Source organism: Impatiens glandulifera, chromosome 1, assembly GCF_907164915.1.
Source record: "Impatiens glandulifera chromosome 1, dImpGla2.1, whole genome shotgun sequence".
Taxonomy (NCBI): Eukaryota; Viridiplantae; Streptophyta; class Magnoliopsida; order Ericales; family Balsaminaceae; genus Impatiens; species Impatiens glandulifera.
Window position 1 is genome coordinate 8,905,133 of NC_061862.1, and position 143,091 is coordinate 9,048,223.

The 143,091-nt window shown below is 32.4% G+C and overlaps 14 protein-coding genes, 1 non-coding gene and 1 pseudogene across 21 annotated transcripts; 6 read left to right on the forward strand and 10 right to left on the reverse strand.

The window, feature by feature from the left end:
- Positions 1 to 492, reverse strand: part of LOC124940355 — a 920-nt pseudogene extending 428 nt beyond the window's left edge.
- A 5,279-nt stretch (positions 493 to 5,771) lies between these two features.
- Positions 5,772 to 7,907, forward strand: LOC124920961. The gene has a single exon (XM_047461552.1). It carries the CDS (start codon positions 5,859 to 5,861, stop codon positions 7,875 to 7,877), a length of 2,019 nt encoding a protein of 672 aa, XP_047317508.1. The 5' UTR covers positions 5,772 to 5,858; the 3' UTR covers positions 7,878 to 7,907.
- An 11,597-nt stretch (positions 7,908 to 19,504) lies between these two features.
- Positions 19,505 to 19,591, forward strand: TRNAM-CAU. Its single transcript is given in 2 exon segments — positions 19,505 to 19,542; positions 19,556 to 19,591. It is a non-coding gene; the product is annotated as a tRNA-Met (tRNA).
- A 2,740-nt stretch (positions 19,592 to 22,331) lies between these two features.
- Positions 22,332 to 25,204, reverse strand: LOC124940452 (bZIP transcription factor TGA10-like). The gene is made up of 10 exons (XM_047481010.1): positions 25,060 to 25,204; positions 24,878 to 24,966; positions 24,593 to 24,670; positions 24,467 to 24,529; positions 24,267 to 24,326; positions 24,095 to 24,172; positions 23,951 to 24,011; positions 23,573 to 23,844; positions 23,178 to 23,387; positions 22,332 to 22,486 (listed from the first exon to the last, which is right to left on the reverse strand). The coding sequence occupies exons 1-10, from the start codon at positions 25,202 to 25,204 to the stop codon at positions 22,334 to 22,336; spliced, it is 1,209 nt and encodes a 402-aa protein (XP_047336966.1). The 3' UTR covers positions 22,332 to 22,333.
- A 6,683-nt stretch (positions 25,205 to 31,887) lies between these two features.
- On the reverse strand, positions 31,888 to 34,972 carry LOC124918858 (FT-interacting protein 3). The gene is made up of 2 exons (XM_047458924.1): positions 34,779 to 34,972; positions 31,888 to 34,459 (listed from the first exon to the last, which is right to left on the reverse strand). The coding sequence occupies exon 2, from the start codon at positions 34,437 to 34,439 to the stop codon at positions 32,106 to 32,108; it is 2,334 nt and encodes a 777-aa protein (XP_047314880.1). The 5' UTR covers positions 34,440 to 34,459; positions 34,779 to 34,972; the 3' UTR covers positions 31,888 to 32,105.
- A 17,358-nt stretch (positions 34,973 to 52,330) lies between these two features.
- LOC124940548 (mitogen-activated protein kinase kinase kinase 20-like) lies at positions 52,331 to 53,191 on the forward strand. Its single transcript, XM_047481107.1, has one exon. It carries the CDS (start codon positions 52,331 to 52,333, stop codon positions 53,189 to 53,191), a length of 861 nt encoding a protein of 286 aa, XP_047337063.1.
- Positions 53,192 to 57,615: 4,424 nt separating this feature from the next.
- LOC124918824 (TBCC domain-containing protein 1-like) lies at positions 57,616 to 61,933 on the reverse strand. Its single transcript, XM_047458882.1, has 8 exons — positions 61,334 to 61,933; positions 60,865 to 61,005; positions 60,384 to 60,758; positions 59,505 to 59,609; positions 59,175 to 59,315; positions 58,369 to 58,572; positions 58,196 to 58,288; positions 57,616 to 58,106 (listed from the first exon to the last, which is right to left on the reverse strand). Exons 1-8 carry the CDS (start codon positions 61,802 to 61,804, stop codon positions 57,873 to 57,875), a joined length of 1,764 nt encoding a protein of 587 aa, XP_047314838.1. The 5' UTR covers positions 61,805 to 61,933; the 3' UTR covers positions 57,616 to 57,872.
- Positions 61,934 to 63,607: 1,674 nt separating this feature from the next.
- LOC124918825 (G patch domain-containing protein 11) lies at positions 63,608 to 64,964 on the forward strand. Its single transcript, XM_047458884.1, has 4 exons — positions 63,608 to 63,853; positions 63,935 to 64,474; positions 64,559 to 64,624; positions 64,722 to 64,964. The coding sequence occupies exons 1-4, from the start codon at positions 63,770 to 63,772 to the stop codon at positions 64,779 to 64,781; spliced, it is 750 nt and encodes a 249-aa protein (XP_047314840.1). The 5' UTR covers positions 63,608 to 63,769; the 3' UTR covers positions 64,782 to 64,964.
- A 437-nt stretch (positions 64,965 to 65,401) lies between these two features.
- Positions 65,402 to 66,785, reverse strand: LOC124918826. Its single transcript, XM_047458885.1, has 2 exons — positions 66,379 to 66,785; positions 65,402 to 66,051 (listed from the first exon to the last, which is right to left on the reverse strand). The coding sequence occupies exon 2, from the start codon at positions 65,973 to 65,975 to the stop codon at positions 65,619 to 65,621; it is 357 nt and encodes a 118-aa protein (XP_047314841.1). The 5' UTR covers positions 65,976 to 66,051; positions 66,379 to 66,785; the 3' UTR covers positions 65,402 to 65,618.
- Positions 66,786 to 80,102: 13,317 nt separating this feature from the next.
- Positions 80,103 to 81,835, reverse strand: LOC124922163. Its single transcript, XM_047462893.1, has 6 exons — positions 81,306 to 81,835; positions 81,067 to 81,226; positions 80,908 to 80,984; positions 80,629 to 80,831; positions 80,464 to 80,533; positions 80,103 to 80,383 (listed from the first exon to the last, which is right to left on the reverse strand). The coding sequence occupies exons 1-4, from the start codon at positions 81,804 to 81,806 to the stop codon at positions 80,778 to 80,780; spliced, it is 792 nt and encodes a 263-aa protein (XP_047318849.1). The 5' UTR covers positions 81,807 to 81,835; the 3' UTR covers positions 80,103 to 80,383; positions 80,464 to 80,533; positions 80,629 to 80,777.
- A 5,214-nt stretch (positions 81,836 to 87,049) lies between these two features.
- On the forward strand, positions 87,050 to 87,809 carry LOC124922232. Its single transcript, XM_047462966.1, has one exon. The coding sequence runs from the start codon at positions 87,104 to 87,106 to the stop codon at positions 87,677 to 87,679; it is 576 nt and encodes a 191-aa protein (XP_047318922.1). The 5' UTR covers positions 87,050 to 87,103; the 3' UTR covers positions 87,680 to 87,809.
- A 22,263-nt stretch (positions 87,810 to 110,072) lies between these two features.
- Positions 110,073 to 110,375, reverse strand: LOC124922571 (late embryogenesis abundant protein 46). The gene has a single exon (XM_047463295.1). The coding sequence runs from the start codon at positions 110,343 to 110,345 to the stop codon at positions 110,088 to 110,090; it is 258 nt and encodes an 85-aa protein (XP_047319251.1). The 5' UTR covers positions 110,346 to 110,375; the 3' UTR covers positions 110,073 to 110,087.
- A 10,530-nt stretch (positions 110,376 to 120,905) lies between these two features.
- LOC124921101 (probable protein phosphatase 2C 25) lies at positions 120,906 to 123,117 on the forward strand. Of its 3 annotated transcripts, XM_047461712.1 has the most exons (6): positions 120,906 to 121,091; positions 121,286 to 121,342; positions 121,541 to 121,873; positions 121,955 to 122,319; positions 122,391 to 122,627; positions 122,694 to 123,117. In XM_047461712.1, exons 3-6 carry the CDS (start codon positions 121,567 to 121,569, stop codon positions 122,949 to 122,951), a joined length of 1,167 nt encoding a protein of 388 aa, XP_047317668.1. In that variant the 5' UTR covers positions 120,906 to 121,091; positions 121,286 to 121,342; positions 121,541 to 121,566; the 3' UTR covers positions 122,952 to 123,117. The 3 variants fall into 3 exon arrangements, with proteins under 3 accessions (XP_047317668.1, XP_047317667.1, XP_047317669.1); XM_047461711.1 differs by having other exon boundaries at positions 121,286 to 121,873; XM_047461713.1 differs by lacking the exon at positions 121,286 to 121,342 and having other exon boundaries at positions 120,991 to 121,091.
- Positions 123,040 to 125,117, reverse strand: LOC124921102 (actin-like). Of its 2 annotated transcripts, none has more exons than XM_047461714.1 (5): positions 125,037 to 125,117; positions 124,525 to 124,599; positions 124,058 to 124,451; positions 123,370 to 123,983; positions 123,040 to 123,302 (listed from the first exon to the last, which is right to left on the reverse strand). In XM_047461714.1, the coding sequence occupies exons 2-5, from the start codon at positions 124,582 to 124,584 to the stop codon at positions 123,237 to 123,239; spliced, it is 1,134 nt and encodes a 377-aa protein (XP_047317670.1). In that variant the 5' UTR covers positions 124,585 to 124,599; positions 125,037 to 125,117; the 3' UTR covers positions 123,040 to 123,236. The 2 variants fall into 2 exon arrangements, with proteins under 2 accessions (XP_047317670.1, XP_047317671.1); XM_047461715.1 differs by having other exon boundaries at positions 124,525 to 124,587; positions 125,037 to 125,116.
- Positions 125,118 to 127,806: 2,689 nt separating this feature from the next.
- Positions 127,807 to 131,528, reverse strand: LOC124921103 (protein NCA1-like). 4 transcript variants are annotated; one of them, XM_047461719.1, is made up of 8 exons: positions 131,431 to 131,528; positions 130,590 to 130,859; positions 130,235 to 130,466; positions 129,870 to 130,015; positions 129,024 to 129,111; positions 128,552 to 128,698; positions 128,312 to 128,461; positions 127,807 to 128,112 (listed from the first exon to the last, which is right to left on the reverse strand). In XM_047461719.1, exons 2-8 carry the CDS (start codon positions 130,847 to 130,849, stop codon positions 128,047 to 128,049), a joined length of 1,089 nt encoding a protein of 362 aa, XP_047317675.1. In that variant the 5' UTR covers positions 130,850 to 130,859; positions 131,431 to 131,528; the 3' UTR covers positions 127,807 to 128,046. The 4 variants fall into 4 exon arrangements, with proteins under 4 accessions (XP_047317675.1, XP_047317674.1, XP_047317672.1 ...); XM_047461718.1 differs by having other exon boundaries at positions 131,411 to 131,520; XM_047461716.1 differs by having other exon boundaries at positions 131,320 to 131,472.
- Positions 131,529 to 137,084: 5,556 nt separating this feature from the next.
- Positions 137,085 to 140,146, reverse strand: LOC124940737. The gene is made up of 4 exons (XM_047481306.1): positions 139,817 to 140,146; positions 139,386 to 139,658; positions 138,216 to 138,815; positions 137,085 to 137,756 (listed from the first exon to the last, which is right to left on the reverse strand). Exons 1-4 carry the CDS (start codon positions 140,144 to 140,146, stop codon positions 137,085 to 137,087), a joined length of 1,875 nt encoding a protein of 624 aa, XP_047337262.1.
- Between the last annotated feature and the right edge of the window lie 2,945 nt (positions 140,147 to 143,091).

A 143,091-nucleotide genomic window follows, 5' to 3' on the forward strand; every position in this document is an offset into this window, starting at 1 on the left:
AGCCTCCAAGCGGCTTGACCGCCCATGGAAACCAATATTCAAGGTAGAATTTAGGTCCAATTTTCAAATGATCAGCCAATTCTTGTAGATCAAGAGCTAAACTCTTCATGATTCGTTTCACCATAATCATGTCTGTCAAAACTCACCAAGAACACTCCTAGCTCCTCTATTATTTCCGGTGTAAGTATGTTGGGGTCGAGTCGACTAGAAGTGAAAGGATGAAGAAAGATGATGTTATGGGTGACATTGATTTTGGGAACGCCTTGTTCTTGATAAGCAAGATGTCTTCCATCTCTGAGCTTGAGTCTGGTTGCTGTGATGGGTGGACCTCCATTGGAACCACTGATTTTGGGAGGGGGAGGGTTTGCTATTTGATATGCCCATCCAAACACTTCAATAAAGAATATCAACAATCTCTCTACATCTTTCTTTTTTTACTAGAATAATAAAATATAGAATAAAGCCCTCCACACCAATGGTTGTTTCGGACATTAGCGCAATAAAAAATCTCTAAAATTCTTAACCTTGAAGCTTTAAGTATAAATTGAAATTGTATTATTAAAAATAATTTAAACAATTAAATATTTTTTTATATAAGAGTTTTAATAGTAATTAATTAAATTAATTAATTAATTACTAACTAATTAACCAAATTATTTTAAGTGCACAATAAGGACTCTAGCAAGTTCAATCAAGTTTTTCCTATTATTTATATTAATTCTCTTTCCTAATTAATTCATATAAATATATTAAATGAGTTTTTTTAAAAGATAAAATAAATTATATCCTATATATATATATATATATATATATATATATATATATATATATATATATATATATATATATATATATATATATATATATATATATATATATAATTATTTATTCTATTATATAATTATCATATATAATTTTTTTATTTATTATTAATATATACAAATTAATTTTTTAATTATATTTTACTATATTTATATATTTTAATTATATTTATATATATTTAAATATATACTAATTAAAAAGATAAATAAAGTTGAAAAAAATAAAAAATAATCTCTTTAATCATTAATTAATTATATATATATATATATATATTTGTATATAACGTGCTATAGATACTAGTGTGAGTAATGATAGAATTGAGTAGCAACAGATTTGTTGGAATGGGTCTACTAATAATTTTAGAATGATATATACATTTATTTAATAAATAAAAAATCATTTTGTTGGGTACTTAATCATTTATTCTCTTATTTATTAAAAATGTTTAAATTAAAAAATTGGTTAAATGTATTATAATTAATTAAAAACATTATTTAATTTTATTATTTTAGGTCATTAAAAAATACGAGTTAAATATACTTCACGTGAATTTGTACGCTATACTTGCTAGTGTGAGGAATGATAGGATTGGGTATCCCCAGATTTGTTGGAATGAACCAACTTATCATTTTAGAATGATATATACATTTTCCTTACTTAATATAATTTTTTTATTTTTTTTTTACTTAATCTTTTATTCTCTCTTATTTATTAAAAAATGATTTTTAATAATACAAATATTTAAATTAAAAAATTTTGGTTAAATGTATTATAATTAATTAAAAAACATTATATAATTTTACTATTTTAGGTCATTAAAGAATACGAATTACTATATTAATATTATATAAATATACTTTTTTCCTAATTAGATTTTATTTTATTTTATCTCTTATATAAATATATTATTTTTCATAATTTTTTTCACACAAATTATATAAAATATATATTATCTTATTAATTAATTTATATTTATATATTTAATATTAAATATTTATTTCTCTAACCATAAATCATTCTTTATTTATCATGATATACACAATAATATTTTGTGTTATTATCAATAAAAACATTTTCCCTCACAGTGGTAAAGTTGATGACCAAAAAGTTGAATTGTTGTGTAGCTAGGATTTAAAAAGCGAAAAAGAAGACTCTAATTATGCAACATTAATAGAGAGGGTCTACTTGTTCTAGATCTCAATAATAAGACCTTTATTAGGATCGGGTACAACGATAGAGACGGGGGTCTGACTATGTTGGACGCTTACACACTTCGTTAGAAGTTAATAACCGTTTCTATTCTTCGCAAGTTGTCACAAACTTTTGAACGAAGTTCAAGTGCGAAAATGTTTGTTTAGATTTGAAGCGGTAGATAAGGGATTGGAAAATACAAAAAGTAAATAACACAAGACACAAATGTTGTTTATGGATGTTCGGAGTAAACTCTCATATGTCACCTCTTGGGAAGAATATTCACTAGAAGACTTTGGTTTGAATACAACGCTTATACAAACTCAGTCGGACAACCAGGACTTAGACACTACTTGTTTCTGAACTCTTAGTACACAACATTTGTTGAATATATATTATCTATTCAACTTACAAGCAATCACACAGATGTAAGGATTAATATAATGTTTTGTATGAACTGTTTCAGATGCGCGCAACTTCCCTGAAATAATCAAACTCCAATTATTATTTGCAACTGGTGAGATTCAAACCCTAGCCACACACCCGTGTGACATGCGAGAATACTTACCACTGTACTACAACACCCTGTTGTTATATTTAAATATATTAATATGCTTGATATGACTTAACAATTATATATATAATTTAACTTATATATAATTGAACTTAGTTTTATCCATTCATTATCAAAATCATTTTATAAATCATGATCTAACAATTTTTCCCGTTTTGATTTTGAAAAAGGGAATTGATTTTGAAGAGATTTTTTCACCGTTGTGCAGAGGTCATCCATCAGAGTTGTGTTAGCATTGGCTGCTAGTCAAGATTTGGAAATTAAACAACTTGATGTGAAGACTGCATTTCTCCATGGTAACTTGAAGGAATAGATCTATATGGAGCAACCCGAGGGTTTGAAAGTTAAAGGTAAAGAAGATCTTGTTTGCAAGTTGAGAAAAAGTCTATATGGGCTCAAACAAACGCCTAAACAATGGTATATGAAATTTGACTCATTCATGGAAGTAAATGGATACAGTAAGACTACTTCTGATTAGGGGTGTGAATAAGTAGAGTCGCTCGTGAACCACTCGGTCAAAGCTCGATTCGAGTTCGGTCAAAATAGAATTCGAGCCGAGCTCGAGCCAGCTCGTTTAAGATTCGAGCCGAATTCGAGCTTAGGTAAGACTCGCTTGATGGCTCGTCAAGCTTTTTCGAGCCAAATCATATTTTTTTTAATGAAAATTTAAAACACCCATAAGATTATTTATGAACTTATTGTTTATTATACTGATACCAAAATTATTGATACATAAAAGGTATGAGATTTTCAATATTTAGTATATCAAGATATACCAGAATAATAAATTAAAAAATATATATTGTATAATACTTATAAGGAAATAAATATATTGATATTAATTTAATTACGGAAACATAATTTTTAAAAATCAAATAAAAAATATAATTATATTGTAATATTATTTAATATATGTAATCTCATTATGTTATATTTTTATAAGATATAAAGGTATTTTTATTTTACTATAAAGTATTTTATTTTGCAAGAAGACTGAAGAGACTGCCCATTGATACTTCTTCAACAAACTTACACCTCGTTTCGAAGTCCTAAATCTCGTTCCGGTAAAACCCTAAATCTTGTTCAGTTATTGCTCTCTTTAAGCACTAAATTTATATAGTAGTTGTTGACCTAACCCATTTTTAATATAAGATATTTATATATAAATATATTTAAATTCGAGCTTCGAGCTTATCGAGCCTATCGAGCAAAACTCGAGCATATGGTTATTTGATCAAGTCGAGTTCGAGCTTAATATTAAAAGCTTGATCGAGCTCAAGCTCGAGCTCGAGCCGAGCCAATAAGAAACGAGTCGAGCCGAACTCGAGCCAGGGCTAATTCGAGCTCGGCTCGGCTTGTTTACACTCATACTTCTGATCATTGTGTTTTCATCAATAGATACGACGTTGATGATTATGTTATTTTTCTGCTCTATGTTGATGATATGCTGATTGTTGGGCAAGATATTGCGAAAATTGAGAAGCTCAAAAGGGATTTAAACAAGTCTTTTACGATGAGGATTTGGGTTCAGTGAAACAGATCCTAAGCATGGAAACCACAAGAGACATAAAGAACATAACACTTTGTCTATCACAGGAGAAGTACATTGAGAAGGTACTTGAGAGGTTTGCAATGAAAAATGCAAAATCGTTTCAGTTCCACTTGTAGGTCATTTTAAGTTGAGTTCTAAACAATGTCATACAAGTGAGAAAGAGAAAGAGAAAGATGAGATGAAGAATATACCTTATGTCTCCGTAGTTGGTAGTCTTATGTATGACATGGTATGTACCAGACCGGACATAACAAACGCAGTTGGTGTTGTTAGTCGGTATCTCTCCAACTCGGGAGAAAACATTGGTTGGTTGTTAAGTGGATTCTCAGGTATCTTCGAGGCTCTTCGAAAGTACGTTTATGCTTCGGAAGTGATACTCCTATTTTGGAAGGTTTTACAGATTCTGATATGGCGGGTGATGTTGATTCAAGAAAATCTGTATCATGTGTTTTGGTTACCTTTTCAAGCGGTGATGTTTCGTGGTAGTCAAGATTCTAAAAGTATATTGTTTTGTCTACTACAGAAGTTGAGTATATTGCAGCTACCGAGGCATGTAAAGAGGTGTTGTGGATAAAGAAGTTCCTACAATAGTTGGGCCAAAAGAAAGAGAAGTTCACTTTATTTTGCGATAGTCAAAGTGTCATTCATCTCTCGAAGAATTTAGACTTTCATTCGAGATCCAAACACATCGACGTGAGATATCATTGGATACGTGATGTGCTTGAGGAAAAAGAGCTGAACTTGGAGAAGATTGATACAAGTGAGAATGGTGCAGATATGTTTACAAAGTCCTTGCTTAAGAATATGTTTGAAGATTGTCAGGAGAGAACGGGTTTATTGGAGCCTGCAAAGTTGCGCTGACGGGGGAGATTTGTTGGGGTCAACTCAAATGGTTTTGGGCTTGACAAAAAATAAAGCCTATTAGAGCATTTTATTAATTAACACAAAAAAGGAAGAGAAATAATTTTCTCTCAGATCTCTGCTCCTCTTCCATGTACACTCTGTTTTCTCTAGAGAAGGATTCTGATCTTCCATGTACACTCTGTTTTCTCTAGAGAAGGATTCTGATCAGCCTCCGACCAGTCGACCAGGTCAGTTCGTGTAGATGAGAACATCATCCCTTCTTCTGTTATTCTCTAATCAGCGTCAGCGACTTTAGGTCAGACAATTTCTTTTGCCTCTGTTTTTTGCTAGCCATCTTTAGGACGAAGTTATTTGATGTTTCTTATTAGATTATCTCCAGGTTTGTATTTGACAACATTTGCATATTCATTGAAATAATGGATGGTTTAAGTGGCCTAAGAGTTTCGTGGCTTTTACCTTAATTAAGTTTTCCACGTAAAATCTTGGTGTCTTGTTTTTTTTATTGTTTGATGCTGCCATTTAATTATAAGAGGTAAAAAAGTTTTAGACTTTGTTGTAACTTGTCTAATCAGATTACTAAACATTTGTTTTTATTCGTTTTCTCCTTAGTGAATTTCAAACACAATCAGCTCACTGAGAATGTCCTAAAATCTCTAGCAAACTTGAAATTCACTGTACTTGAGAACATTTTCAAAAAACATAGTTTCTTTTAAAATTGGGATTTCTTCAAAGAAGCAATTCTTTGATTCCTTGTTCTTTCCTAGTGATATGTTTTACCTTTATCAATTCCAAAGATTGGAATCAAATTCCACATTAAAATGATGTTAATGGGTTCTGATTATTTTCAACAACAAGATGGAGTTCAAACATTTTAGCCACGAACATCCTCTAACCCTTAACGAAGGAAAAGGATGGCACGCCTTGACAGAAATCATAGATCCTAAACAAACCTGCAAAGGCTGTGGAGAATCAATTCTACCCTACCTACCATTCTACCTCTGCCATGATTGCAACTACTTTCTCCATCAAAGATGTGCCCATCTCCCACTCCAAACCATCTACCCACTTCACCATCAAGACCACCGCCTCACCCTTCTCTCCCGTCCTCCTTCTCGCCATTCTCGCCGCACCAACTGCAACGCCTGTAACAGATCCGACTGGCAACACTTCACCTACCATTGTCCCCCCTGCAATTTCAACATAGACATTGAATGCGCCATTAGAGCCACCACCCGTGTCCAACATAAATGTCACAAACACCCGTTAATTCCTCTACAGAGTCCTGCCAAATTCCATTGTGATGCTTGCAAAAGTAGCGAATTCGAAGGCCCATCCTACTTGTGTACCATATGCCAGTTCTGGGTTCATCAAGTTTGCGCAGATTGGCTTCCGACAACACTTAAATACCAACATCAGAGTAGCATTGGAGGCAGAAACGCTCATGATCATCCTTTAATCCTCTCATACACATTCCCACGAACCTTTCATAAATTCGTCGCCTTCTGCGAGATTTGTTTTGAGAAATTGAGTCGACCCGACTGGGTTTATTACTGCCCTGATTGCAGATATTTCGCACATCCGAGTTGCTGCATTCCAATAATCTCAAGAAATACCATTAAAGAGGAGAAACCAGCTTTACCGGCCATCGTTGAGAAAGAAACCCATTTGATTGATTCGAATAATTCAATCGTCCGCCTTCCATTCATTGAAGAATTCAGAGATCCGATTGCCGTATTTATACAGAGTATAAGCTTAGGTGATCATGATCACGATCACGAATCTATCAAACACCCATCTCATGGGCATCAATTATCCCTAACTAACATTGAAAGAGAAGACGACGATCATATCTTGGATGAGAGAATGAACGACAACAATGAAGTATGTAAAGGATGTTACAGTCCGATATATTCAACATCATTCTACAAATGCAACGAAGACCCAAACTGTAATTTCCTTCTTCACAAATGGTGCTCGAAATTACCTAAACAGATCATCGATCACCCCTGTCATCCACAACACCCTTTAATCCTCACCACAGATATTTACGGTATGATCAGATGCAACGGCTGCAAGAAACTCTGCCTCGGATTTACATTCAGTTGCGAATCTTGCCAATTCCACCTCGACGTTGGCTGTGCTTCACTACCCCGATTCATTATTCACGATCTACACGATCACTCCAAACTCACCCTAAAAGAATATAAGTCAACTGACGGGTTTCGATGCAACGGATGTAATTACCTTCTATGTGGGATGGCTTTCGCCTGCGAAGTTTGCAACAATTTCAAAGTCGATAAAGAATGTGTTTTGCTGTCGCGTGCTATACGCCATCGGTACGATGAGAAACACCCTTATAAGCTAATGTATTCGCCAGTTCCAGGGATAGAAGAATATCTATGCGAGATTTGCGAAAAAGCCATAAATCCAAGACAATGTTTTTATTGCTGTGGTTTATGTGATCAAGCTATTCATCCGAATTGTGTTCTTCCTTTTGGACGTGCGATTTCGGCTTATAACCCGGGAATGTTCTTGATTACGCCGCATCACCCGCATCGAATTCCGATGAGGGAATCTATAGAGACGCATGGAGCGACTTGCGATTGCTGTGGGGAGGGTTTTTTTGCGGGGAAAATGTCGGGATTCGAATGCATTTTGTGTTCGTTTAAGATTCATATGGAATGTGTAGACACACCTCAGTTGGTGAAACTCAGATGCGATGAGCATAGCCTTCGTTTGATCTATCCTGCATCTTCATCGTCGATTGAATCAGGCATTGGGGATTGTAAAGTCTGTCAACGAGAGATTGATAGAAATATTTGGTTCTTTCATTGCAGTCAATGTGACGTGTCAGTTCATCGTCTATGTGTATAATTAATTACAATATTGCCATAATTCAAAATTATGTCACAATCCCTGTCTATTTTGTTTATTATTATTTTTAATTAGAGATATATAATATTTTAATATTAAAAATAATTTAACATAATTTAATAACTATCTTCTTTGTAGTGGGTTATTTAAATAAAGAGAAAGTGATTTTTTTTTTATAAAAACTTTTAAAATGTATTAATATATGAAAAAAAAATAAAGCTTGAATTCTTAATTATAAATATATTATTAATAACATATTACTTAATAATTTGTATTAATAGTTAATAGGTTATATTTTTAATAGGAAGGTAATTAATAGTTAGTATAATAACTTAGAAATAAGTCAGATGTTTATTAGAACATTTAAGTAGTTAATTAACTTTTAAGGAGCAGGTTCAGGTTCCGGCATTGGTGTAAGACCTAGGGCAGCCCACTACATTCAGTACAGTTTATTTAATATAAAAAAAAATAGGATTTTAGATAAAATCATTATATTTTTTAACATAAAAGTATATAATTTAATAATTTATGATGAAAAATTGTACTTTAATTTGGTTATAAATTCTAATCTCAATAAAAAAATAGTTTGTTTAACAATATTTTATTTGAAATTAGGATAGACAAAAATTAATTTTTACATTTTTCTATATGGGAGGGTGCAATCCAATTCTCGGGTCGACCCCGACACTCGGACTAGGCACTGCTAAGGAGTCAACCTACTAAGCAGTTATAAACTTAAAAGGTCATGGATTTTATTTACTTTGTACCATTATAAATAAACTAGTTAAATAAAAAATGGGCATCAGTTTATTACATTTCAACATTGTACACAATATCTCTATTGTTTCAATCTCATACTTAAGCACTTCTAATCGATCTCCACATTGTATCATAGCCAAATCAATGAACGAAGACTATTAATCCGGGGATCCTTCAAAAAATGACGTCCAATTCATCAAATTCACCAGTAATCTCCAACCATAATTTTAGTCCCATTGAATTCCTACACACATACATTTGTTTCCTACTGTTCCTATTCCGATTTCAAAAAATTCAGCCAAAATTCCAGTTGAAATACTTATACCAATAGTGAATCATATGTTATAACATGAAGTATAATAATGTGATACACTTATCATTCATTTCGGAGGATCATCATGAACTTTATTACATCACAACATTCTTACTAGTAGATAAACATATTTTGGTTGGAGTTTAAGTGTTAGAATAGCACTACAAGCCAAAATCAAGATCGGTTTTATAGACGGCTCATATCAAAGGAGAAGGATGAAGGTGATTAAAGAGGATCGTTGATGCTCTTGTAAGAGCATAGATTATGAATACGATAAAACAAAAAATTGCAAGAGGTTTCAGTTGAAAAAAATAAGCCGTGATTTATGGTTTGAAGTTAAGTCTCGATATAAAGGCAATAACGGACAGAAAAGATATGAATTACAAAAGGCATTAGCTTTGTATAATAAGGTGATTTAGATCTTGAAGATTATTACTCAAAGTCAGACTACTTTGGGATGAAATGATGGGCCTGAAACATACTTGCATGTGTCAATGCCAATGATTGGGTTCAAACTGTAATGGTTGTTATCATGAAGAACAAATGATCATTGGGCAAACATTGAAAAAAAAAATCAGCATTTAGCAATATTCATTTTACAGCTCCATTAGTAACATAATATTATGCAACTTATTTAGTCACTTTTTAGAAATTTACAACATAAAGTGTAACAATACAAATATGACTAATATGACGTTAAAGGCCCGTTGAAAATTCTATTACATATCTGTCAATATTTAGTAATTCAATTTGTAACTTAAAATTATCAATTTATTTTGTAACTTTTTTTCTTTAAAAATGACATAAATTTTCACAACTAAATTACAACCCATTTTGTAATTTAATTTATAATTATGTTATTTTATTATTTGCAACTCATTTTATAATTTAATACGTAAAATTATTTTGACATTAGTTTCATCACATAATACAATACAATGTATTTTATTTCAAATATAATTTCATATATTTAGAATTTAAATAAAAATTGTAACTATTTTACAACAAGAGGTTAGTAATATTATTAACAACTTACAATATATAAGGTCCGAAGTGGGAAACCGACAAATTCAGTCGGAGAGTTGATTGCCCTTTTGAAAAAATTTCGCACACGTTAATTTTGTATTGTTTGTGTGAATTTTTTTCACAAATGTTATATTTTTATCGTTGTGCTTAAACGACTATCTTAAGAGTGTTTTTAAAAATAAAAAGATCTTTGAATCAATATATGTTGACTTATGGGAACATACCAAGAATAGTCAATTTTAAGATTACCAATATGCATGTTAAATGTACCTGTATTTTTTTTAATTGCTAATAAGATTTGTGTGTATGATAAATTTCATAGTTTCATATATTAGGTTAAAACTGACAATAGTATTGAATTTTAAAATGAAAAATGTTCAAATTTATTTAATTATATAGAAATCTGTTACGGGTTGCTCATCAAAAACCTCAGTCCTAAAATATTTTATTCATCCGTCTCTCGGCCCAAGTGTCTATACGGGCCCGTTTATGTTTTTTATGGAATAATTCTGTTTTGTTTACTTTCTCTCTTATTTCTTTTGAAACCGAATTCTGTTATTTTGAAAGTTTGTTGTAACCGAATACTCTTGGGTAAATCAGCCTCTTTAAATGGTGATGCCCACCCCACTTTTTGGGGCTATGAATTGAATATTTTAGAACTTGGTGTTTAAGTTATCTCTCGGCCCTCCTCCCCCTTCTTGGACCGCTAGGTGTGATCTAGTGGTATTTCTCTCCTCCCCCTCGGCTCTTCTCTCCCTAACCTCGAATTCACCTCTAATTCTATATCCGCTGCGCTAGAGTGTTGAATTCCATCATCAAGAACCCGTTTCTTGAATTAAAGAACTTGAAAGGCTCGGCCATAATTAAAAATCCTAACATCTTGGTATCAGAGCTGGCCGATTCTCAACATGGTAGAAACTCGCCAGCAATCGGAAATGGAAGCGCTCAAGGCCCTGATTGAAAACTTGTCCCAGCAAACAGCAGCAATGCAAGCTGCCATAGACCGTAGATTTGATGTTGCTGAAGAAAGAATGGCGGCCCTTGAAAGCGGGGCATCTGGAAACGTGCAAGAACCCCGCCACAGACCCTATGATGATAATTCTTGCCACGGTCCTTCACCATTTAGGCCCCCGCACCCTGGCCAGAACCGCGATCAACAATATGCTCCTCCTACTCGGCTAACCAAGGTCGATTTTCCTCGGTTTGATGGGTCGGATGTCGAGGGCTGGCTAATATCTGCCGAGCAATTTTTCAGGGTGAACAAAACTAAGGATGCCACTAAATTAGAAATTGCCCCCATTCATTTTTCTGGCGAAGCAAGAATGTGGTACGGGTCATATCTTCAAAACCGAAATCATATGGAAGCCTTATCTTGGGATGTGTTCAAAAGAGACCTTATGACTCAATTTGGGCCATCTATACATGATACACCAATGAGACAGCTAATGAATTTAAAACAGGTTGGGTCGGTTCAAGAATATAACCTCCGGTATATGTCGATCTCTCAAAAGTTATTACATATGCCAAGGGACTACGTCATTGATTGTTATTTGTCCGGTCTAAGGGAAGAGATTGCGAACTGTATCAGGTTGCGATTTCCAGATTCTTTAAACGAAGCAATGGCCATGGCTAAAGTCCAAGAAGCAACATATCGGTCCTTAATGAGCAGTGGTAATTTGTACAGCGCTGAAGCATCATTGCTGCCCACACCGTCCAATACCAACACAGCCGGGCCGAGCGCCAATACTGAATTCAAGAATTCATCATATGGGTCCTCTTCAAATGCAAACCAGGGCCATGTTAAGCAATTAGACTCAGCCTCAATGGATGAAAAGCGAAAGAAGGGTCTATGCTATTCTTGCAATGAAAAATGGCAACCAAACCATAGGTGTAAATCCAAGTTATTCATGGTTTCGGCCAATCAAGAAGATCAAGAACCTGACCAAGAACCTATTTTGGATGATTTTCCTTCATTGCTCGGCTCAAGGGATGAACCAGCCATATCCTTACATGCCCTGACCGGGTCTAAAGCCTTCCAAACGCTCCAGATTCTTGGCAAAATTGGGAACTTGCCGGTGGTGATCTTGATCGATACAGGCAGCACCCACAATTTTATCAACAGCAGGATTTTGGAGAAAATAGACCACAAAAGCATAGCAACCCAGGTACAATCGGTTAGAGTGGTTGATGGATCTAATGTTTTATGTTCTAGTGTTTGCAAGGACTTGAAGTGGTCGATGGAAGGCAATGAATACCAAACAGAAATGAAGGTAATTTCCATGGACGGTTATGATATTGTGTTGGGAATTGAATGGCTGATTACTCTAGGCCCGTCTTCTTGGGACTTTGAAAAGCTGACCCTATCCTATGATAAGCAAGACAGAACCACAGTCCTTAAAGGGATTCCTCGGTCGCAGGCCAGTTTGATGCATGGAAACCAGGTGGAAAAGACCTTAGATAAATATATTGTTGCTGCCAAAACGCAAGTAAAAAGTAAGCCCGAAGGCCAAACTGTTTCACTAGCTGCAATGACCTTGGAAGATATTCCTAATGATCTAATTAGAAGCTATGGTTCATTCGATGCTGCTGTTATGCTGGTTCGGGAAAAAGACTTGGCCTGGATTTTTGAGCTAAGTAGGGAGTTTAATCGAAGTTGGAAGAAATTATTTTTGCACCAGGCGCTGGGGAAATTGCAGCAACCAAGGCCAGCTCTAAACACTGAAAAACTCGACCTTGGGTGCACAGAAATTCCAGAAAGGGGCGGAGTGGCAAGCGACCTGGCAGCGCAAAGGACCGCAAGGACCCGGCCAGTTCCACTACTGAAGCGATTCTGCCAAATGTTTTTTGTGAAAATACGGTCTTATGCTACGACCTTTGCTGAATGTGCCGAAGCCCGACCGAAGCAATAGTTTTGAAGTTGAAGATGCATATTAGAGGCTGACCAGTCCGCGTTCTTTTCGTCGAGGGCGACGAACTTCGAAGGGGGGGATAATGTTACGGGCTGCTCATCAAAAACCTCGGTCCTAAAATATTTTATTCATCCGTCTCTCGGCCCAAGTGTCTATACGGGCCCGTTTATGTTTTTTATGGAATAATTTTGTTTTGTTTACTTTCTCTCTTATTTCTTTTGAAACCGAATTCTGTTATTTTGAAAGTTTGTTGTAACCGAATACTCTTGGGTAAATCAGCCTCTTTAAATGGTGATGCCCACCCCACTTTTTGGGGCTATGAATTGAATATTTTGGAACTTGGTGTTTAAGTTATCTCTCGGCCCTCCTCCCCCTTCTTGGACCGCTAGGTGTGATCTAGTGGTATTTCTCTCCTCCCCCTCGGCTCTTCTCTCCCTAACCTCGAATTCTCCTCTAATTCTATATCCGCTGCGCTAGAGTGTTGAATTCCATCATCAAGAACCCGTTTCTTGAATTAAAGAACTTGAAAGGCTCGGCCATAATTAAAAATCCTAACAGAATCATACATCAAACTACTTATTCTTATTCTGAACATAAAATCCTTATTGTTTTTGGATGCATTTGCTATGTAATAAATAATTTATCTTTTAAATCAAAATTTATTAATAGAGCTAATAAATGTATATTTCTAGGATACCTTTTAAAAAAATGGTATACACTCAATGATATTGATAATGAAATTGTTAATGTTTCTAAGGAAATAATCTTTCATGAAGATATTTACATTAAAAATTAAATGAATAAAACATCAAACGAAAGTAAAGAATATAAATTTCTTTGAATGATGATAAAACAGAAACTTCATATTGTGATAATATTACTTTGGATCATCAGAATATTAAAGTTCGAGAATAAAATGAGAAAGAAAGTTTTTTTTCTAGATTTGGTATTTCAACCAAATGTTACACAATCTGAAGAAGTACCTTTAGTTGGATTTCTTACTGTTCAGAATGAACCAAACTATCCACTTAGAAGTTCTAGATGTTCTAATAAACCAACTTGGATGAAAGACTATGTTGTGAGCTAGGTAGAAACAAATGAAAGACAAAAAACAGTTTTTACACGACAGTCTTTCCCACTTATTTCTATATGTATTGATTCAGATTATCTACAATTTTTTAATAATAGTATCATATTTTTGAACTAGTAAACTATAAACAAGTTGTTTTAAACCCAAAATGGGTTAAGTCAATGAATGAAGAATTGAAAGCTTTAAATCAAAATCAAGCATTGCCATTAACTGAATTGCCTAAAGGAAAAAATGATATTGGATGTCAATAGATTTATAAAACAAAATTAAATGCAAATATAAGTGTTAAAAATATAAAGCTAGACTAGTTGCAAAAGGTTTAATAAAAAAGATTGAATAAATTTTTATCAAATTTATGCACTTATAACTAAAACTTTAACTATTAAAATGTTATTAGCATTTACAACTGAAAAAAAATGACACATACCATTAAATCGATATTTTTTTGCATGACTATCTTGAAGAAGATTTTTATATGAAAATACATAATGAATTAACATGTACTTTACACAACTAAGTATGTAAACTTTAAAAAAGTTTATATAGTTTAAAACAATATCTCATTAGTGATTTACAAATTTCTAATATTCTTATTGATTACAATTCTAATATTCTTATTGATATTAGTTTTGTTCAATTTGAAAATAGTCGTTATTTATTTATTAAGATTGATGGTATTTCTAGACATCAAGTGGTATTTTGGTTATTATTTCATCAAAGGCTCACTAGGGATCAAATAAAGAGGTACATGGTAATCCTGGATACAAAATGTCTACTATGTGGGGAAGAAAAAGAAACTATGGATCATCTTTTCAGTTGTTGCCCTTTTAATTCCACGCTTTGGAGGAATTTTTCCAAAGTCCATGGGTATTTCTAATTTTTCCCATGAATAGCACGAAATCAAGGAAGTAGTACTACTAAAGGCAAAGGAAAATCGCTTCTTCTCTACCGTGTTTAGTTGTTATTTTGCTACTATTTTCTACCATATTTAGGCGGAGCAAAATGCAAGCGTCTTCACTAAAGCTAGAAGTGATGTGGAGAAAGTTTGGAGAAATATTATGTTTGATGGCCACTCACTACGAGATGAATCCCCACGTGTGTGCAAAATTGGGTTCTATGTCAAAATTGGAGTATACCCTTTGAAGAAGTGTCTCAATTGAAGAATTTCAAGGCGCGAAGTTCTAGGTTTGAGTAATAATTGTTTGTATTCGTTTGTATCCGTTGTGTTTGATGTCATGAACTTGTAGTTGTTTCATTATATTTTTTTTTCTAAAACCAAGTCTAGAGTTTTCTAGCTTAATACTCATGTCGGATTTTTCCCTTTTGGAGTTTTTTAATAAAATGACGCCAAGTCATTTTTTTGAAAAAAAATATTGATGAATTCATATAATTTGTTTTTTTAATGTATGTTGGTGATATTCTACTTGCTGATAATTCATTGTAATATTTAATGATATCAAAGAATCTATTAATAATATATTCCAAAGTAAAGATCTAGGCAGGAATAAATATATGTAGGTCTTGTAATAATGTATAATGATAAAGTGATTTTTTTGGGGAATAGCTTAGTGTCATTTCATTATAAAAACCCAAAAGAGGGAAAAAATACAAAAGTTTAAGATCAGATCTAAAAAAATTTTAGATTTGACAGTGAAACAAGAACTGAATTACAGACATCAGCAAAAATCAATTAGCGCCTATAGCGTTTTTACTTTGTATCTATTTATGACTTTCTCAAACGAAATATCCCATATCTGTAAGAGTTTTCTATTCTCTTTATTCTTTTCGATTCCTCTCTAGGATTGAATGAGTGTATTTACATATGAAGTTATATCTCCCAAAATATCTTCAACAGTTATACTTCTTCCACTGTTAGTTCTTGAATTTCTTTCTTTCCAGATATTGTAAATTATTGGTCCAAAGTAGCATTTTAGCATACTTACATAAAAGGATCTTTTTTTTTCTTTTTTTTTCTTTTTTTTTTCATCCACACTTGAATTTCTTCACATGTTCTTGGAAATTTAATGATGTTCATGTTTGCAGCATACCTCCTCTAGATTTGTATTACAAAAGATCATTCCCCAAATAAATGGTTTATGCTTTCCTCAACTCCCGAATATAGGACACAATTGATATTTAGAATGTTTGTGTATTTTTGAATTATGTCTTTTATTGTCAAAATTTTCCTGTATACCAACCAAAGAATAAATTGGTAAAGAGGAATAATATTTGGAGACCATACCACATTATGCAAATCTACTTTCTGTCCTCTTGTTCTAAATTTTTCTCATGTCTTTCCTGTAATGAACTTCATGTTGCTTTCTATTTTTCAGCATATTTCTTTCATTGAGTTGTTTTTGCCTCATTAGGTTTAGGATTCTATCACCTTCTAGAATACGCCTCAGAAGTGAATCACATTTACTTTCATAGACGTCTCTAAATGAGTACTTTGAGCTTTTCCCGCTAATGGCTTATGTCTTGATGCATTCTCTTCTAACTATGCTTCCTTGAATTTCTTCTTTGAACATAATGGGAATATTATCCAGTCAAGGATCATGCCATAATACTACCCTTCTTCCATTTCCAATTGTGGTTTACACCATTTGAAATGCATTTTTTCTTATTTTTAGGATCTTCTTCAATGACCATCACATTCTTTCATTGATGCTTCGTGTCCAGATATTATGCTCTTCTTTCATAAATCTTGTATGCACCCATTTGACCCACAGAGAGTCTACTTTATGCTTCAACGCTCATAGGTTCCTGATGGTGAGGGATTTGTTCCATTCAACACAACTTTTTATTTCTAGTCCGCCTTCTTCTATGGGAGTGAAAATCCTCCTATTTGACCTTTTTTGTCTCATCTGCCTTGTATTCCCTAGACGTAATCTCTCATGATTCTATCTAGTTCAGCCATTACTTTCTTTAGGATGACTAGCTGTTGTGTCTAGTAGCCAATAATTCCAAAGATGACTTTTTTAACGAGCTCGATTATACCTGCATACGACAGTTTTTCAAAGCCCAACCCAAGAAAGAATTTCTAAAATTTTCTACCAGTTGTTTGAAGTTATTATATCGGAGTTGTTTTGATGAAAGAGGTACTTCAAGGTATTTCACTGGTAGTTCACTTTCCTTGATTCCCATAATATTGAATATGTTTTCATTCCTTTCTTCATTAACCCCTCCATAGAAAGCTTGACTTTTGTCTTTATTGATGTATAAACCTTTAATACTTGAAAAGATTGTTAGAGCTTCTTTGATTATACTAAAAAATTCAACATCCGCATAAGTCACAAAAAATAAATCATCTGCAAAACATATATGGGTTATTGCTTCTTCTTTGAAGTACAGGTGAAATTTAAATGATGACTTCTCATAAGCATTTTTAAAATGCAGTCAAGAATTTCCATTGTTAAGAGAAATAGGTAAAGAGATATAGGGTCTCATTGCCTTACTCCTTTCACACTTGAAGAAGCCACCCTGAATATCATTCACGCTCACAACAAAGTGAGGAGTGGAAACACATTGCATAATTCAATTATTGAAAATGATTGGAAAACCTGCAGCAAGAAAGAATTCATGGATTGATCCCCATATGATCGAGTCAAAAACTTTTCTAATGTTAATTTTGAAAGTCACACGTGACGATATATTTTTCTTGCCATATCCATTCAATAAGCTTTGCATGAGTAGGATGTTAAAATAGAGCGTTTAGGAATAAATGTTGATTGTCATAATCCCACAAGCTAGTGATAAAAGGATTTACATTAACCAAAGAAAGTATATTATTGACCTGATCTCAAATTTTCTTGTTTAATGAGTGTTAAACCAAGCTTAACTCTTATGATAAAAGGAATTAAATTGTCTAAAGAACCCATTGATGATTTTATTTGTGATTTTGAACAATATAAAAAACAGATTGAGAGATTATTGTATTTGAATTTTATTAGCCCAGTTTATTTAGTTCAACAATCTTTTCACTCTCTGTAATTCAACAATTTAAGTATTTGAAAGGAACAATATATATATATATTGATTGGGCATCATGCCTTGATTCTAGAAATATTTTACATGATATTATATTTATGTTGGGTATACATTAATAGCCTGGAAAACAAAGAAACATCAAATTGTTTTTAGGTCTTCGTATGAGGCCAAATATAGAAACATGATCGTTATAGTATGTGAATTACAATGAGTTATATTTATGCTATCTGATTTCAAAATGCAGGTTCAATTGCCAATTGCTCTCTATTGTAATTAGAGTATGAGTCAAGTCGTTTGTGAGCCGCTCGGTCAATGATCAACTTGAGCTTTACTTTGACTGAGTTCGAGTCGAGCTCGATTCAGCCCGTTTAATATTCGAGTCGAGTTCGAGTTCATATAATACTTGTTCGATGGTTTATCGAGCTTTTTCGAGCCTGATAATATATAATATATATTTTAATTTATTTAATATTAAAACTTAAAATCTAAGCAAATATTTTTTCTTCACTTTCTCTTCAAAGTCTATATATGGCAGGCACACAATCCACATTATTATACAATAATTATATCTTATTGCTCAAAAGTTTAAAAAAACATAATTCTCTAATGCATCATCATCTCCTAGGTGACTCTTCTTTTTCACAATTACTCTCACTCACTCACAAGAACTACTTCATTTCTTCATATTATCTCACTTACACTATTTTTTCACTCATTCACAAGGGGTTGCTTCATTCTTCATATTATCTCTTATTTATTCACAAGTATAGTATTCTCTTGGAGTGGTTTCATATCGCCTACAAGTAAATTAAAATTCATTTTTACTTCTCATATCGCTGTTGATTTTACTTTAAGATAACTCTAATTTCTTTTTGTATTAAGGAAATTCCACGACAAAGAAGGAAATGAATTCATTTATATATCATATTTTGGAATTTGAATAGTTATGATGGTTTCATATTTTAATTTTTAAAACATCAAGTTTTGAATGTTGAATAGGTATGGAAGTTTAATATTTTCATTCTAAAAATAAATTTTGATTTGAATTTGAGCTCGTGTTCGAGCTTAAAAATTTAATTTTAGTTCAAACTTTCGAGACAAATCGAGTTTATAGATAAATAGTAGAGTCGAGTCGAGCTCAAATTTATAAATTCGACGTTCGAGCTAGAGTTCAAGTTGAGCCAATAGATACTGAATTGAGTCGAGCTTGAGTTCGACTTGGTTCATTTGCAGTCCTAATTGTGATATCAAGGCATCGATACATAATACACAAAATTTAGTGTTTCACAATTGAATCAAGCATATCGATATTAATTATCATGTGGTAAGAAATAAATACAAAGAAGGTTTTATTTCTCTAACATTTGTTGCTTCTAATATTCAAAATGTAGATATATTTATAAACAGTGGCGAATCCAAGGGGTGCAAGAAGGGGTTTAAGCACCCCTGACTTTTGTGAAAAGTTTGGGTATAATGTATACAAATTATTATGAATTATATATTTTTCTCTGTATATATAATTAGAAATGACAAGTGGGGCAAAGGGGTGGTGGCGCAGTTGGCTAGCGCGTAGGTCTCATAGCTTCTACGAGTAATCCTGAGGTCGAGAGTTCGAGCCTCTCTCACCCCATTTTTTTGAATAATGAGTTTTGTCTGGTGCTAGTTCCTTAAAAGTATAGACTGGTTATGAAATATACCCTTAAAGTATGTTTTTGTGATAGATATCCTTAATATGTTACATTTTTATGTTCAACTTTACCATTAAAAGTGTTGTATTCATTTATAATTGAATGTTGCTGCAAGAAAATTTGTATTATACTATATAGTGTATAGGCAAAAACATCTTTGCCAATTGACTTATGTTCAAATAAGAAAAGAGTGATGTTTGGTGAAATGGTTGTATTCATTTATAATTGAATATTGCTGCATGAAAATTTATATTATATTGTTTAAGTGTATAGGCTTATGTTTAGTATATGTATATCTATGAACAGATTAAACTACATCTATAATGAAGACGTAGGGATGTAATATCAAATGATATCATAAAAAGGCAAGTAACAATACATCTGGATCAAGTCATCAACAGAAACATACAGATCTTGAAGGCCACTTAACTTATGTCTAAGGGTAGACAATGAGTTAGATGTGGACTTAGTTTCCCTAGTTTGTTTAAGTATTCGTTGAACTGAGTAAGAAGTGGGTGTGTTCTTAATGACAAGCCGTTGGATCGAGTATATTGGAGTTTTCATTCTGAAGGGAGAAGATGGTGACATCTACGATGATTGTTTTTAGCGAACTCCAAGTTTGCTAGATAAAATGTTAGAGACTTAAGTGACATCTTTCTTGTCTCATCTGCGTGGCGGATCCAGGGAGAATTGTGAATTTTTGTTTTGATGCATTTCATGAAATATTTGTTGGGGATCACAAATGAATTGTCACTTGCTTTACAACAAAATGATCAAAACATGGTACTAGCTATCAATTTGATCAAGACAATGAAAGATAAGTTACAGAATTTAGAGAGGAAGGATGGGAAAACATATGGACGACGTCAACACATTTTGTAGTCAGCATATATTCCCAATACCGAATATGGAAGAAAATATGAGAACTTGTGGTCGAAGCAGACGTATGATTACTAATTTTCATCACTATTGTGTTGGATTTTTTTGTGAAGTAGTAATTTTCATAACTCGTGGTCAAATAATCTATTGAATTTTATTGTTTCTAATAGCATTTTTTATTCACTTTTTTTTATAATAATAAGTTCTTGATACGATGATTCAAGAGATGAACAATTGTTTTTCGGAATCAACTATGGAGGTACTTGCTTGCATTGCTTGTTTGGATCCAAAGGACTCATTTTTTCAATTTGATATTGGTAAGAAACTCTACCTTGATGAACTTTATCCGGAGGATTTTTCGTTAACTGGTCGTATAGTACTTGAGAACCAGCTTCAGACGTACATTAAAAATGTACGAAATGAATTTTTTATGATTCAAGATTTGGGAAGTCTTGCTAAGAAGATGGTTGAAACTGAGAAACATAGAGTTTGTACATTGATATATCGATTGATTGAGTTAGCATTGGTTTTACCTGTTACGCTGCTTCTGTTGAAATAGTCTTTTCTACGATGAAAATTATCCAGACTGATTTACGTAATAGAATGAGTGATGAGTGGATGAACGACAGTTTGATAGTATACATCGAAAAAGAGATTTTTGCCACAATTGAAACTGAACAAATTTTACAACAATTTTAACAAATGAACACACGAAGAACTTAATTGTCTCCATTTGTTTGTACGTCTAGTAGTAGTTGAATTGTAAAAGAATAAATATTTTATTAGTAATCAGCGTGATTTTGTATCTTTATTATTATCATTATTAATTATACTTTTATTTTTCATAAATTTTGGAATATTCGTTGAAGTCTGGCTCTAAATTTGCCACTGTTTACAAAGACACTTGATTTGAGAGTCAAGTTATTACTTATTCATCTTAAAGGGGAGTGAGTGAAGAAATAAAGCTTGAATTCATAGTAGTAAATATATAATTAATAACAGATTACTTAATAGTTTGTATTAATAGTTAATATGTTAGAATGTTAATAGGCAGTTAAATATTAACAGTTAATAGAATAACTTGAAATAAGTTAAATTGTTATTAGAACAGTTAATTAATTACTAATGACTTAATTAACTGCTAAGTAGTTATAAACCTTAAAAAGAATCAAGAACTTTATTTATTTTGTACCATTATAAATAGACTAATGAAATAAAATAATAGGCATCCAGTTTATTAGATTTCAACATCGTGCACTCTATTGTTCAATCTCGTACTTAGTACTTTTGATCGAGTTCTATAATATATAATGATAAATTAATTTATATTTTAGAAAATAGAGGGTATTTTAATATTTTATCTAATAAATTGATTAATATAATTAATGAAAATGAAAATGAAATAATATTGAATTGTGTCAGAACTATTTGAAAATTCACAACCGAAACAAGGCTTTAGTGGTATAAATTGCATGATATTCCTATGGATAATCTTGATAATTGCTAAAATCATAAGTAATGGTGCTTGATATATGTGTTAAATGTGTAAGAATAAACATTTAATTAATTAGCTAATCATTGAAAACAAATAAAAAAACAAGATGAAACATAACACATTAATTAATCAAGATGTATACTCAACTATATATAGAAAACCAAATTAAAAGAAAATAGCCTTGATTTGTATGTATATATGTTTGTTGACCTGGATTGGAGTTAATTTGTCTATGACTAATTTAATTAAGCTAGCTAGCTATTGCTAGTAGTAAAACAGTAATATATATTGTAACTAGACTCATTATTGATTAATTATCTTGGCGCGGACGTCCCATCCAAAGAGAGCTAAGAGCACGGAGTCGATGGAAGTATTCGGTGATCGCAAGAAAATATCTTGCTGCCTGTTGAGTAGTCAGATATTGGTATAGTCGATGAACTGTATCGTGCCTCAAGGATTCTGCCTGCATGCATACCAAATAATGTATCAAATCCTATCTTTCCATACATGAAAAAACAAATTTAGATGTAGTTATTCAAAATCAAGTAACAAGAAAATAAGTCCATAAGGGGTATTTTTGTCATTTTAAATTGATTTAAATGATATCTAATATACTAACAAACATATATATTCCAAAGTATTGATTTTTTTTTAAAGAGTTGACATGGTAACCCTAATTAAGTTTGTAGTGGTTGGGAGAATTGGGACCCTTTGCCAATGGCAACCAGCTCTCTCTTGATTAACCTACCATTGAATTATAATTAAGAATTGGTAGAAAGATATTGGAGAGAGTATATATTATAATGCTGTAAGAAATGAAAATTTTAATTATTTATTGAAGTGAGAAAAAAGAAGGTAGAAATAAATAGAGAGAAGTAAAAAAGGAAGGAATTATTTGCATGGGGTAAACATATCATGAGCTGGAAAGGGTTAGGTTTCCTAAACCGTGAAAGATTCTTAGCTAGTCCCCACCATTCATCGTACCATGTCCTATATATATCATCATTCATCACGCATCTCGCATGCATGATCATCATGACATGAACTACATGTTTTCAAATTTTATTTTATTTGAATTTACCATTAGATTGTGATATTTCAAATTTTAAAAAATAAGATCAATCTGTATGTTGAAAATATATATATGTGCATACCTGTCTAATGAAGCCTTCTAGTGTGGACAACTTGTTGATGGCCATGGCCATGTTCTGAGGATAGTCGAATCCAATTGCATCCGAGACCGATCGATTCATCATGTCCAGCCCATGCGAGAGACCTGCCTCAGCTTGTTGTGTCGATTGTTGTAACTCACATATCACCAAAATTTGTTGCTCCGATAAAGGCTCCACGTTATTTAAAATGACCTAAAAACCGATAACTAATTTTAATGTAGATATATAAAGATTTCAAATGTTAATGATATAGGAATTATGAACAATTAATTTATTTAATCTTGCAAGATTAAGTCATTTTTTATTTTATTTGTTTAAGGAAACACAACTTACTCAATAATATCAATATCTTATTAAATGTGTAGGTTGATAAGTACCTTAAGGATGTCCGAAGGGCGGAATCCTCCAATCCACATGAAGCATCTTTCAGCGGGAGTTTTCCACATGCCAGAAAAGATATGAAAGACATCCGACTTAATGACCATGGCCTTGAGATTGAGCATTTCCTGGAACCGAGCCAGGCAGTTATCGAGCATCACTCGAAGCTCGTTTTCTCCTAAATTCTCTTGCACCGCCGTCCTCACTTCGTTAGCCATGCGCTGTTGCTCATCCAGCCACCTCCCATATTCCATGTCAAATATTGCACCATCTGTAATTAATCAATTAAATTAAAGTAATTAACACATTGTTTTACTAATTTTATCATAAGATCAATATATAATTAATATTATATAGTGTAAATCGTGCATGATCACCTGGGCTTATGTTGTTGACAACAGAAATACCTTGTAATTGTTCACCACCCACAAAAAAACCCTAAAGGATTTATATATATTGGTCACCCACAAAACAATTAAGGCAAAAACTATACATTAAGGATATATATATCATAAACATACTTGATTTCTTGCCCTTTGTAGTTCTTGTTCAAGTTGATTAAGCCTAATTCTACTTGATTCCAGCTGGTGAACGTAAGCCTGAATTAATGAAGAGGATCAAATTACCAAAATATAATTAATTAACTAATTAATCAATTATGAAATATTGCTATATATGTATATATTGAGTTACCTTTTTCCTAAGCCTGCTTTTCCTGGCTGCTTCTCTATTTTGAGCAAGTCTTCTCAGTACCTGCCGGAAAAAATATAAAATCATTCTTTCTGTCTTGATCAGATTGAACAATATTGATAGCAAAAATAGAATTGGCTTAAAAGTTAATCCATCTACGAGTGAATCTCTGAAAATTATAAATAAAAACAATATTGATTAACCTTGGGTTCTAGTGTTTCCCTTTCTGATCTTCGAGTTGGGCCTTTGTGATTTCCAGCTCCTCTCTATCAGAATCATACATTAATTATATTTATATATGATTTTGATTAATATAAATATAGAATTACCTGCTTTGGTGGTTCACTTGAAGCATCTGTTTTGTGTTTTAGGGCAGTTGTTGCCGGAGAAACTAATCCATCATTTGTCTACCAAATCACATCAAAATCAAATACCCATTTATCAATTATACATATTTCAATCATTCCAAACGAAAAGGGGCAAAAAATTGTAACATGAAACATCAAAAGACAGGTGATCAACTAAGATCAACACAGATCTTGATGACTTCGGTTATAGCTAGGGTTCGGTTGAGTCTAAATCTGAAAACCCATGATTATAAGAAAATAAGAAACCTTAACAGTTGACGAATGATCCACATGCATAGGTTGAGAAGGGAAAATATTTAGAGTTGGAGGCCTCATCATCTCAGAATTAGTAGTCTCTGCAGGCAGATAAGCATGAATTCATCATTTAATTAACTAATTGAAATGAAATTAATTTGGAAGGAGAGAGAGTGAGGGAAGAACATATATACGTTTCTGATGACCATGATCATGATCATCTTCTATGTAATTAAGAAAAAGAGATGGATGATTATCTAGATCACCAAGCTGATCATCATCGTCCTCATCTTCATCATCATCATAACTAATTCCTTGCTGATCTCTACTTCTGTCCATCCACAAATAATTAGGAATTAATAATAACTCTCACATAAAATCAGCAACCTAACTAGCTATATATAAATAGAAAAGAAAGAAAATGAACATGATGAAGCTTGTAGGATTAGCTGAGGAAGACGAAGATTGCATCATGCCGTACGGAACAAGCGACGGTTGACGAAGATGATGATGATGATGTTGAATTTGATTATCTGGATCATCTTGATGACGGCGGTTGTGTTGTGGGGTTTGGGATACAAGAAATTGAGGTATTTGGTTATTATTAGCCATTATCAAGACTGGCCTAACGTTAATTAGCTATACCTAAGACTGCTTGAAGCTCAACTATTGAGTTAGCTAGAGAGAGAAAGAGAGCTGTTGCAACAACTCTCTCAGCCAAGATGATGATGATGATGATGATGATGGCAGGAGAAGGAGAGAGAGTCGGTTATGGATTATGTAATCGGTGAAGAAGAGGGAGAGAGAAAGAGAGAGAAGCCATGGGTGGGGGGTGGTTGGTTGGTAAATAAAAAGCTAGCTGGATTAAAATGGTGATAGAGAATTGAATGCTAAAGAGGCAAAGGACAAAGTTTCTTTTATTCACTCCTCTTCTCTTTAATTTCACATATCCATTCCAAACTTAAGATACACAAAATCCTCCATCCCTCTCTCTCTTTCTTTCTCTCACACACACACAAACAAACACACATGAAAGAAGACCTAGAGAAGAAAAGGTCAAAAAAGTAGTAACTTTTGTAGTTGGTTTGATTTTACTTTTTAGAAAATGAAACTACTTCATTAAATTTTTTTATCCCTAATCACTTTTTTTTATGAAAACAATTATTATAATAAAATATATAATATTAATGTTTGGAAAATATAGTTGGAGTTTGAAGGGACCATGGATTTAAACTGAAAATTGTTATTAAATTTATTAATATATATATATATATAATTAAAGTATATTTCAGAAATATTATTTTATCTAAATTAATAATAAAATAAGATATTTATAAAAAATAAAGTTTATAGATAAATTTTAAAAGAAAATAGTTCAAGGATCTAGGTGTATAGGAAGACATATTCTTGTTTATATATAAACCACTCAAAACCCATATTATGTAGAGATATTTTGATTTTTATTCTTATTTTGATTTATTAATGATTTTCATTAAAGGATAAAACTCAATTTGTTAATCAATATAGTGGTGGGAGGGCAAATAATATGGTGAAAATGTTTAAGAAAAGTTACTAGACATAATTTGACACAAATTCTAAAGTAAAAAAATATCCTAAAAAAGGGAAAATTTTTACAATAAAGTCACTAAAATTAGGGAGAAGATATCTATCTATCTATATATTTTTTTTTTTAAAAGCAAGTTTGTCTAAATTTACAAATATTGATTTTTATCTTAACTTTTATATATAGTTTAGTTTTATTTAATTTAAAGTTTGGCTAAAGTAAATATGGTTGATAAGATTTGAATAAATTAATGATGTATGTATTTGATACACTTAATTATTTAGACTTATTTTTGTTTTAAAATTTTTAATTTATTTGTTAAATACTCTCATATATTTGACAAGGGAGGTATTGTATTATATGATTTTTGTTTATATTTTATGTTGATAAGACTTGGTTTGTGATTTTTTAGAGATGTTTTTTATTCACTATTTTATTATTGTTAATTTTATCCAAAACTTGGTGTTTTATTTTATTGATAATTATTTTTATTAGGATGTCGATCATGCTGTTTTTTTTTGTTCCTTTCAAAACAATTAAAATAAAACAGAAACCTTTTATATTAATATATATATATATATATATAATATTACAACAATATTACTCCCCAAGAGTCAAATCAATATCCTCAAGTATTTCTTTAAAAAATTATGGAGCATAATATTAAAATATAATAGGATCTTATGTAAAAAATATTGTTAAATGTTAATTAATATTTTAAAATAAAGTAAATTATTATCTTAATAGTTTTATTTAAACCCATAAATTATCTATTGCGATTTCCGAGGAATAAATTTATATATTAAATTAAATTGATGCTCTACTGGCTAGTATACATCGGAGAATAATGGGATTGAGCCAAGAAGATACGTAGGCCGTTGACTAGAGACACGTGTCACGTCATATCAGGATCATCAATGGTGTGGGATCAACGGCTGAGATTCCATTATAAGTGAGATCTTGTTTCATTAGGGCCCATTTTTATTTTTATTTTTTTATTATTATTTTTTCAATAGTCAGTTCTTTTATTTATATATATATTTATATTGAATTTGAAAAATTAAATTTCTTTCCTATCATATTTATGTTCAATCAATTATTGTGACATCGATCATTCCCAATACAACACTAAATTCTAATTCTTTATCATTTCTTATAAAAATATATTTTTTGAAAGATGAAATTTAAAATCTACAGATACTTTGAGGACTTCTTTGTTAATCTACTAAATAAAATATTTGTGCTATAACAAATTTAATTTAGTTTAAAAAACTATAGAATTAATGCTAGAGTTAACAGTTATTTACTTGAACTTAATGTATTCTTCATCTTATAAGTTTAAAATAATACATGTTAATGCCCAAAATTGGCATTCCTAATTGCCAATAGAACTCAATTATAAAGAACAAAAAAAATATTGAATAAATTGATTTAAGTGATAACATAATATACATTTTTAGAAACTTTTATTTGATTACCAAATTAAATTAAAATATATGAATTATTTATAGTGAGATTTGAAATCCATAATTGACACTTTGTTATGGTGCTAATTATATAGAACTTAATAGCAACTATAAGTGAGTTAGAACTTAATAATTAATTTGACATGAGACCCATTAAAATTTCATTTTTATCCATTTATTATTTAATAAACATTTAAAGAGTTCAATGTACAATGACTTCATTGATTTTTATTATTTGAATACAACTAAGCATAGTCATATGCAATTTTAATTTTTTATTAATTAATTTTCAGCTGATCAATATAAATTCACGATAAACAAAAATACTAATATCTATATATTATTAATTATGTACAAGGGAGAGGTGGTCATTGATTTATTACTTTTTATTATTAGTAAATCTTATACTTTTTAAAAAAAAAAAAATTATTAGTAAATCTTATATATAATAAGTTACCAGAGAAAAGTATAGTTATCAATTGGAGATATCGAATCACAATTGGATTGTATATATCCCCTAATTGTTGATATTTAAAAGAGAAAAAAAGAATGCATTTGTCAAATGTGATATTAGGTTGGAACTATTGATTGATTGAGGGTTAGTGTATTTTTTTTTTTTTTTTTTGTAAATACTCGAATCTCAGTTGGATTGTGTATATTTTTTTATTCACAATTTTATATTTAAAAGAGAAAAAAAAATATATATTAGTTAAATGTGATTGTCTATCTACATTGTTGATTAGGGATGGTTAAACTTTTATTACTCTTAGAATCTTAACTAGATTATATATATCTTTTTTATTTATTTCATATTTAAAAAAAATAATAATAATGCATGTATTATTAGTCAAACGTGATCAACAATTGGCATCGTCGATTGGAGAATCGACGTATAAGTACCTTCTTCGAATCTAAGTTGGATTACATTTTTTATTCATTTAATGGAATGTGTCAAATGTGATCTTCAATTGGCTTGCTGATCGGAACGTGTCGAACTACTTTAGTCACAAAATTTCATGTTTTGACTACTTGAATCTCAATTGAATTGTGTATATATATATATATATATATCTTTGTTTCTTTCAAATATAAAATATGAAGAAAAAAAAATAATAGTCAAATATAAACTCCAGTTGTCATTCTTGAACTGTATCTTCTATGCAAATAATTGAATTAAAGTTTTAATAAAAATATATAAAAAAATAGACTATAAAATAACAAATCTATGAATTCATTTTTCTAATAAATGTAGAAAAAATACATCTAACTAATGATTTAACTAATAGAAGAATCAGTCATATTTTATGAAACTAAATGTAATGAATAGTTTAATTTATAATAAATAAAAAACACCACACCCCGGTTTATAAAAAATAAAATCATCAAAGAATTAATCATTAGAAATTAGAAACACAATCAATTACAAATAGTAATATAAATTAGTAGAGTAGTATTTAAATGAGGAGATATAGAAGGAATAATATAATATTAGTCTTAATTACTTTATAGGACTTGATTAACAAATATAATCACCATATTAAATTCAATGTATTGGATTTTCCATTAGTTAGTTAGAAATGACAATTAATTAATAATTAATTACAAATTAGTTCATACCGTTCTTTCAAATGGAAAGCTCCACCTATTTGTTTTCATATAATTGGGCATTTGGTCAACTTAATTGTTTTAACTTATTCATTCACTAATCATTGATCGAAAAGAGTATTCCTAAACATTTTAATATTAAAAGTATTCCTTAATTATTATAATTTTATAAACCTTTTTTTCTTTAGTTTCTTTGCCAACTAATAATAAGCATGATAAATGACATAGGTGAAGTTCAATTTTCTATTAATTATGACTTCAATTCTTTACTATATTTTATAGATGTTAGATAATATAAATATTTCTATTTCTATTTCAAATACATAATTATTTGTTCTTAAATGTATTCATTCCTTTTTTTATATATAGTCAAGGTCAAAGTCATTCACTAGCTAGTGTATGAGCACCTTGATTTGTCCCTGGTTTGACTAACATAAATCACCTTATAACTCTTAAATGATCATATACAAGATCTTGAAGTAATTGTAAACTAACAGGTGATTTTAATTTTATAACATGAAAAATAAATTTTTGAGTAAGATAATTACAATTTTAGGTTACTCGTAAATTATACTAATTAGTTTTAAATTTGCAATCTCAATTTTAACGAGATTATAAATTATTTCGATTTTATAGTTTTATACGATTTGAAAAAATATATATTTAAAATTTTAAAAATAAGTTATTGTTTATTCAAATAAATAAATTCATATAATTTATTTTATAACTATGATATTGTGTTGTTTATTTATATTATTTTTTAAATTAATTTTATACTTAATTATATTTATAAATAATAATTAATATTATTTATAAATAAAATTTTAATTTTACTAATTTAGAAGTTGTAAACAATTTTATTTCAAACTGTCATTGATTGGTTTAAATAATCATACTGAAATTACAACACTTTATATGGATGGACAATAAAAACAAAACTAACTATTCTCAATAAATTCAGTCGGACAAGGAGTTAAGGTTGGGTGGGCATAAAAAAATAAGTGTGTCTTCAAAAAATAACAAAAGCATAGAAAAAAACGAGTAGATAAAAGTAAGTTTTATAAAAAAAAATTAATAATTAGTTAAAAAACATTGAATTATATTAATTTTTTTAAGAAATTAATAATTAAATTTAAAAAAAAAATATGAGCTAAACATAAATCCGTCCCTAATTAAATTTAATATTTGAGTTAGAAACATTTCAGATTTATGATGACAAACCCACAAATGGACTTTAATTCAGTATATTTTTGTGCTACTAATGAGTTGGGCCTGTGGGTACTCTCACTTATGGCCCAATGAGGTAATTCAGATTCACAAATTTTGTTGAAAATGTGGAATCATTTTGAAAATATATATATATCTATTGTTGTCATGGGTAGAGGTAACACTTTAGATGAAATTCTTAGATATATATATATATTGTTGTCTCAAGCAAGAGATTAAATATATTAATTAGTTAATTAATAATGTTTAAGAAAATATTAATAAAAAAAAAGAGAATAACCTATAAATATAATAATAAGATTAAAAATATAATTGAAAAAGCCACTAAATGAAGTTGAAGAGCCGACAATCAGACAAAACCTCCGTGGGCCCGCCCCACTTTCCCTATCTCATTTATAGGCAACCTGCCGGGAGAAGACAGAGACATTTGTATTTTAAAATATTAAAGTGATTTCTGACTTCTCATATTGTTATGTTCTCAATATTAAAATGCTTTAAAATAAAATTTAAAATTATTAAAGTTTTCTTTTCTTTTACCAATTTATTTCTTCATTATATAAAAATGTAATATGTAAAAACAAGACAAAATCTTACAAATTAAACGCAAGAAAAATTAAGCAAATGTTGAGCCGACAAAACTCCGAACAATCTAACACCATGGTGAAAACTACAAAAATCCACGATAATTGGGATCTCTTGTTGATGTGCAACCATGGAAGAGTTGTGTCGCCTCTCATATTAGGAAGGAACAAAAGGCAAAACCACCCAACCGCGACAATGACACATACCTAGAGTTGTTTGATGCTTGGTTATGACATTAAATCATATATTTAATTTCTTATAAACTATTCGAGTATATAAAATAGAGGATTACCATGTCCCTCCAAAGAATTTAGCTGTCAAGTCTTATCTATGAATAATACCAAGAGTCCCTTTCCTTACAAAGTTCCAAGATTGAAATTTAAATATGTAACATGTTCAACCTTATTAAAAACAAATATAGTTGTCTACAAAACAAATGCATAACTAATGTATTAGATCTACTCTAACCGCCCAACTTTATCTGAGTACTAAACTGGTTAGATCTACAACATTCCATTTGGACAACCTATAGTAATAATAAAAAAATATATATGCATCATAAGCAACAATAGAAAAGCTTTTGACAGAAATAGGCCGGGTCAATTAACTAATATCCAAATCAGTCACATTGACAAAATAATCCTAAACAACATAAGATAGAGAACAAAGATATTACAGACACAAGCACAACATGAGTACATGACCAAACAAACATTCACAACCCAAGTTCCTTTTTAAGTCCTGCAGCAGTCTCTACAACCAAATATAGAGAAGAGAAGAGGAGACATCTCGCAAGTCACAGCATACAATCGTTCCGAGCCGGCAACCTCCTAAAGAAATTAAGAGGAACCGAAGGCAGCTTATGACGAAACCTCGGATGTCTCAAAACATAGAACCCCGTCAGAAGCGCCACCACCTGGAACGGCGTCACATACAGAACCACAGCCGCAATCAAACAAAATATCACAAACAGGGACGTTGCCCTCGGGTCTCGCCAGCTCAGCAATGACTGAAACCTCTCCCCCTGCGTAGCTAAATCCCCCACCACAGTCTGAATCCTACCTGCTATACTCCTCAACCTATCGTACCTCATCCGAACAATTTCGTTCGGCCGAGAAGTCGGAAAAGTGTCGAACTCCTCATCGAGCTCGTCCGGATGAGCATTATCCGCACACGACAATCGCGTGTCCATATGCGGAGGATGTCTTGGCCTCCACCTGTAGTACCAGATTCCGATCAAGAATAGGTAAAGGAAAATCGTGGGCAAAATCAGCTCCGGGTAAAGAACCAGTATCAGAAACAGGATATGAATCAGAACCGTCGTGATCGGGTTCTTCCAGTTACATATCTGATCGAACCATCTCCCAACCGCAACTATCCCGCTTAGAACTCCCATTATACGGAAAAAATTCGCCTTGCTCCTCCTCATACTCCACATGTGAGACCCCACGTCCAGCATATACTCCACCACCTCTTTCCTCAACGGGGGTTCGGCTCGGCTCAGCCTCATCGAAACGATCTGAGTCGCCTGATGCCTCAAGTTATCGAGCTGACTTATAGTCAACGGGTGAATGTAATGCATTTTAGGCAGCAACGGCATCGAGTACATATGCATCATGTTGAGTAACGATGAGCAAGTGAATCTCATCGCCAACTGAATTTCCCCCATTTTCTTCACCCCGGAAGGATGCAACACTAGTAGAGGGTACGAATGAGTGTAGACCCGATCAGTCTCAAGCGTGGAGAGCCGAATCCTGACCTTCCCGATCTTCGAATCTCTCGCACCGCCGTTCTTGTCTCCTCCTCCATGTAGATGACAGTTATCGAACACACCGATGGTTATAACAGTGCAGGGATCGAAAACCTCCCAAGTGTATTGCTCGTTCCATCTAGGGGTGAAGTTGTCAATGATAGTCCTCGTTCGCACCCACTTCTGCCCGTATTTTGCTACGCAATACGCGTCCGTGGTCGCTCGATTATCTTTCGTCTTCATGGGAGACAATCCGACAGCGCTTAGAATACCCAGTTCGAGAACTCCTATGTTGGACTTCCAAAGTTGTTTTGCAGTAGCCCTTAGATCACTGCTATAATGGGTCGACTCGTCCAAAACGTGATAACCGCCTTCCAAACAAATTCTCATGTGAATTCGACTCGAAAATTTGACTTCCTTCTTCTTGTCACCTTCCCCGATCACAACATGCTTCTCCACATTATACCACTTGGAGTTGAGAGGCTTATGATCTAACCGCCTTTCGATATACTGCAGAGGAATCGCGCATCTCCCCAAAATTTCTTCCTTATTCGGGGCGATTCTATCCTCAACACTTAAAATCAAATGGTCATCGAACGGCTCAGCAGCTACAAACATCAAATCCTCATTCCACATCGGGTTGATCGTCTTGCTAGTGGAAATCCTCGTTCTCAAAGCCTGGTTTCCAAGAACTGCTTTCACGAAAACTTCTGGAAACCGAGTCTTATCGCCCGGTACAAGATCCTGAGCTTCGATGATGTTCACCCTCAAGTACCATAGTTTAGGGGAAAGATAAACCTTAGATCGAATATTCGCAAGCCCATCAACGCCACTAACTGTCGCGGCATCAGAATGCCAAGCTTCAGGGAATGCTTCGTCAGCTTGAGTCCCCATCCAAACAGCTAACATGAGCTCTCCTCCTTTAACCTTATTCCCATTCCTATCTTCTAACCTATACCATTGTGGAGCCAATGGACTATCTGGAGGAACCCTCTTTGGAACCTCATTAAGATCAAACAAAACCCTCCCCATGAAATCATCCTTAACAAAATCCTTATCCTTAACCGAAACCTCGAGCATTGAAGCTTGAAGACGGTCTTTAGAGAAAGCAAAGACTTGATTCCATTCGGGATTGCTCTTCTTCTCGAAATGACGAGTAGTCCCCTTGTAATTTCCAAGCTTAACTTCTACATAAGGATCACAACTTCCAGTTACATCCTTACCTGGTAAATCCTTAGCTTTGACAACACGAACGTAGAGATATTGCATCTGTTCAACTAAGTCATACGTGCTTGTAAGCTTATCACCAGTGAATTTCCCACCACCAAGATGTGGCTTCGTCTCCTTTAAGGAGAAGTCTTCTGGAGGAGGCCTCTGCATTTTTTCTGGCTAGAGAAATCCTTGAGAAATCAAAGTAAAGTTCGATTAACCCAACATTCAAAGTAACATTAAAATGAAAACCTCATCCAGCAATCATGACATAAACAATAAACTATTCATTCCAGATCTGAAGAAAAAACTCGCCGTTTCAGTCATTTTCTACTAACTATTCAGTGTTCGTTCACTAACTAAGAACAATGACAAAATAAAACACAATAAACAGTTCTAGTCCGGCCAACGTTGTATCGACATTTGTAAGAAGAGATAAAAAGCTGAAAATACAGATTTAGATACATACATAAAACAAACAAACAAACCCCTGGAGATAGAATCTATTACCTGAATGAACGCTTGTAGCGACGGAAGGAGTTGCTGATATCTCTCTTGGGAGCTTCTACTGGATCGCGGCGATGAGACGACGAGATTAAGCGGCGCCGGCGACGACGACGGCGGCGGCGATTGAAGAAAGGAAAAATCTAGTGAGAGGGAAAAAGGAAGAGGAGCGGCATTTTTTGTTTGTAAGAAGAATCTGGACTGGATCTGTGAGAATACACCGGTGGTTTCTACTTCTTCTTATTTATTTATTTGTCTTTTTATGTTTCATTTTACCCTAATTTTATTCTCATTTATAATTTTTACTTTTTATTCACTCCAATCTTATCTTCTTTTAAATTAATTTTATTGATTTGTTTCCTTTTTCTATTCATAATCTATATAAATCTTATTATTTATTTTTTGAGATTAAATTATTATTTTTATAAAATTTATTAATTAGTCCTCTATCTTAAATCTTGATTATATTAAGTAGAAAATACATCAATCCTATAATCTTTAGATTTGGGCCTTAATTATCAATAATGATTCAAAAAATATATAATATCAAATTAAGTAAAAAATACATACAATAATTAATATTATATGATTCAAAAGAGTAAATTTTATACCTAAATCAGAAATCACTTAAATATTTTGTTTGAAAATGAACTAAAGTAGTAACTTGTAAGATTTTGACAACTTGATATGATTTAGATCTTTGAAATCTCTTTTAAATTAAGTGATAATGAGATTACTCAAATTAATTAAATTAATTAATTATTGCTCTTTTTAATTAATAATTGAAACAAACTACCAACCACCCATAGATAGTATCAATTAAAATCTTTTGTAGTGTAACGTTGTAATTGTACTAATTTTTCAAATTTGAATTCAAATTTAAAATATAATTCTATCAATATTATTATTTTTTTATTATTTTTAGTTAATTTGAAATAATTTTTTTTTATTTTATAAAAATGTAAGTTTAAAACGTTTGAAATAGAAATATTTTCATATAAAATAAGTAAGACTTATTTTATTTAAATTTATGTAGAATGAGAAAATGTCCATTTCTTTTAATTGACATTTAATTATATTTTATTTGAAAATAGTATCTTGTCTAATTTATTATTTATACAAAAATTTTATAAAAAAAGTATCAAATAAATTTATTAATAATTTTTTTATCTAAATTCAAATATCAGGTAAAAAAAATATTTTAAATAAGTGTATTATATTATAACAATTTTTTTAATAAATTGTTCTAAAATGATGCATGTTAAGTTTCTTTTAATAAACGTTTACTTTTACAAATTTTTTAATTTTATTATATTACTGACAGTAAGTCAAAATAATTTTCATTCTGTTTAGGGACCCACTAGAGGATCCAATGGCTCGTCATTGGTCCTAAGATACTTAAGAAAATGACATTACAATTTACAAACCATGAACAATGTTCTCCCGATAAACAGCCAATTAAGGACTGTTTGGATTGATCATAAATGATATAACTAATAAAATGTAAATCCATTTGAAAAAAAAAAGTAGGATTTGTTTCAAACTTCTTCAATTTTTCAGTTGTGAATGGATACATTATTTTGTAATAATGAATTTATGTATAATTAATCAATTAATTTCAAATTGTTCAATATCCCAAGATAGATAGATAGCACGAGTAACCCACATTCAGTGCTCACCTTTAGATTTGGGGTGCCTTAATTATAAAAAAAAATAAAAATAAAAATTATTAGATATATTTTGTGCTAAGTTGTTTGAATATAATAGTTTTATATTATTATTAATTTAAATAACTTAATAGTTATTTAAATATTATGTTAATACATTTTGAATATGTGATCAGATTTAAACTTTATTAATATTTTTTTTTCTTTTTCTTCCGTGAAAAGGATAATTTAGACATTCTAGCTGTTGGTCATTTTTATCGTCTTACCATATTAAATCAAATCATTTTTAATAAAAATAAAATTATTAAGTATAACACTCAAAGAGCAACTAATTGTCAATTTCTTAAACAACTACTCCCTAACAAATCAAACAAAAACAAAAGGAAGGGAAATAAAAAATAATAGTGAAACTTGTGACAATCTGGGGACTCAAGAATTTTGATAATGTTAATTTGAAGTACTTAATAAGTACAAGTACTAATTTGAGGTTAGTGGCTCAAAAAGAACATTTTGACAATAACTGTATATATTTAAATTTAACAATTTTGTAATTAATATTATTATTTAGGTGGGCTAAATGTGATACATTAATATAATAAATAAAATAATTATTTAAAACATTTATGTTTATATATATATAAATAAACAGTTTATTCTTAATACAAAAATAAATAATAGAATATATATTCTTAATACAAATAATACATCCAATTTTGGTTTAATTTAAATTTAATTTAATTTATTTTTTGGCTATAAAAAATTAATTAAAATGAGGGCATTAAAAAAGATTGAATATGTTGCTCATGGTTAACCAAATGCTTGCTTTCATCTATATATATTACATTATTTATTATATATATATTCTATTATTTATTATTGGTGTTAACTAATTAATCTGCATTACATTATATTAATTAAGTTAAACTTAAAAAATACTAGATAAATCATCACAAAATAATAATTAATTTAGAAGACCTTCACTCCCTTGACCTTGCACTTTCAAGGGTGATTTATTAAAAAAATAATTATAGTTTAATTTTTCAAACTAACCTATTCGTTCAATATTTATAAAATAAACTGGTTTACTATTAAACTCACTTATCCTATACATTTTTAATTTACTTAATATTTTTATTAATATTATATCTTATTATTAAATACTTTTAAATTTAATTAACTATATTTTATATATTTTTATTATTATTTTTATATAATATAATTAATATTATAATTAATTAATATTTTTTTTAAATATTTACTTAATACATAATTAATTTAAAATATTTTAATAACCCACTTTGATCATTCTTTCCAAAACTAATATAATTTACTATTTAAACTTTATTATTTTTATTTTTTTTATTATTTTTATTTTATATTTTTATTAATTTTAAAATTATTATTAAATATATTTTAAATTTAATTACTTATATTTTTATATGTATATTTATATAATTAAATTATTTATTTTATATAATATAATTATTATCAAAACTTTAATTATATTTTAATATTTGTGAAATTTTAAATATATAATTTAATTTTTTATATGTTATATTAAATATATTCATATTATAAAATTAATAATTTTGTGAAAAAATTAAAAATAAACATGTCAAAATCAAATTATTCAAATTAAAATAGATAAATCATACCTACCATAAAATAAGATAATTATAATAATTTTTATTCATTATTTTTTCGGGAGAAACTAGTTTAGTGTCATTTCATTAAAAAGAATTTAAAGAGGGAAAAAATACAAAAGTTTAAGATCAGATCTAGACAATTTCTAGATTTGACAATGAAACAATAATTGAATTATAGACAACAACAATCAATTAGCGTCTATAACGTTTTTACTTTGATTTTACTTGTGACTTTCTCAAATGAAATATACCATATCTGACAGATTTCTATTCTCTTCATTCTTTTCGAATCCTCTCCAGGATTGAATGAGTGCATTTTCATCTGAAGTTATATCTCCCCAAATATCTTCAAGAGTTCTACTTCTTCCACTATGAGTTCTTGAATTTCTTTCTTTCCAGTTATTATAGATTACTGCTCCAAAATAGCATTTCAACATACTTAAATAGAAGGATCTTCCTTTTTGCTTTATTCTTCATCCACTCTTGGATTTCTTCCTATGTTCTTGGAAAGTTGATGATGTTCATGTTTTCAGCATACATTCTCCATATTTGTATTACAAAAGAGCATTCCCCAAATAAATGGTTTAATGCTTTCTTTAACTCCCGAACATAGGACATAGTTGATATCATGATTGTTTATGTATTTTCGAATTTTGTCTTTTATTGTCAACATTTTCCTGTATACCAGTTAGAGAATAAATTGTTGAAGATGAATAATCTTTGGAGACCATACCACATTATGCCAATCTACCTCTTGTCCTCTTGTTCTAACTATTTCTCATGCCTTTATTGTAATGAACTTCTCGTTGCTTTTTGTTTTTCAGCATATTTCATCATTTCTTTCATTGAGTTGCTTCTGCCTCATTAGGTTTAGGATTCTATCACCTTCTGGAATACGCCTCAAAAGTGAATCACATTTACCTTCATAAACGTCTCTAAATGTGTACTTGATGTATTCTCTTCTAACTCTACTTCCTTGCATTTCTTCTTTGAATATAACGGGAATATTATCCAGCCAAGGATCATGCCAGAATAGTACCCCTCTTCCATTTTCAATTGTGATTTGCACCATTTGAAAGGCATATTTTCTTTTTTTTAGGATCTTCTTCAATGACCATGTCATTCTTTCATTGATGTTTCGTGTCTAGATACTCTGCTCTTCTTTCATAAATCTTGTATGCACCCATTTGACCCACATGGAGTCTGCTTTCTGCTCTAACTCCCATAAGCTCCTTATGGTGAGGGATTTGTTCCATTCAACACAACTTTTTATTCCTAGTCTGCTTTCTTCTATGAGAGTGCAAACATCCTCCCATTTGACTTTTTCGCCTCCTCTGCCTTGTGTTCCCCAGATGTAATCTCTCATGATTATATCGAGTTCAACCATTACTTTCTTTGGGATGACTATCTATTGTTCCCAGTAGCCAATAATTCTAAAGATGACTCTTTTAATGAGCTCAATTCTACACACATAAGACAGTTTTTTCGTAGCCCAACCCAAGACAGAATTTCTAACATTTTCTACTAGTTGTCTGAAGTGATTATATCGAAGTTGTTTTGATGATAAGGGTACTCCAAGATATTTCACTGGTAGTTCACCTTTCCTGATTCCCATAATATTGAATATGTTTTCCTTTCTTCATTAACCCCTCCATAGAAAGTCTGACTTTTGTCCTCATTAATGTGTAAACCTGTAATACTCGAAAATATTGTTAGAGCTTCTTTGATTATACTAACAAATTCAACATCTGTATAAGCCACAAAAAATAGATCATCTGCAAAACATATATGAGTTATTGCTTCTTCTTTGTAGTATGGGTAAAATTTGAAATGATGACTTCTCAGAAGCATTTTTAAAATGCAGTCAAGAATTTCCATTATTAAGATGAATAGGTAAGGAGATATAGGGTCTTCTTGCCTTACTTCCCTTTCACCCTTGAAAAAGCCTCCATGAATACCAATTACGCTCACAACAAAGTGAGGAGTGGAAACACAATGCATAATCCAATCAATGAAAATGATTGGAAAACCTGCAACAAGGAGGAATTCGTGGATTGATCCTTATCTGATCGAGTCAAAAGCTTTTCTAATGTCAATTTTGAAAACCACATGTGGCGATATATTTTTCTTGCCATATTCATTCAATAAGCTCTGCATGAGTAGGATGTTATGGGAAATAGAGCGTTTGGGAATAAATGTTGATTGCCTTAATCCTACAAGCTTATCAATAACTATTTTCAAACATTGCGGAATAATTTTTTAATTAATTTTGTAAATAACATTGCAGCATGAAATAGGACGAAAGTCCTGAATTTTTTCCGGAATTGAATTCTTAAGAATTAAATTCAACATTGTGACGTTCCATTGCTTCAACATTTTCCTGTTTTGGAAGAATTCCAAAACCTCTTTGCTTACATCTTTATCTACAATTTCCCAGTTTTCTTTGAAGAAGTTTGCGTTGAAACCATCTGGTCTTAGACTTTTATCCTCCTTCATCGAAAACACTGCTTTTCTGACTTCTTCCATGCCGACTCTTATAATCAATTGGTTACCACTTTTTTCACTGATTTTCCTTTGCACAATTTGTTGAAGCAATCTTCGGCTGTCCTCTATTATTGTGCTAGTTTCTATTCCAATCAGCTATTTGTAGAAATTTATTGCTTCATCATGAACTGCCTTTTGTCCTTGTAAAATATCTCCATTTGAGTTTGTGAGCCTTAAGACCTGATTTATGAAATTCCTTGATGAACAATTTTATAGAAGAAAGAAGTATTCTTGTCTCCTAATGAAAACCAATTTTCTCAAGATTTTTACTTAGCAAAGTTTTCCTCTTTAGAACAAAGGCCTCTAAATCACGTAAGAGCTTCTTTTTCCTCTTCCCTGTTATAAGGTAGATTCGGGGCTCTCAGTGCCTTACTTTGTGTTTCCTCTAGTTTTGTTCTAGCTTCCTCTACTCTTTTACAAATCCCACTATATTTTTTCCGGTCTAGCTTATTCAGCTTCCCTTTTAGTAATCTTAGTTTCTCAGAAACTCTGAACATCTATGTTCCACTATTCTGATGTTCCAAGTTTCATTAAGGATTTCATTAAATTCTTCATCTTTCATCTAGAAGTTGAAAAACTTAAAGGGTCTTTTCTGTTTTTTCTCCCCCTCCCAAAAGAATTTCAAAGATATTGATCAGAGATACCTAGTTGCAAAACCTGGATTTGGCTTCTTGGGTAAAGCTCCACCCATTTTTCATTCACCAGGCCTCTATCAATTCTGATTTTTCGCATGTTGTCCGCCCCTCTTGACGTTGACCATGAAAATAGATTACTTGAGGAATACGGTTCAATGCAGCTTATGTCTCGAATGCATTCATTGAAATCTTGCATGTCTTGTGTTATGTCTGTCTCAAGCTCTCTTTCATTCCTGAATCTTGTAACGTTAAAATCTCCCATAATAACTCATGGCTCGTCGTCCGTAATTCTTCTTCTCAAATCATTCCAAAGTTTCTTCCTCTCTGTCCCAGAGTTTCTTAAATATACTACCGCAAAGAAGAATTTTTACCCTTGTCACCAGATTGATAACCTCTGTCAAAATAACTTGTTTGCTTTCAAAAAATTTCTTGACTTCAACTTTTCTTTTATCCCATCCTACCCAGATTCTGCTTTTAACCCCATTAGAGTTATGAATAAATTCTTATTCTTCTTTGAAGCAACCCTAGACAACGTTACCCATATTCTGCTTTTAACCCCATTAGAGTTATGAATAAATTCTCATTCTTCTTTGAAGCAACCCTAGACAACGTTCTCTATTTGACTTTGTCTGACTTTTGTTTCAAGAATTCCAAATACTATTATTTTATTCTTTTCTGCTATTCTTCTAACCTCTCTTCTCTTTATAGGGTCATTTAACCCTCTAATATTTCATGTCATTAAGTTCATTAATGAAAAGAATATGTTCCAGTTTTACTTCCCTTTCCCTTCCCTTTTCTTCCTTTCTGTTTTTCTCATATAACAGGGCTATAAGGAATTGTATTTTCCTTAATTTGCTTACCTTGTTGTTTTGAGATTTTCGTGTTTCTCTAGTCAACCTTCTTCTGAGTTGGAGATTGCACAGTTTCACCCGATTCAACTGCTTCTGCTTTATCTTTCCCATTTCCTTCACCCACTTCCCCTTTCTTGCTTTCTCCCATGCTTTCCCTTTCCAAAGCCTCTTCGGTGTTGATTCTTTCTTCCAGGTCAAGTTTCTTTGTTACCTCTTCATTCTTAGTCTTTGATTCTGAATCTCTTACCACTCTATCTTCATTCCCCTGTTCTTCAAAACCCTATTCTGAATTTCCTTCATTATCTTGATCCTTCTGCTTACTCAATCTTGATTCTTTAGTAACCTCTTTCTGTCTTTCATTCTCCTCCTTTTCCTTTTCCAACCTTTCATGTTCTTCTTTTTGTTTCTTTTTTGTCTCTTGCTCGATCTTCTTCTTCCTTTCTTCTTCAATCATTTTCGGGCGCTTGTAACAGACATGTTCGAATGTGTTACAGTTAAAGCATCTATTCAGCCTCCACTCATATAAGATTATCATAATTGTGGGTTCACCTTTTCTGTCTGTTACCGTCATCTGGTATGGAAGATTTGATCTCAGGTGTATCTCAATGCACACCTAGCATAAGTCATATGCTCACCTTTTTCTATAGTTGGGTCCATGTAGAGTGGACTTTCCAATAGGCTCGCAAAGTGACTTAATGCTTCAGGGTTATACATGTGGGGAGAGATGTTGCGCAATTAGAACTAGATTTGCGCAATTTCTTTGGGCTTGCTGAAGATGTTCATACCTTCTGCCAATTTTTCGAGTTTCATGTAGTTTTTCCCAATAAATGTGCGCCCGTTGATCAAAATACTTTCGAGATTTGATCCTTCTTTGAATTTGAGAAAGTACAAGTCATGAATGCTTGATGTTACCTTTTTTAGACCATTTCACCCCATTGTTCCATTAGGGTTTTTTTGGTTACTAGAAATGGCACCTTGTTTCTTCCGATGAAATTTCCCACTATGACATTTTTCCATGACTTTACACAGTTTTCCTCAACTTCGTGGGTAGTTTGAATTCAAATGGGGAACCGGTAATTTCAACATTTGGCTTAAATACTCCAAGGAAAATCTTTCCCCTTTCTTGAACTGGGTTGTCAGTTTTTGTTTCCCTTTTGTTCTTCTGTCATGCATTCTGTTTTTATTGTTCATTCTGCTCGTTACTCTGGTTTTGCCCTATTTTCTGATCTTTACTCTACTTTTGTTCCATTTTCTGATCATTCCCTTAAGTTTTTCTCTTTTCTTCAGTTTTCTTCCAGACCTGGTCAGCATTCCAATTAGAATTGTTTTTGATGAAGTAGACTCTGGTTTTGGGGCATTTAGAGAGCTCTCTCAAAGTTTCAACAGACCAACTCACAATAGTATCGTACTCCTCTTTTTTTAGGAGATTACAGTCTTATAAGTAATGCAGGTTGAGTTGCTCTATGTACTGTTTACTTTTCTCTTTACTTAAAACGATTTGACCTTTCTTACCCTGTATCAATAATTTCATTATCTGATTTCTAAGACCTTTCAGGTTGGCCCTTTCATTAAAACTGACCCTCCATTTCCTTGGGTTTGTTTCTTTACTCAATGCTTTCGCTGTCGTTCTATGCTTTTTTTCTGTTTCACCCAAATTTTCTGCATTAATTCTTTCTCTTTCCAATTATTTTTGGATTACTTTCCCCGCTTCTTCGTCTGAGTCAGGTATCTTAATAGTTTCAGATTGAATTTGATTCTCATTGGAATCCGAGTTAATAATCTGTGCATTTTTATTTCCTAAACTATTTTCCAGAACTACTCTATCTTTTCCTAGAGCATGTCCTAGACTATCACAATCTAGGCTATCAGCATGTATTCCACTAACAGTTCTATTATCATTTGCATTCATCTCATGAGTGTTATTGGGATTAGTAGAAAACATGCATACCTGGCGTGTTGACTGCAAAATCCTTATTATTGCTCTTGCTCACGTTAGTCTAATCTCCACCATTTCCTCCTAGCTTTAGAGATCCATGATTTTCAAAGAGGATATTCGTGAGATTCTCTCCTGAGCCTTTGTGGAGGTTAGTTACATTCGTATTTTCTCTCTTAGTATCAGGGTAGCAGGTGTTGGATTCACCCATTGCCCGATTAAGAGAGTTGGTCGGGCTTATATCAACTGTTGACAAAGAGGGAATTGCCCGTACCGCTGAAGCTACGATGTTTGCAAAAGTCATATTTAAAGTGGCCGATACGGACAAATTCGTGTTAGCGAAGCTTTTAACAACTTTATAGTACACATAGGACGAGAAGAGTTAGTAGATTTCTGCGAAAAAGACGACCCTTTCGACCAAGAGATGAAATTGCGACGCACACGACACACGGATCGCACAGATCGCCTAGTTTGCACGACAACGAACGGTGTGTGATTTCTTTGCGACTGCGACCGAGGGTTTCTTCAACGACGATTACGACCGGGACAATATTGTTGGCATATCGTGGCGCACACGGCACATTGATCGCACAGATCGCACTTCACTTAGAATTTTTATTCATTATTGTAATGTCAAAAATCAACCATTTCTGAAAAGGAGCTTTTTGAACTCGATAGTCGTGCTACATAACTTACATTTCTCTCGAGTGAAATAAGTAACCAAGATGATAAGTTTGATTAGAGTGTATTTAAAAATATTGATTTAGACTAGCTTTGACTTTATTAGAGTCAACACCTAATTTACATCTCAAGAAATTAGAAAAGAAAAATATTTTGCGTGTTTAGACACATTTCAAATATTTTGTTCTTGGTTCATTGTGAGCCCCGAGTTTGGGCTTGCCATATCCCCAAGTAAAAAAAAATGTAAATTTTTTTGGGCTGCCATACTTGTAGTTAAAAAATGTATATTTTTGAAAGTGAGATTTGAACTCATAATTAAACAAAAATTATCATTTTCAATCTCAACCACTACGCTAAACTATTTTATATTTAAAAAACTAGTAAATTTAACTAAATTTCTTAGTTTTTTATTAAATGGGTAGCCCATATAGATGGATTACCCTAGGGTCGGTCCTTGCTTAGTTACACTTATAAAGGGCATCGATATTATGTCTCACATGCCCATTCACTATTGTTCTCTACTTTAAACTTTTGGCTATTTAAAAGAATATTATTGTACACATTATATATACATTCAATCATAGGGCATGTATTTAAAGGTAAATACAAACCTAAACATGTGTATAGTTTTTATTATTTTATTACTAAGGCATACGTTTATATCTTATGTCCTAAATCTAAAATAAATAAAAAAATGTTAGTACCTATGCATGATGCATGAGTAGTTAAAGCTCGAAAAATAAAAATACTTAAAAAATTAAAAGAATTTAGTTTAAAATGAAATAAAATATAAATGAACCCTTATTTAAATTATTTTTATTAGAAATGAGTTTTTTTGTATTGTATATATTTTGTATTTCTTTTTTAAATATAAATAATGATAATAAATGAAATGAGAATAAAGAAACGAACCAAGCGAGTCCTACAAAAATATTTTTTTTGTATGTGTTTTTGTTGAAAATAATATTTTATGTTATATATTTTTTTATTTTTTAAAAATTAATTAAAGTAATTACACGTGAAATATAAAGAAAATAACAAAATATGTAAATAAATTGTCTCTAAGGCAAATTGTTAGTTGAATTTGCAATAATTTGAGATCGCAAGTTATATGGATTTTGGTTCGCTTGGCTTTAGAGTTAGATCAACGTCGGCCTTAGGGTAAGGCAACCAATGCGCCTAGAACCCCTCAATTTATTTTTTATTTTGCATAGGCCCCACAAATTCGGGTTGTTCGGGACCAGCCCGGAGTTTTGTATTGAGAACGTTGGGTTTTGTTGCTCTTATAGAGTGCGGCTAATCCACGTAGGTTAAGTACATAGCCCGCAAACACACTTAACCATTTAACTAGGCGCATAACTTGCCGCCTGACAGGTTCGAACCCAGGGCCTCATGAAGGCTTGGGGCATATCCACATTTTGTTGTCGCTAGGCTAGAAGAGGGGATCAACCCAGAGTTTGATGTAGTGCAAAGGGAAGCCCTATCCATAATATTGATGACTATTTTGTTGTGCTTACTGGATCTAATTCTGTCTTGAATTGATTAATTAAATTATGGTAAGAGTTCTTGAGATTGGGCTCAAGACTCTTACATTATTAACAATTAATGTTACAATAGTAAGATAATTTAAGAATGATAGTCAACTAATGTAGGTATGAGTCTATTAAAAATAATTTAGGCTCTTATATGATTAACCATTAATGTTACGTTATTAAGATAATTTAAGAATATAGTGAACTAAAGTAGTCTAGTTTCTCTGTTACCAAATTCCCTGATTTAATGTAAAAAACTGAGTTTTAATCTTTGAAAACCGAATTATATAGAGGAATTGCGACTTAAAATGCTTGAAAACTGAAATATATGCTTGTAATTTCATATAAAATCATTAATACATTCATGTAAAAGTATTTATACCTTCATGTAAAAGTATTTATACATTCATGATGTAAATCCTACTAAAGGCCTAATGTGATTTACTGAACTTCTTAAAAAAACAAAATATTATTATAAAACTTGTTAAAATCATTCATAATGCTTGATTAATGTAATAAAAATGAGTTATAATCCTTGAAAACCGAATTATATAGAAGAATTACGACTTCAAATGCTTAAGAACTGAAATATATGCCTGTAAATTTTATGTAAATCCATTTACACATTAATGTAAAACATTTATACCTTAATGTAAAACCTAATTCACAATGCATGGAATTTTATTTACGTTTCTTACAGAAGTGAAGCAAGCACTATCGAGTGAAGCATGTTTCACTTCTATTTACAACGTTAATAGAAGTATGAATACTTGTAAAAATCATTCATAATACAATTTAAAATGCTTATATATATATATATATATATAAAGTATAAATGCTTGCAAAATCATTTACACAATCATGTCAAACCATTTATACTTACCCACCAAGGTAGCTCAGTGGTAAGAATCGACTTAAGAGACTAAAAGATCACGGGTTTAATTTCACCTGGAAGCGCTTTGAGTTTAAGCGGGGTGTCATGCTAGTTATTTTTCCTTTAAATCCCCAAAAAAAATCATTTATACTTTTACATGATAACTTCTTCTATTTACGCAAATATTGATGAATAAAAGATAATTTTATATGATAACTTCTTATATGTTTGTTTATAATTCTTAATAATGGATACTTCTACATGATAACTTCTATTTACACATATACTGATGAATAAACGATAGTTTTACATGATAACTTCTTCTATTTTTGCCTATAATTCTTAATAATTAATACTTTTACATGATAACTTATTTGATTTACATCTATACTAATGACTAAAAGATAGTTTTACATGATAACTTTTTTCTATCTTTGTCTATAATTCTTAATAATTAATAATTTTACATGATAACTTCTTATAATTTTTCCTATATTGATGAATAAAAGATAGTTTTACATAATAACTTTTTATATTTTTGTCTATAATTCTTATTAATTGATAGTTTTACATGATAATTTATTATATTTACGCTTATAATTCTGAATAGTTGATACTTTTACATTATAAGAAAATGATATATATATATATATATATATATAATACGATTTATAATGTCAAATTGTGAACTACATTTATTATACATTTTGAAAAGTATTTAACATTTCCATGCAACTAGCTTTGACATTGTTCCATAAATCATTTATGTCGGAGTCGAGGATAGACACAATGTAATTTAACCTCAATGACTTTATTTATTTATTTGTCATTTTTTTGGTGAAGCCACACTTCCATTTGTTGTTGTCTCCGATAAAGGCCTCCATATGCCTCATACAGAAAACTCCGCAATTATTATAATTTTTGTTATCCTGCCATGACATTTTCAACAAATGTAATTTGAATTTTGAGATCTTATCAACAATAGGGGAGTCTGTGGTCTTCAAAAATTTGAGAAAAATTGCCTCCTATATAAAATGTTTAACATGAAATTATGTCAAGTAACAAATATTTATTCTCAAATGATAAAAAAGAGAAGATTTGAGTATTACCAAATCTAGGATGACATGATATTTATTCTTAAATGGTAAATTCAACTTCCTATTGTTAATTATTTGTATTTCGTCCTCGAGGAAGTTATAGAAAACTATAAGTAAAAATGTTCGCTTATACATACGGGAAAAAATGTGCAGAAAAATAAAATATTGATAGAGGTTTGCATGTTGTTGTGAATCGTTTTAAATGAGAGATTTACTTTTAAGGTCTGCATTGTTGATGTATGCTTTTGAAATTTCCAGATGTATCATTTCTTCATTGACCCTTGACTCGAATGAATTGTTGATTAATGATTATTTACAGTAGAGAGTATTATAACACTAATAAAAAAAATTATAAAACAGTAGTGTTAGTAGAGCTTACACTAGCCATTGTCGTAAAGTAAATCTTTTTGTTTTCAGACCTTGGTTGTTGTCTACAATTTACGTTCAAGATAAACGCTCAAACATCAAGTATTACATTGTCTACCCAATTTTCATTCTCCAAGCTGAGGAAGTCCACTCGCGTCAACATCAAACGGAGTTTTTCAGTTTGGAATAAAATTTCCCTACATAACATATTTCAGTATGAGGTAGAATTTTAATTTTTCTATATAAAGAAGTGTGAACAGAAAATATTACTCTAGGTCTCGTCCTTCTACAAATATCAAACCCGTAAGTAACTTCTTCTTGATAGTCAATCTTCTACATCCTTAAAATTTTCGGTGAAATAGGGGGATTTCAATGCATTAGGCAATTTTATCAGCCTATTTTTGGGTTGTGATGGTCGAGGAGCCGCCATTGCTTCTTTTGGCATTCTCAATACTTGAATTAGTGTAAGAGAAACTACCTCTTGTACAATTGAGAGGCATTGTGTGGATGTTTCTTCATTCGATTGAGTGTTTTCTTCGTTGTTGATGTCTTCAGTGGGAGGAATGTTGTCTTTGGTGGGAGAAATGTTGTTGTCTACGTTGGGAGGATGTTGTTGTCTTCGTTGGTAATGTTTATTCTTGTATAAGTTGTTTGTTAAAGCTTTTCTGAGCACTTAATGGTAGTGTATGACCTTGTAAAGAGGATCAATAACGGCTTCTATAACTTGAAGTGAGTTCATGTTGTAATTCTCGGTTAATAATATGTATTGTAGAATTTGAAAACCTTCTTAGACGGCTCATTCTCAAGTAGCTCCTTCTCAAGTAACTCCTTCCCAAGCACGTCCTAAAAATACAAATCTTTCTCAGTTAGGTCATTTAAAGGTTCATCCTCTTCTTCTATCATTGGAATGCGTATACGTGCAAGACAACTCCCCAAAAAGAAGTAAATAAACTTTAATACTAGATAATTAAATACTATGATGACTAATCTCTAAGAAGTGACTATTTGAATTCCACCACAATTCATTAATTTGACCCTATCTCTTTGACTTCTAGGGCTTTCCCAATTCCAGCATCAGATTAATAAGAATTTTATTCGTAGTTGTGTTGCCGTATTTATGGAGGATTATACAAATGAAAGTATCGACAAGGTGGACGGGGTTGTTCCCACTTAAGTAAACGAGAAGATGGTTAAAATTAATCCAAACAACGATCAAACTAAAAATCAAGGTATTGATTTACATGTTGTCAACCCTTTAAATATTAATGATTTTGTTGATGTTGGCTCTAGCAATGAACTTAATATTGGAAATGTAAATGAGCAATGTAATGAAAATATTGAGGAGTCTATGTCTTCTAATAAACTAAGACGATCTACTTGAGAGAGATATCATTCAATTAGATACTCAATAAATAGTATGTATTTTTCACTTATGTTGAAAAACCTGAGAGTTTTCAAGAAGCATTAGAAAGTGAAAATAAAAAGGAATTAATGAGGATGATATGCAATCTATTGTGTGAATAACACTTTTGAGCTAACAAAGTTGCCTAAGGGTAAGAAGGTTTTGAAAAATCGATGGTTTTATCGATTGAAATAAGATGAGCATACTTCACAACCTAGAGATATAAGGCTCAGTTGGTTGTAAAGATTTTTTTGCAAATAAATATGATAATGGATCAAATATGATAACAAAGATGTTGTCACGAAACAAATTCGAGTTCCGTCGCTCGGTTGTCGGGTTGACATTACCCTTCAACTAATCGGTCTTGAGAGTTTGTTGGGTTTTGTCCTCCTAGTTGGAGAGACCCAACTTGGTGTGGGATTTATTTAGGTCGACGATATATAATAAGAAGGGACATTATATTTTCATCTTGGTTATTTGGGTTTGAGAACATTAAGATAGAGAGAGCATAACAAAAATATATTCATGAGTTTGAGGTAGTAGTTGGAGAATATTTATGTTTATTGAAGTTTGCAGTGTTTAATTAATTTCAAATGTTGGCAGCTTGTTGATTATTTCTGAAGCTACGTTCTAAACGGTGAAGATCTGTATTCTGAATTTCTAAGTCGGTCCAACAAAAAACCATAATTGTTGGTATGACTGGTTGATCTTGTTCTTTCTTGTCTTTTGTTGTTATTTATCAAGGTTTTTCAAGACAACCTATATGAATAATTTATCTTAGAAAAAAACTCAACAACTAGCTCACTTAGACGTATGAATTAATAAAAGATCATTTAAACCTACGTACTATCAAAAATATGCTCATTTAACCTTTTTTTTTTTAGTAAATAGAGTTAATTTTTATTTTTAATTTATATATTTATTAATTAAATATTAAGATATTTTCTTTTTCTTTTTTTATTAATTAATCAACTCTCTACTTTTATATTTTTCATAAATTTCTTATTATTCCTTTATTCTTTTTTATGTCTTTTTCTTATATTAACATTGATTACTAATTATTTTAAAATTATTTAGTCTCAATAATTGGATATAATAGTGACTTATCTCATTCATTAAACAACAAAAAAAAGTAATAATCAAATATTAAACAAAACAATATTCCTTATTATTATTATAAGTCATGAATCAAAAATTAAATAAAAAAATTATTAATTTTATTTTTGTTAATATTAAATTAAAAATAAAGAAATCATTCACAAAATATTAAAATAGTTTTAAAAAATTGAAAAATGAGAATTTTAGAACTTAGAGAAATAAAAATGGATATAAAAAAGGAAGATAAAAAAAATTAATATAAAATTTAGGAATAAAATAAATTTAAATGGTTTAATTAATGAAAAAGAAAGACAGAGGAAATATATAAATATTTAATTAACTCAAATTAGCGTATTGTATTTTTTTTTAAATTATTTTATTTTATTTTATTATTTATAATATATATAATAAACTAATAATTTCAAAAAATAATGCAATTAAAATAATTAATACATTATTAAAATTAAAATACTATACAATAAGATATTACATTATTTATAATAATATATTAATTATTTATTTCTTATTTTTAAAAACATAATAATCCGCTTAACTTTCTCTAGGTTAGTTTAATTTTCAAATAATTTGGATAACATTTCCTAGTTTTCAAATAATATTTAGTGGTTTAGTTAAGAACTAACTTTTGAGATAAATACTCACAACTATAATTTGTTTTTTTAGTAAATAAATCAATACATTATTAAAATTAAAATAATATACATTAATAAGATATTACATTATCTATAATAATATATTAACTGTTTACTTCTTACTTTCAAAATCATAATAATCATCCTAACTTTTCTCTAGGTTAGTTTATTTTTCATATAATATGAATAACATTTCCTAGTTTTCAAATAACATCTAGTGATTTTTGTTAAAAACTAACTTTTTTTTTTTTTTTTACAAAAATTAACACTCACATATACAATATTCTTTTTAGTAAATAAGTATTGTTTTCATTTATATTATTAATTATATGTTTTTGATTGTATCACAACAACTAAAAAACTATTTTTAAAATAATATACCCTTATAAAGAAAAACAACAAATCCTTTTTCTTCTCTAATTATATTATATATAATTAAAATATAATAATTAGCATGATTAGTTAGAGAATTTGTAGGAGAGTTTTGATTATAAATTTGGTTTCTTTTGTTTTAGAGAGTCATTCATTATTCTCTTCTCTACTAAAAGTTTCAACTCAAAATAGATTCTAGAATATTAATTGATGTCGGACAAGAATTCTAATACTGATCATTCTCCTCCTCCGGTGGCCTGGTGGGAAAGAGGCAAGGTTATTGCTGAAGGTTCTTATGGATGCATCGTTTGCGAAGCACGTCCAGTCCCCGGACATTGTCTATCGCTTGTTCTTCCTAAACTCATGGCCGTTAAAACATGCAAGGTTAAACAAGTGATTTACCACGAAAGGGATATACTTTCTCTCTTCAAACGTCACCCACACATAATTCACTTTTATGGCTTCGACTCTTCTATAAACACCGAAGATGGCAAGCTTATGCACGACATGTTTATCGAATATGCCTCTGGCGGGGATATGTCATCTCGGATCTTCACTGGAGTTGGATTGCCGGAGAAGAAGGTTAGACTCTACGTCAAAGGAATATTGCTAGGTTTAGAAACAATTCACAACTTGAGTTACGCACATTGTGATATCAAACCGGATAATATATTGATGGTTGATGGAGTTGTGAAGATTGCTGATTTTGGGATTGCGGTGAAGTCTCCAACTGTCATTTCATCCATTAGAGGTACTCAAGAGTATATGTCGCCAGAATTGATAGCGGATGGATATTATAGTTGTTCGGCGGATATTTGGGCACTTGGGATTACGGTTTTGGAGATGCTTATTGGAAAAAGAGCGTGGGGAAATAAATTTAGAAAATTGAATATGGTTTCGATAATTGGAGTATGTAATATTGTACCGGAAATCCCAAAAGATGAAGTTTCATATTTGGCTCGTGATTTTCTTTCGAGATGTCTTGTTAGGGATTATAAAGAACGATGGACGGTAGATTTGCTTCTTAACCATCCCTTTGTATCGAGACAAAATGAAGAGGAGCACATATGATTTGGTGATTACTCATCCTCATGCATTCTTCCACGAAAGAAACTCATTTTTTATTGATCAATGAAACAAGGATTAGAAGTCTTAATATTGATTTAATTAATATTGATTTAATTATTTAGTTCTTGAAACTTTTTATTTTTTATCTGTTTATAGATTTTAGATATTATAGATTTTAGATATTGATAAGGAGTGGATATAGAAGAAATTTGATTTTTAGGAGATCATTAATTGTTATTTAATGTTTTTATTCGTTTTTATATATTACATTATTATTATTATTATTATTATTTTATTCCCTTATTAATCTGTTTTTATTTTTTTTATTATAATTTTTTTAATACATAAAATTAGCATTATAATCTTTTAAGCTGGTAATATGAAAAAGTAGGTTAAAAAAAGAAAACAAAAATACAACTAATTTGCTCCAAAGTCTTAAAAAAAATCTCTAAACCAATCAATATATAGGTGATCTTTATTATTATTTTTTTATTTTTACAAATTAAGATAATCATATATTAAATAAATTAGTTATAATATTAAGAACAAAATATAATAATAAGTCATAATAATTATTATTATCATTTTAATATAATACAATAAATAACAAATTGATATTAATAATATAGTTAAAACTAGAATGAAACACGATCTCCCTTTTTTAATATTAAACTTTAATAACATTTAATTTAATAGTTTTTAAATTATGGGTTGTTAATTAGTTAGAATACCTTAACTTTAAGAGAAAATTATGACTAATAATCTTTGTTTTTTACTTTCTGTTTTTTTTTAAATATATAATATTCATTTTATTTGTAATACAAGTATATGTCACCTACATTTTGTTATTTAATCAAGTATATTACATTATCTAATCAGAAGTGGATCAAGAAGAACTTTGATTTTGATTTTTAGGAGATCATTAATTGTTATTTAATCTATTTTAATTGTTTTTATATATTACAATATTATTATTATTTTGCTCTTTTATTAATTATTTTTTATTATCTATTTTTTTTAATTATAGAAAGGTAATATTATAATTTTTAAACAAAATAACATTAAAAATTACTTATTCTACACTCACTTAATACCTGCCTTAAATTGAAATGGGTGTATGATTACTGGGGTCATGTAATCTATCATACATTAAAATAAACAATTACAAAAAATCAAATAGGTGATTATTATTATTATTATAAAATAATATAATTATATATTAAATAAATTAGTAATAGTCTTAAAACATTTATTTTAATATATTATTTTTATAATTTATAAAAAAAAAAACATTTTTTAATATAATAAAAATAATTTTTTTTTGTAAGATTTTTTTCTCCAATTCGAAGATAAATTAGGGATCCGACTTAAGAGTAAGAACTTAATATTTAACTGATTAATAGTTATAATATAAGAGGAGTGATAGAGTGAGGGAATTTAGTAAGGGAATTTGGTGAGGGAATGACGTGGCATTAAAAATGTAAAAGTCTTAGGAAAAAGAGAAAAGAGAGAAATTATTTGATTTTTTTAGTGAATAAGATTATGCCACGTCATTCCCTCACCAAATTCCCTCACCTAATCATTTCTCATAATATAATTTTAATTTTTTTCAAAAATTCAGTTCAAATTTATATTAATAAAAATATTATATAGTCAATATAGATTAGGTTCCATAGGTTCGAAACTAATAAACTGATAAATTTTAAAAATATGTTAAAAATAATGTTTAAAATGTAAATAAATCTTAAAAAACATCTAGTCTGAGTCATGAGTCAGGTACTCGTCGATTCGGAACCAATCTGGTACACTATACCTGAAATTTTGTAATGTCTCGACGGACTCAGGATTCGGTAATGGGGTGTGCTTAAAAAAATTAAAGTGGGCTAAAATAAAAAAAAACGAGAAAACTTTGGATAAAACGGGTAAATAAAGGTAAGTTTTACCATTTTTTTAATAATTAAATAAAAAAATATTGAATTTTATTGAATTTTTTTTTTTAAATTAGGGGGTAATGTCACATTTTAACCGTAAAAAAAATCGGGGTGGGCTTCAGCCCACCTGAGCCCCTACATAGATCTGTTTATACCCAGGGACGGACCCATGATTCGGTAATGGGGTGGGCTTAAAAAATTTTAGGGTGGCTAAAATAAAAAATGAGAAAATTTTGAAATAAAACGGATAAATAAATGTAAGTTTTACCATTTTTTTTAATAATTAAATAAAAAAATAATGAATTCTATTGAATTTTTTTTAAATTAGGAGGTAATGTCACATTTTAACCTGTAAAAAAAATTCGGGGTGGGTTGAACCCTATCTATACCTGGTACCCTACAGCCGGAATGTTGCAATGTCTACTGATTTGAGGGTTTAAAGGTCGTAGTCCATATCTTTGTTTGGGAAATTTGACGAAATAATTCTAATAATGACCACATTTTGAAAAATGACCCAAGTCTGATAAAGTTTGCAAAAATGATATTTCAGACCAAAATATCCCTTTGCGGCACACAAAACATGTATTCTTGTGACGCAAAGTAATGGCTTGTGAAATGTTCAGAATGTCTTTAATATTTATTATATTTTCCTTTATTTTTTTATTTTTTTCTTCCTCGTTCTCTCTATTCTCAGTCTTCTCCCTCTTCTCTATAAACCCTAAACGGCGAACGACGAACACAACTGATGGACAAAACGACACATGAGCACGCAATCTCCACACAACGACTTGTACCTACGCGAAGACAACCATGAGCACAAATTGATTGATGCGCCTGAAATTCAACCTAGTGTAGAAAATACTTCCGCTCAGCAAGGATGGAGGCAAGTTTGTTTTCACCTTTCTGATAATTTTATAATCTGAGACTAGAACATTCATGTTGTTGTTAATGAGTGATTTTGTCACAGAGTAGGGTCGCGTCACAGAGTATGTTTCATGGAACCATGACGCGATCGGCGTGAGAGTATCAAAGTATGTTTCAAGGAACCGTGACGCGATCGCGTCACGCCGAAGTTGATTTGATATTGTGATTAATTCTTTATTTTTCTATTAATTGTGAATACATTTATTCTTTATTTTTCTATTAATTGTAAATACATTTATTCTTTATTATTCTATTTATTATGTGTGTGAGTGTGTGTGAGTAAATATTAAGAATTCTATAGTTCGCGTGGAAGGAGAGGTGTGAAATCTATTACAAATACACGAAATGAAGGTTTTACATTGAAAGTATCTTCCAGACTGTATTGCAGACAAGGAATGATAGTTAACATTGAAATTATACTCACCATTTACGTAACGCGACCATACCATTCGCATCACGGGACCATACAATCACACGACTGATTTGCTAAAGTAAAATTAACAAAATTACATTAACACATTGAGAAGCATTTCACACATTAGTTTCATGAATTTATCCATATCGTGCTCCTTATAAACTGGGTCGGGTCGCGTGACGTGACCACCTTTTGCGTGATGTGACACACTTTTAATGTGCATTTTTATGTGATTTATGTTTCAATGGGTATTAAACTAAACATAATAAATATAATATTGTAAACCAAACATAATATGCTAAAAATATGAAATATCATACCAAAATATGTCATTAATAAACCATGTTGAAGCTCAACAAAGCAAACAAAAATATACATATGCATATAACATTAATAAACAAGGTAGTAGGAGACTTGAAGCCTATTTATCTTCCAATGGAGGCACATATGGCACCAAATACTCCATCGTTCACCGGATTTGGGAAAAATCTCCATATTTTTTTTTGTAAGATTCCTATCAAAAACTGCTCAGAAGTAGGATAGAATGAGTTCGCGTTTTACACTAATTGAGCAGTTTTCTGTTAGAATTTCATGGAAAATTTTCGATAATATTTGTAACTACAAATGAATTTTCCATTAAACTCGACAGGAAACTGTTCCAATAAGATAGAATGAGTTCGTGAATAAATGTAATTCTATCGAAAAGATTTCATCGCCTAACATTTTATACTAGTTGAGTAATTTTCTGTAAAATTTCATGAAAATTTCTCAACAATATTTGCAAGACAGATTTTTCATGAAACTCTGTAAAAAACTGCACTACTAAAGTAGAATAAGCTCGTGAATAAATGAAAACCTAACAAACTTATTTATATTAGAGCTCGCCTACCTATTCGCGTCACGAACATTCATTCTTCATGTGACGCGGAAGAGTATCTTTAAAGGCATTCTGGACATTTCACATGTCATCTCTTCGCATCACGCAAATACATGTTTTGCATGACGCAAATAGATATTTTGGACTTTGTACATGCCTAAAAGGTCGGTTTTGCAAACTTTATCAGGCTTAAGACATTTCCCAAAATACGGTCCTTATTAGGACATTTTGTTAAATTTCTCCTTTGTTTCTATCAAACCAATTTGCTTATGAATCAATCTCAGGAATCATCTAAGCCCAATTTGAACCATCTGAACCACAGCTCCAAAAATTGTAATACAAAGAAATAAAATAGGGTACAACAACTCAAAAAAGTTGGGGGCTATGGACAGGGAGGAAAAAGAGAAAAACAGTTCTCAATCTTGTTTTAAGACAATAATTTAATAATGTAAATCTTCACAAAGAGAACCACCAGACTCCTACTGCCTACCATCTTCTCCAGTCTTAAGTGTCATCAATGTTCCACTTATTCGCCCATCAAGCAATAAAGTTGTCTAACGTTTCCAGTCGCTGTTGCAAGAAAGAAACCGACTTTAAAACCAAATAAAACAATGCAAGTGATCTTTGCTTTGTGTAGTGTAAAACACGATAATATTTACCATATAACCAATCCTTGAAGTAGACATGAAGTGCACTTAATAATTCTCTCTTCCTGCTTTCTTCCAGCTGAGTTTCTTTCAGCATGTGTTTTATCTCCGCCAAATTATCGCACTAAAACAGATTCACAATCCAACAAGATTATTATTAACAATTGTACGATACAATTGCAGCATACATGAATAAGATCAATGATAACTTACATTTCTTTGCTGAGATGACATGTAAGCGGTAGGGAGGGCAAATGGATTAACTTCTGTGGATCCAGAGGTTTCACCGTCTAACCCATTTGGTATCTGACAATAAACAAAATAAGTATGTGTTTATTAATGCATGAATTTACCTCTTAAGTCTAGACTCGAGCCCAGGAACATACCAAAAAATTTGTGAATTGGTCTGGTTCTAGGTGGGAGGCGGATTCAGCTTGAACATCAGATATACCCACAGGATGAGACAGAGAATCGTGAGGATCAACTGGTCCGAGTGCAACATGATCATCCCATTTATTAACAGTTGCCTTAACACCAACTTCATCCATGTGCTCCTCCAACCGTGAGTAAAATGTGTTAAATGGCGCCACCTAACCCAAAAACATAAGATAATGGACTGTTTTGTCATGATCCGGAAAATCTACATTTCTTATGTTTGGCAAAAATTAAATGATCTAAAAAACAATCTGACCGTGATACAAAGAATAAACTCTTATACCAAACAAATAAAAAAATCACTTCCAATCTTAATTTTGTCGATTTTCATATGAGATCATGATTGTGACAAAATACTAGTTTTTCAAATAGGCTATCTTTAAATGAGAGAAATGGAAAGGTAACATAAATACCTGGTCAAAAACAATCAACAATGGGAAGTAATTTGATTAAACAACCACTAGGTGTGTATTGAATAAATCAGAGGGTTTATCTTCCGCCACTTTTCATTCATATATATCCATCGGGATATAAAAAATTCTCTTTGAAAACAACATTATTTTACACTTTAAGAACAAATAGAATATACAGAAAGTAACTGATGCATTTCCAACAACTTTGACATATCCAAAATAAGGATGCCAATGATTTCGTGTTTTGTAGGATAGAATGTAAATAAAAACATCTTATTTATTAACAATCTAGATCAACCTCCGAATCGGTTATATTTTTATAATAGAAGACAGGAGAAACAAACCTGCAACTTATGGTTATCACCAACCATTAAAGGCCTTTGATTTACACCCATGAAGAATATGCACTCACGACAGTTGCCAATACATACACGTTTAGCAGCAACAATAACATGAACTCGTTCACAGTGTTCCACTCTTAGAGCCTGTCAATAAAAACATTCAAGACGCGTTAGAGTTCTCCAGTTCAAGTAAGAAAGGCAACTTCAATATAATTTTCCACCTAGGCTACTACATAATTGATAATACAAGAGAGCTATTTTAGGAAATTTTCATATCAGCACATTTATCGGGACACAAGTCAGAGTAAATAACATGCATATCTGTTAACCTACCTTTCCAACCGCACCAAGAACTATAGTGGTGTCGGAGCATCCATAAATGGTGGCATATCTCAATGGAGCTAAAATATAGATGACAGAATCTTGGCAATTGGCAACCTGAAGAAGTGTTACAATAAGCAAGAGTTGAGGTATGGAAGTACACAGTATAATTTGTGAATAGTGCAACAAATGATGCACGTGAAACGCTAGGAAATAGAAATGTGATGCAAATATATAGACAAGTATGAAGACACTGGAATATCCTACAAAATCTATATTTTTTTTCATATGACAAAATTCTCATATATGACTGAAAATAAGAGCTTGTTTGATGTGGGATTTTTTTTGAAATAATGGGGTTGGGGGGGGGGGGGGGGAGAGAGGAGAGGAGAGACCTTGTTTGATGAAAAAGTGGATTGTTGTTAATTGATTAAAATATCCTTTAGAATATCAATATGACAGAGCAAGCTATCTGAATGCATGACCTACCCAGCTAATGTTTGAATCTCAATGTTAAAGCTCACGCAATTTTTCCTTTTGATTAGTATAGCTCCTAGCATGTGAAGTGTTGTTGCTTCCCTTTTTTATGAGACTAGTTTTTTTTCTTGAAGGAGACTAGCACAATATCCCACAAGCATAATTCCCCATTACAATCAAAGTGCTTGGATTTGAACATGAGACATCAATCTCTTAGTTCAAACTCCTGCCACTTGAGCTACCCTAAGTGAGAACTTCTTCCCATTTGGTGTTTGCTTCATACATTGCTTGATGCAAGTGCAACACACTTTCAACATCAACAAAGATGAAAATTTATCATTTGAATAAACCGTGTAACGTATCCCACATATTATTCAATACAATAATGCTTTGTTTGCAAGATGTAAGCCCAACCTTCACGTAAGATCCTTTGATATCAGATGCTCGCCGAACATATGACGATTTTGAGATGCCCTCTACAACACAAGGACCCTTTGCATTGGTTGTGATATTAGCAGATTTCGCAGACATATCAACCATTGCAAGATCTTGATCATGTGTTAACCCATTTTCTTTTGGAGAAACCTTTTCAGAAATCCGTTCAGTAGTGTACTCTATGTTCTGGAGCAGCCATTCGTGAATTTGAGTTGCTGGAACAGGAGCAGCAGGCATATCTGGGTCTGAATTAGCAAAAAATGGAACAGCTTGGCTCAATGGAATCCTATCCGAACTCTTGTCTCCAAAGTAAATTAAAAATCCAATGTACTCAAAATTTTCCTTAGTCAAAACCTGTTAAACAAGCATAATATAAAGTGTAACTCATGTCAGACAGTAGGCAGATGTAACTGGAGGCACATCATACACAGTTAGCAAAATGAAATTTCAGCAAACAAACCTGTGATTCTTCGCCTTCCCCATCCACAGAATTCGCCAAAAGAGACAAAATGTTAGCCAAGTGCTTCTGTATATAGCATAACTGGTGTGCCTCTTCATCAGCTTGAGAAGGCATAAATCGTCGACTGTTGCTTCTCGCCAGCTGCAAGTTTTGCTCAACTGAGTTTATCATAAATCGTGTATCCACAAAGAGACAATAATAAACAACTTTTGTCAGACGCAGCTCCATGAGATGAAATGGAACAGAGCAACCACATATGGGAGAGTTATACACTGAATTCCAATTGGGCAAAAAAACTTAACCTTTACATAAGATCTATTAAGAAGGCGTGACAATTCATTCAAATCTCGCACTCAAACTACAAGAAGTTTAGCATAAATTATGAATGTAGGATGTGCGAGCTCTATGCTAAACTTTATAAGAATTGCACGTACATTATTTACTATGATTGATCTCAACGACATTATACCTGCAATGGCGATAGAACGGATAAATATCCATCAAAAGCTGAGGTGGAAGGCCAGACATCAGCAATAGCAGCCGAATCCTTGTGCGTACGAGGAAGCAGCCTTTTATACGATTGAATATACAAGAACAATAACAAATGATAGACATCAGCACCAACCGAATCAACCTCGCTTGAATCGGCGGTCACTAAGGGATCAGAATCGCAGTGAAGGACTGAAGCGAGCGTGTCCAGAAGGAGTCGCGCATGATCAAGCGAGATCTGGAGAGTTTCGGAGATGGCAATCGAATCAACACGGTGAGTTGAGGAGCTAGCTGAGAGATGAAGAAACTTGTCCTTGATAGAGGTTAGGGTTTGATTTCCATCTGAGAAAATGAGCTTAGGTATAGGAAGAAGACCGTGCTCGAATAGCTCCCTTCGAGGGTGAATGATAGGGTCCGATTCTCTCATCGTTGGATCATCGTTATCAGTCATTGTTTAAGGAGAAGTGATGAAGATTTGCAGAATTGAATGTGATGAATAAACGAGGGTTCCAGATCTTCAAGCTGAGGAGGAGGAGAAAGATTAAGGAGAGAGTTGGGATCACACGCGGAAGAGCTCATTCAATGAAACCTGCAAATACAACGTGGGTGAAACTTAAAATAATTATTACTAATTTATTAATCTAATCATGCTCTTGATTACATAATTAGTTAGTTGTCTAGATCAACTTTTTTTTAGGTTGATATTTGGATTTTTAATCATTCAAATAAACTAGTATAACAATATGTGTTCAAGCATAGTTGCTCGCTCAGATTTGTTGAGATTGAAGCTAGAAGTCTTCTACTTGATTCAAGATCTGACACGAGGTTGCCTATGTAGTTCTTTAATATGGGATGAGTAATGTGATGAACTTGGATTTTAACGGAAACAACAACTATATTAGGAATTGAAGATACGAGGCTTATAATGGGTCGAAGTTTAATCCATGTTTTATCTAGTTCACGCTTATTTATATGTATCATATTTGAATTTTAATTCTTTTTCATATTGTACAATGACATATACGAATATTTTAAGAACAAAATGTTACAAACTTAGTTACATATTTAAGTTTGAATTTATCTTAGAGATCATCAGTTCATATGCATGTGAGACATAACACCAGTGTCTTTCTCATGAGAAATCAAATACGAATCAATAATATAATCTCTAAAACGTGCTGAATACGCAAATTATTTTGTTTTCCTTAATTTATTGAGGAAAAATTAGGCAGCGACTATAATAAAGTCAAATGTAGTCTAATTCGATGTTTTCAAATATACTTTAGTCAAACCTACTATTTTGGTTTTAGTCTCACTCGATAAGAATATATGAGTGACCTTCAAATTAAAAAAAAAATACTTTCGAAAAGGATTGATTTTTGACATTACACATTTTCTAGCAACTCTCATCGGAATAATAATCTATGCTTAGTTTGAAATAAACTTTTGACGATTCTTAATAATATTTTACACCTCCTAAAAATATTCTAAAAAGTAAACAAATTTAAGAGACAAAAATAATAAATAAAAACTAATACATCACTTTATTTCGCTTTTCTATGTACATTATTATAAACTTGGACACATTGCTCTATTGTTTTGATGTAGTTGTGGGACGTCATCTTTACACATGAGGGAATGATAGAGAGATAATTTGGGAGAGGGAATAACGTGTCACTGCATTATTAGTTCGTAAAAAGATAAAGTGTGAGAAAAGAAGAAAAATAAAATTTGTTATTTTTTCAGCGAATCAAATTGTATTACGTTATTTCTCTCAAATTTCCTCTCCCAAATTTCCTACCACAATCATTTCTCATGTACACGTATAGTATAGTATAGTATAGTATAGTATAGTATAGTATAGTATAGTATAGTATAGTATAGTATTATGTGCAAATATTAATTAATCAGGTATGACGATCTATTCTAATGTTAAGTGAATTTTGACCTAAGTCTCGAGATTGATCCTTATTTCAAGAGGTAGCATTAAGGTAGAAAGGAAAAATTCTCAATTGAGGGTATGAATGGATGATATCGATTGGAGTTTATCTTTCTCTTTGTCATTTAATTAGACTCAGATCACATGACAACCCACAACTTTTAGTTTCTGATTTACCCTACCCGATTTGGGTCTGTGACCAGTACCCGAACCTACTAGTTGGCCTGCCTAGTTATCATTTATCAAAGCATTCATCATTTTCTCTCCTCTCATAGAGTATTCAAACATAATTATGACTAGCCATCAAGAACAAAAGTGAGGATATTTAACCACAATTAATAATTTATACTAAATCGAATGAAAGAAACGTGTTTTTTATTTTTAAAATCTTCCCGAGTCCTATGAATAGACTTCTTTTTTCATTCTCTTCTCGTAGGTGTACATCGTGATAGTAGCAGGTTTTAAAAAAATTCGGCAATGGCGGACGATGGAGAAGAAGATTACATGAGCGATCTCTCTCGTTTTCTCCCTCCTGACAACACCTCCAAGCCTTCAAATAAGGTTAATTTCCCTTCTTGTTGAAACCTAATCTGATGTTGATTCCTTTATCATATATTGAGATGAATCCATCTTTTGTTTCAGTTGTGTAGCAAAAGAGGCTCCATTCCTCAGCCTTCGAGCAAGAAACCCAAAACCCTAAACTGGCAAGAGCAGCGGAAACTGACGAGAGAACAGAAGCAAGAAGAAGAGGATAAAAAAATAATTTCGAGCTTAGATTCAGCCATTCCACAATCAAACATCGGATTCAAGATGTTGAAACAGATGGGTTATACCCCTGGGTCAGCACTGGGAAAAGAAGGGGGGTTCGGCAGGATTGACCCAGTTGGGATCGAGATTCGCCGGTCGCGAGCTGGTATTGGCAGGGAGGATCCGAGGAAGGAGAAGATAAGGATGGAGGAGGAGAAGATGGTTAGAGAAAAGAATAGAGAGAAGGAATTGATGGTGGATTTTGGTAGTCGGAAGAAGGAACAGTGGAAGAACAGGAGAGTTGTTGTGGACTATCACAAAGCCAAGGCTGCGTTTGAACAATTGGAGAACAAGGAGGTTGAAGTGGAGCAGGAGAAGAAGAGCGATGATGAAGAACAAGAAGAAGAGAAGAAGGAAGAGATAATAACAGAAGAGGTAACATGTGATCTTTTCATTCAAAGCTCATTCTTGATGATGATGATGATGATGATGGTAAAATGTAAAACCTGCCATGAACAGGATTTGGAAGAAATGCTAATGAAATTGAGAGATGAGTATGAATATTGCCTTTATTGTGGTTGTCGGGTGAGCCCTTTTGCCATCTTCTTACATGTTGTATTGTTTTGTTATTTTGAGCTAAGCTGAGAATCAATGAATGAATCCATTTTGTATGGTTTTGCAGTATGAATCAAAGGATGCACTCTTATCTGGTTGTCCTGGAATAAATGAAGATGATCACTAGCTAGAATTTTCTGTTTCTTCTTGTTGATCCTTTCAATTTGAAATTATTGAGATGCTGCGAAAAATGGTAGCTTTGACAAAATCACATTAAGATAGATCAATGCTGTAACATTACAGATTCTGTACAGTCAGTGCTCAATAGAACAAATTACTTGAATCAATGCAATTTTTGCATTACTTTATATAGTTTGAATTTTAATTTGATTGTTGCATCTTGTTTCATTAGTTTAATTTGAAAAGGGAACCTTTATGGTTGTTTAAGTGTTTTAGACTTGTAACAAATTTTCATTACTAAAGTTGTATAAGCTATGCACAATGTTTTCAAAAGACAAGAAAAAAACTCAAAACCAATGTTTTTTTTTGGATCGTGGATGTGGATTGTTCTAGCATTTTCTATGGAATAAATGTTAATTGAAAGAAAAAAACATTGCTTTTTAATTTGGAAATAAGGGTCTTATGGAAACCCTTATTTTAATTTTATCTAATATATTTGGTACAAAGGTGAGGCGCCTAGAATACACTAGAAACCCATCAATCAAACTGAAAATGTTTAGACAGTTTGTAGGTCATAAACTAAATAAAGGATTGAAGTGTTTGTTTCCAAAGATTATAAGCCAAAAGGACAACTGAAAATCCAACAAGTTGTACCAACCAATCAAACTGTCTCCACATTACAATAATCAAACTCCCAAAAAGAAGAAAAAGATTTGAGGATCAGGCCAATAAAAACCCATCTCAAATAATGTAACAACTGGCTTTTACCAAAGATTCAGAAATAAATGAAGAACTCATTCCAATGGATGAATCAAGGAAGAAGATATAGAAGATATAGAAGATATCAGTTGCACTCAACACCAACTTCAGCAGCTCTGCGAGGTTTATTCTTTCTTCTGCTCCCATTTTGCCTGAACCCAACTGATCTGACCGGAGGACCATCGGCACCATTTCCATCTTCTTCCAAATCATCAACAATCCCTCCTACTTCTTTTTCCTCTGAAGATGTTTTCCTCTTCTTCTCATTTAACATTCCTGGATTCTCCTCTACTTCAATCTTCTCCACTTCTTCATCCATTTCTCCTTTAAACAATTTCTGGGGTCTTCCCCTTCTTCTCTGAACCGGAACCTTATCTTCATCTCCATTGACAACATCTTCACGACCTGTTGATTTCCTCCCTTTTCCTCTGCCTCTACCCATAACTTCAGCTCTCTTTCTACTCTACTCTACTCTAGTATACTCTTGCGATTTATATAATTCAAGCAAATAAACTCATCTGCAAAATGAAAACCCAACAGCCAAGATCTTAGTCTAGAACAAACAAAGCCAAAAATGAAATCCAAATCTCAACAAAATCAAAGAACAGATCCAGTTATCCAGATGCAACTAAAAAAGATTAAAGATAACGTCTAAACAATTTGAAAATCAAATCCATACCCACTAGAGTCTAGGAGAACAATAGAGATTAGTATCCATGCATCAATGAACAATTACTGGATTCCTTTGAACCCATTTGGAATAAAGAACCAAAACAAAATAAAGGAGACAACTTTATTCATTTGTTCTTAAAGAAAATGATAAATCTAACCAGAAGAAGTCTAACCTCATCATAAACAGCCGTCATTTGCATCTCCAAGAGAAAACCCATTTGTCTGTAATTTATAAATCTCACGGATTCAGAAGAAAAAAAACAGCAACCATAGAATGAGTTATCGATTAGAATAGTTCGAAAGAGATAAGATAGAAACAATATCAGCGAATGAATACTCAGATCATAGAGAAACTGTATCTAAATCGATTCAATGTTTAATCAGAGTAAAGAATGAATCTTTATTATTTTTTCTCAGATGAGAAGGAAACAAGCCATGTAGAAGAAGAAGAAGCAAAGGCAAAAAGAGATAAAGGGGAGATGGAGAGAACTGAGAAGGCAGCAGACTGATGATGCTTACACTTGAGATATAGATAGATAGAGAGAGAGAGAGTTCTGAGTTTTGAAGATGAAGAAAATTATGGGTACAGTTGAAACTGGTGAAAAAGATAAATGTTTTTATTTTTAAATCGAAAGGATTTTTGGGAATTGTAAGGGTTTTTACATACGTCATTCACTCCCCTCAATTTCAGGATTTTGACGACGATAAATCAGCAAGTATTTTCTTCTTATCTTTATTTATTTAATATATATATATATCAAATTAGTAAAAATCTTAAATATCATGTATTATAATTTTTTTTTATTAATTTTGTTGTTTAGGGTAAGATGCTAGTTAAGCCATATGTCATGATACTCACTTTTATAATTGATAAGACTTTGATAGAATTATTTCAATTAATTCTTATTTTTAAGTTATTAATAACAAGATTTCTTCAATAATTATTTAAATAAAATTAAATTTATTTAAGGGGTTATTTAAAAAAATTAAATTTATTTAAATAAAGTTGATTGTAGTGATTATTTAAAAAATAAAATAAAATATTAATATATAATAATAAATATTTAAAAAAATAAATAATATATTAGGATTTGTTTCAATAACACAACCTAATCAAATATTATTTTATTCTTTTTTTTATAGATTAGATCACTAATTTATTAATATAAACACTAAAATACCTTCTATTTAATATCATTATGTTTTTTATTATTATACATAATACTCTTTTTATAAACAAAATAATTCTTAAATTCTCCAAATATCATTAATAATTATTTTTTAAAATATTTTAGAACTTAAACAAAATTAATATTTTGATTAATAAAGATAAATTAAGTGATATTTAATTGTGAATGAATTTAAAAAAATATCAACCAAACTAGTAACTAACCTAATGTATTGAACAATCTTGTTATCTAATAAATTTCTGGATTAGTTCAATGAACACGCTTTCATCTCATTAACTTTTCAACTATAAATATGAATACATTCAAAGAATTAAGTATTAAAGGAATTTAAAAAATGAACACGTCAGTCAGTCATATGTGTTGTTGGAATTGTTTAAATTATATATACTTTACTAGAATTTTCACATTTGTTTTGACTTATGAATTATAATATTACATTTTTATACTGTCTTAGAACAATTATAACCTAAAATTGAAATGTCTCCCCCTTAAAAAGTTTTTACAATGACATTTCCATACCTTAATTATCATAACTATATATATATTTTTATTTTTTCAATAATTTGACATTTTTATTCCAATTAATTAAAAGTCTCTACCCTACTAGAGGTGGTGTTGTTGGATCAGTTTATTATATGGTGTGGTGTGGTGTGGCTGGTGGGCTTTTTTTTCCACATTCAATTTCATAGCACATGGCCCGTGAATCTGTGTCAGTCTCATTGCTGAACTTTTAACTTCTCTTCTCTTCCTTTATTTATTTATTTATTTATTTATTTATTTATTTATTCTTTTTCCTCATCGTGAAAGTTAATGCCTTCAAATGAGAAATATTAATGAGTTAATAAATACTAAGTTAGATTAAGTCAACAAACATAATAAATGGATAATAATATAAAATTGGTAATCAAATTCCAAATATGTATCCTTAACTATTTCTATTGAAATAGATGAATAGTTATATTTAATTGAATTCGAATTTTATTTTTTATTTTTCAAATTTTAAATTAATTCAAATACGATTTTTGAGTCTTGAAAAATCAAATTGAAAATCGAATTTATTTTATTATTATGTATTTTAATTATTTATTTTATTTTATTAGATATTAAAGTCTAACTCGTCTTTGAGTTGTTAGCCACACTTATATATCTCTATCTCAACCTCATTATCTTTATCCACCCACACTTATGTATCTCTATTACACCCACACTTGTGTATCTCTATTAGGTCCCTATCTCACAATCCCTATCATACCATCTTTTTAGGCCGTACTCACTATTAACTTGTCTCAACTCCAAAGTCTAAATCACTAATATTTATTTTTAATTCTAATAATGAAAAAATGATGAATGAAATGGAGAATATGTTGTCTCACAAGCAGTTCCATATAGGTAACCCTTTAAAATTGAAAAAAAATACACATTAAATATGAATGTGTGACCCACATTAATTATAAAATAAACTAAGTTCTAAAGTGGGTCATATAGGGGACTACTTGTGAGACAACAGATCGGCTTCTCGTGACGAATTATGGTTGATATTATTTTATAATGAGTTGAACTTTGATGGTGTCGATTTTGAATTACAATTATTAAATTTTATTATGTATTAATTTATGCAATTTGTTTTTTAGGTTTGTAACCTCCGAAAAACCCCTGTCTAGGAAAGAGCTCGATGTTCGAGAAATTTCAACATTATTTTGCATGTCATAAATGTTTTTTAATAAAACATTATTTTAAAAAATTTATAGAAATATGTCATGACATTTTGAAATTAATTATAACAATAATTAATTTTGATCAAATTTCAAATATTTTTAGATTTAAAATAATCAAAGATTAAATAAATATGTGTTTAAATTAATTAAAAACAATTAATTTAAAAGATTATTTATTTGATAAGAGTCACTAAAATAATTAAAATTATATGTTTACAAACGTATTTTTTTGACCAAAGTCTCTTTTAGGTTCGGTGTTTGGTGATACACGGGAAATAACTTTTGCGTTATATCCTCCGTACCCGTTAAAAACGGTATTTACTTTGTAAAATATTGAATTTAAAAAATTGATTTTATTACATTTTATTTAACCAATTATTTTTTAGGTTCTAGACATGCACAAGTTTTTTGTATTTAAAATTATAAAAACAATATTTAAATGCTGGTACTTGAGGCTGATGTCGACGATTAATGAGAAAAATACATGAGAAACATTAGTTTTAAGGTATTAAGATATAAAAATAAATCTCATATAGGCTCTTATCAAAATATTTTATATGAAAATATTCTAAAAATATTTTGAAATCATTTTTATTTTTTAAGATTTTTAGAAAATGGTTTGGGGTTCCAAAATTATAAAAATAATTTTAAAATTATAAAAATAATTTTAAAATTATAAAAATAATTTTAAAATTATAAAATTTAAACCATATAGGCTATAAGACCGATCCTTTCGATCTTGGGTGCGATTTTCCTTGGTCCTAGGATAAAACCCTTAGTCTAGGTGTGGGTTTCTTTAGTCGGAGTGCGGGAGTCCTCGGTCGGGTGCAAAATTCATCAGTCAAGGCTCGAGGAATCTTGAGTCCTGGGCTAACCCTATGCTAGATTTCCTCGATCTTGGGTGAAAAGAACTCTCAATCTTAAGTTAGCCTTGGCTAACTTTCATCGGTCATGGGTGTGAGGCGCTCTCAGTCCTAGGTTAACCTTGGGCTAACTTTTATCAGTCGTCAAGAACATCAAACTATATGTTTGATGTTTTTGACTAGGGCCTTGATCCGTTGATCCAAGAGTATCGGGAGTTTCGTCTGGTCCTAATGATTATTTATAATATCACCCTGATGTATCATTCGATCGGGATGATGTTCCATTTAACTAAAATAGTTTTGAGTTAAAAAAAGGGTTTTTGGTTTTTGGTTTTAATGAAGCGTAAGGAGTTTGCCAATAATTTCATTCTACTTCGTATGGTTGAATGAAACCAAAACATTACAGCATATAAAACTAATCGAACTGAAATGTAAAAATTTAATTCAAACTTGTAAATCGAATTAAAGTATGATTGAAAGCTTACTGTGAGTTGGAGAGCACTCCTTAATTCTTTTAGAAATTTATGAATGCCTGGATTAAAGCTTTACATCCTTACACGAAATTTTCAAAATTTTAGAAAAGCTTGAAGATCTTCTATGGAGGATTCTTGTTCGGGCTTGATTCAGAGGTTGAGAGTGGATATCTTGCATTCGGTTTATTATAGCCTCCCAAAGTCGGTTCATCGACCAAGTGAGCTTGATTTAGTCAAAAGACCATTGATGATATTTTGTTTGATCTTCGGCTAATTGCCTCCTGTATAGACAATGATGCTGCCTCAAAACGTAGGGGAAATGATCATCGGAGTAGGGTGATCATTTCACCTTTTGAACGGAGTAATGACAAAGTTCTATCTTTCAAAAATCAAAGATGAAAGTTTGTTTTTATTTGGTTCGACGTCGCGAGGAAGAAAACAAACCATGCAAAACGACATTGTTTTGGGCCTAAAAATCGAACGCGGGACACTCTGTTTGCGTTCCGTTGGCAATGGGTGATCTGCGCGCGTTTAGGTTGACGCCATTGGAGGGGTTCGTCTGCGGATCTACTGCTACGCAGTTGGCTTCTGGGCGTTCATTTGATGATTGCGAGGTTTGTTGCACTGACTTCTTCTGATTTCGTCTGCAGTAGATTTTGACTCATTTTTAGCCTTAAAACTTGTTTGAAATTGACTTTTTTTTTTCATTCTCTTTTTGCTCAATTTTTAACATACAAAATATTTTAAATATATGAGATTTATTTTATCTACTTATTTTTTTAATATATTTTGGGGTTTAATAGATCTAAGAGAAAAAACAACTTGAATAGTTAAGAGGTAGAAATAAATTTTTTTATTTATTTAGGATAAAATGTATACCGAATTTATCTTAAATTATTTATTTTAATTTTTTTTTATTAAAATTAATTTGAGATAAAGTGAGTATAACATTTATTTCATTTTTTTTCTTAAGTCATTAATTTAATTAATTGGGATTTAATTATTATAATAATTAATCTCATTTAATTATTTAATTAGACTTTGGCCTTAATTTTTATTATTTTAATTTTATTTAATCAAAATATTTTATAAATTAAGTGCAGTGAAATTTTAGTGCTTACAAAGTTTGATTTTTTTTATTGTTTTTGATAACTCAATCCAAAAATTACATTTGAATTTGAATTTAAAATTGATTTGGAATTAGAATTAAAAAAAATGTATAAATCAAATTTATTCGAATTCGAACCGAAATTCAAATAAGAACTAAAAATTTGAATTCAAACCGAAAATTAAATTTATTTAAATTCAAACTGAAAATCAAATTCAATTTGGTTTTATTCGTTTCAATTTTTGAATTGTCTTAAAAAAAAATGAAAAACTTGATGAACTAGTATAAATCGAAAACTCAACCGTTTAATAGATTTAAGGATGAACACTAATATAAAGTTTGTGTCTACAAAATCATAAATCCTAAACTTTATTACAAAATTAAAAATATAAAACTCAATTTAAAATAATTTGTATACACTATTTACATATTTACATTTACGAAAGGGCATTGATTCAATTTCACATAAAACCCTTCAATATAAGTAAAATTAATAACTATAGAATAACGTTATCTTCTACAAATAAAAAATTTAAAATGACTTATAGTCCAATTCTAATTAAAAACAATTATAATTAGTTAATCATTTTTATTATTATTATTTTAAAAAATTTATAAAAAAATTAGTTAAAATATTGAGTTGTTTATGGGAAATTTGATGGAATAACCCTCATAAGAGGGTTATTACCACTTTTAGCATGTGATTTATAATTTTATCATTTTTGACCTTTTGCCAAGGCAAAAGGTCAGTTTTACCCTTTATTTAAAAAAAAAATAAAAAATAAAAATGTCAGTAGTGCGCCTTTCGGTTACAGGTTTTCCCCTTCACCAAGGTTCATCAACTTTCCCTCCTCTCCACCAACCGTCCTTTCCCATCCTTCCTTCATCAACTTTCCTTCATCATCAACGCTTCCTTCATCAAGGTTCTTCATCATCAAGCTTCCTTCATCATCAACGGATCCTTCCTTCATCATCAACGTCCTTCATCAACAAAACTGTAACGTCTTCAACATTCAGGTTAGACCTTCGTCGTTTTAGGGTTTTGTCGTTTAGAGTCTAGGATGTAGGTTATGTCATGGAATAATGGTTTTAGAGCTTGGTTGATTTGTTTTACAGTGAAATATTCATCCGACGAAGGTGACGAAGGCGACAGTGCATCTGTCGCAGACGACGATGCATCTGTCGCAGGCGGGAAATGCATCTGTCGCATGCGCTAGATGCATTTCCCGCCTGCGACAGATGCATTTCCCGCCTGCGACAGATGCATCGTCGTCTGCGACAGATGCATTGTCGCCTGCGACAGATGCATCGTCGTCTGCGACAGATGCATTGTCGCCTGCGACAGATGCATTGTCGCCTGCGACAGATGCATTGTCGTCTGCGACAGATGCATTTTCCTCCTTGCATTTTCCTCCTTGCATTTTCCTCCTTGCAATTAACACTGACTGGTCACTGTCACTTACTTCTGTGATTTTTTATCAATTGCAGATCACATGAATGTTGGTGTTTTTCTCCTCTTTGATGGAGACTGGAAAACTGATGATTGTGGGGTTAGTTCTTTTGTCTCAAGTTCGTGTCGTGATGTGAATGTACCCCGAAATGCTACATATGAAGAGTTAGCTTCAATTGTCTATAATTCTATTGGTGTGGACAAACTAAGATATGACTTAGTGTTCAAGGTAAAGTATATTATGCTAATGATCAATTCTCCTCCTGCAACAATCATTGGAGATAGCGATGTGGCGTTCTATTTATAAGAACTCTCGTCTTCACTGCCCAATCATCGCGCCCCGCTATGTGTCTCCTTAGTAGAGAAGTCAATACCTTCAACTCAACAAAGTGAAAGACCAGAAAATGACATATTTGAGCAGCAAGATATCTTACCAAGGCATAGAGATGTATGTGAGCAGCGCGACGTATTTGAGCAGCAAGATGTATTCCCAAGTCAACAAGATGTATTCCCAAGGCAACCAGATGTATCTGAGCAGCAGGATGTGTTTGAGCAGCGAGATATATTTGAGCAGCAAGATGTTTTTGAGCAGAGAGATGTATGTGAGGAGCAAGATGTTTTTGAGCCGGAAAATGTCTTCCCAAGTCAACCAAGCACTTCCCATGTTAGGAATACATTCAGCCATACTGAGGGAAACAAGCACTACTTCTCATATGAACCACTCGAGATCGAAACTCCTGCTCCATTAATTGAAAATTCATTGGAAGTGGGTACGTTTTTTGATAACAAAAAAGAAATACAATTGAGGTTGCATAGACATGCGATGTCTAATCACTTTGTCCTTAAAGTGGTGAAGTCAACAAAAAATCTTTGGTTTGTAAAATGTATGGCTGAGAACTGCAAGTGGAAATTGCGTGCTATGAAAGGAAAATTCTCGGAGATGTTTGAGATCAGAAAATTTGTAAAAGAACACACATGCTCAATTTTGACGAGACAAGACAATGTGAGGCAAGCACCATCATGGGTAATTGCGGAGTGTATCAAACGTAAATACATGGACCATCACCATGACCACATGCCTAAAAAAATAATGGAAGACATGCATACAAGTTATGGGTTAACTTTGACATATAATAAGGCTTGGAGGTCAAGGGAAAAGGCCTTAATGGCGGTGCGAGGAACTGTGGAGGATTCCTATGGTGAATTGCCATCTTACCTGTTCATGTTGCAGAAGAAGAACCCAGGTACCATAACTGACATCCAGACGGATGAGGAAGGACACTTCAGGTATATGTTCATGTCTTTAGGGGTTTCATAGGATGTTGTCGTCCTGTATTGTGCATCGATGCCAGCTTCCTTAAGCATAAAGTTGGAGGTCAACTACTGGTTGCGATAGCATTGGATGCAAACGAGCAACTATATCCCGTTGCTTTTGGTGTCATTGATTCAGAGAATAATAACTCTTGGACATATTTCATGCAACAACTAAGGTTGGCAATTAGATCAGTCCCGGATCTCGTCTTTATATCCGATAGACACCCAAGTATTGCCAACGCCTTGTTCGCGGTTTTTCCAGAAGCACATCACGGTGCATGCACATACCACATCAAAATGAATATAATGGCCAAATTTAAAACTGATAACTGTCATGTTGAGTTTGTTTTTGGGGTAGGGTTTTGATCAAACTGTTTTTGGGGTAGGGTTTTGATCAAAATGTTATTGGTTTTGGATCATCTGTTTAAGTGTTGTCATCTGTTGTGTTGTCAAAAAGAAATAGCAGGATTGATTGCAGGAATGCAGGAATGCATCTGTCGCAGGACAAATAGAAGTAGCAGGAATGCATTTCCCGCCTGCGACAGATGCACCGTCGCCTGCGACAGATGCACTTCATTTATGTTTTGTGCTTAATTATATATATACTACATTATATAATCCATTTGAATTCAAAATAGCAAATTAAATTACATTAAAAAATAAATACATATGGTTTACATTCAAAAATATACATAGCTAAATTATGTCCATTTTCTATGGGTCTATTATATGGTGGAACAACCTAAATGCCCATTTTTGTCTCAAAAAAACCATGTTTTCTGTTGTCACAGCTGATATATCCAATTTGGCAGTAAGGTACTCCAAATACATGATTGTAAAAAGACCACAGTCTCCACTCTTCGTGCACTTGGGGACTCTTGGGTGTGGTATTACAACATATGACATTCCTTCCAATCTGAACTTAGGATACTTGATCCTGTCAAACTCGGTCGTTCCAAATAGAAAGATATATGGAATCATTTCACATAGTGGTTTCATGAACTTGTCATAGTGATTCTTTTTGATAAATCCTTGTTCGCAATCATAAACATTGATGCACCAATCTTGTAGTTGCACCTCACAAAGGACCCAATGCTTCATATTCAGATTCATAGGGAAATATACCTTATCTACAATCATCCAAGAAGTCATCAATTTTCCTTCATCACCCCTGAAATATTCCATCAAGTCATCGTCGAATTGGTATGTTTGTGGATTTTTGGAGAACTTTGAATAACGTAACGACAACCTCGTAGAGACATTACAGTCACATATTGAGAAATCCATCGGTTGATAAGTCTTGGGAAAATTGGCAACCCTTTTTTTAAGAATGTAACATGCTGCATCTATCTCCTGCGACAGATTCAAGAAAATGAAGTAAGCACAGAGCATCGAATGAATAAAGCACAGAACATCAAAAGAAATAGCAGGAATTGCATCGGTCGTAGGCGACAGTGCATCTATCGCAGGCGCCAGATGCATTTCCCGCCTGCGACAGATGCACCGTCGCATGCGCCAGATGCATTTCCCGCCTGCGACAGATGCACCGTCGCCTGCGACAGATGCACTGTCGCCTGCGACCGATGTACTGTCGCCTGCGACAGATGCAATTCCTGCTATTTCTCTTTAACCTGTTGTTAATACAATACCCAAAAAACAGTTTCAACAACAAAAACTTACCTGATCATGTAGCCAATTCTGAGATCTCAACATTCTGTTAAACAATTCTCGACCAGCATGGAAAAGAACCAGATTTATCTTGTCTTCATCCTCCAGCTTCAGCCATTGTTTCAACTCATCCAACAGTTCACTATCATAATCTAAAAGAGGATTGACAGTTACTGGATCAATGAGTTTAAAGGATTTTCCATTAGGATCTGTGTAGTTCCCCAATTATGTGGACCTCTTCTTTCTCCGAAAACTCTGTCCCTGAAATCTTGTTGGAGTCAATACCAATACATCATCATCCTTCTTCTTTCCCAACTCAGCCTCTTCATCCTTCTTTTTTCCCAACTCAGCCTCTTCATCATTCTTCTTTCCCAAGTCAGCCTCTTCATCATTCTTCTTTCCCATGTCAGCCTCTTCATCATTCATCTTTCCCATGTCAGCCTCTTCATCATTCATCTTTTCCATGTCAGCCTCTTCATCATTCATCTTTCCCATGTCAGCCTCTTCACTCATCTTCCTTTTCTTGCCCAACTGCTGCAACCTATTTTTGGCCAAAACCACCTTCCTCTTCTTCTTCGTGGCCAATTCTTTCTTTCCCAACTCAGCATTCTTATAACAACTGTTGCAGCCTCTTCATCTTTGTTTTCATTCTGCTCGGCTTCATTGTTGATCTCCAAACCATCAACAGCCTCTTCATCTTTGTTTTCATTCTGCTCGGCTTCATTGTTGATCTCCAAACCATCAACAGCCTCTTCATCTTTGTTTTCATTCTGATCGGCTTCATTGTTGATCTCCAAACCATCAACAGCCTCTTCATCTTTGTTTTCATTCTGATCGGCTTCATTGTTGATCTCCAAACCATCAACAACCTCTTCATCAGCAGCAGTTTCAACAACAACAGTTTCAGCAGCAGCATCTTTGTTTTGATCATCATCAACAACAGCTTCTTTGTTCATCTCTAAACCATCAACAGCAGAAGCATCTTTGTTTTGATCATCATCAGCAACAGCTTCTTTGTTGATCTCCAAACCATCAACAACAGCAGAATCTTTGTCATCATCAACAACAGCAGCATTGTTTATCATCTCCAAACCATCAACAACAGCATCCTCCAACCCAACATCATCATTGTTTATCATCTCCAACCCATCAGCAGCATCTTCTTTCTCATTCAACCGATCAACAACATCATTCATATCAGCAACATCTTCTTTTTCATTCAGCAGATCATCAACATCATCATTCTCATCAGCAACATCTTTGTTGATTTCCAAATCCTTCTCCACTAAATCATCAGCAGTAGAAACATCATTCTTTTGTTGTTTTATTTCACCCAATAATTGGATTATGTGATTGAACATAACCCGTTGATCCTCTTTCATTACCTTCATTTCAGTTTTCAGCTCCTTCACATCCCTTGTCAACTCCTTCACATCATTTGTAAGCTCATCAAACTTGTCATCATTCTGGGCTTTAGTCACCGGATTGTCAAACTTGTCATCAAACTTGTCTTGCCTAGTAGGAGAACTGTCTTCTTTCTTTTGAGGACTCGTTGCTAAAGGGACATGGCTTGATTCACGAGTAGTAGACCGAGAGCTGTCTTCGCTAGATTCATCACTAAATGACTTCTCGGTCCTCTTAATTGCTGTCCTTTTAATTGGTTTTCTCCTTTTGGGCGTTTGTTTGGGAGTACCATCTTCATTCTTTCTCTTCCTACCATCCACCTCAAATAAATCATCATAAATGTAATCTCCCATTTCTTCAAAGTCATCCCCACAGTAGTTCCTCTTCTCCTCCTTAGACTCATGAATCTTGTTAAAGACATTGCATTTGAAAAGGGCATTGAATACCTCTTGGCTAGTGTTGGTGTTGCTTCTGGAGGCTGTAAAAAGTAATATCCTTGGGCATGTATGTTTTTCCTCGATTATATCCGCAAATTTGGGGACAAATGTCTTCATAACCAAATATGTCCAAACTTGGAAGGCTATGGCGAACCCACTAATAGTATAAGCAACATCACAGTTCCCCTTGCAAGTTTTCTTCTTTTCCACATATAGCTGCCGAAGATGTTTCATGTCCTTGTCAATACCCTTCAAAGTTGAATTGAATGACACCTTTCCCCATGGAAATTGAAGGAACATTTCCATATCCTCCACCATGCTAAAGATCTTCAAACATACCCTCTTCCTATTATCAGATCCAAAGAGACACTGGTAAATAAGGTTGATGAGCCCAAGCTTCCATGCATCCTCCTTCTCAGAGCAGTTGAGGAAAACACTTTGAACTTCTGTCACTTTAACAACTGTGTTTGCCACCAAAGTATTTATGGACTAGGGGTGGACATTCTTCAGCGTGCCTGTTTTCAATCACAGGAAATCTTCCAAAATTTAGGCCTGTTACCAAGGCATATTCCTTCATGCCCCAGTAAAGCTGCTGACCATTGACTAAGAAAGTTATTCCCTTCGAATTGGAGCTGCTTTTCCTGATCAACATCTGGTGGATTATTGTTCCTGAAAAAATGACAGTCGGGGCTTTCAATAGATACTGAAATTGACTCTTCATAGCCCTTTCCATAAGACCAAAGTGATTAAACTTGTCCTTGGTCTTTAACAAGCAGGTGCAAGTAGATTTCCATGAAACACGTCCATGAAAGTTCTCAATTACCGTTTTGTTTTTGTATTTGGTTGGTGCCATCTGCAAAAAATCAATAAGTCAGAATAATGAAAGTAAATACCACTAATTTAAAGGAAACATGACATATGTCGCAGACGATAGTGCATCTGTCGCAGACGACAGCGCATCTGTCGCAGACGACGATGCATCTGTCGCAGACGACGATGCATCTGTCGCAGACGACGATGCATCTGTCGCAGACGAATAGTATATTCTGCCTGCGACAGATGAATCGTCGTCTGCGACAGATGCGCTGTCGTCTGCGACAGATGCATCGTCGTCTGCGACAGATGCGCTGTCGTCTGCGACAGATGCATCGTCGTCTGCGACATATGCATTGTCGTCTGCGACAGATGCACTGTCGTCTGCGAAAATGCATCGTCGCCATCGACAGCCTGCTACAGCCTTCGACAGAAGCATTTTAAACCCAAAACTAAACCTAAACAATAAACACTACCTAAACCTAAACCCATACCTAAACCTAAACAATACCCTAAACCATTCCTCCATTATAGCATGCATGGATATAAAACGGAGAACTAGGATAGAAACGGATAGAAACGGGGAAGATAAACTCAGACGTTCTGGAGTTGAGATTCTCGTCGGGGGCTCTTGTTTGTCGTCGGGGCTCGTCGGGGTTCGAGGGAGGGTTCGAGGGAGAGGACGTCGTCGATGTTTCGGGGGATTTTCGTCGTCGTCGTCGTCTTCGGGGTTGATCAGTCGTCTTCGGGAAGTTGGAAACGAGAGAGAGGGAGTGAAAGGAGAAGTGGGGAAAGGGAAACAACGAGGGAGAATGAAAATTAATTTTTTATTTTTTTTAATAAAGGGTAAAACTGAAGGTCAAAAATGATAAAATTATAAATCACATGCTAAAAGTGGTAATAACCCTCTTACGAGGGTTATTCCATCAAATTTCCCGTTGTTTATTACAATTTTAGATATATTTCAAATTAATTTTAAAATGTTAATATTTTTTAAAATAAAAAATTACTAAACGATTTGCCCACCAAACGCAAACCTCCATGCATATCGGCGATCGGCGATCGTCTCCTTTGTAGTAGAGGAGGCCTGTCCTGTCCTGACATAAAAACCAGTACCGTTTCTCACTAGCGCTGTCTTAAGGCACTTGACTTCTCGGGCTCATCATCCCCAGGCGCACACATCACTGCGAGACAACAGAAACCCAGCCACAAAGCAGGCGGCTGCGACCGACATATGAGCTCCGGGGCTCTTTAGTCTGCTCGGGATCCATATGGGAACAGTCCCTTGTCTATTCCGCCTTCTAAGGGATTAGGAAAGGTCTGCAGAGGGGGAGAAATCAGGCAATGCTCGTCATTTTCCCTTTGTTAGGTTGCCATTCAAGACTTTTCTTCGTTATTTTTGTTTAAATTTTGACAAACAGAGAAGGAAAAAACTTGTATCCACAGAAACCCAAAATTATAATGTCCATCTTTTCTTTTTTTTACATGAACGAATGCTTCATCTGGGTAGATTTATTCCTAGTATGTTGGCTGTTCCACTTGGATGATCTTAAATGAGCAGCCTTTTTGCAAGTGTTTGAATAGCTTAGTTCGGATTGAATTGAAAGGTTTAGCAAACCATCAGGAAAGGCTAGTTGCAGGTTCTTCAGGATAACTCCGATTATTTGTCCTTCTTTGCTGATCAAACATAATCTTTAGTTGTTTCCCTTGTTCTTCTATCCGTTTCTGCAGGTTACGCTGAATCTGTTTCAGAAAACAGAAACAGAGTTGGATGAAACAACTCGAGATGGCTTTCTATCATTTCCTTTAGATGAACTACACACCTCTAGCTGCTCATGAAGATGCTTCTGAATGTCTAGTTGCAGTTTCAGTGCTTCTCTGATTTGCATGCCACTAACAAAATCCAAGTGAAGAACAACAGTAGGTACAAATCAATCAAGTTCATGTAGAGGATCTTATTTCAGATCCATATCTTACTGAAAACTTACGTTTTTGCATCCACATGTATCATATCATTCATTCTAGTATTATTTTCATACTTCCCTGTATATCAAAGTAGAGGAATGTTAGTAATGAAGGTAAACAATATTTTATGCCATTGTTAATTTATTTTCAGGTTTGAGTAGAAAGTGGGTTTCTAACAAGCATTGCCTTCTATTGCTTCTGGCATGTACTTGGCTATTCGGTATTTCTGCAAGACAAGTTAGGGACAAAAGAGTAAAGAATTAGTACATATATTGAAGTGGTATTTATTAGAAAGCAATTACCTGCAGATGACTTTTCACATGAAATATAGTCAGCCATTCTAAGTCCATCAGATTGAGTATTGCCTTTGGTGTAGCCTCTGTTATTTCATCAATAATAAAAAGCACACACTCATCAGTTGATGGAAAATGGAAGTGGCTGATCAGTTGAAGTTTACTCACTCTCTGCCCCACCAAGTTGGTTTACGCACTCTACAAAGCGATCATGAAGATCTTGAGTCCACCGGATTCTTGTTTTGCTGGAAAGGATGGCACATGAAGAATTTGTGCTGACTCGATAAGGTCTAGGTGACTCGATCCAGTATGGAAGGTTCTGGATCACCTGTATGGAAAATTTCGATTGTTAACTTGAGTTGGTTAAATAAATCAATAAAATTGAAATCTGGGATGTACAGACTTACTGATAAATCCATATATTTCTCAAATGGACTTGGAATTAGAGGTTGAGTCCTATCAAATGTTCCAACATCACCCTGCAACTTCCTTTTCAACTGCAAAATACGTTCCCTTTCCGAAACATTGTTGGATGGAACTTCCATAGATCTTTCAGATGAGCAGTAGCAGTGATTACTGTGGTTGGATTGAAGGGGAAGCTTGGAATGAAATATAGAATCAACAACATGCCTTGAATTATCAATACAGAAGCTATCTCCTGTAGAGTAACAGCAGGTCTGCAGGTCGAATATTTTGGAACTTTGGGAGTGATTTATAGATTGAAAGTCATAAATATCAGAAACCGGAGATCCAATATGATCCATATCGGCATTGAATGATTTAGCAAGGGCAAAGGTCTGATTATGTGAGCCAACCCCCGTTGTTGGTGATTGGATACCAGTGACAGTTTGAGAAGGCATGACAACAGATTTTGGACTATAATCATATGTCAACTTTTGGGTGTTCATTTACAAGTTGAAGAAAAATCAAGGTGAGTTCTATCTATGTTTCAGAACAAGGAAAATACTAAAATTGATATCAGAACTTGGACTATATTTCTAGGACTCTCTAGTCTCTATGAAGGTATTATTAGTACAGAAATAATTGGGGAATCTTTAAAAGAGTGATGCAGATTAGATGAGAAAACAGAAGTGAACTTGAATTCCAATAATGTTTAGTCATAAAATTCCCTCTACTATTCTTCAAGACTTGATTTATAAGACACAAACTAATATTCTGAAATTTAAAGTTGTACTACATTAATTATCTTATCCTTACAAGGATTGGAATTTATTTTATTGCTATGGAGAAAACTATTGCCCAGTATAGTTAAAATAATGAGATAAGTCAATTGTGATTCCTTGTCAGCTGATCCACTTGAAGAGTCTGGACATTTTCAAGCTTTAAGTTGGGAAAGAAAAGATGGCACTCTAATTGTATAGATATAAGTATAAACAGAAACCTTAGCTTAACAAATAAATCATTGAGGCGAAGTCTATGTAAACTTGGTCCAATATGAATCTTGTGAACTCAAATGAAAGATATAAAGACTTCACCCCATTCTTAAAACAATCTGAACCAAAGTTATCAACTGGTTCAGGTCTATCAAGAAAGCTATAACTTCTTTCATTATGCCTTTAAAACTCTTATATTTTATATCTGTAGTACTGGCTTAGTAGTCTGGGGGCATATCAAACCCAAAACTTGTTAGTGCAGTCTAATATATATATATTTTTTGAAAAGGTAAAGTTTGTATTAATAAATTGTAAACATTAAATAATTTTTTTAATGACTAACCAAAGGTCATACATAACCTGTTAAGAGGCATTGTTAATAAAATATGTCCCTATGTACCCTGGAAGGACATACATAATGTACACCTGCCAAATAGCTGGCCAATTCATGACAGAAAAGGCTGTTTTTTTTGCCTTTCTTTTAAGCAGCCTTAAGTTTGTTTTTTAGAATATTGCATGCTTATCCTGTTTAGGGGTTTATCTTGACGTGTGACAAGTATCTGCATTACTACTGCACTAGTTTTTCTTTTGGAGCAACAATAGAATTACTTTTCCTTTAAAGCTTGTGGCTGTTTTATATGTGAGAAGAGAATAAACTTCAGGACAGTGACTTCTGGAGGGGACAGATCTGGGCCATTCATAATATGGGGATACTCATGGTTTCGATATTGATGTACAGAAAAAGAAGACAAAATACATGTGTTCATATGACTTTCAATACAAATAAACTGCATGATGAGATATAGTGTCTTATTCTTGCGTACAATGATTTTTGCATTTTTCAACTTCTACTCGTTATTTCTAAGTAGAGATGATAATTAAAGAAACAAGGAAAATACATTTCCTTTCTTCCCTTTACTGGTTTACTATTAGTGAAGCCTTATTTACATTTCTGCTAATGCTTAGAAATCTCCAGCTCCAGTGGAAGAACTTTCCTCTGGTTTTGGTTTTCCCTTTTTCTACAGAGAATATTCCAAGTGACCACACATATTCATTCTTATTCCTGCATAGCAGATGTTCTTGCAACTTAAGGCCATTGCCTTTTACCTTAGTTAACATATATTTTTTCAATGTTAAAGTTTATCTTAATGAAGTTGTCGCGAATTGACAACTCATTCAATATAAACAACGAGAAAAGTAAAAGGAAAGGAAAAGTGATGAAGAAAGGGCAAAAGGGAAAAGCCTCAACAATGGGATAGATAACCTTCTAGGATGAAGATTATAGTCAAATTTATTCAACTACAATAAGCACAAAAGACAAAATGGAAAGCCAGCTAAGAAACACTTTTGGTTTTTGGATCTGAATTCAGATCCCAACACCGTCAATAAATTTCTGAATTTGTGTGTGACTAATCTATGTTTCGAAAAAAAACTGTATCTAAATGTCCGCTTTGTTTTATTATGCTAAATATAGCTACTATTAGGTGAACTAAAAAGATTACATAATCTCATATAGAGCAAAAAGTAATGTCAAAGCAATAAAGTTGTCATCATACAAGAGGGTCTCTCTTAGCTGAATCCTCCATTTCCACCACAGAATCAGGTTCCCCATTTTAAGTTCTTAACTATCTAGATCAGTAAAGAAAGGAAACAATTTGCCTTCCTTTTTAACCAAATATCAAAAGGTTCTAACTATATCTTGGACAAGAAGACTTAACAGACCTGTAATTGTTTGTTTGGAGAAGAATCATTCTTATTGCCATAAAAGAATGTGCACACTCACATGTACTTTCTTACTACCAATATTTGAATGGCACTCACTCAACAAAGTTTTCCCCTGAAATAGTAGCTTTCTTCTGAATTTATTTGTAGAATTGTTCTTTTTTTCGTTGTTTGTTACTTCTAAGCTTGTCTTTAGCATGTCTACATTCATACTCTATAAAATTGACCAGCAAAATAGTTGTTCATTTTTATTAACTTATTTCCATGGTTCGAGGACAATGTTTTCTGTTTTTATCCAAGAAAGCATTGGGAGAATTTTCATGGGACCATTTGGAGGTAAATTTATAAAAATTTCTCTTCAACTAAACTGAACTAAGCCAAACCACAAATGTATTCAGAGGTATAGAATAAAGCATAAATATACACGTATAAGGTTCATCTATTGTCTTCTGATAAGACTATTCTTTTTCCATTGACAAAAAAACTCTTAGAGGTGTGTGGACCAGTACCCTTTGAACACCAAATCAACAAAGGCAAGTATTCTTTTTCTGAGTTGGCAATTTGTTTTCGTAAGTAATGGATTGCATTGAAATTAGGCTTTCAACTTGTTGTTCTTATATTATTCTTAAAGTGGTAAGATTGTTCCTACTTGATCTTGGATGCACTTTGAGGATAGGGGGAGACTTTGTTGAACTTGTGTGCATTTATGAGATATTTTAGAAAGTCATAGTTATGTGACATATTATAAAGGGAGTTATGATTTTAATATTACTCTCAGTTTATCTGGCTGTGATTGTAAGGTCATCACTTGGGCCATCTTTTTTGGTCGCATTGAATAATTAAATTCAACTAATCTCATAAGAAATGTGTCTAATTGCGGATTTATTGGAAAATCAATACATAGAAATATGGAATACATATCCCATCAAAGATCAAATTTATCGGATATCTTCTATTCGAGAGACATCTTACCAATCAATGGGGTAGATATTAATATGACAAGATACACCATTTGTTTTTCTTTCTCACTGACTTAACTAACCATATCTTCAGATATTAGCTCCAGGAAGAAAACATGTCATCTTTTTAATTTATTCAACAGAAAACATGTCATCTATTTGGGCCATCTCTCTCAATTGGGCCAGCTTACTTGGGGCTAGCACCTATCCAATTGGTCTATCTCATACTGGACTAAGCTCAAGCCTACCTCAGAATTTAGCAACCCACTTCAGTTTTAGGTAAAATTATCAACAACAAAAAGCTTGGCAGCATCTCGCACCACCTCATCTAAAGAATAAATAATTTTTTTTTTGAAAATTAAGGAGAACTAGCATTACACCACACAACTATAACCTTCCGCTTCAACTCTTGAGTGCTTCCAAAAGAATAAATATTTTAAAGGGAGCTATTTTTAGAAATCTTTGTTCTACTAGAGGCCAGTTCAACATATTATGGTTTAATGGTCTTCTGAAAAGGCCCAAGATCTGCAAGACTTAAGGCAGGCACCCAATAAGCTGCATTTTTTTACAAGGGCTATGGAGAAAATCCATTCTGAAGACATAAGAAGACACTAGGCTAGGACCAACTTAGAACAACCTGAAAAAAAGGTTCTATCTTAGCAAATTCTATCTTGGGTGTATTCCCTCTTCTCCCACTTAATTCTTCTAGTTAGATTTAAAATGTTATGTTCTGCAATAGAATAAGGGAAATTAAGTGTTGATGTTCATGAATCCATATTTAGATGCTCAGACCTAAATCTATACTCTTAAAGTAGAATATTTACCATCAATTAAATCTAAATATTACACTTTGATGGTAACAAATTGTGCAGACGAAATTTCTGAAAACATTGAATGATTTAAAGTCCATTTTAGGTAAGATTTCCTAACTCGTCAAGAGTAAGTAGCTGTATATGACATCCCTCTGTCTTCTTTTGACTACTTTCCATCTGGAAACTTAACAAAGGAAAAAAACAATTTATTTCAATCTCCATTCTTAGAATCTGATCTTTTCATCATCATCATCTGATCATTTGCAATCCTCTCAATTCTCAAATGGCTGGTAAATAGCTGCAACCTTGACTTGATCAACTCATATGACAAATAATCTTGTCCTTTTTCTAAATATTAATTCTGTCATTTTTCTGTTTTTGACAAAAAAAATCTTTATTCCCTCTTCATTACAGGAATGTGGCTGTTAGCTAGTTGCTGAGTGATCAAATATATAAGCACCCACCCAATCTATATGAGGTCACTTCATTATTGCAATTTATTTATTTGATGTGTATCTCATTTAATTAACATCTTTACAACAGACACACATACTTTAAATTGAATTTAAGAAGACAGAAAAAAATAGGAGGGATGTATTTGAAAATAGGAAGTAATTGGTATGAGAGAATCAAAAAACGAAAAAAGAGAGAGGATAGGGACCCATGCAGATGGGCAAAAACATTCTTAGAGACCTAGAAATTTGAAATGCACAAGTACATGAGATTTCCTATGATGGTGACAAGTGATTCGAGAGAATATCATAATAAAGGGACACTGATGTTTCCTGAGTCATTTTACTAAAGTTGTTGGCACATGATGTAACTGTTGTCTATGTCTTACCACACATTTACTCTACTTTTACTATTACTATTTGCTTTTTCTTCCTCTTATATTATATTGAAACAAGTAAATTAAAGATCAATGTACATTGTAGAGGTGTTTTTCTTTTCTTTTCTTTTTAACCAGTTAATCTATGGAGGATCCTGCCTAGCAAAACAAACTACTTCAATCTAATGCTTTTCAATCGAATCTGAGATCTTAATATATATATATATATAGTAAACCTTTTATATATCCAGGGTGGGTAATTAGATTATAGAGGTCCTTATCTATATATTGTTGTAAACCCAAGAAAAAAATAAAAAGGCTAAAAATGTCCCCACCATTGCAGCCTGCGTCTGCAAAGCAGCTAGCAGCTGCCAGAACTTTATATTTAATTTGAAATTAGACATGGCAATTTGGTAATTTAATCATCCATTTGAGCAGAGAAGAACATGCATGGTCCCTACATGATATCTCAGCTCATGTGTTATTAATATGCCTGGCCATTCTCTACTCCTCCTCCTCCTTCCCTCCCATATATCTTCTTCTTCTTCTTCTTTGAAGAGAGCAGTACCCACCATGAAGCTCAAAACCCCAATTCACTCATTCATCTTCTCCCACATATGTCGCCTTGCCCGGGCGCTGTCGAAAGCCAAGTCCATTACTGTCCAGATAATCAAGGACATGCAGTTGGTCCATCATTTCATGGAGCCACTCTTGTTGAAGAAGAGCAAGAAGAAGACTAAGCTCTTCTTGGGCTCGTTTAGGATGCACTATAATTGGTGCTCCTCTCAAGTGTTACCCATGCCCTCTCCATCTCCAGTCTTATACTACGATTCCACCACGTGGGATTCCAACTCCGAGGAATCCCCGGAGCTATCAGGTTACCTCAATTGGCTCGAGCTCGAAAAGAAGGGATGTGACAAGTACTCAACGAACGATATTGATCATCAACAGGATGATGTTGACAGACTTGCTGACGCGTTCATCGCGAGTTGCCATGAGAAGTTCAGGTTGGAGAAGCAGGAATCATACAGAAGATTTCAGGAAATGATGGCAAGAAGTGTGTGATAGATTGTGATACTTTTTTTCTTTCTTTTCTTGAATGAAGGTTAATATGGGTATTTCTTTGTTAAAAAATCTCTAGTTTTTGTTTTTCATGAAGAATTGTACTTGATGATGGGGGGTTAGTTGGTTGTTGATATTTGTGCAAATTCAGAAATTCTTCACTTTTGTGGCATGTTTATTAATTCCAACAACTTATAAAAAAATTGATGGGGTTGTTTTCAATCTTCATGAACAGCTTAAAGCCCTAATTAATCTTAATTATTATATGCATGCAGGGACTGACTTATAAGTATTTGTTAACCCATGCATATTAAAGTGATTATTCATGTTGTTGTTATGATTATTAGCTCACTAAAGTTTGTTTTTATAATTTTCTTAATTAAATTTCAAATTATAACTTGGGGGTAATTACTAGTCAAAAGATACTTTTTTATATATTGAATAGGACTTTTGGTTTGTCTTTTCTTTATTGATTTATTTGCTAGGAATTTGTGTTTTCTTTATAATATGAGAGAGAGTAGAGAAAGAATAGGCTTTTAGAATAGTTCTTCAAAGGTGAAAAAGTGTTGGGCCTTGTTTGGTTGTGGGTTTTTAAAAAACCAAGAGAGAGAAAAATTGGATGATGGATGATGATTTTGAGAAAATAATGATTATTTTTGATAAAAAGACTTAAAGGGTATTGATATATATAAATAAAATAAAAAATAATAATTTAAAATAAAGGTTATTTTTGTATTTTGATTAATGATATGAGTGAAGTGATTGATTGAAAAATGGATTTTTCAAATAACTTAAAGAGAACAAGACTTTGGTAATTTTGAAATTTTGAAATGTTATTACTGTAGGACAATTTGGTCCATTCTTCATATTTTGGAAATTACGAGGGCATTTTGGTCCATCAATCCTTCATGTATATTAAGGAAAGAAAGGTGAATATTATGGATTACCCACAATAACAAATCTTTCTTTACTTCATTTACTTTGCTTTTTTTTTCTTTATTTCGCATATAGTGTAATATTTAAATAATTGTCTTCCTAATAAAAAATAAAAATAAATGTGTGTTTCTAACAAAAGAAAATAGAAACTTTTAAAAAAGAAAATAAATTTTGCCCTATTTTACTTCTAAATTCTAGTTCAATATTAATTTACTAATAGTCCATTATTGAATGTCTCCAAGATAATTCAAATATATAAATTAATAATTTATTTTTTAAATTACAAAAATTAGTATAACACCAAAGTCATGATTTATTCATTTAAATTTAAAATATTTTTTTATAAAATTGAATTCATGACATTTTATCTCTATTGATAATATTTTTATTTTCATTTTAGTATTAAAATATTATATTTATTTATTATTTTAATTTTTTATTAAATGAATTAAAATAAAAACAAAAATTGCATATAAGTTACCATCCTGTACAATTTGGTTACTCATTTTTTGTAATTTTTAACAACATACTGCAATATCAATTCAAATGTAGAGACGAAGTAAAAAATTTGAATTAAGAGACTTAAAACTAATGTAAAATAAAATTCAAAATTCATGCACTTAATAAAATCAAATCCAATATAAAATATATGCAGTTTATAATAATAACAGTTACTATAAACTAATATGAATTTATTATTATTTTTAAAATATTAAAATATATAAAAATTTGGTGGGTTATATTTTAACATTATACATCCCTAAATAGATGGTCTAGTTATGTAAATGAACAAAGTTGTTTTTAAGTTATTCGAAAAAGTTCTTATGCGTTCGAGCTTGTTCGTTATCATTAAGGTTCGAGCTCGTTTAAAAGTTTGAAAATTTAAAACTGAGTTATGATAGAACTTTTAGATATTCGGTTCATCGGCTCGCGAACATGTTTGTTTAGCTTGTTTAATATTTATTAATAAATTAATATTTAATAACCCTAAAATTGGTGAAGGTCTACCCTGACACGAAGCCTTATTCTAGCCTATGTGGTAAATAAGCTCTTAACGAGGTTGAGCAACTTGTGAACCCAATTAAATAAATGAGTCGAACTCTAATATAAAAATTCAAACCGAGCTCGAAACAAATTAGAAGTCAAATATATGATAAACGAGCCGAACTCGAATTGTAACGGTTCGATTTGGCTCGACTCGTTTAAACCCAAGCTTCGTCCATGTTATTGTAAATACTATAGGTTACAAAGAAAAACATGTTTTGTTGAGCTTCTTGACATAAATTGACCGATATACAGATAGAGTTACAAAGATGAAATGTCATTATCAACTTATAAAATGATATATGTTGTTGATAATCACGATGATAACATATACACATATGGCCAACGCATTGAGAAGGACGTCCTGGAATTTTGGTAAAATGTCCAAGTTACATTTTACTATTTTATTTATTTGTTGATACAATAATATTAAACTTATAGTTGACGTATCAAGATCAAACAAATTAAATATTGAAAAGTTCTTCTTAGTATAAAAAAAGACCAATGACTTAAAGAAAACCCTAAAATAATCGCCAAAATTGCATAACTTCTCAGACCATATGTTTTTCTTCCACGACCATTGGAGCTCAAAAACACAAGATTCTAATTAAACTATTTTTTGGCCAATAGAATATCCCAAAACCAATTTGAATTATTCAATAAGGTTGGCTACTATGACCTGAGACAATTAATTATATATAATTTCCCGGCATTAACATTTAATTAAAATCTTAAATCACTGTCAATATGGATATTTTTTAAATCTTATATCAATATCAAGCCTATTTTCAATTACAAACAAGCGCATCTTATATTTATTTTTTTATAAATTTGTAATTAAATTAAAATCCAGATTAAAATAAACAAATATATAGTTAGCTTGATCACCACGTTCAATATGACTTCCGCATTGACAGGATTTATAAAAAGAAATCTCACTTTTGGAATAATATAATTAGCTTAACCAAATTTTATTTATTATATATATATTTGAATTTAATTAGGAAAGTTAAGAAACTCCCATTCCATTTCCAATCCCAAGTCATCACTCCATTTATTAAACATTCAATAAATAAAAAATTATATAATATAAATAAAAGTGGTTTAAACATTACACCAAAAACATTATAGGAACACAATTATTCACAATGTCATCAAATATAAACACAAAGATATTAACTATTTGAGGAGTAAAATAAAAAACATAAATAAAAAATGTTCACAAATGAACAAATAAAAATAACATAAAATCTAACGTTAACGAACTCGAAACTTTTAAAAAAAATCAATGAGTTTAACAACCACCTCCACCAGTTTTTCAGAAATGATCTATCAATATCGTCATAATAATAACGTTGTTGGAGTAATTGCATCGGTCGACCACAATCATTGAACGTCATATTGTTCCTTTCGAGCCAAATAGTCTACCAAAAAATAATCGAGATAATGACTCGTCGGCTACATTCAACCGGGCTCGCAGTTTCAATCCAAATATCTTAATAACTGACGATTGACCACTCAATTAAATTATGTTCAAATATATGCTCCAAATTGCAGCCACTCTTTTGCAATGTAGAAGCAAGTAATGTGTCATCTCCGTCTCTTCGTAACAAATTTTGTAACGACTAGCAATAATGCACTATTTTTCATTCATCTATTATCTTTCAAGATCCATCGTTCATTACACTCAATCTAAAATCGAATTTTTGTAAGGAATTTAGAATCTCATAACTTCTCTCATATGCAGTCATAAGGGACAATCTCCGCAAATAAATGTAAGAAGGACCAACATTAAAGAAATTCATATATTGTCAACACAAAATATCACATGAAAAAAGAATCGTCATCTTCCGCCTCACTAAGAGCAACATTCTTCCATGTTATAAGAGAACATCCACTATTCTAGCCTAGTAACAATAAGATATGGATATTAACCTAAGTTTTTGGGTTTGAGCCCGTCAGGCGGTAAGTTTTACGTTTGGTTAAATGGTTAAGTGTGTTTGCGGGCTACATACTTAATCCGTTTTCCATTTCTGTGTGCATTTCTTAAACCAACCGTGGATTCCTCATGACCATCGTGTGTTAACTTTGAGCAAATTGTTGTAAATTCAATTTCAGATCTTTTGCTCCTTTTACCATTTTCGGGTCTTTTTAATTAATGACGTGAGCCATTTCTCAAAAAAAAAATTGCCTCTCCGATTCTACTCGTGGAACTATTCAAACATGTCCTTGACCGAAACATTTCTACGTCGCGACCGAAACTAGGGTTGAATGGAAATGCAAGACTTTTGACACTTCACACAATATTGTTCCAAAAGTTGATCGATGAGCCGTCACATACTGAGAATCTGATCGCCCACGAAAATATTTCGAAATAAAGATGTCTCCCAAACACTACATCAAGCGGTTGAGGGTAGCTTTGGTTTACCATCCAAATAATTGTACTGAAACTTAACTAAAATACTTATCTGGTATATCATCTTAAGACAAATTTTTTTAATTGAAAGCATTATAGATGTTTAAATAATTATTAGAAATTTTATTTTGAAAAGCAAAAACCATTTATATTTAAAGAATATGAAATATAAAATGATACATGTTTTGAAATTATGATTTATGATAGCATATAATATAATACATTTGACCAAATTAAAAACATATATATATATATATAATATATAATATTATCATAATATAATATAAAATGATACATGTTGATTATGATAGCGCACAATTTGGCAAAAAAATATTGATAAGGATCTAAAAGTTTGATAAGTTATTTACGTTGATATTATTTAAATAAAAGGTTGTGGGTATGGTCGGTCTATTTTATTCCATAAAATAATACAATTTGAACTCAACACCAATATTAATATTAATTTGAAACTATAATTATTTTTAATTATCTGGCTGAGAGATATTAAGAAACTTGTAAGCTGTTACCTCATCATGTGAACATTTGTGTGAGGTAATATCGTGATTTTCATTAATTTTAATTTCTTTTGATTAAATAATAATAATAATTATTATTATTATAATAATAATAATTATAATAATAATAATTATAATAATAATAATAATAATAATTATAATAATAATAATTATAATAATTATAATAATAATAATAATTACAATAATAATAATTATAATAATAATAATAATAATTATAATAATAATAATTATAATAATAATAATTAATAATAATAATTAATAATAATAATTAATAATAATAATTAATAATAATAATAATTATTATAATTATAATAACTATAATAATAATTATAATTATTATAATTATAATTATAATTATTATAATTATAATTATTATTATTATAATTATAATTATTATAATAATAATAATTATAATAATTATAATAATTATAATAATAATTATAATTATAATAATAATAATTATAATAATTATAATTATTATTATAATAATTATAATTATAATAGTAATTATTATTATAATAATTATAATTATAATAGTAATTATTATTATAATAATTATAATAATTATTATAATAATTATAATAATAATTATAATAATTATAATAATAATTATAATAATAATAATAATAATAAAATCTACCATGAATACATTCAACAAATCAAACAAATCTACTTACATATTGATTTCTCATGTTCCTTTCTATGTTGAATCAAACAAATCTACTTACATATTGATTTCTCATGTTCCTTTCTGCATTGAAGTCAACCTATGGAGGTCTTTGTGCTCCCTCCTCGTCAGATGATTCAAAATTATTATTAAGTCCATCATCAACCATGTTTCCATCTAACACTTTAGCAAAAATGTGATCAAGCCCACCTTATGCACATGCTCATGATCAACATTTTGACTATTATTTTTTTTCTTACATTCTTTTTTATATTTCACACTCTAATGGACCACCACCCTGAACTTGAGTCACTATTTCAGTTAGTTGGGTATGTTGGGATACCATGAGATGAAGTATCATTTAATGCAAGAACAATAACAACATCGAACAATTGCGGAAACGAAAGAACGCATACACAAGACATTTGCACCCATGAAATACATAGCCAAACAAAACATCATTAAAGAAACAAAGCATTACCGAATCGGACTATACATCTTCTTCCATTGGGATTGGGCATCCCCTGGATAAGTTAAATTGACTTTCCCTCTAAATTTGGAACTGTACGCGTTTTTTTCGTTTCCCTAAAATTTACCTCGTCAATAAGGGCAGTTTGTTCTATCCGAAAATTATCGACCTCATGCCTTACATTTCTCATATGATCTCACGATAGGAGACGATAAATTTTTATGGTAGCTTCGATCTGTGCATTGTTTTAAAGATTCGTGAATTAAGGCAAGCCATGTTAAAGAACACATTGACTTATATTCCTCTGCATCTCGTAAAAAGTGGAAAGGGATGAAAAACAAAAAATAGAGTTCTCTAACATAGGCCTTTTGAATTAGCCCATACAAGTTTTATGGTTAATTGACTTTAGAGTCGCCACTTTAGTTTTCTTCTCAAAGAAAAACTAAAGAAAAGAAAATCAGAGATTCATTTTAAGAGTGTAGTGTTTGGTTATGTATTAGGAAAGGGCTTACAACGCTATGTCCTATACGCCTTTCATCACAAACCGTTTCTACTCCTAAGTAATTGACAAGTTGATGTTTGAAGGATTGTTATATTCTTGTTCTGAGTTCAGAACTCTTTTGCTTATGTGAGAAAATCTTAATCATTTTGTAAAGGGCTAATCCTATTCATGAGACATTTAGAATGTTAAAGCAATAAAGAGCATGGGGCACGATTCTCGAGAAAAAAAATGATCACGATTGAGGAGAATGAGGATTCAGGTCAAAAATTATAAATTTATTCTTTTGAAATGAAGAAACAAGAATAAATTCATCAAAAATCCTGAATATTTTACTTTTGAAATTTTCAGAGTTGAGAAAAATCATGAATACAACACATTAAAACGATTTATTTTCAAAAATGATTCTCAAAATTTTTGATATTCCACCCGATAGTCAAAAATCTTTTTAGAAACTCATAGGAATCGATTGTGGAGTTTTTAGAGTTATTGAACTCCAGATATGACACTACAAAGATTGACGTTTTTTTAAACGGATCTAAAAAATTCTAAATATTTTTATGGGCATTAAAAATATTTGTATGAAGCTAAATTTTTAATTTCATGATTTTGGACTCATGAAACTCAAGTTATATATAGTTTCTTGAAATTTCGGATTTTTTCATACAGGGCCTAAAAATTCCATAAAAAAATTATCTTTGAAGAAAATAATATTTTTGAATTTTTTTGAAAAACTTGAATAATTTTGAAAAATGTTTGGACGATTGAATCTTCATTTAAGTGTTGTTTGTTAAAATCTGGAAACAGACATGATTTTAAAAATTATTTAATTTTAGATTTTTAAAATTTGTGATTAAAATTAAATTTAATGAGACTTTGGGGATTCAATTAAAAGGACATAAAATGTTCATGAGCCACTTTAATTTTAAATTAATAAATTACTTTGAAATTAAACTATCCAGGTCATTTTAAACCAACTCGGAAAGTCGGAGGAAGCCAAAAATAAAAAAAAATAAAAAACAAAATAGGCTTCATCTTCTTCCTTGCCCGTTTCCAGCTTTCAACAGCTCCCCCGAGGACGTCTGAAGACGTTCATCATCTGAAGATGGAGCAGCACATGTCACTTTGGAGTCTTTCGCCTTCGTCGTTGTTCGGCCATTGCTTGAGAGCCTCAAACTCCAATATTAAAGAACGGAAAGTAGATCTTATCCCCGATTTTCCTTCGAATTTTCTGGCGGATCTTCGTTCGGTGTCACCATCGCCTCGGAACCACGGAGCTTACCGTCGTAGAGAATCGTCTACTTACTAGAATAGAATGCAGATGAATCAAAAGAAGATTCCCTACTAATCTGAACGGAGCAGACGACAATTACCCAGGGGCGGAGCCACCCCACCTAAATTAAAATCCTAAAAGACAAAATTTTATAAATGTGTTTGACATGTACCTCTTAGCCCAGTTGGCTATGTAACTGAAATGTGAATATGAGGTCAGGTGATCAAATTCTGGCCTTACCTTTAATTTATCTAATTATACATTATTTTTTATTTATTTCATTTTTTATTTATTTCAATATAATTAATAATACAAATTATTTAGAGTGTTTTATATTTCTTAATTTTAAACTATTTCAAAAATTTATAAGAAAATATAAATTAATATTAATAAACAAGTTAAAATAAATAATTTGATATCCCTACTCAAAAACTTAACAAATCTCCTAGAATTGATGTTGATGTAAGTTCTCTTAAATTTGATCTAACATTACGTATTTCGATATGGAAATATATTCTTTTAATCAAATGGATGAAATTAGACGAGCTTATATCAAGATGGGGTCATATCAACCTATTAAGGATGAGTACCCGCCGACCAAATTTGGAAATCAAAATCGACGGTTCCAAAGTCATTGGTTTAAGAAATTTACTTGGTTATAATACTCTCCTTTGAAAGATGCTGTTTTTTGTTTCCCATGTTTCTTGTTTGAACATAAGCAACCCAAAAAAACCTACATTTACAATAAATGAATTTAAATATTGAAAACGAGTGAATGATGAGGATAAATGCTCTTTTATTATGCATATAGGATATAATATTTCACCACATAATAGGGCAATTGAATATCTTGATAATCTAATGAATATCTTTGTCATATTGACAAAGTACTAAATGCACAGTCTTCAGATAAAAAACAAAATACAAAATAATAGAATACTGCTTACAACAACTATTGAAAGCACTCGGTGGCTCACTTTGCAAACGTCTGCATTGAGAGAGCATTGACGAGTTTCCATCTTCTAATAATCGTGGAAATTTTATTGAAAAAAAAGCGGAACGTAAAAAAGTTAAATCTCTGAGCAAGTTGGAGTCAGCCCCAGGTAATTTTTCATCCTGGTTCCGTCCCTGCAATTACCTATTGTAATTGTCTGCTCGTCGAAGAATCTGCTCAGCCATTGACGTAGGAAGCTTCTCTGCCTTCTGATACTTCGCCCAAGCCTACGCAGCCATGGAGAAATTATCTAGAGCTCACCTGAAGAATCGGTCTGCAACTCCTCCTCCGGCGACTGTAATTTTTTGTTTTCAGCGAAGACAAAGTTAAGATTCGGGGTTAGTCGAGACCTAGACCATTCCTAGTTCTTAACTAAACCTAATTAGGACGTTTAATAGTTAAAGTGAACCAACAATCAACCAAATCTATGAACTATGAATAAACTGTAAGGGTGTGTTTGATGAGGGAGAATTGGAATTGGCATTGGAATTCTAATTCCAATTCCATAAGAATTGGCATTGAATTACAATTCAATTCAATTCCTATTTTTGAAAAAATGATAGAATTGTAATTCAATTCCAATTCCTACGTTTGGGAAATGATAGAATTGTAATTCAATTCTAATTCCAATGTTTGTAAAATAAAATATCGGTTCAAAATGTTAACTTTTAAAATATGTTTTCACGTTTTGGCACGTTTAATACGTTTTTGACATTTTTTCACATTTTCACACGTTTTTTACACGTTTTAACACGTTTTTCACATTTTCACACGTTTTTCACGTTTTCACACGTTTTAACACGTTTTTCACGTCTTTCACACATTTTTCACGTTTTTCAAATGTTTTTCACGTTTTTCACGTTTTCACACATTTTTCACGTTTTCACGTTTTTCACACGTTTTAACACGTTTTTCACGTTTTCACGTTTTTTACACGTTTGAACACGTTTTTTACACGTTTGAACACGTTTATTACACGTTTTCACACGTTTTCACGTTTTTTACACGTTTTAACACGTTTTCACGTTTTACACACATTTTAACACGTTTTTCACGTTTTTCACACATTAATCACGTTTTTCAGACGTTTTCCACACGTTTTCACGTTTTCACATTTTCACACGTTTTTCACATTTTACACGTTTTTCAAACGTTTTAACACGTTTTTCACGTTTTCAAACGTTTTCGCGTTTTTTACACGTTTTAACACGTTTTCATGTTTTTCACACGTTTTAACAAGTTTTTCACGTTTTTCACACATCTTTCATGTTTTTTTACACGTTTTTCACACGTTTTAACACGTTTTTCACACGTTTAACACGTTTTTTACACGTTTTAACAAGTTTTTCACGTTTTTCACACATCTTTCATGTTTTTTTACACGTTTTTCACACGTTTTAACACGTTTTAACACGTCTTTCACGTTTTAACACGTTTTCACGTTTTACACACATTTTAACACGTTTTTCACGTTTTTCACACATTAATCACGTTTTTCAGACGTTTTCCACACGTTTTTCACGTTTTTCACACGTTTTAACACGTTTTTCACGTTCTCAAACGTTTTCGCGTTTTTTATACGTTTTAACACGTTTTTCACACGTTTTAACAAGTTTTTCACATTTTTCACACATCTTTCATGTTTTTTTACACGTTTTAACACGTTTTTCACGTTTTTCACATGTTTAACACGTTTTTTTATACGTTTTAACACGTTTTTCACGTTTTCACACGTTTTCACATTTTTCACACGTTTTTCACATTTTTGGCACATTTAACATGTTTTTGACATTTTTAATATGTTTAACATATTTTTCACACGTTTTGATAGGTTTAAAACGTGTTAAACCTATCAAAAACGTAAAAACGTGTTAAACGTATCAAAAATGTGTTAAATGTGTCAAATAAGTGAAAAACTTGTTAGACGTGCCAAAACGTGAAAAACGTGTTAAACGTGTTAAAACGTGTTAAATGTGTTAAAAATGTGTCAAACGTGTCAAAAACGTAAAAAATATGTGAAACGTGTCAACAACGTGTTAAACGTGTTAAAAACGTTTTAAACGTGTTAAAAACATGAAAACGTGTCAAAAACGTGTTAAACGTTCCAAACATGTGAAAAACTTGTTAAACATGCCAAAACGTGAAAAACTTGTTAAACATGCCAAAACGTGAAAAACGTGTCAAAAATGTGGTCAACGTGTTAAAAACGTAAAAAAAGTGTTAAATGTGTTAAAAATGTGAAAACATGTTAAACGTGTCAAAAACGTAAAAAAATGTGTTAAATGTGTCAAAAACGTGAAAACGTGTTAAACGTGTCAAAAACGTGTTAAAATGTGAAAAACTTGTTAAACGTGTCAAAACGTGTTAAACGTGTCAAAAATGTGGTAAACGTGTCAAAAACGTAAAAAAAATGTGTTAAATGTGTCAAAAACGTGAAAACGTGTTAAACGTGTCAAAACGTGTTAAAACGTGTAAAACGTGTGAAAACGTGTTAAAACGTGTAAAAACGTGTTAAACGTGTGAAAAACGTGTGAAAAACGTGTAAAAAATTGAAAGATGTGTGAAAAACGTGAAAACGTGTTAAAACGTGTAAAAAACTCGAAAACGTTTGTAAATGTGAAAAACGTGTTAAAACGTGTGAAAAACGTGAAAAACGTGTAAAACGTGAAAAACGTGAAAACGTGAAAACATGTGGAAATCGTTTGAAAAACGTGATTAATGTGTGAAAAACGTGTGTAAAACGTGAAAACGTGTAAAAAACATGTTAAAACGTGTGAATAACGTGAAAAACGTGTTAAAACGTGTGAAAAACGTGAAAACGTGAATAATGTGTGAAAACATGAAAAACATGTGAAAAACGTGAAAAACGTGTGAAAGACGTGAAAAACGTGTTAAAACGTGTGAAAACGTGAAAACGTGTTAAAACGTGTGAAAAACGTGAAAAACGTGTGTAAATGTGAAAAAAATGTGGTAAACGTGTCAAAAACGTAAAAAAACGTGTTAAATGTGTCAAAACGTGAAAACGCGTTAAACATGTCAAAAACGTGAAAAAAACGTGTGAAATGTGTCAAAAACGTGAAAATGTGTTAAACGCGTCAAAAACGTGTTAAAAATGTGAAAAACTTGTTAAATGTGCCAAAACGTGCAAAATGTGCCAAAATATAAAAAACGTGTTAAACGTGTTAAAAACGTGAAAATCATGTTAAACGTGTCAAAGACGTAAAAAACGTGTTAAATGTGTCAAAAACGTGTTAAACATGTCAAGGACGTGAAAAATGTGTTAAATGTATCAAAACGTGTTAAACGTGTCAAAAACGTGTTAAACGTGACAAAACGTGTTAAATGTGCCAAAAACGTGAAAATTATGTTAAACGTGTTAGACGTGTCAAGGATGTGAAAAACGTGTCAAATGTGTCAAAAATGTGTCAAACGTGCCAAAAACGTGTTAAACGTGCCAAAAACGTGTTAAACGTGTCAAAATATGAAAATATGTTAAACGTGTAAAAAACGTGTTAAAAACGTGTTTAATGTGTGAAAAACGTGTTAAACATGCCAAAAACATGAAAAATGTGTTAATTTGGAATTACAATTCCGACCTAAAAAGATAGGAATTGAGAACTATCAAATTACACTATATTGAATTCCATTGGAATTCTAATTCCAATTCTTAATATTAAAGTGTCTAACAAATATAAGAATTGGAATTGGACCCTCCAATTCCAATTCCAATGCCAATTCCAGGGTTATCAAACACACCCTAAAATTAATCAACAATATCATTCTTCCAACGAATAGTTGACCGGTAGTGTACAAAATCGACGTCCTAAATAGAAGACGAAGGCGAAGATCAAGGGAAGCTTACCTAAACTACTAAAAGAGAAAGAACGAACAGATGAACAAAGCTCGCCGGACAAATAGCGATCTTCAACGGAATCGCCCTCATGCGTTCTTGATTTGGTATCTCCTCGCGGTCAGTTTCTTCACTTTAAGATTGATCTTCCCTCCCTTCTCTCTAGATGGACTCTCCTTATCGATTTCAGTCTTTGCACACCAAGTGAACTCTTGTACCGATTTGTTCTTCCACGCCAAGGTGAGCTTTGGGCTGACTTCTTCTTCCACACGACAAATGAACTCTTGTACTGATTTGTACTTCCCACGCTAAGATGAACTATGGACTCTCTTTGACTGTTATTTCCTCAACTGCCCAAGAACTAACCGAACTGGCTTAGGCCAAATAACGAACCCCTTTTATATTCCTGTTGAGGTATACATTGGAAATATGTAAAAATATGAAATTCTCTTTTGTTTTCTTTTTTTTTATCTTTTGTGTCCCTTTTGTTTTTATTTAATAGTCTTCCTTTCAACGGGTCGACTCAGTCGGGTTTATAGCCTAATGAATCCGAAATTATTATGGTGGATTTAGAACTCTATAATCTTATTTGTCTTTCGGTATTCTTGCGGTTTCTTTACCCGAGACTTTAAATATCCATAACTTTTGGCTCAGGGCTCCTCATGGAATGAACGAGTAGGCAATCGAAAGGCCTAAGATTCGCTTATAACTCTCACGTTTTGAGTTTTGTCAAATAGAGTTTGTATCGCCAAGGAAATGACTATACCATGACTAGTCTCCACATGCACCAATCTTGTTACGGGCTACCTAGTGTGAGCTACACGTCGAACCACGCGGCCTACTTAGTACCATTGGAAAGCTGGCCCAAAGTTCTTTCCAATGATAGCTTATTCACACAGAACAATCGAGTAAATTGAAAGATATTAATTTTTAAAGTAAAGTCTTCCTTCAGTTAGCTCCTAGAACTCAAACCTGGAGCATATGTTTAATTGCATCGACTAGGAAGGTGTATTAAACGACGAACTATGGATCGAGACCGGTATCATTTGAAAGATATATGGATTATATTTCTAACCTAAGTTAAATCACTCAAATTCGTTAACCACGGCTCAAGTTATGAAGTTTTGAGTGAAGGGGTGTCCAGATTAATCATCACTTAAATACATTCTCTTTATGTTGATAGTTTGCCTAGTTAAGGAATCCTACCACAAAATTGAGCTGAAATATATTTTGTAGAGGACTCATTCCCCTTTCCAATACACCCAAAATAATTGGATTCCGCCAAGTATTGAAGCCGAGGAGAATTTTTGAAGTTTCAAACGTATCCAAGGCTTAATGATACCCAAAGGGTTCAAATGCCCCCTTTTGAATAACTCCTTTTCAAATAATCATTTTCATCACTTTCCACCAAAATTTGAATTTCAAATGGGCAGTCACCCACGATTGACAATTCTTTGACACGGGTTGACTCACTGGTTGACGAGTTGACTCGCTGGTTTGACTCGTTTTTTTCGATTTCTCACCTATTTAAATATTTTATGCACATAATTTCAAACAATAATATTATACTCAAAATTTATAATTTTTTAAAACGAATGATATAAACGTGTTACGAGTTCTAGTAGTCGAGTTGTTATGAAAAATAACGTTTTGACCCATAAATGGTTTCCAAAATGACCATTCAATTAATTTTCCTCAACAACAATATTATATTCAAAGTTCACGATTTTTCGTGCCAATAATTTTGGAGGTATGAGGGCACTCATGACTCGAGTATTTTTGAAATTCGACATTTAGATCATTGTTTTCAGATTTTTTTAGTCGGTTTTCAAAAGACATTTTTATATTTTTGTTCTTCTGGCCTAATAAACAAGAATGAGCGTTATATTAAACCGAGTTATTTATTGGATATCCGGAGTGTAAAAATGAGGTGTCTACAATAACAAATCGAGTTGTCACAAGCCTTTTAGATAGATTCACTACTTCTTCTTGTGAAACATTAGGAGTAAATATGAGGTCGCTCACCTGGATTTGTCATTTGTCTTCTCCGTTGTGCAAGTTCGTCAATGGGAGATGAAGAGGTTGGGAGAGCGGATGGTTCGTCAATGGGATGTTGGAATACTCTCCCTCTCTAACTCTCATAGATTTTTAGATGACTTTTATGTTTATTTGATTTAAGTTTAAATTTTAGGTTTTAGATAAAAACAAAATAGCAAAGGGATAAGATGGTCGTGGTTATTAATAAATAGATATTATATTATTCATTATTATTTGACGAACAACGTTAGTAACAATGTCTTGTCGTTAATTTCTTCGCTATTGACAACTTTTTTATTAGTGTGTTGTCATTTGTTATTTTAGTGTACTTGAATAAATAAACACTTTTAATATTTTTTATAAACAAACCAAATAAAAATGGGAGAAATGTCAATTTTATGCACAAAATTGGATGGAAGTTTCAATTTTGTTTATTAAGTTGTAAAATTGTATTTCGGTATGTAAACTTGACAAAATTTGTCAAACTTATCAATTTAACGGAACAAAAATTAACGATGTTAATTTTGACAACTATATACTTATTAATTTTATTTTTTTAATCCACGTCATTTCTCAAATATTAAATATATAATTTTTTAATCCAAATCACATTGTGAAAATAGTTTTTAGTTCAATGTATTCTTGGAACGATAATCTTTAATTCTTTTCTCCTACTTAAACCTCCAACTCAACTCATCCAAAACCTTCCACCCTTGACATTGACCAAATCTTACTAGTCTCTTTAATACTATGTTGCAATTCATGTTAGGGTCGCAAAACTAAGACTCTTCAAGAGACTTGTTATTGAGATTGAGGCTCTTGAGATTGAGGCTCTAATTTGGACAAGATACGAGGAGTAACTAGAATCAACTAAAAGTTTAAAGAATAATTTAGCAAAGAGAAGAGATAGACTCAGATAGGGAGAATAGAAAAAATTTTAGGGGATAGTCCTTCGTCTTGCAATTTGATTTTTTTTTCGATTTACCGTATATAAGTCTCGGTTAGAATCTATTACTTCGCCAAAGAGTTCACTCCTCTAGTGAAGATGAATATTTTTGTAACTTCCTGCAAAGTTCTCTACACCAATGACTACGGTTACTTTGGAATTTTATACGTGAACTCGTTTGGATCGTGTTTCGTTATTAAAAACGAAATGGGTTTTATTACGTTGAGTCACGGGAATAGTTTATGGTTCAATAAAACTTCCTTTAATCCTTCCAGCGACGTCGTTCTTACTATCCTTTTACCTTTCCCCTTCTTATTTTTGGTTACTGTGGATTTTCTTTGGTAAAGAAGATCTGAAATGGGTAAAAATGTGATAAGTTTAAGAGGGGAGGTGAGAAGAAAATCCAAGCCACTGGTTAGAACAGACATAATTCAATAGTGATGAATCCAACTGAGGATATATGCCTCCACGAAATCCTGCACATGATTCTGTTACAACTAATTAGTGAGGTGTCTAAAAGGACATGGCTCAAATGCAAATAAAAAGAAAGTTCAGAGACTGACAAAAAAAAAAAGAGTAACATAAAAGAAATACAATGGTAATTATATAAAAAAAAATCAGATGGTCCCAATGGCTCAATGTGTCACGTCTTCCTCCGTCTAATCAAGTACATGTTGTAACATTGCTCACCCCTTGAACACATCGACGTTCTCGCGACAAAAGTCTAATCTCTTTCCCCTTTGTCCCCATTTCAAAACTTGTTATGGGTGCTTGATGTTCAAGGTTTCCATGTCTTCCCACGAATTCTCTTCATTCTCCCGATCCTTCTATTTGACCAGCAGTTGTATTCGATTTTTTCTCTCCACCTCTTGTCCTCGTTCTCCCTGGAAGTGGAATCTAGTATGAAGTGGTCAACTTGGGTATCTCTTCAATCACTCTAGGAGTTTCGTAATATTTTTTTAACTATAAAATGTAAATACATTGTGTATCTTCGCTTCCTGTATAGTGCCAAATGGTAAGCAACTTCACCGATTCGATTTGTGACTTGGAAATGTCCAAAATATTTTGGGGACAACTTATGATATTTCTTCGAACTGAAATTTGATGACAAGTTTAGAGTTTGACAAGGGACCAATCTACAATTGCAAAACTTGAATATGTTCTTCTTTTATCTTGTAGTTATTTCATCCGATTTTGGGCTCTTTGTAGATGGAACTTAAGCAACTGAAGAGTTGCTTCCCTCGTTAGCAATTATGATTAAGTTATTCTACTTTTGAATCTACCATAAGGTAATGAGTGTGTATGAGAGGTTTGTAACCGTAGATGACTTCAAACGATGAAATTTATGTAGCATAATGGAAATTCGTGTTATACCACCATTCTACAAGGGTATAAATTTGTCCTATTGATGCGGTCGATAGCTAGTCATACAACGTAGATAAGTTCTCAAACATTTATTGACGACTTTCGTTAGTTTGTCCATCTGTGGATGATAAGTCGACGATAATGCTTGATGCACCCCTTGTAACTTAAAGAATTCCCGCTAGAAAGCACAAAGGAATATTTTATACCGATCACTTATAATTAACTTTGACATTTCGTGAAGTTTGAAGACATTGTTAAGAAAGATTTTCGTCACTATTTTTGCGTTGAACGGATGTTGCAATCCCATGAAGTGAGCCATTTTTTACAGCCTGTCTACCACCACGAAGATCACAGTTTTACCCCGTACTTTAGGTAAGTTTTCATAAATTGCTATCGGTTGTAAGAATCCCTTTGGAGTTGTCGTCTCTCCATTGTTTATTTGGCACACATTGTAGGTTCGTATAAACACTCTTACATCCCTGACCATTCCTACCCACGAATAAGCCATCTATAATTCTTAATTGTAACCAGATTACCTGAATGTTCACAAGCGGGGCTTGAGTGCATTGAGGCAATAAGGATCGACCACAATTTAGTGTCAAAGTCAATTACCAACTTCCCTTTTTTTCTTCTAAAGGTACCGTTTATGAATGTAAATTTTGGATACAAACTTTCATCTTTTTTGATTTCCTCAATTAACTTGATCAAGTTTGGGTCCGAACTCCAAGTTAAATATTATGTGTTTAATTATAGAAGAATGGTACACCGACAGTCCTACACATTGTACTTATGCACCTCTTCTAGATAGGGTGTTCGTCACCACATTGTCTTTTCCCTTTTGTATTGAACATAAAAGTCATATCCCACCAACTTGTAGAGCTATTTTTTTCTGCCTAGGTGTTTGAACTCTTTGTACCAACAGATACTTCAACAACTCATTATCTGTTTTAACAACAAAAGGCTTATACATTAAGTAAGGTCTCCATTTCTCGATTGAAAATGTGAGGGCCATGAGTTCCCTCTCGTAAGTTGAAAATGGATTTTTATCACCAAGCAATGATCTACTTATGAAGGCAATGGGATGATTTTCTTGCATAAGAACAACACCAATTCTGCTACCATTAGCATATATTTCTACAACAAAGGGGATTGCAAAACCAGGAAGGGCCAATGTTGGTGGAGAATTCATACATTGTTTTATTTGGTTGAAAGCAGCCTCTACTTTTGAATTCCACTTAAAATTCTCCTTTTTTAATAGGTTCGTCAACGATTTAACTATCACGTCATACCTTTGGATAAAATGCTGATAATATCCAGAGGCCCAAAAATCCTCTAATCTGCTTAATTGACTCAGCTACCGGCCATGTCTCCATTGCCTTCAGCTTCTCTGGGTCTACAACAACTCCTACTTGATTGATTATGTGTCTCAGATATGCAATATGAGTACACCCAAATTCACATTTGCCCCTGTTGAGGAAGAGAGTGTGTTTTCTTAGAATTTCTAATATCAATGTCAAATGTTTCAAATGTTCTGTCCATGTTAAGTTGTAAACGAGGATATCGTCAAAGAAGATTAACATAAATTGTCATGGAAAAGGCTTAAGTACCAGATTCATCACACTCTGAAACGTGGAAGGAGCATTGGCCAATCCGAAGGGCATGACTAAAAATTCGTACAAACCCTCATGTGTTTGAAATGCTATTTTATGATAGTCTATAGGTTTCATTATTATCTGATGGTAACCTGGGCGAATGTCTAATTTACAAAAGAACTCAGACCCGTGCAACTCTTCTAGTAGATCCTCAATAATTTATCTGATGGTATCATTGATCGTTGCATCATTTAATTGATGGTAATCAATACACAACCTCCATGTTAAGTCTTTTTTCCTTACTAAGACCACAAGTGCTGCAAAAGCGCTATAGTTAGGTCGAATTATTCACTTCTCTAACATCTCGTCTACCAGATTTTTGTAATGATGGGTATCTATACGATCTTAGGCAAACTGACTTTGTTCCCGCTTTTAAAGGAATTTGATGATCCTGATCTCAAATATGGGCAATTAAGTTGTTTTTGGAACAAGTCTTCAAACGAGGCTAAGATGGTTGTCAGCTCCTTAGGTATTTCAAAAACATTTAAAGCTGCAATTGCAAAAAACTGGCATTTACCTTCTTCTATATTTTTTAACTGCACCATGGCTACTTTATTGCCTTTTGCTTGCAAAATAGGTAATTTATTCCCTTTTTATATATATATATACTTTTCTGATTTATACCCTGCATGGATTTATTCTTCCCTTCCTACTTATATGGGAGTGTCAGCCACTCAAAATCCCAAGAAGACGGGCCCAACGTAATCAATCATTCTATGCCCAAAACCATATCATAATCGGACATGGTCAATACCCTCATATCATCTTGAAACTCTTCTTCCTTCATAGTTCATTTTAAACCTTTACAACAACTTCCACTTATCAACTCAGAACCATCAGCTACTTTCACCGGTAAGTTAGTGGTGGGTAAAATTGAGTGATCATTATTATCGGGTTTAGTTAAGGTACATGTTTGGTTAGAGGCTTCAACAATTTCTTGCATTACATTCTCATATTCTTCTACATTATTCATCATAATCATGAACATTTGGCCTTACACCTGTGATTACCATCATACTTTTCGTCGCAGGTGTAACATAAGTCTTTCTTCCTCCGTTCATCTAGGATTGTGGGGTCCATTTACTACATGTACCTCTATCTAGGGTTAGGATTAAAAGGGATGGAATATGAGTGACTGGACTGATGAGGTTTACAGTGATTTGGTCAGGTAAGTTTAGGTTGATTAGGCGTAAGGAGAAGGGGTGGAATAGTGTTGTATAAATGTCCACTGCTCAATAGTGACTTATAAGTAGCTTCTTGTATATTAGCCACTGCCATAGCAGTGTTTAAAGTGCCGGGTTGTAATAGTCTAACGGAGTTAAAGATTTCTTCCCTAAGGTCGCTTAGATAACAATCTATTACATAAATTTTTGGCATATGTATAAGTTTTTTTTTGTGAAATAGCCTTGTACCTCAAGTTGTATTAATGAACTTTGTTTTGCTTCAGCTTCATCAGATGGCTTATAGGTGTATCGCAAATCAAAGGACCGAATTGTCGCAAGAGTGTTTTCTTGAGGTCCATCCATGTCAATGCCACCACTGGTTCCTTGTCTACAAAATTGAGCCATACCACGTTCTAGTGTCTCATGAGAAATGAATCAGAGCTATCTCCACCTTGGTAGCATCAGCGGTGCGATCCACCCTAAAAAACAGTTCAACTAAAATAATTTACCCTTCCACGTCTAGTCCATCAAACTTTGGGAAATCCACCTTCGACAATCGCGTTAGGGGAATATAATGTTTGTCTCTAAGTATAACTGTTCATGAGGAACCTACTTCATCATCCGGATAATCCACAAAAGCCTCTCGACTTGATAAAATGTGTAGTTGTTCTTCAATGGACCCAACCTTGCCTTTCATTCATCTTTTTACTTCCTCAAGCGTTTGAGTGATTGTTGTCATGGACACACTCAGGGATTCGTCATCTGATTGATGTCTCGTTTCGACCATCGTAAGGAACGACAGCTCTGATATCAATAATAAGTTTAAGAAGGGAGGTGAGAAGAGAATCCAAGCTACTTGCTAGAACGGACAACAAATGTCGATCAGAGGTTTAGGAATTAGGTGAGAGATAAGAAAGAGAAGTTATGCTCTTAGTCATTTCTTAATTCAACAGTGATGAATCCAGCGAATTTGTGAGGTGGGCAAAAAGACGGGGCCAAAATGTAAAGAAAAGAAATACAATGGTAATTATAAAAAAATAAATTGTAGATGAGATGGTTCCAATGGCTCTACGTAGTATCACGTCCTCCAACGTCTGATGAGGTACATTATGTAACAAAATGAAGATGGGTTAAAATTTGGAAGTCAGCCGAATTCTCCTCCTTCGGACGATCTAGAGGAGTTCTCTATTCCTAGATTACCACCGATCAGATTCACTTATAGTGTTCTCGAGAAGGCTACGAATAACTTCAAGACTCAAATCAGATCGGGTGAGTTCGGTTATGTTTTTAAATGTGTCCTACCTAATAAAACACAAGAAGAATTTCTGTGTCCTACCTAATAAAACACAAGAAGAATTTCTGCACGGAGATCGCCTAAAATCAACTAAAAGTTTAGAGTGTTAGTTAGAGCTTAGAGTAGGAAATAAAAGTTTAGAGTGTTGAGTTAGAGCTTAGAATAGGAGATGGGGAATTGAAGATATCTTCAAAATGTTGATTAAAAATTTATATATTTAATATTTGAAAAATAACCTGAATTAAAAAAATAAATTAATAATTACACAGTTGTCAAAAATTAACACCATTAATAATTTTTGTTTCGATAAATTAATAAATCTGACTTTATTTAAAATCACATAAAATTAACATTTCTCCCAATAACAAATTAACTAATTATTATTTTTTTCCTTCACATAATTGAATTTGAAATAAAGAAAATTATGTTCCAAGTTATAATTAAAAGGAGTTTCTGAGTATTACAAGATCAGTTTGTTCTTGATGTAAATGTAAGTAATAAAATGAAATTTACAATTAAGAAGATAAATAAGACATTGAAAAATAAAAACTGGATGAGATACAAAGTGGACAGTTGCTTAGCATTATCATAAAAACAAACACACACCTATCTACTGAAGAAGGAAAGATCAGATCAGATACAACAAATCCTAGTTAATTCTGTGAAGGATTGGGGATACTAGGTGGCACAATCCTAAGGCTTTGATTGTTTTCCACGTCTCTTGATCTCTCTCCTCCTCCTCCCGCCTGCATCATCGTATTCGACGGCGCCGATAAAAGTTGTTTCCTCGTTCTGCTGTCTTCAATAAGCGGCGGAGAAGACGTTGGAAACAGAAACTGAAGCAGAATCAAGAACACGACAAGGGTTGTCATGATCCTGCACCAACTCATGATAAACTTCATCGAAATGAAATTATGATAAGAGAGAAGAAATCAAAACCCAACTAATATTATAAATAGAAAGGTTAATTGGTTACAAGAACCGGCAGTTTAATTAACTGATAATTAATCATGTGCAGTTTGTCGTATCCTGACTTTCTTTCCCATCTTAATCTTATTCAACGATCTTCTAACCAATTAATCTGACTAATCATGTGATTAACCACGTGAAATCAACATGTGATGTGACATATATTCATTCTTTATCATGCAACTTGTTAATTCTGAACATATGTTTTATTTCGAAATCATAACTAAACACAACCGTTCAAGTTTACATACACAACATAGAACAGTAATTTATTATTATACATAAAGATTGCAAATTTGGTCTATATACCACCGGTACCAGCTCCTCCAGTACGGGTGTTATGGCCCAGACCGACCCTAGTGGTTCCAGCCGGGTGAGTCCCTCCAGTCCCAGTTGGTAGGTGAGCAGTTCCGGCGGTGGTTCCAGTGCCGGCGCCGGCAGCAGCATGCTCATATTTAGCCCTCTCCCTTTCCTCCAGCTTGCGCAACTCTGCTTCGGCTACACGCTCTTCTTTCTTCCTAGCAGCCATGTCCTTCTCCATTGGATCACGTGACTGCATCTTCTCCACCTATAATTACATAAATTCATTGTTAATTACATGATGACTACATAAGTGACCGATTAACCATTTAACCTGTTCTTGAGCGGTGGCTTTGGTCTTCTCGAGACCGGCCTTGGCCGATGAGGTGACGTTAGTTGCTGCGTCCTTCATTGACTGCATCTTTTCGATCTGCTAAAATGTTCTTCTTCAAAGATGGGTTTTTTCAATCGAATGCTAGTTATATCAGATATGTGTTGTTATGGAAGTAGAACGGATATGTACGCACAGTTTAAATAAGAGAGATATGATATTGTATATTGGACACGTCGATTTGAGAAAGGACAGCGCTGGCACTCAATTACACGTGTCTGTCATAGACACAATTAATTTGGATGATGGGCATGCAAACTTAGTGTCGGTGAAGACACGCGTTGTAAGATGTTATTATTTTATTTTATCTTGTTGGGAGAAGTACCGGGTTCATGGTGCTCATCCATTATTGGAATTTGCTAGTTAGGGAATTATGAATTGTTTTCTAAAAATATTTCAAAGTTCAAATTTAAACACACCTATAAAATTGTAATTTTGATAAACTAGATGAAGCAGTTTATGTTTAAAGGTCGGTGGCACGATTTGAAGTTGTAGCTATCTCCGATAAAGAACGGAAAAGAAAGAGCGATTGAATTAGACTTGATTTAATTAAAACTATTACGTCAGACTCTTTAAACGTCGGCTTGAAATCGAGGGTGTCTCGTGCTTGGACCTAATCATAACGTTTTTCTTTTGGTATGACTTTAATTCTCTAGAAAGATGTGGTGCTATTGAACAAACTTAAAAGAACATTTATATGACCCCACTATGAATGATACATGAATTCGAATCCCAACAAATATATTTAATAATGATCTATTTAGTCAGGCTGATCATGATTTTGAAGAGTTTATTGAGATCGATGAGAATACGGAGACCAGTTAGGTTAGAATGATGGTGCTTCAATCAAATTCACATATTCGTTATCATGAATTCGTATGGGTTGATAATGGAACGAATGTGTATAAGGTGATAGTATGGTCTAAACATTCTATTGACCGTGTCTCCATAATAAAAAACAAACACATTGAATCTATTTGTGAAGAAAGTATCACTTGAATAATGAAACTGAAAAAAGTATCACTCGAATAATGAAACTATCACCCGAAGACTGAAAAGCAGAAATATAGCAACCGTAATGCATGTAGAACAATAACATAAACTGGATGAGATACAAAGTAGGTGGATCGAATTTAAGATGTTCTTAGTGAAGAGGCTCGTTCGTTTGACAATAGATATAGAGGCAAGATAGAGATTTGTGAAATTGGACATAAGATTTTGAGATCAAATTTAATGTTTCTCAATGTTATATAAAAAAAAAAAAAAATTCATATATATTATATTATATGGAGAGAATAATATATTCTAAAAAGATAATATAATATAATATAATATAATATATAGAAAATGATTCTTTTCTAATTATGAATTCTAAAAGGTTATATATTTATATTGTAAATGAGTCGTAAAAAGTGGTGAGACTAAAATCTAAAACATCTAAAAGAGGGTTATAATTTGTAATTATAACTCTATTGAAACGATTCTCCGAAAGCAGGACGTAGGACATTGTTAGTCCGAATTTGGGTAAAACTTTTGTGTCGTTATTCTGTTTATTCTTTACTTTTACGTTATTGTTATATTTCCGTTTTTCATTCTTCGGGTGATAGTTTTCATAACACCTTTATCCAGTTTGTTTATTCCGTTTGAGGGTGTTGTGAAAACTATCACCCGAAAAATAAAAATCGAAAATATAGCAATCGTAATGGATGTAGAACAATAACGTAAAAACAAAAAAATAAACATAATAACGACACAAGAATTTTACCCAGGTTCAGACCAACAATATCCTACGTACTGCTTTTGGAGAATCATTTCAATAAAGTTATAATTACAAATTCTATCTTTATGTATTTTCTAGATTTTAGTTTCACCGCCCTAACATTTTATTTTATATTATATTATATAATATAATATATATATATATATATATATTCTTTTTTTAATATATATATATATATATATATATATGAGTTTTTTCCTTCTTTTGTATGAGGCAATTGGGCTTCAAAACTTATGCCCAATTCCACAGTACAAACATAACATCAGCATTCTCATCAGTACTGTTGTTATTGTTTTGTGCTATTTCAGTTTTAGATAAATCTATTATTCGTCGTAAATGATTTGAAAACTGATTTGTTACGTGACTTCTAAGAAATTCCGTGGTTTTGCTGCTGATGTAAACCCAACAACAATCTCTTTATTAGGATTCTTGGAACTTCTGGCTAGACTATTGATGTCCTGGAAAAGATCAACTTGAATTTAATGAACTCATTTTGAAGTGATGGTATTTAGCACCAAAATACATTAGGTTAAGAGTTTAAGTGCACTGATTCTTCTCAATTTTGGCTTATTTAGAGATTTCTTTAGTAAATGCCTTTCAAATCAGACTAGTACTTCTGTTGTCAAGTAAGATTGGCAATTGTAAGAATTACTTTTCTTGTTTTCTTTAAAATTGTTATATAAAGCATATTTATTAGACTTGTAATATTCTTTACCATTTCAATCTAAAATACATTTTAAAGTGTTCATCTTATCATCTTCATTTTCTCAGCAATATAGTCAATCAGTTCTTTGTCTGGTGGTTGAAATGAAATAAAACTGCATAAATAGTCAGACTGCCATCAATTTCTTGACATCTTCCCTAACTTTGCATCATCAAAAAAACTTTTCATTTATAAGGATCTAGGTGGGGCAGATTAAGAACTGTTAGAATTATCCTAATTAGATCATAATTTAATGTGTGAGAAATTAAAATCTTGAATGCTGCGGAAGCGTACCTTAATTAATCGCATGAATTGTGAATCTTCTCTTTCCTTAAACTTTGCATGGATTAAATGAATCTTTCCTTAAACTTTCCTTATATGGAATGGTTCTTCCATTTGATGAGTAAGTCAATAGGTTTCTCTCTCTGTTGATGGGGACGCAAAGGAGAATTGACGTTACTTCAAATGGGGACCATTACCGTTACATATAACCAACAATAAGTTAGTTATTATAGTTTGACAATTTCTAATTTAGCCCCTTCATAAAATTAGAAATGTCACTTAGGTATCCTCACTTTATTTTCATGACAAATACACCCATAAGCCATAAACTTAATTTCACATTAGATCACATTATTTTGGCTTATATTAAATATGACACATGCACAATTATTTATTATACAAGTGACCCTAAAATTTCCAACAATCTCCCACTGGGTCACGTATGTACAAAAATAAATGTATCAACCATAATGCGCCTAAAGTTTTATGTCATCTTAATCATATGTTGTATAAACAATTTTATCAATTAATTATATCAATATAGGACCAAAGAGCTCGTCGTTGTATTTAAGCACAACTAGACCCAACAATGATCACATAAATCAATACAATTAATTGACAAATCATATCATGAATGTGAGGAATGAAAATTTCATGCAAGGTGATCTTTTCATGTCAATTTTCAACTGGTCCTACTTAACTTTAGTGAGATCATACTTTAAACATAATTATACAAAGTGTAAGGAACTGAATAATACTTAAATTCTGATCAGAATAAAAAACTTTATAAATATCTATAAAATAATTAAACTGGAAGATGTCAAAATTACAAACTCCCACTGAAGTTAGAGATCGTTGATCTCTACAACACTCTACGAGCAATATCCTCATGAAAGACATTAGATGATAAACTTATTGCCATGAGGTTCATAACCATAGAGTTTGTACATATATATTTTATAGAAATCTATCCACTTTGTATTATTTATTTCATAAAATAAACTTGATGTCAAAATCACTTAATTTGATGCCTAGTAACATGTCATAAATTTCGCTGCAATAGTGGATGACGCCATAAGTGTTTGTTTGACACTTCTTCAAGAAACGACAAAACCAACTAGCGAAAAATATTATCCGAAGTAGATTCATACTATTTTGGCATCCCGTAATATCGGAGTCAGAATACTCAATGATCTCAAGACTTTCCGACTTTCTATATGTGAGCATTTAATTCTTCGTTCTTTTCAAATATCTCGTAAGTATTGGCTACTTAATGTCAAGCAAAATTTGTGACAAACAAAATGTCACCCATAGTAAAACCATAAATAGACGTTTACTCCCACTGAACATGTGATACACAAATAATCAATTAAATTCACCTCAAAACCAAAAGAGAGAATTATTATTTTGTAAAATTTGTGGTATCACTAACGAGATGCTTCTTTAAGTCTATAGATGAATTTCTTTAATTTGCAAACCATATTAATTTGGTCTCTCGACACAAAGTATTTTCATTGCACCAAATTGTTTTTCAATGTCTCTATTGAAAAACCCCTTAACATCTACTATGGTGAAGCTCCATATCAAAATATGTAACGGGTACCATAAATTGTTCTTAAAGAGTAATTTAATTAAATTGGATTGTCATAAAGACACTTGATTTTGAGGTTGTTGAGTTTGTACTTAATGAGTTTGATCATATTGTCTTGTTATTCTTGATTTTTGAACATTATCCTCAATATCAATAAAATCCTTATAAATGTCAAAAAAACACTTGAGATATAAAACAAGTATTCGACAATAGGAATTATTGATCTAAATCATTTTTAAAGACACAATCTTTTCTCCCCTCAAACTCAATATCCTCAAAAAAATATTGCAGTCTCGTCTAAAAAAAAAAACTATCTTTAACTTGACATAATAAAAAATTATAGCCCTTAATCACTTAGAATATTTAATAAAATAGTTGCTCACATTTATAAACTTAAGTAACAATTAAATTCAAATAATGATTTATCCCATCTCAAAATACTTAATGCAACATTAATATCAAGTCTTTGGACAGTAATATTAATTGCTAATAGTATTTTGGTGTAATGATCAAATATTAATAGTAAGACATGTCAAATAATCAATCTATCTTTGGATGGATTAATTATTCACATAAATAAGACTTTATAATTATTACATATTTATCATCACAAGTATTAATGCAATTCTGTCAATTAATTATCAGCCTTTGGGCCAAATAATATAATCACATGAATTACACAATACTACCATTCAAAATTGTCTTGAATTAATTTCAACAAACATGGTCACTTTGGTGATTATTTGTATCAATCAATACAATCCAAATAATGAACAATAATATCATTAATTTAAATTTAAATGTTATATTATTGTATATAACTCAAATCAATAATATATAATTTTCCAAGAAACATATAATTTATTTTATTATAAAAAATAAAATTATACTATAGGCCAAATCTTACTTGATTTTGAAATTTGTAATGTCTCATATTAATTAAATTAAATTAAATAATAAATCTTCAAGATTTATTTGACCAAATTTCAAATATTAGCCTAAATCCAATTATTAATTAATTTATTAATAATCATTAACCTTAATCTTTTAATCCTAAAATAAAGGATATAATTAAAATTTTATTATATATTGATTTATATATATATATACTTAACCTTAAACATTATTCCTTAATTCTCTTCTCATTTATAATATATATTATATATTATTTAATCCCTTAACAACAAATATCAACCGTCAATTTAAAACACGGTCAATTTAAAACAGAGAATTTCTCCCTTTAACCCCTTTAACGAGAAAATCTAAACCGTTTAACAAGAAAATCTAAACACGGTCAATTTAAAACAGAGAATTTCTCCCTTTAACAAGAAAATCTAAACCAATATCAACCGTCAATTTAAAACGGATAATTCCTCCTTTAACGAGAAAATCTAAACTTTAAAACAGAGAATTTCTCCCTTTAACGATAAAATCTAAACAAGAATCTAATTATCCATAAATCTAGTAAACCTTATTAAATAATATCATAAATCTTTATATTCTGTAATCAGTAATTAGTTATTCCATATTATTGGAAAAATCAATATATCCATATATTCCGAAATCATTGAAAAGAGAAAATTCAAAATATTCCTTAATTTATTAACATATATATTCGATTATCAAAATCAATATATTTATTAATCCAAAAAAAAAAAAAAACATATTTTTAAATAATCTATAAATAAATTCATGCATATATATATATATTCTTGAAATATACATAAATCTAGGAATCTATCTTAATGATAATTGTTTGACCTTAATCTATCGTCAAGTCAATCTTAATGATATGTATAACTGTTACTCTTTAAATAATGTAAAATCTTTATATTATCTTACTTTGATAACATGTTTTTAAATAATTTATAAATAATTCAAGCATATATATATATATATATATATAAAAATTTATAAATAATTCAAGCATATATATATATATATAATCCGAATAACATACATGCGTTGAAATTATCTATCCCTGAAACTAGGGATCTTATCTTAATAATATAATAACTAATCAAAATAGATAATTATAATATATCTTAAATCTATCGTCAATCTTAATTAATCTTAATTGATATATAATCGTTCCTCTTTAACAAGACTTAACAAGAGAATCTTAAATATCCATATATATAGGAACTTAACCGATATAATCTAAATATCCATATATAGGAACTTAACCGATGAGAGAATCTTAATATTCATAAATCTATGATAAATTTTTATACCAAATTTATTTCAAATTATCACAAATTAATGTATATATATATATATATATATATATATATATATATATTCCTAATAACATGCTTTAAATATGAATTACATGCATATAAATTGCATGCATATATATTTACACCGATATAATTTTCTCACATAATTAAATTAGGATGGCTCTGATACCAATTGTTAGAATTATCCTAATTAGATCATAATTTAATGTGTGAGAAATTAAAATCTTGAATGCTGCGGAAGCGTACCTTAATTAATCGCATGAATTGTGAATCTTCTCTTTCCTTAAACTTTGCATGGATTAAATGAATCTTTCCTTAAACTTTCCTTATATGGAATGGTTCTTCCATTTGATGAGTAAGTCAATAGGTTTCTCTCTCTGTTGATGGGGACGCAAAGGAGAATTGACGTTACTTCAAATGGGGACCATTACCGTTACATATAACCAACAATAAGTTAGTTATTATAGTTTGACAATTTCTAATTTAGCCCCTTCATAAAATTAGAAATGTCACTTAGGTATCCTCACTTTATTTTCATGACAAATACACCCATAAGCCATAAACTTAATTTCACATTAGATCACATTATTTTGGCTTATATTAAATATGACACATGCACAATTATTTATTATACAAGTGACCCTAAAATTTCCAACAAGAACAAGTCAAGCAAAAAAAAATCCCCCTTGAAGAGCTGATTTCACAATAAGTAATGGCTAAGGAGGAGGAAGCTTGATGGAGGACCAGGAAACTTCACAACAAATGATGAATAGAAATGAGAACTTTACTGATAGCAGAAAGGGATCCATTTATCTTTGAGAGCTTTGCACATGTTTAATCTTCTTGTAATCAGGATAAATATGGGAGTCAATTAATAAAAGATGTTTTTTCTTACATAATCTCTATTTTACTTATTTGTTTCTGAATAATGGTTGATTGTTCAGATCCCACATGCAGGATCTATTTGCATTTCCAGATTTTGAGGGACTGTGTTGCAGCAGTTTAAATTGCTCTTTAAATCCATAATTTTGTGAAAATAAAATTTCAGTATTTTCTCAGTTTTCTATTACAAGTAAGAATGTGACTGGTTAGCTTTTATTTGGTAAGTATCATGTGTCCCATTCAAAAAGTGCTTGGAGGTTGACTGTTGAAGATGACAATTTAGTTATCTCATATTAGTAGTAAGTAGTAACTGGAGAAATTCTAGAAATGGGAAAAATTAAAGCAATTTTATCATCTATAATAAGATGATCCCAAAGGAAAAAGCATGGGAAAAAAACAATACATGATATATGATCTGGTGATCATGTCTTCATGTTTGTGGATCATAATGGTCAAGATTTATAGTCTCCCACTTTTTTGTTATGTTCTTCTTATGACTTTATCCACTTTTCCTACAATTCTCATGATTCGTACACACACCTTAAACTGTTGCACTTTTTGACCATCATATTTATTTACAATTTCTTCTTCTTGAAATTCTGTGCACGATAATCCAACATCATCATAGCGTTCTTAGTTGGAATCAAACATGAAACCTCCACCCCTTATGTTATTTGAAAACCGCAACCTTAAGTCGATTCGTCAATGGTGGGTATTGGGGACAAATTATTCAACTGATAGGATCAATTGCACATTCGCACCATGATGTAAATTATGACACAATTTTGAGAGTTGGATTTCTATTAATTTTTCAAATAAAGCAGTCATTATTTTGTTTTATTTTTTACTAGTTGTGGTCTTAGGTGGGTTTCAGACTGAAGTTGATGGATGGATGATGAAAAGTCAACCGATTTTGGAGCAAGTAGCATTTAAGAAGGATTTAATAATACAGGTCAGGTCAACTGAAGTTTACATTTAACTTAAATTGTGTCACATGCTGCTTGTGCCAATGTCAACCGAAATCTTTACTTTTCGAAATGAAAATTCAGAGAAAAAAAATACACCCTTTTCATTTCTAATATTTCAATGGTCTGATCAAATCAAGTAAACAATATAAATCACTCTAAAAATAATAATATTTTAATTATACCCACCCACCACTGCCGGCCTGGCCTTGGGGCTGCCCCCATCCCCAAAATAAAAAAAAAAATTATATATTTTCAACAGGTTATCATAATTGATCATTGGAGATTAATAATAATTCTGGACCGATGTATCCGTAAGGATTTGTTGGGCTTATCCTAGGATCGATACCCACCACGTCAAGATGGTTCGGTGTAAAGAATCGATTTAATAGAATAAAAGATCACCCGTTCTCGATAATTCACAAAATAATATATATTTATGACATTTATAAATCATTTTAGAAGATTATAAATTAATGACATTTCATGGTTAATGGACAAAGAGATAGATAGGCTGACAATATAAGTTTTATAAAATTCAGATTTTAGTATTTAGATTATATTTATAAGTTTTATAAAATAAAAAATTTATTATGGAGTGACTACTATTTAATCATTAAATTATTCAATATACAAGAATATTTTGATCATTCATTCCATAAAAATTTCAATTAACTTATTTTCAATATACATGTAGGATATTTTGATCATTCTTTCTTTAAAAATTTCAAATAACTTATTTATTTATCACACAATATAAAAAAAAAACTGACTTATAGCATATTTTTTAGCTATACAATTATTTAATTTATAATTCAAAATATTCTCATTTTATTTTTTTATAAAATTTAAATTAATTTTTAAATTAATTAATTAAAAACTCAAATAACTTATTTTTTAAATTATTTAGTTTTTTACTATAAAATTTACTTATCATACATTATTTATTTATAATCACTCAATTAATCAACAAAAAATATATTTACTTTAACTTTATAAAATTTAAATAAAAAATATATTACAGTAATTTAACAATTAAAATTTTAAATAACTTATAAATTATTTTATTAATGTTTTTTCAAAAAAAATATATCAATAACCTCAAATAACACACCATCAAACGAGCTTTATTTTTGTCATGGAGAAGTGGCAAGATTAGAACCACCTAAGTGAAAATTAAAAGAAAAAAGAAAAGTAAAATTGGATACCTTAACTTCAGAATTGGATTTCGTCCTTCATAAAGTCCAAGCCTTTTCATTAAATGGAATAAAATAATTAAGAATTCGAATCCCACTATCTATCATAATGATCTTCACAATAATTTTTCCTAAGAAAAAAAAAGTAAGTTTTTTTTACACTTATTTGTATTTGAAGTTTTTTATTTTTAAGGTTGGTTTCGTTTTTCTTCTGAATGCGACTAATCATCGCGGATTAAACATATAACCCGCAAACATACTTAACCAATTTAACTAGACAAACAAAATACGAGCTCGAACCCCTATAACTCAAGAAAGTTAGGGTATCCACAAAAAAAGTTTTAATTTAACTATTTCATTCTTATTAGTTCAAATAAATCACTAAATTGTGTTGGTTTCAATTTTTATTCAAAAATTAAATTGAATTGAGGTTTAAAATGCACCCTTTAATTTATTGTTTCAATTTAATTTGTGAATGGAGTTTCATAGTTTCTGGAAAGGATATTCGATTGATTGTTGACATATTAATATTTAATTCAAAACATTAATGTTTGTATTAAAAAAGTAGTTGTGAATTACGTCACGAAATTGACTTCTTGCATTAAAACATGAGCAAAAGAAAAGAAACAAGAAATACACTCAACAAACATGACAATATAATATATATTAAAACACAAATTCACCAAAAAAAAATAAAAAATAAAGATTCTCCTATTTAAAATAATAAACAAAAATTAAAGAATTGTTATTAAATAAAATGAAATGTGATAAGTGCATTCCTGTAATTTCAGAGTGCATAAAAAGTGATATTTACACACCTGGAGAGAATCATATAAAAAATGGGGACTCTTGCTCACACGGTTTCGTCAACCTTCGTTCTCTCCTCTCTTTCTCTCTCTAAATCTCTCTCTAAATCTCTCTCTCTCGATCGCCATTGGAGGTCCTTCTTCCGATCTTCATACGTCTGTTCTTCAAGTAAGATTTCATCTCCTCTACTTCGTTTGCATTACGTCGCTATGTATTTAGGCGTCTTCATGATAGTAGTGTATATTATATAACTTTCTTCCTTGATTGCTCTTACTTACGCCAATTCTTGTTCATTCTGAATCACTATTATCACATGATTCACATCTTTCAATGCATTGATCAATTTTGTTGTTTATCTTCAGTTCTTTAGTTCTTTAGCAAGAAATTGTCGTAGAAGAAGAAGAAGAAGAGCAAAACCTGTAAGCTGTAACTATCGTCGTCTTCTTCATAGAACTCATCATCGGTTCAGCTTATATATATATGTATTTCAATCTGCGTTGATTTTAGTTATTTTTGAGAGTGAACTTTGTAGGATATATGTTAATTGGTTTATATATACGCATATCTTGTATGGCGGTACTGTTGTGTTAGGTAATTGAGTGATTGATAATAACTAGGGTTTGGTTGAGGAGGGAAATGAGGGATGCTTTCGTGGCTAGAAAGGATAGTTTCCGCATGTTGGCGACCTGTAGGTCGATATGCTCGTATGAACAAGGATAATGATGATGGTTCTTGCGGTGGTGGAAACGATCAACTTGTTTGGTATAGAGACCTTGATAAGCATTCCTGCGGTGAATTTTCATTTGCTGTAGTTCAGGCCAATGTGGTTATTGAGGATCATAGCCAGGTTGAAACTGGCCGTGACGGAACTTTCATTGGTGTTTATGATGGACATGGCGGCCCTGAAGCATCTAGATTCGTCTCTGAGCACCTCTTTCGTCATCTAAACAGTAATCACTTCTTGTTCATCTTCTTCTTCTTGTTCTTCTTCTTCTAAATTGTTGTTTACATACATTGATTGATTGATACAGAGCTAGCCAAAGAAAACGGAAGTATAACGGAAGAGATCCTGAGTGCTGCTTTTTCAGCTACTGAAGATGGATTTCTGACTCTAGTGAGGCGAAGTTTAGGATTGAAACCATTGATTGCAGCAATTGGATCTTGTTGTCTAGTTGGAGTGATCTGGAATGGAACATTATACATTGCAAATGTAGGCGATTCACGAGCTGTAATCGGTTGTCTGAGTAAATCGAATAAAATCGTTGCTGAACAATTGACTAGTGATCACAATGCATGTATGGAGGAGGTTAGAGATGAACTAAGGTCTTCACACCCTGATGATTCGCATATTGTTGTCATGAAAAACGGGGCTTGGCGTATCAAAGGAATTATTCAGGTTTGTTTACTCAAGATCATCAAGATTGTGTAATAATAATTACAAGTTACAACCCTTTCTTTGTTAAATAGGTTTCAAGGTCAATTGGGGATGCATACTTGAAGCAGCCAGAATTCTCTATTGATTCATCGTTTCCGAGATTCCATCTAGCTGAACCGATTCGTAGGCCAGTATTATCGGCGGAGCCTTCGTTGAGCTCGAGACCTTTACAACCCAATGACAAATTCGTTATATTTGCATCTGATGGACTTTGGGAACATATGACTAATCAGGAGGCTGTTGAGATTGTGTACAAATACCCTAGAACTGTAAGTTCTTATTTTTGTTATTGTTTTCAAGTCTTATAAATTCTAACTAGAAGATTGTGATTACAGGGAATTGCAAGAAGACTTTTAACAACAGCTTTGAAAGAAGCCGGAAGGAAAAGGGAAATGAGATACGACGAACTTAAAAAGATGGAGAAAGGAGTAAGACGTCATTATCACGACGATATTACTGTCATTGTCATCTTTGTAGACCGTGAAATGAAGACCGCGACGAGGGACAACAATATGTGTGTTCCTGAATTATCCATTCGAGGTTTTATCGACACTGTTGCCCCATCTAATTTCAACTTCACCCAAACAACTTGATCATCTTCTAAGAATCTCTTATTTGGACATGTAAGGTATTTTACCTATTTGAAACTTACAATATCTTTGCAGAATTAAATAGATAGACTTACAAAATGGTTTCTTGCATTCCAATATACTTGAATTCAAATACAAACCCCAAACACCAAACCAGGATATAAGAATAGCAATACAAAAACTCGTGCGCAAAGAAAATAAAGCAAATGATAAATGCAGGACATGACATTTTTTTTTTATAATCAATACTAGTTATATAAATAAATACATATCTCTGGTTCTTCAATTCTAGAAGCACTTCCTGTGGACGATGGATGGACCTGATTCATCGTACTCTGACTTGGAAATCCACATCTGAAATATCATTGTTGATAATATTATTACTAAGCCAATTGAAAGAAAGAAAATGATTTAATATTACCTGTTGGAATGTGCTGAGTGATGCCAAAATAGAACCTCCAATCCAGACACTGTATTTCCTCTCCGGTGGCGCAACCACCTTGATCTTCATGCTACTGGGGGCTAATGCGGTTATCTCTTTGCTCATCCTATCAGCAATGCCGGGGAACATGGTTGACCCTCCGCTCAGTACGATGTTCCCGTATAAATCTTTCCTGATATCCACATCGCACTTCATTATGGAGTTATAGGTAGTCTCGTGAATACCAGCAGCTTCCATTCCGATCATGGATGGCTGGAAGAGAACTTCAGGGCAACGGAATCTCTCTGCTCCAATAGTGATGATTTGCCCATCCGGAAGCTCGTAGGTCTTCTCCACGGCTGAACTTGTCTTTGCAGTTTCTAGCTCTTGCTCATAGTCTAGGGCAATGTAGGCTAGTTTCTCTTTCACATCTCTCACTATTTCCCGCTCGGCTGTGGTCGTGAAGGAGTAGCCACGCTCGGTCAATATCTTCATGAGGGCGTCTGTTAGATCGCGCCCTGCAAGATCCAGACGGAGGATTGCGTGTGGAAGGGCGTATCCTTCGTAAATAGGAACCGTGTGGCTCACACCATCACCGGAGTCCAGCACAATACCTGAAATCAAATCAGTTTTGTCAGTTAAGAATTAAACTTGTGAATTGTTAGAGCAATATGAACTAAGTGTCTACCTGTTGTACGACCACTGGCGTAAAGAGACAAAACAGCCTGGATGGCGACATACATGGCAGGAGTGTTGAATGTCTCAAACATGATTTGAGTCATCTTTTCACGATTCGCCTTAGGGTTAAGAGGAGCTTCAGTGAGGAGAACCGGATGTTCTTCCGGTGCTACACGAAGCTCATTGTAAAAAGTGTGATGCCAAATCTTTTCCATATCATCCCAATTACTCACTATACCATGCTCAATCGGATATTTCAATGTCAAAATACCCCTTTTCGATTGAGCCTCATCACCAACATAAGCATCCTTTTGGCCCATGCCAACCATTACACCAGTATGACGAGGTCTACCCACAATACTGGGAAATACAGCCCTAGGAGCATCATCTCCAGCAAACCCTGCCTATAACTTACACAAATTATAAAAGATCTAAAAAGATCAAATCAATTCAATCCCAAATGTACACAGTTCTTACCTTGACCATCCCAGTTCCATTGTCACAAACAAGAGGCTGAATATCTTCACCGTCCGCCATTTCCTAATAAAGAAACTACATCAAATAAACTAAAACCAATTCATATTTGAAGATCTAACACCTATGACTATAAATTCAAAGTAGGTCAAAGCATTAATTAATTTATTAGATCAGCCTAAAATCTACAAAGAAATGGTGTATTATCAACAATCAGAGTAGATCCGATGAATCCGTCAATAACCGTCTTTCATCAATAGTAGTAAATCATAAATAAATCTAGCAATGTACATTACAAGACGGAAATCGGCAAAGTTGAAGTCAATAATCCAATTCACGACTATTCTCAAACTATAAAGTAACAGATCCAATACAATACTATATAGATCGATCTAATCAGTAAATCTGACCTTAAATTACACCGATTGAAAGCAGGATTGACAGATTTGAGATATATAAAACTAGTTCGAGATTACGCGATCGATCAAAGAAGAAGAAGAAGAGTAATGAATTACCTTTGATCAATCTGGTGCTTGCGGTTTCCTGTTCTTCTTTTTTCTCTCTCTCTATATTGTATAATCTGAAGTAATTTTGAGGATGGTGCCCGCCCACTTCTGTGTTTAAATATAGAAAGAAATAAAAGATTTGAAGAGATATTTTTTCTAAATATTTTTTTTTTGAAAATGAAATGCTCGTGATGGGTTGTTAGTGGGACCCATTATGCGTCATTTGAAAGATGAATTGAGCTGTGTTAGCTGCCTTTATATTTCTTTTTTATTTCACTTTTCTTCTATATTCCCTTTTTTGCTTTTTATTTAATTAATTTTAGGTTTAGTTTGATATAGGATTATTTGGATTTATATTGATGAAAGAATTGAAAGATTGATAAGACGTGAATTATTTGAATTCGATTTAATTATTAAAAGAATCCAGCATTATGTTGCTAATCAATCTTTCTTTAAATTATTTATTAAAATATTCATATATTATTAATAAAAAATACAATTAATATTTTACTAGTAAATTCTTATGAAAGTCAGATCAAATGTTTAGTTTAATTTTTTTTTAATGGGCTAATAAAAAATTATAATTTTCTTTAAAAATAATTTATATAATTATTTTGTAAAAATCTCATATCTATCTAGGCTCTAAAAAAACCGATAACCAAACTCGGCTATTTAGTTCTAATGGTTATAGTTAACCGTTTTTTCTTTATTTGGTTGATCTATTTTTCTAGCCGTTTAATCGGTATCTCGATAATAGTTTAATTATATATTTATATTTTATAAGAATTCTGTTAAAAGTTTCAAATAAATATTTATATTAGTTATTTTTGCAAATATTAGATAAGTTATAAATAATATTTAATAATTTATATATATTATTTATTTTTAAATTTTAAATTATAATATTTATAGAATTATTTTTAATAAAAAATAATTTGTATAACTATTAGTTTAAAAATAAAGACTTTTAAAATATTTTATATTGTTATAATAATATAATATATTATAACATATTCCTAAATATAAATATATTTGTGAAATATAATATAATATATTATTGTTATAACATAATATATTATAAAGGAGTAGAATTGAGGGAATTTAAAAGATACTTGATTTGTTGGAAAAAAATGTAAGAAAAATATAATAAGAGAGTAAATAAAGATTTTGGAAAAAAATATTTAATAAATTTAATATTTAATTTAAAAAATTGAATTATTTGTTCTCATTTAGCCAAAACCAATTAACTAATGAACTTTTTTTCATTTTTCACGATAACAATTTTAAATAATGAGCATAAACAATTCGTTTAACAATTTTTTTTTATATAAAAACTGTCTTCAAATTTGAATAATTATTTTTAAACTGAAATTAATTTCCTCTATCCCATGATGAAACTTTTATTGTTATTTATTTTAATGGGAAATTGGAGATTTTCTAATTATTTATTGAGATCTCGTATTCAAACTTTCCTTAAAAAATCTTAATTAAAATAAATATGAAGATAATGTATTATCCTTTTAAGAAAGATATATTTTCCAAATTATTTAAATATTTTGAAAGCACTGTTATAAAGGGCCGGCCAAACCAAAAAAATAAAAGTATTTTTTTTAATTATTATAATTGTTGATTGAAAAAACAATGGGAGAATTGAAAGAAAGAGAGAAAAAAGAGATTATTTTTATTTATTTTTTAAGTTAGGTCATTGGACTGTCCTGGTGGGCCCTTGCCCGCCCATGGGCCGGCTTTGTGCGTATATTTATATATATTTTTAGCTTCGTTTAAGATGGTTTGAGATTATGTTTTCTTATTTGAATTTTGTTGTGATGGTATTATTCAGAGTTATTTGAAAAATCTCAAATAATTTCAAACAAAATATGAAAAATAATCCTCAAATTTTAACTCACTAAGGTAATTCAATGGTAAAAACCGACTTAAGAGACTCATGGATTTGATTTCATTTGACTTAAGAGACTAATATGTCATGGATTCGATTTCATTTGGAAGCTATTTGAGTTTAAAGTGTCATTCTAATTCTCTTCTATTTAAAAAAAAAATTACTCCAATTTTAAAGAGGGACGGAAGAATTTAGTACCTTGTAAAAATAAATTATAATTTAATATATTTTTAATAGTAAAATAAACATTAAATGAAACATTAAACTGTGATAAATGATTCAAAATAAATTATAATTAATATATTTTTAATAGTAAAATAAACATTAAATGCAATATTAAACTATGGGATAAATGATTTTTTTTTTACCCTAATTTATTCACTAACATAAACCCTTTTAAATAATATAATAAAATCTTATCTCCTCTTTTAGCCTAGCGACAAGAAGATATGAATATCATCATCCTCCCTGAGGTTTTATGTACGAACCCGTCAAGCGACAATTTCTACGTCTGATTAATGATTTTGCAGGAGATATGTTTAACTCGCAAGTATTAGTCGCTCTACAAAGAAGATGTGTAACCCAGATAAAAACATAACATTGACAATTGCAAGCCAAATGAAGCTGCACTTTTAGAAGTCAAAGTTCTCTAGAATCAATAGCCACAAATCACTCTATCACCATATGATATTTTCATTCCAAAATCTTTCAACCAGCATCACATTATTTCAGGTGAAGAAATGTCCAAAATGGTGTTTATTTGGATACACTTTTTATATAGGTATCTGGATCAGGATAAGAAACTGTCAATAAATTTATGAATATATGAAGCCAGATGCAGATTGTCTTTAAAGGCTGGATGTTGAGAAAAGTGGAGAATCATCTAGACATTGCAGCACTTCTATTGAAGCAACTAAATATTATTATTCCATATAAATGCATGCCTTTATGTATATATATAAAAAAAAAAAAAAATCATCACATCAAGTTGAATTTCCTCCATGGCATATTAAGCATTTGATCGATCAGTCCAAGACTGAATTGCAACGTGTTCTATTAATGTACATATTATGGGGCCAAATAAACATTAAGTAGATGATATTCGATTCAATCTACCTTGTCTCAAGAGGTTGGCTGGCGTTCTTTTTCATCAAGTTGATTTTTGAGAAACTCCAATACTGTAAGTCGCTGTGAATTGAAGAAAATGTTAGCTATAAATATGAAAGCATTTGGCCTTGTTTGATGTGGGTTATTTGAGATTAATTTCAAATAACCCAATGTCCAAATCAACAATCACAATATGTAGATATATATATTTATACCCGCAAGGTTATTTGAAAATAACCACTTACTTATTCAAATAACCCTAGATCAAACAACTTCTTACCCGATTTTCAAGACTGGCTTCTCCTGCATTCAGTGTTAATGACTCCAACAGAGTAACGGCTTCCTGAAATCCAGCTACTGCTACATCTTCATTGCCAATATTCCTGTCCAAATCCGCAATTTTCGCAAGAGAAACAGCCACATCCAGAGTCTGAACAGGACATATAATACATGCGAAACAAAAGTGTCATCTTTAAGGCAGCATTCCACTTGAAATTCTTTGAGATTTACGATTGATTACCTGTGAGGGAGAACTGGAGAGCTTCTTGATGGCGTCACGACGAACATCTAATGATTGAGAATAGTATGATCTAGCCGCCTCCAAGTTGCCTTCGTAATATTTGAGGTCTCCAATCTTATTCAATGATACAGATAATGTGTGTATGACCTACACAAATTAAACTCATTTAGGTTAGGTATCCCCCAAACAAAACATACTTAAAATACTTCTTGATTTTTTTTTTCTAGACTATGGATTTTTTTCCAGAGGAGACTAGCACAACATTAAAAAAAAATTATACCACCATGACTTCCTACTTCAATCAAGATAATTTCAGTGGGAATCGAACCTTGAGACCTCAGCCTCTTAGTTCAAGAATCTTACCACTTGAGCTATCTTGATGGCTTGATAATTAACAACAACCAAATCCATAAATCAGGTATTAAAGCTAACTGAGTGTTCAAAACAAATATAAATATGATTAAATATTTACCTCCATATCATCAGTTTGAACTTTAAATAGGAAGTCTACGCTATCCTTAAAATAACTAACAGCTGAAGCGGAATCTTCCAGTGCTCGACTACAACAAAAACAATTGATATGGTTTTAAGTTTTTAACCCATAATGATCAAGATGCAATGATCAAGATGTACAATCTATAATGTCTTTGGCCAATGGTTAAAATAATGAGAAATAGAAATAGCAGTTCAAGATCAAGATGTACAATAGGAGAACACTTGACCTACCAAGAGACATCCACGGTTCATTTTCCATAAGAAATTCATATTGGGTTGAAGCAATAACATAGTTTCAGTTCATTTTCATCTTTCCCTCCCTCCCTTTTTAAAACTTAATTTCCAACGCAGCATGAAAGAATGATAGGAAGGTGTGATCATAAAGAACACAGACTGGGAGGATCAGAAAGAAGAAACATATAATTTTCAGGGCAGTTTAAAAGAAAAAGCAAAATGTATAGTAAAAGGAACGACAACTACCTACCCTCCAATGGTGATAACATATCCTCTCTCTTTTTCTTTTTTGTAGACCACACATTCATGCAAAATAAGCTTTAAGTCACATGACTTTAATTGGCACATGTGGGGTATCCAGATCTTCAACATTTATTCTGACAAGTTTCTTTAATGCAGTGCTGTTTTAGCATTAACTCTCAAACAACTTATTTGGCAAGTTTTAAATCAGTTATCTTGTGTCATCAATAAATTTATGTGTTATTGGGATAAAATAATGCATCACTTAATCAGGTTAGCTCATTCCAACATTTGCAGGACTGAAGTTATAAGCCAACAACAATCAATACAAGAAAGGAACGGAACAGACCAGCAATCACCAAGCATGCCCAGAACTGCACCTAGTTGTGAACACAAATCTGATGTGCTGCCCACTCTGTCAAGTTGCTCTCTGATGTCTTCTGCACATAAACTCAGTCTATGTTTGGCACTTTCAATGTTATGGGCGCGAAATGCCTACAGATGAAACAAGAAAAAGTTTGACATCGCGTCACAAGTAATAGTCAATCATTAGACTACACATAATTTTTGTTTTTGGAAGGAAGTGAAAGTGTGATTTCTAATATGTATAATCAACAAGCATCACAGTGCATGACTTCCTAGTAGACGATTCATGACGATATCTAAAATTCCTACAAAGTACATTTGGTGGACAAAAGTAATATCAATACTTACTCTCATTGCTTGTTGCACCAAGAAAGCACCTCTTTCTATTGATACATCTTCATATAAAATAGTTCTCTTCTCACTGAGGGTGTCCTCAGAATCAGTATTAGCTTGAGATCTCTTTATCCTTGCATGACCGTCAATGAATCGATCAACTAATTTTTGAAGATCAGGGTTGGGTTCAATCATCTCAATATCAGCACCACATAGAGGACAATCCTTGAAGCGAGATATACATGCCCTGACAGTCAATATCAGAATTCAAACATGAAATATTGTCATAAAGTAGAACAATACACACATTCTTAGTACGAATATGAAAAAAAGTATTACAAAAGAAGGGATTTTGCGTTAAGCTACTTACTTGCAAAATGCGTGAGAACAGGGCATACATTTGCTACTTTCAAAGAGAAGTGATTGGCATATCATGCAGCTAAAAGGTCCAAGCTTAAATGTTTGAGAATCATATCCAAACGGGCATTTTGGAGAAATACTGCCAGGTTCTGCAGACTCTTGTTTAGGCTTCACATCTTGTCCAACCTGTTGTTTAGGGGATTCACATGCTTTCTTCAAGAGGGCATCATCAGGACGAGCAGCTTTAACAAAAGGGCAAACAGGTTTCATCTTGATATTCCTGTATCATTCAAGAGCAAGACTGCATCATTCAGACTTTTGCCTCCTCTTATTCATCCATATAAAAAATTAACTGAAAATGAAACCTTCTCCATAACCAGAATACATACGCTACAATTAGTTCATGATGAGATTTCAACTGAAGCACTATGCAATTCTAGATTTAATTTTCTTTTCGTTAATTATCATTCATAATGAAATTCAATCACACCTTAAGAAAAAGATCAGATCAAAGAACGGGATGGAAAGAGAAGTGCCCTATAGAGAAGTGATTATTTCCATAAAAGGCTTGATAATCACAAATTTAGCTATTCATTTTATCGTTAGCAAGAGAAGAAATTCGTGTCCTAGAGACAACAGAACAATTGAACAGACATAAATCTATAAAATCGAAACTTCAGATAGAATAAGATTAGCTAGGGCATAACAGCTAAAAAGAAACCTCTGAATGGAGCACACACCGGTTTAAAAGAGATTAAATCTCGGATGGAGAATCTAGGATGAAAGTAAGTTGAGTCTATAATACAAATGATAGAGAGATAGATAAACAACGAATCAAAATCTGGAAAAACCGTATGGAGGAGAGCTTGCTCAAGTTTTCAATGGCGACTTTGGGTTTCTTCTTTATCTTTTTCCCGATCTCATCCCCCCTTCCTTCTAGGTGGATATGGAGTATATATTTATAAACTCTTATAATTATTTTAAATTATAAAGAGTAATATTTGTTAATATAAACTCATATTACATTTCTATTCCTATGAAAATAAACTCAAAAGAAGTTAATAGGTCAAATTTTTAATGGTTCCTCAATGTATTATTATTTTTTTTAATCACTCAGTTTTGAGTATTATTTTTAATGGTTCCTCAATGTATTATTTTTTTTTTGCATTTTGTTTGATTTGGCATCCTTTTTGATCGAATCCGTTTTTTCATTTCGAATTTTTATAGTTGAAATAATACTCTCAATCGTAGGGTAGTTTGTTGCACATACCTTCCGATTGTGTTGGTAATCTTTTTCTCGAGTTTGTGTGTCCTTTTCTTAGTAGTAAAGTAGACAAAATAATTGGATCTAGAGTTATTTTTTATTTTTTCAATTAAAAGTTACTCGATTTGATCTTTCATATAGAGGACCTCTTACATTTATCCTCTCATAATTTGTATGAATTTTTCACTATTTTGATCATATATGTAGATGGTCTAAAAAATATATACGTAGATGGTCTATTTTTATTTGGCATGACCTTATCCGACATTATCAACCGTCGGCTAAGATTAATATTAATTGTTGCAGATTCTTTCGACACTGTTTCATTGGTTCGTTCGACTTGTTTTATTACAACCGTCGTCGTTTAAGACTCAAATGAGTTTGTCTTTAGAGGAATTCTCAACAAATCGCACAATCGTTGGATATTTTTATTGGGAGTTTTATTTTTGTAAATTATTTATTCAATTTAATATTTGGATCATCAGTTATTGGTTTTGATTTTGTAGACTTGTATTATTTACTAATTAATTTTTTATATGTATGAGAAATAATTTTCTGTAATAAAGAGTTAAATAACAAATTTATAACAAAGAGTTAAATAATCACATTTATAATAACAAATTTATTTTCTAAAAAAATAAATCATTCAAACATCTCAAACAAATTTAATAAATGAAAAAAAAAATTAAAATGTACTATCTAACTCTGGTCAGAGATTCAAATTATTTTCGAATATTTTGAAAATCGTTTCGGTGATCAAATTGATTGTTTTGACGAATTCCGGTTCGACAAGTCCAACCGAATTAACCACTGGTCGGACCAGGTCTGGATACTCTACTCACATTTGTCGACAACCATACATTATCATTGTTTTCTCTTTCCCCTTCTCTATAAACACCTCCCATTCACCACAAACCCTACCCACTCAAATTGTTGACGAATTGTTTTCTAATATGCTTCACTTTTTAGATCCGTGTTTTGAGACCTAACTAGATTCGTTAGGTTTTGTTATATGGCGCACTAGATTAGTTAGGTTTCGTCCAACACCATTGATTTTTCCCCTATTGCGATGGTGATTTGTCGAGGCGGTTGACTCCACACCTCTATTGGACTCGCCGCGTCATGTTTTCCTCTACGGTATGTTCCTCAAACCTCAGGTTTCGATCGTGGTCCCCAAGACAATGAGACGAGGTTGGTTGATGGAGACGAGGAAGATGGGAAAACTAAATATATAAGAATCGAATAGACACTCTCAAGAAGAATTAGATTGAAATTTAGGTGTTGGGAGAGAGAAAATGAATAGAATTGGTCTAACCTTTCCAACTGGGAATTTTGGGATCAGTTTTCCGTACGAACCGTTCAGTCAAACCAAATTTTGACCGATTCGTAAGGTGCACGTATTGAAACCAAAAACCGGTACTGTTAATCACTTATTTTGTGGTCCAACCGCATATTTTAAAACCATACTATTTTCATAATATCCTCCTTAATTTGGCTACAAGATATTAGAATTGACGGTGATATTAAGCGGTGTTAAATATAATTTAGGAAAAAAACTCATTTAAACGTATGTACTTGTATAACTAGTTCAATTAAACGTATAAACTAATAAAAGTTCATTTAAATGAACGTACTATTAAAAATGGGCTCATCTAGCCGTAAACATGGTTAACTTAATTTGAAAAAAAATAATATTTTTTAATTAAATAATCATTTTTTCTCTTTTTTTTAATTAATTAATTAATTAATTAATTAATTTATCTCCTTTTATCTATTTCTTGTGGGAAATTTGATCAAATAACCTCAAAGATGAGGTTATTTGATCTGATGGTAGCGCAATAATTTTATTGCGCTCGTGGTGATTTTATTTTTTTTGGACGATTTTGCCCTTGTCGCAAAACGCTAAGTGACTTAGCGTTTCGCGAAGTGACGATATGTGAAATGTCCAGATTACCCTTACTATTTAATATAACTTCCGTACTTTTTTTTCATTTCTTTTCTTCTCCTTCTCTCTCTTCCCGCTCTTCTCCTCCTTCTCTCTAAACTCCGGCGGCGGCGATCTCGTCGGAGATCTCGGCAGCGACGGTTCGTTCGAAATCCACTATGAGCTCCACGACGAGCACGAGCACTATTCCAATAGGTACGTGTATTTTAAGCATGTTTTATTGATGTTCGGTTTCTTCGATTGATTAGGGGTTTCTTCCCGTTTCGCTAAGTGCCTATCGATTCGCGAAGGCCTTCCCGTTTCGCTAAGTGCTTAACGATTCGCGAAGGCCTTCCCGTTTCGCTAAGTGCCTAGCGATTCGCGAAGTATTAATTATTCGTCTCTAAATCAAATCATGTTTTTTTATTCCAGCTGAAGTTTTTGTTTTCTATAATGGAGAGTGGAAACTTGATGCTGATGGAATACTGTATTTTGATGCATCTTCAATCAAAACATTTGATCTACCCCAAAGTACTCGTTATGCTGAATTACTTGATATACTCTACGATAGACTTAATGTGCAGATATCAACATACGATTTAGTGCTCCAAGTGAAGTATGATATTCCGAATATCAGAAATCCAAAACCTGTTTTTATTGATAATGATGGGGATTTGAACACATACTTATCACGCTTGATTTTGGGTCGAACAGTGTCACCATTGTGTGTATCTGTAGTGGAGAAGTCAGCATTTACTAAAGAAAAAATACCACTACTTACATACCCAACTCAAGAAAGTATACTACCACCACAACTTACTCAAAAATTTGTACCACTTGTTGTACCCTCGGAATTCTTTGTTGAAAGTCAAAATGAAGCCGGAGAAAGCTCTTTGCCTCACATCCCACTTACTCAGGACTTGCATGTTAATAGTGGTGAAAAAGCATCAATACCTATACAACCAAGTGCAAGAAGATCATCATTGGGTACACCAACTAGTGCAAGAAAGGCATCAATGGGTACACCATCTAGTGCAAGAAGATCATCAATGGGTACACCATCTAGTGCAAGACGATCTTAAATGGGTACACCATCGATAGACCCGACAGACACATCACCGCCAGACCCCTCATTTGCGATGGCATTAACTAGTGAAACCGTATTAGAAGTCGGTTCGTTGTTTGAAAATAAAAAAGAACTTCAACTTGCTCTATATAAATATGCGATGACCAATAATTTTGAATTCAAAGTGGAGAAGTCAAGAAAAAATCTTTGGGAACTCAAATGTTTGGATGAGACATGCAAGTGGAGCTTGCGGGCTGTGAAATGTAAGTTTTCTGAGATGTTTGAGATCCGGAAATTTGAGCAACAACACTCATGCTCAGTTTTGTCGAGGCCCAAGAAAAAAAATGCAAACACCAGCATGGGTTATTGGGCAGTGTGTGAAGAGCAAGTACATGGACCATCATCATAACCACTTGCCTAAGAAAATAATTGAAGACATGCAGTCAACTTATGGGATATTTTTAACTTATCATAAGGCATGGAGGGCAAGGGAAAATGCTTTAATAGCTGTGCGAGGAACGGTAGAGGATTCCTATGGAATACTGCCACCATACCTTTACATGTTGGAGAAGTGTAATCCTGGTAGAATAATAACTCCTGGACTTATTTCATGCAAAAACTGAGAGAAGCAATTGGATTAGTTGATGATCTCGTCTTCGTATCCGATAGACACCCAAGCATCACTAATGCCTTGTGTGCTGTTTTCCCAGAAGCAGACCACGGTGCGTGCACATATCACATAAAAATGAATATTGTGGCCAAATTCAAAAGTGATAAGTGTCATGCGGAGTTTGATTCGGCTTCAAGGGCGTACACTATCCACGAATTTAATCGGTGGTTTGACAAGATCAAGGTTAAAGATCACAGGATTGCTGCCTATTTGGAAGAAATTGGGTTCCAAAGATGGAGTAGAGCATTTTTTCCCGGTAAGCGATACAATCAACTCACAAGCAATTATGCTGAGAGTTTCAATAGTCAGAGCAGGGAAGCTAGAAAGTATCCCATTTCAGAAATGGCTGAGTATTTAAGATTCGCAATACAACATTGGTTTAACGATAGAAGAGAAAGAGCGTCTAATCACGAAGAAGTTTTATTTCCAAATTATGAGAAGGTGTTACGTGAGGGATTCGAGAAGGCCAGATTGTATACAGTCCAATCGCTTAACCGATTCGAGTTTTATGTGCATGACAATCAGTCCCATTTCAAAGTCAATTTGAAAGACATGAACTGCACTTGTAGAGTATTTGAAGTTTCGGGTCTTCCTTGTACGCATGCAATGGCTGCTGCCCGTAGTCGGAATTTGGTTTCTTATGACTTCTGTTCAAGGTATTAATATTTAGCTCACGTGTTCATTCTGTTTAACCAATTAATAATTCGTTATATTTTCCCTGCACACAGGTATTACACAACTGAGTGTTGGATAAATACATATGTCGAGACATTGTATCCTCCTGGTGATGAAGAAAATTGGGATGTTCCCGAACATATCAAGCAACGTTCGTGTCTTAAACCAAATGTAAAAGTTAAGAAAGGCAGGCCACAAACAAAGCGTAGGTCATCCCAGGGTGAGGTCCGTAAGGTCCCGAGACGATGCAGCTCATGTGTTGGGCTAGGACATAATAGGAAAACATGCAAAGCAATGATGCCTGCACCATCTACTGCAAGAGCTTCATCATCTAAGCAGCATGAGTCATCATCTCAACAATATGAACCTTTAGCTTGATAGATACTATGTTGTAATATATGTTGTTAATTTTACTATGGTACTGGTAAGATACTATGCGTAAGATACTATGTTGTTAATTCAGGTTTAAAGTTTATGTTGTATGTTGTAGTAGTAGTATATGAGTAGGGAAACGATGAGTAATAACTTAGCAAAACGCTGAGTACTTAGCGATTCGCTAGGTACTTAGCGATTCGCTAGGTACTTAGCGAAACGAAGAGTACTAACTTAGCTAAACGAAGAGTACTAACTTAGCGAAATGATGACCCTAACTTAGCGAAACGAAGAGTCAATTCGAGGTTATCTTTTTTGTACGTTGAAGGGTCAATTCAAGGGTTACACTTGTTTTTTACGTTGAAGGTTTTCTGCAATTCAAGTTCAAAATTCAATATACATTAGCATACTCAAGGTTTACAATACATACATCAAAATAATTTATCATCCAACTTCAAAAATATTCATCAAGGTTTACAATACATCAAACTAATTTATCCAATTTACACAATTTACTTCAAAATAATGTTTACACTAAGGTTCGATAATCTGATGGAATAACCTGACCGCCATCTTCTGCCTAAAAAACTCCATGTTTTCTGAGGTCACATTGTGCACGGCTTGATTAGCGCTCAAGTGTTCCATATACATTAGCGTGAATACCCCACAGTCCCCGCTCTCGGTTGCCCGTGGGACTTCTCCAACTTTAGCTGCTGCGGTTTTCACTTTGGGGTGTGGTAACCGTTTGTATGTCATTGGTTGGATGGGGGCTTCGAAGTTGAATTTAGGATACCTTACCCTCTCACCAGGAGTGATTGTCTTTGCGAATATATGTAGAATCATGTGGCATAAGGGTTTCAAATAAGGATCTAGATTCTTATAAAGATAGGCATCACAGTCGTACACGTCAATGCGGTACTTTTGAAGACGTGCTACACACAAAATCCAGTGTCGCTGGTTAATGTTCACAGGCATGTAGACATCGTCAATTGTTGACCATTCAGGCATATATCTATGTGGTGCGCCCATATAATAGTCTTTGAATTCGGCGACTGGATAGTTTGCAAGATCCTTAATAAAAGTCCTGTGCTCTCGCCTGATTCTATCCGACAATACGCAATCCCCTATTGCCACATGCGAATTTTTATATGTCTTGGGATAGTCGGAAATCCTTTTCCGCAATAGATGGCAGAATGCATCGATTTCCTGCACAATGGGAGTATACAACATACATTCAGTATATATCAAACAACATTGACTAAATATTAAGCGAAACGATAAGTACTAAGCGAAACGATAAGTACTCAGCGAAATGATAAGTACTAAGCGAAACGATAAGTACTCAGCGAAACGATAAGTACTCAGCGAAACGATAAGTACTCAGCGAAACGATGAGTACTCAGCGAAACGATAAGTACTAAGCGAAACGATGAGTACTCAGCGAAACGATTAGTACTTGGCGAAACGATAAGTACTCAGCGAAACGATGAGTACTTGGCGAAACGATGAGTATTAATGAATATTGAATTGATTTGCACGACTTACAGTGTCTTCAAGCCATGTCAACCTTGTTATAACTCTAACAAACATATCCTTCTTTGCTTGGCAAAGATGTACATCCTTTGTCTGATTATCGGTTTCTGGATCAACCAACTACGCTTTTACTTTATTCAGCAGCTCATCTTCAAATTTTTGAAGGTGATTCACTTTCATTGGATCCTTTGTCTTGGACAGTTTTGACAAAGAAGGGTTGGTGTACGAGTCATCTTTTTTCGGCTTCCTCACTTTCCTCCCATAATTTCCTTTAGGAGGAGTATTGTATAACTGGAAATCATCATTGTCATCTCCTCCCATAATTTCCTCATTTGTCTGTGCCTTCACATCCACACCCACACTCTTCTCATCCTTCACCTTCACTTTCAGATCTTTCACCTTCACTTTCAGATCAACCTCCACATCATCCACCTTAGCCACACCATCCAGCTTCTCACCGTCCTCCACCTTAGCCTCATCATCCATCTTCTCATCGTCCTCCACCTTTAAGTCCTCCACCTTCTCATCGTTCTCTTTTACATCATCCTCCACCTTCTCATCCTCCTCTTTTCGTTCATCCTCCACCTTCTCATCGTCCTCCACCTTCTCATCGTCCTCTTTTCGTTCATCCTCCACCTTCTCATCGTCCTCCTTTACATCATCTTTCTTCCCATCATTCCCATCATTCACCTTCTCATCATCCCCCACAGTCCCCTGCATCGATATCATCTCCTACAAAATAGACAAAATTCTGGTCAGTACTTAGCTAGTGATACTAACTTAGCGAAACGACAAGTACTTGGCGAAACGATAAGTACTAACTTAGCGAAACGACAAGTACTTGGCGAAACAAAGAGTACTAACTTAGCAAAACGACAAGTACTTGGCGAAACGCAAAGTACTAACTTAGTGAAACGACAAGTACTTGGCGAAACGAAGAGTACTAACTTAGCGAAACGAAGAGTACTTGGCGAAACGACAAGTACGCAGAATACCTCTGTCTTCTCCTCCTTCTGTTCAACCTTGCTCTTCTCAACTTCGATATCCTTCTTAGAATCCTTAACCTGTAAAATAGGTACTGGTCAGATCAGATATGTACTTAGCGAAATGAAATGTAAAGTGCAAAATTCAATATCTCCATACCTCAGTAGTCTTCTCCTCTTCGACCTTCACATCCTTCTTAGAATCCTTCTTCTTACTCTTCTTCTTCTTTATATTCTCCTCCATATCATCTAATCTGGTTAATAATATGGACATATTTTTGTTGGATTTATCTAACAACTGTTTGGACATACTAAAAACCATCTTCTTGAACGACTCAAGGTGAGTTTCTTGAGTTTCTTTGATTGTGATTTTCAGCTCTTTGATGAGCTCTGTTTTCAGCTTTTTCAGCTCCTCTTTCATCTCTATTTTCAGCTCCTCCTTCATCTCATTAAATTCACATCCAACAAAAGGTGTTGGAGCCCGATGAGAAGGTGTCTGAGCCCGAGGAGGAGGTGTCTGAGCCAGAGGACTTGAGGTCGCGGAGGGGGGAGTAAGAATGCGGGCCGGAATCGATTCATAAGCAAGCTTCTTCTTCAAGTTGGCTGCTTCTTTAAGAGTAGATTCAGCCTTTCTCTTCCCGGTGGCAGGTTTGGGGGGATTGAGAGTACATTCTTCATGTTCACTTTCTTCATCTTCATCAAAATCATCTTTTATTACCTTCCCATCAGTAAATCCCTCAAAAAATCAACAGTTGTCTCGTCGATTTGATCAAATTCCTCACCATTGTATAACCTCTTCTCCATGGAGGACTCTTCCATCTCAGTCACATCCGTGGTCTCAAGGGCAGTCTTTACCTCGATCGAGGTGTTTTTCCTGTTGGAATGATAGAGTAACACCCTTGGGCGTAGAGGGTCATTAATCTGATTCCTTCTAGTGAATTTAGGGATAAAGTTTTCGATGACCTCATACGTCCACACTTGAAGTGCCAATGCGAACCCATATATGTTATATGCAAAAGGAGCATAAGGATCTTCAGTCTTCTCCTTCTTCTCAAAATATGAGGTACTGAGATGTTTCATGTTCTTGTTTAAACCCTTGAGGGTCGCTCTAAAGGTGACCTTCCCCCATGGATATTGGAGGAAAGTGTCCTTGTCTTCCACCATGTTGAGTATTTTTGGAAATATAACTCTTTTTGGGTCAAATGTGAATAGGTACTAGCAAATCAGGCATACCAGCCCCATCTTGAATGCATCTTCCTTGTCTTTGCATTTGAAAAAAGCTTTCTCCAAGTCGCACATTTTCACACTCATGCTCCCTTTAAAATATTTCATCGAGAGAGGTGGATAACAACGCAATTTTTCTTGGTCCAACTCAGGAAAAATGTCGAAACCTAGGCCGGTAACCAACGCATATTCCTTCATACCAAATACAAGCTTTTGCCCATTCACCATGAAAGTTATCTCCTTGGAGTTTGAGCTTAACCTCCTCATCAACATATGATGTACAATAGTTCCTGAGAACTGCAAGAGGGGGGCTGTGAATAATGATCTGAATTGGGTATTGTACACACTCTCCAAAAGATCCATTTCCTCGAACTTATTAACAATCTTCTTCAGGGTGAGGGCACTTTTCCACGAAATCCGACCAGGAAACTCAGTAACTGTTGTTTCTTCCATCTATAAAAGGAACAACATCATCAAAAATGTAAGAACAAACACATACACCATAAGTACTTAGCGAATCGGTAGGTACTTAGCGAATCGGGAGGTACTTAACGAATCGAGAGGTACCTAGCGAAACCGTTAACTGAACATAAGACAGCATTAACCATACATAACTAATCAGAAACAAACAATAAAACTTAACATGCAAAAACCCTAAACAAAAAATCTAAAACAAACACCTAAACTTAACATGCAAAGACCAAAATCCATAAATAAAAAACCAGAAAATGATCGGCCACCACTAGATATTTAGCGAATCGCTAGGTACTTAGCGAATCGGGAGGTATTTAGCGAATCGGGAGGTACCTAGCGAAACCCTAATGGCGAAAAAATATATTGAACAGAAGACAGCAAAAATGGACCATACGTTTTATAAACTAATAAAAACAAAGAAAAAGACAAAGAAACACTTAACATGCATTTACACTTAACATGCAAAAACCGAAACTCATGAACAAAAAAGCAGAAAATGATCGGCAGGGAGAAGAATGAACAAACCTTAATGACGAATGAGAAGAAAGCGGAAATGATCGGCCTTGACAAGATTCATTGAAGAGACAATGGGTTAGAGAGAGAGAGTCGGACGGTTGAAATGAAATGTTCTGAAAATTTTGAATATATAAGTTATAGCGCGTGTGCATACGCGCGTCTCTTCAACTTCCGTAGCGAGTCAGGAGGTACTTAGCGAATCGCGAGGTACTTAGAGAATCGGGAGGTACTTAGCGAATCGGGAGGCACTTAGCGAATCGCGAGGTACTTAGCGAATCGCGAGGCACTTAGCGAATCGCGAGGTACTTAGCGAATCGCGATGTACTTAGCGAATCGGGAGGTACTTAGCGAATCGGGAGGTACTTAGCAAATCGCGAGGTCAACGAGCTCCAGCTAAGAGAGGATGGTTTGAATACGTTTTCGCTAGTATATTTGTTTAATAACGAAATCGAATTCAAACCATTCTCCTAGTTGGAGCTCGTAGTACTTAGCGAATCGTGAAGTACAAATTTTTTTATTGGTTTCATAGGTAATCTATCTCGTTTGACAAGGTATCAACAACAAAGTCATGGTTTTGAAGAGAACATGTGTTAGTAAAATAAACCTTATAATTTTACATGGAAACATTTAGATTCTTCAGAAAAAAGCCTTTGAATAAGCTATCATTGAACTCCAGCTAAGAGAAAATTGTTTGAAATTTATTTCTTTAGCTTGATGACTAACGAAATCAAAGTCAGCCAATCTTTGCTTATCTAGAGGTCAATGATAGATTCTTCAAAGACATTTTCTGAAGAATCTAAATGTTTCCATTAATGTAAAATTATAAGGTTTATTTTACTAACACAGGTTCTCTTCATAACCATGAAGTGATGTAGATACCTTGTCAAATGAAGTTCATGATTAACTATAAATAACAAAAAATCTTGACACTTAGCGAATCGCGAGGTACTACTTAGCGAAACGGTAAGTCCGTAGCGAAACGGTAAGCAGATCTGAAACGGAAACACATACACTCTTATTAGAGATTTTCTGCAAATATGAACAAATAACAAATAATAACCTAACGAAATGCTCAAACATGAACCAATATGAACCATATAACAAATAAGAATCAACAAATACGACCAAATATGAACCAGAACGAAATATGAAAAGGTTTTTGAAATGAAAAAAATGTAAACATGAACATAACTGTTTATCAGATCTAAAATGAACATCTACCTCGACGACCTTCAAATCCTTAGAATCGGAGACCTGCATACCCTAAACCCTAGAATCGGAAACCTGCATGCAAAATAGATTTAGGGTTAGATCTTGTAAATCCGCAATAGATAAAAACATAAATGAATTAGTTAGGTTAGAAGATCTTGTAAATCTGTATAGATTTGTATGAATTGAACCGCCGCCCAGGAAACTCCGTCGCCGTCGTCGCCGTGAAGTGAAGGAGAGAACTGGAGAAGAGAGAGAAAGAAAAATAAGGAAATGAAAATATTTGAGTATTTATACAAACTCCTAATCTACTTCGCGAAACGCTAAGTCACTTAGCGTTTCGCGACAAGGGCAAAATCGTATATAAAAAATATAGAACCACGAGCGCAAAAAAATAACAAATTACCATCAGATCAAATAACCTCATCTTTGAGGTTATTTGATCAAATTTCCCATTTCTTGTTCGTTTATTTTTATGTATGTCCGTAATTTGATATTTGATTATTTTAATTTTATTTTTTTTACTATTTTAATTTATTTCTATATTAACATAGATTATTTAAAAAAAAAAGAATAATCTCTTATAGGGATTAATACTTAAA

Excerpts from the sequence above, each read along its gene's own strand:
- LOC124922232 (XM_047462966.1), top strand. The coding sequence starts at position 87,104 with ATGCCTGGCCATTCTCTACTCCTCCTCCTCCTTCCCTCCCATATATCT.
- LOC124918824 (XM_047458882.1), bottom strand. The coding sequence starts at position 61,804 with ATGACTGATAACGATGATCCAACGATGAGAGAATCGGACCCTATCATT. Across the intron at positions 60,759-60,864 it reads GGGAAGGCGAAGAATCACAG|GTTTTGACTAAGGAAAATTT; the intron begins GTTTGTTTGCTG and ends CTTGTTTAACAG. Across the intron at positions 59,610-60,383 it reads TCAAAGGATCTTACGTGAAG|GTTGCCAATTGCCAAGATTC; the intron begins GTTGGGCTTACA and ends ACACTTCTTCAG.
- LOC124922163 (XM_047462893.1), bottom strand. The coding sequence starts at position 81,806 with ATGAACACCCAAAAGTTGACATATGATTATAGTCCAAAATCTGTTGTC. Across the intron at positions 81,227-81,305 it reads AGAAATATATGGATTTATCA|GTGATCCAGAACCTTCCATA; the intron begins GTAAGTCTGTAC and ends TTTTCCATACAG. Across the intron at positions 80,985-81,066 it reads CCAACTTGGTGGGGCAGAGA|AGGCTACACCAAAGGCAATA; the intron begins GTGAGTAAACTT and ends ATGAAATAACAG.
- LOC124918825 (XM_047458884.1), top strand. The coding sequence starts at position 63,770 with ATGGCGGACGATGGAGAAGAAGATTACATGAGCGATCTCTCTCGTTTT. Across the intron at positions 64,475-64,558 it reads AAGAGATAATAACAGAAGAG|GATTTGGAAGAAATGCTAAT; the intron begins GTAACATGTGAT and ends TGCCATGAACAG. Across the intron at positions 64,625-64,721 it reads GCCTTTATTGTGGTTGTCGG|TATGAATCAAAGGATGCACT; the intron begins GTGAGCCCTTTT and ends ATGGTTTTGCAG.
- LOC124921101 (XM_047461711.1), top strand. The coding sequence starts at position 121,567 with ATGCTTTCGTGGCTAGAAAGGATAGTTTCCGCATGTTGGCGACCTGTA. Across the intron at positions 121,874-121,954 it reads CCTCTTTCGTCATCTAAACA|AGCTAGCCAAAGAAAACGGA; the intron begins GTAATCACTTCT and ends TGATTGATACAG. Across the intron at positions 122,320-122,390 it reads GTATCAAAGGAATTATTCAG|GTTTCAAGGTCAATTGGGGA; the intron begins GTTTGTTTACTC and ends TTTGTTAAATAG.
- LOC124921102 (XM_047461714.1), bottom strand. The coding sequence starts at position 124,584 with ATGGCGGACGGTGAAGATATTCAGCCTCTTGTTTGTGACAATGGAACT. Across the intron at positions 124,452-124,524 it reads ATGGAACTGGGATGGTCAAG|GCAGGGTTTGCTGGAGATGA; the intron begins GTAAGAACTGTG and ends TGTAAGTTATAG. Across the intron at positions 123,303-123,369 it reads CACTCAGCACATTCCAACAG|ATGTGGATTTCCAAGTCAGA; the intron begins GTAATATTAAAT and ends ATGATATTTCAG.
- LOC124918826 (XM_047458885.1), bottom strand. The coding sequence starts at position 65,975 with ATGGGTAGAGGCAGAGGAAAAGGGAGGAAATCAACAGGTCGTGAAGAT.
- LOC124920961 (XM_047461552.1), top strand. The coding sequence starts at position 5,859 with ATGGAGTTCAAACATTTTAGCCACGAACATCCTCTAACCCTTAACGAA.
- LOC124921103 (XM_047461719.1), bottom strand. The coding sequence starts at position 130,849 with ATGAAACCTGTTTGCCCTTTTGTTAAAGCTGCTCGTCCTGATGATGCC. Across the intron at positions 128,462-128,551 it reads TCTCCAGTTCTCCCTCACAG|ACTCTGGATGTGGCTGTTTC; the intron begins GTAATCAATCGT and ends TGTCCTGTTCAG. Across the intron at positions 128,113-128,311 it reads AAGCCAGTCTTGAAAATCGG|CGACTTACAGTATTGGAGTT; the intron begins GTAAGAAGTTGT and ends TTCAATTCACAG.
- LOC124922571 (XM_047463295.1), bottom strand. The coding sequence starts at position 110,345 with ATGCAGTCACGTGATCCAATGGAGAAGGACATGGCTGCTAGGAAGAAA.
- LOC124918858 (XM_047458924.1), bottom strand. The coding sequence starts at position 34,439 with ATGCAGAGGCCTCCTCCAGAAGACTTCTCCTTAAAGGAGACGAAGCCA.
- LOC124940548 (XM_047481107.1), top strand. The coding sequence starts at position 52,331 with ATGTCGGACAAGAATTCTAATACTGATCATTCTCCTCCTCCGGTGGCC.
- LOC124940737 (XM_047481306.1), bottom strand. The coding sequence starts at position 140,146 with ATGAAACATCTCAGTACCTCATATTTTGAGAAGAAGGAGAAGACTGAA. Across the intron at positions 138,816-139,385 it reads TTGAGTCGTTCAAGAAGATG|GAGATGATATCGATGCAGGG; the intron begins GTTTTTAGTATG and ends TCTATTTTGTAG. Across the intron at positions 137,757-138,215 it reads AAGATGAGCTGCTGAATAAA|GAAATCGATGCATTCTGCCA; the intron begins GTAAAAGCGTAG and ends CCCATTGTGCAG.
- LOC124940452 (XM_047481010.1), bottom strand. The coding sequence starts at position 25,204 with ATGGACAGAAGTAGAGATCAGCAAGGAATTAGTTATGATGATGATGAA. Across the intron at positions 24,967-25,059 it reads TGATCATGGTCATCAGAAAC|AGACTACTAATTCTGAGATG; the intron begins GTATATATGTTC and ends ATCTGCCTGCAG. Across the intron at positions 24,012-24,094 it reads TACAAAGGGCAAGAAATCAA|GGTTTTTTTGTGGGTGGTGA; the intron begins GTATGTTTATGA and ends TAAATCCTTTAG.